Source organism: Mauremys mutica, chromosome 10, assembly GCF_020497125.1.
Source record: "Mauremys mutica isolate MM-2020 ecotype Southern chromosome 10, ASM2049712v1, whole genome shotgun sequence".
Classification (NCBI taxonomy): Eukaryota; Metazoa; Chordata; order Testudines; family Geoemydidae; genus Mauremys; species Mauremys mutica.
The window spans coordinates 71,765,939-71,910,117 of NC_059081.1; the positions used below are offsets into that span (position 1 = coordinate 71,765,939).

At 47.3% G+C, this 144,179-nt stretch overlaps 1 protein-coding gene across 2 annotated transcripts; it reads right to left on the reverse strand.

The window, feature by feature from the left end:
* Window positions 1-46,876: 46,876 nt before the first annotated feature.
* Window positions 46,877-107,475, reverse strand: ASB1 (ankyrin repeat and SOCS box containing 1). Of its 2 annotated transcripts, XR_006572210.1 has the most exons (6): window positions 107,250-107,475; window positions 104,070-104,211; window positions 101,849-102,151; window positions 95,038-95,423; window positions 93,383-93,577; window positions 46,877-47,137 (listed from the first exon to the last, which is right to left on the reverse strand). XR_006572210.1 is itself a non-coding variant. In XM_044978419.1 (5 exons), the coding sequence occupies exons 1-5, from the start codon at window positions 107,368-107,370 to the stop codon at window positions 93,444-93,446; spliced, it is 1,086 nt and encodes a 361-aa protein (XP_044834354.1). In that variant the 5' UTR covers window positions 107,371-107,475; the 3' UTR covers window positions 93,173-93,443. The 2 variants fall into 2 exon arrangements, 1 of the variants encoding a protein (XP_044834354.1); XM_044978419.1 differs by lacking the exon at window positions 46,877-47,137 and having other exon boundaries at window positions 93,173-93,577.
* Between the last annotated feature and the right edge of the window lie 36,704 nt (window positions 107,476-144,179).

Consider the following 144,179-nt stretch of genomic DNA (forward strand, 5'->3'; position numbering starts at 1 on the left):
TGCTTCAGATTGGCAGGTTGTCTGTGGGCGAGGACTGGCCTGCCACCCAAGGCCTGTGAAAGTGTGGGATCATTGTCCAGGATGGGTTGTAGATCCCTGATGATGCGTTGGAGGGGTTTTAGCTGGGGACTGTATGTGATGGCCAGTGGAGTCCTGTTGGTTTCTTTCTTGGGTTTGTCTTGCAGTAGGAGGCTTCTGAGTACACGTCTGGCTCTGTTGATCTGTTTCCTTATTTCCTCGTGCGGGTACTGTAGTTTTGAGAATGCTTGGTGGAGATTTTGTAGGTGTTGGTCTCTGTCTGAGGGGTTACAGCAGATGCGGTTGTACCTCAGTGCTTGGCTGTAGACAATGGATCTTGTGGTGTGCCCGGGATGGAAGCTGGAGGCATGAAGGTAGGCATAGCGGTCGGTAGGTTTTCGGTATAGGGTGGTGTTAATGTGACCATCACTTATTTGCACCGTGGTGTCTAGGAAGTGGACCTCCCGTGTGTGGTGCCTCTTGGGAGATGTGTCCTGGCCAGGGAGTCCAGACCATGGAGAAGAATAGGGACATGAGGCAACTGAACTACAGCTCCCATGAGGCACTGCAGCAACCTTTCCAAACTGAATTGTGTTGAGTTTTCGCTGAAGAATTTCAGTTTGGGGGAGTTGATTTTTTATTTTTTTTTTATTTTTATTTTTAACAAAATGTCAGTTTTCCATGCAAAATCGTGATGCTTTCCAGGAAAATTTTTGTTTAATCTAAACCCCAATTTCCTGTTGGGAAAAAAGCAAACAAACATTTCTGAGAGAAAATTTTTGTCTATCCCTATTTGCAAGAGCTGCATTACTCTGTACAGCAGTGGAAGAAAGTATGTGGATCCTGAGAAGATTGTGTGTATGTACAGCACCTAGCACAATGGGGCCCCAATTCCACCTGTGCCCTCCAGATACCGTTCTAATGTAAATAATAACTAACAACAACAAGCAAGAAGGAGGAAAATATGGGAATCCAGGAAGGTCTTAAAAATGGGAATTTAAACACTCACCTTCAGGCAGAAGCCCAATGTTTTTGTATGTGATTATATGGAACTCTTTCCTTAGGCAGAATAAGATTAAATGCATCTATTTAATGTAACTGTTTATTTTGTTCCAAACAAGCCAGTTTATAAGTGTTATGACACACTCTAGTTTCTTCACTTATCAGCCCAAGATGAGAGTACCTGACTTATGAATGCATCCCATTATGGATTTTTGCATATTTCGAATATAACCACAATCGTCAAGGGGAAAAAAAACTTTTTTTATTTTTTCCGCTTGTTCATTTCCAAAAAACATGATCCCATGCATTATTATTATTTGTAACTATTCATATTCTGTTTGTAGCGCTGTCTAGAGTTAAGCATGTATATAAGTCTTTGCAGGATCAGGGCCTAAATAGACAAGACAGACCAAAAGTGTGAGAATGGAATTATTATTTTTACTGTAATGCGTAGGAGCCTCACTTATGAACCAAGTCCCACTGTGCAAGATGCTGTACAACACACAGAACAAATAGGCTCTCCCTGCCTCAAAGAGCTAACATACTATCTTTTTTAGCTTTTCAAGATCTTCATTACTATTGGGAAGGATGTTACACAGGCAGCACTGGACAATTAATTCCTCTAATTAGTCATTTAACAGGTACGGCAAGAGGAATCTTAGTGCAAGCCTCACAAATGAGTCCTTCCTGCTTCATCCCTGAGCAAAAGGGACCCCGTCATAGGGACACATGGTCTCCACTACAGCTAAGTGAACTTTTCATAACAGTCCCCCAACCTGATTTCAGGGTTTGCTACAAACCTGTCATTTGGCCCAGGTTTGCCAAAAGGTTTGTGAATTTTGGCAAACCTTTCTGTGAACCTGGTCCTCCGCCGGGAGGAATTTATAGGCTTGGACAGAAATCACGCATAGCTCAGCAATTTCATATAGTGTTCACCACCAAACCCACTAGCCTTCTATGGCTTTGGCTGAGTTTTTCTTGAGTTTCTCAGTTAGTGTTCCCGCCTCTTTATCTAGGAGCAGAATTGTTGGTGTTACTCAAGTTCTTCTCTTTCTTTCTGAGATCTGGGTGTTGGAGAGACTTTGGGGTGGTTTGTTGGTTTTTAATGCTATATTACCCGTTTCTCAGCAGATGAGTTTAAAGTGCCGAGGTTTTCAAAAATTTGCTGTGTTTTTGGATTGTAGCCTTGATAACAATGATGCATATAAAAGACCAAAAGGAAACAAGTAATAACAAGTCTTGTTGCCATAACAAAGGGTGACAAAATGCTTCAGAATGTTTAAGAGGATTTTTTTGCTATTCTTATTAATCTCTCAACCATATCTGCTGAGGCAGAAAAAAAGGAATGTTGTTATTTATTCATGTATTGTTTTGAAACAGCCTCAAGAGGTGAGGAAAGGAAGGCTTTTTTCCTAATGGTTAAACTCTGTTCATGTGGAAGCCAACTAGAGGTGTGTGCACGCAACAGACAGGATAATCAAACCTACCAAACCCGATTGTGGCCTTAGTTAAATGGGTCTAACTCCCAGGGTGTCAACTGGAAGAGTGTCATATGGTGAAGGCTGCGGGATGGACTTTGGCAGTCAGTGTGTACCGTTGGCAAGATTATCGTGCCACCAACGCTTTTTGCACCCATGTGATCACCAGCCATATAGAGGCATTCCTTGGTAAATGTGTTCTTAATTCACTGGTCTTCTATCCTAATGACACGACCGTACCAAGAAAGCTGCTGAAACCACACCAATGCTGATGGAGGCAGTTGCTGGGTTTGGCTACAAATATCCTCACTGTGGATCTTGTCCTACCATTTAATGTGGCTTAGCACGATGGGGCCCGGTAGTGTAAAAAAGACAATAAAGAAGCATAGTAATGGCATTTACAATCATGTAATTCAGGGCACAATTGGCCCATAGATTGATCACTATCTTCTTAAACACAGTTACTGTGTATTGCATCAGTAATGAGTTAAGATAAACCTGAGATGGAAATTACTTCAGTATGTAAATTATTTGAAAAATTCTATCTGTAGAAGTCTTTGCGGGTCTGAATGATAGAGGGGGCAAGTGTGTATTTGCTGGGCAGAAAAGCGAAAAGAACAAGAAAATACAAATGGCTTTCACACCGCTCAGAGCTTTTGACAGCAGCAGTTTCACAAAAGTGTGAAAGGCTACACAATGACGTATCAGCTGCGCAATAGACTTGCGGTTATCTTACACCATTCAGCATAAATCATCTACAGTGTTTCTAGGAAGTATAAAATAAGACTAATGCACAAATCCAAAGAACCATTTTTAGTAATACAGGAATGGCCAGACTGGATCAGAGCCGAGATCCATCTAATCCAATATCCTGTCTCTGAGAGTGGCCAGCACTAGGCCCTTCAGAGGGAGGTGTAGCAGATGTGGGACAATCTGCTCCTCAGATCCCATTCAGGTCAATTATGGAATAGCTGTAGTGGAGCATGTTGCTTGTGAAGGGTAGACTTTTTCCAGCATATGCATGGAATTATTGTTGTACCTCAGTGGGCCATCATGAGGCTTTGTGTCACCAAAGAGGTGCAATAGGGATGGAATGTGGCTGCACCTGCCAAGTTTGAGAATTCTCCGAGTGGCATAAAGGCAGCAGAACTGGCTCTGGTACAATCTGTCTGCCCACATGCACTCTGGCATCGCATGTGTGTTGGTGGTAGGATGGTGCATGAAGAGGATAAGGAAGAAGCAGAGCTATGCTATACCAATTCACAGCTGGACGATGTTCAGGGACCATAGTCAGCTGGCATGTTAGACTGCTCTGACTTATGTTGGAACTTGGCCATGGTAGTTGAGAATCAGAGAGCCCTCTCACCATTCCTCCTTTACTGATCAGATCTCAGTGCACACAAGAATCAGGCCACGTATGCATAGCATTTTCTCTTTGCAGAGAATGTGTTTGTTTATAACCATTTTTATGTCAGTGTCAGTGCTGGTGCCCCATGTCGGAATTCCCAGTAGAAACTCAGGATCGTATAGCAAACAACTGCCAACTCGCTCTTAGCAGTGAGCCCTGTAAATGTGCCTTGAGGCCCACTGGTAGGTCCAGACAAGGAAGCCTGCATTGCCATGACCTGTTCCATATTCTCCAATCCCAAGAGCTTCCTGGAGGCACCAAGTCACCCCACAAGACCCAGCTCTCCACTTTTTTCCATTCAAGCCCAGAAAACGTGGTACAACACGTGCACTGAAAAGCGGTTGCACAATAGCACTAAGCACAGCATTTAAAAAGGGCTTTGTCCTGCTAATCTTCAAAGCAGAAATTTGGTCGGAGCCATCTGATGCTGTGGCACAGATTGCTGTCTGCTCAGGAAGACAGGGAAGTTGTTGGCTGTAGTAAAAAAAAAAAAAAAAAATTCAAAGATTTTATAATCCAAAAAAGAATGGCTCTCTTTCTCTTTTCCAAGCATATTAGTGCAACAGCCAATAATAATCATTTCATATTAATGACTGTTTTCTCTTGAACCAAAGACAATTAGCTGAAAAAGAGTTGAAAGAGAAGTTTATTAAAATAATTGAAAAAAGCAATTTCCGGACAATATATACAGTTTTGTTTCCAGTTTTTGTTGTTTTTATGAGGGTTGTTTTTTGTTTGTTTGTTTATTTTGTTTTGTTTTTTTGGTTAATGAAACTCTCAGTGACCTAATAGTCCTTTTAAAAGACAGCTGCATGGAATAAAACCCAGGCCATTAATTGCTCTAGCATTGTTTGTACAGCAGGCTCTCGCCTTCATTTCTCCCGATTCAGTATTTCCCCATATTCTCTACACACGCCACCACCACCAAGGAGACGAGCGGAAGAGGTAAGGGCTTGCCTGAAGGCCTTAAGGGGCCAGCCTAGAACTCTGCCCTACAGCTGAGTTTCTCATCCCCAAGACCCCAGGAAAATGTGGGGTTAGGAAGGATTTTTTTCCCCGCATCAGATTGGCTTTGATCTTGGGGAGATTTCACCTTCCTCTGCTCAGGGGCAGCTCTAGACATTTTGCTGCCCCAAGCACGGAGGGTCCGCTGGAGCACCGGCAGAGCGCCCCCCCGTGGCTTGCCGCCCCAGGCACGCACTTGGAGCGCTGGTGCCTGGAGCCGCCCCTGCCTCTGCTGGGGGCGCACAGGTCACTTGCTAGGATTATCTGGGTATATCTCACTTAATCAATTCCTGCTGTTGTGGGGACCGTGAGCACTGGTGCACCTTGGTCCCTCCTATTCTCTGCCTGTAGCACATCATAGTCTAGTCTCCTGAGGGCTCTAATACTTTGGTCTGATTCTGAGAGATGGGTTTGGTGTGGAAGTGGCTGGGTGGTATTTAGTGCCCTGGGCTATACAGGAGGTCAGACTAGGTGATCTGGTGGGCACTTCTGACCTTAAATTCGGTGATTATGAGACTCGTGCAGAGGGGGAGATTAACAGAACCAAAGAAATTTGGGGTTGTTTATATTTGACATCTAAGGTTTCAACGTTTAGGTTACACTCAGGTCATAGCTGCAAGTTTTGCTCCCAACCCTGAGGACTAGAAACTAAATGGAAACTAGATTCTTTAAAAAAAACCATGGTTTCTGGAGCTGGGGCTTTACGCAAAATACCAGCTATTGCGAGATGTGGGATAAAGATGCAAGCGTTGGCAACTCAGAAAATAAGAACCAACCAAACTTGGCCACACCACAACTAGATCCAGCTGGTTTCACTTCCTGGCATGTGCCACAGCCAAATCTCTTAAAGGTGCAATTCACTACACTGGGCTAACCTGCGCCGATGCAAAGCATGGTTTATAATGGCTTTGCCTGTTTACTTGAGGGGTTTGGTGCAGCTACTTCAGTGGCCGTGACTGGGGCAAGTGTAATACTCCAGATCTAATATTTTCAGCACAAACCTTGTTTAGCTTCAGAGGGGTAGCTGTGTTAGTCTGGATCTGTAAAAGCAGCAAAGAATCCTGTGGCACCTTATAGACTAACAGACGTATTGGAGCATGAGCTTTCGTGGGTGAATACCCACTTCGTTGGATGCATGCTTGTTTAGCTTGTATGTTTCGTGCAGGTCTCAGCACTTTCTAGTACTGACCTGGAAGTAAAGGTGGTTGGCTAAGTACAGTGCAGCTGGCCTGGCAGGGTTTCCACCCAAACTAGAAGTACCAGTAGCCAGTGATAAGCAAACCTCAAAAGATCGAGTTTGGGATTTATTTCAGTGCTTTTCTGAAATCTCTGCACTTCCTGAGACTGCAAAATAGGATTGGAAATCTCACAAGGGCAGGCTTTTTCACAATGTTTCTAGCACTTCCAGTTCCCATCCTTGTGCTGTTTAGTAATGACCCAGGAATCAAGGTCTCAGATACAGCCCTTTATTAGCTGCACAATCATTCAGCTCAGGGTGATCTGCTCAGGACTCAGGAAATATCCCGTTCAAACTGGACATGCTCAGTGGCTTAACAAGTGTTGACATAGTCATTCCCATACTGGCCTCACTCATCACACCCAGACTTGGAACCCTGTGCCTATGGTGTACGTGTCTAGGGAAAGGGGCTGTGCCTTTTTGCATGGCTGTAATGCACCCGGTGCATTGTGAGCACTATACAAATTATAAATAGTAACTGTAATATTTACTAGTACCAATCCTTCCATCCCCCTTGAAGCTACTTTAATTCACTAGGCATTGGACTGGGCCCCTAGTCAGGTATAGTCTATTTCTGTCCCGTATGGATCTGGTTGGGTTTCTCAGGCTAGTGTGACTCATCCCCAGCTGATTATTTTGTGGCTTCAGTAACGATTTCGTGCTTGGGGCCAGAATGTACAAACAAGTCCGGGCAGCGAGGAGCCACACAGTCCCAGGTGGAGCTCTGGTGGCAGATGAGAGTCTCCTCAAGGGAAGAAAGGGGATCTCAGGCCCAAGGGTGAGCTGCTTCTGGGCAGAGGAGGTGGAGCAGGGTCCCAGAGACCTTGAGGAGGTCCTCTGGGGGCCTGGTCTTTCTACCCATCTGTCTCTTCAAGGATGAAGTAAGGTGGATGAGTGGGTATGGGCAGCAGGGGTTGAGTGACTGTGACTGGGTGGGTGACAGGTCAATGGCATGAAGGGGCTGAGATTGTTTGTGACAGCCACTATCTTGGCCAATGCTGGGGATTGAACAAGGGAACCCCCAAAGCTAGACGCATGCGTTTCTCTCGCTTGGTATGTCTGGTATGCCTGGAGGTGGGACATTAGAGTCAGCGACATCAGGAGAATTGCCACACTCTTTTTCAGAGATGCAGCAGTGCAAAGGACAGGTAGCAGAGACCAAGGGTCTGTCCCAGAGTTGGCTAGGCCTTGCCACACCAGCTTCCCTCCTGACATAGGCAGTGCTTATTGCTGCAGGCATCCCTCCAACAGAGAGACTCTGATAGTGCTGGCTCCTGCACAACTGTGGCCAGCTGTGCTTGGAAGCCGGGGCTTGAAAATATGAACAAAGACTGGGAACCGTTCATGCATCAGAGAGGTGTGAGCAGCTTTGGGTCACATCCCAAGCCAAGTCTCATAAGCCTTGGGGACACTGTGAGGGGGGAGAAGGTGCTTCCTCCACCTCCAGGTGCTCCGTGATGTACAATGGGAGTCACTGCATCTCAGGTGCTCAGATGTCAGAGCAAGCAGCTGGGTTCCAAAAACGATAGCAGGCTTTTGAAATGAAGCCCAGCAGCCCTGCACAGAATTCCAGAGGTATCCCAAGTCCTATGCACTCATGCAAACTTTCCAAGACCGTAAGTAATCCCAATCTCTCCTAAGAAGCATCCTCCCAATTTTAGACCATCAGACCCTGCCAAGAAACTGACTCAGGGCCAGATTGGAGCTGGCCTTTGCATGGTGCTCTCAGAGAGACTCTCTCACATTGTGCTGCAGTGCAGGGCACAGCAATTCACAGCCTCACCTGAGTGCGAGGGCTTTGCAGGGCTGGAGCCAGGGCCGGCTCCAGGCACCAGCCGAGCAAGCTCGTGCTTGGGCGGCAGAGTCTAAGGGGCGTCATTCCGGCCAATCCTAGGGTGGCACGGACGCCTCTTTTTTTTTGGTTCGCCGCTCTGGCTGCCCTGCACCCTGGTGTTTTTGGTTTGTTTGTTTTTCTTTTGCTTTGCCAACGACTTTCAGTGCGCCACTCTAGGAGGCGGCAGTGCGGAGGAGGGGAACGCTCTGCTGGGAACCGGCTGCGCGCTCCGTCTGCCCCAGCCGGTGCCATGTCTGCAGCAAGCCCGGCAGCCCACGTCCTTCCCTCCCCGCCGACCGACGACTTTCAATTCACCTGCAGGTGGGAGCGGCGCGGAGCCCTCCCAGCAGGCAGCGTGGCGGGAGGGCCTGAGTGGGGAGCGCCCCGGCTGAAGGAAGCCCTGGCCACCCTCCTTCTCTCTCTCCCCCCCGCTATCCGGGGCACGCACTCCGCTGCCCGGGGCATGTCTGCAGCGCAGGGAGTCCCGCTAGCCAGAGTGCAGTCACTGCCCACCCAGAGGCTCGCCAGCGCAGCCGGGAGAGTCAGCCACAAGCCGCCAAGTAAGTGGCACCAAAAGTTTGCACTCTGTTTCTTTTTCTTTTTTTTTTTGGTTCACCGCTCCAGCCTCCCTGCACCCTGGTGTGTGGTTTTGAGGGTTTTTTTTTGCCTGAGCTGGCAAAAAAGCCAGAGCTGGCCCTGGCTGGAGCTGCTTTCAGCACGGGCAGGGTCATGGCAGAACTGGCCAGCTGCAGAGCCCTGCTGAGCCACATGCTCATGCCACTCATTCCAGGTTCACACCACCCTGAAAGAAGGGTTATTCTTTAAGGGTGCCATCCTGAGTTGGCATTTTATTATTTACCAAGGCACTTAGAATTCCCAACTGAGATCATATGAGCTAGGTGCTGTACATACGCATAGCGAAAAACAACTCCTGCCTGGAAGAGCTTAAACATAGACAAAACAAACTAAGGGTCTACACGTCAACCTGGAGGTGTGATTCCCAGCTGGAGGAAACATACCCGTTAGGTGTGATCCATCTAGCATGGATGTGGGCAAACTACGGCCCGTGGGCCACATCTGGCCAGCGGGACCATCCTGCCCGGCCCCTGAGCTCCCGGCTGGGGAGCCTAGTCCCCGCCCCCCCACTGTTCCCCCTGCCCTACAGCCATGCCGCCCCTCCCGCTGGGCAGCATGGGGAGCGCAGCTGGCTCTGGCCGGGTGTCGCAGTTGCGAGCTCCTGCTGCTGGTAAGGGGCCGGGAGCAGGGGGGTTGGGTAAGGGAGTGGGGAGTCCTGGGGGGCAGTCAGGGAGGAGGGAGCAGTTGGATGGGGTGAAGGTTCTGGGGGGGCAGTCAGGGGATGGGGAACAGGGAGGGTTGGGAGTGGGAGTCCCGGGGGGCCAGTCGGGGGCGGGGATGTGGATAGGGGTCGGGAGGGCAGTCAGGAGACAGGGAGGGTTGAATAAGGGGGTGGGATCCCAGAGACCAGTTAGAGGCGGGGGAACTCGAGTGGGGTGGTCAGGGGACAAGGAGCAGAGAGCGGTTGGATAGGGGGTGGGAGTTCCGGGGGGGTTGTCAGGTGGCGGGGGTGTGGATAGGGATCAGGGCAGTCAGGGGACAGGGAGCAGGGGGGTTGGATAGGGGGTGGGAGTTCCGGGGGGGCTGTCAGGTGGCGGGGGTGTGGATAGGGATCAGGGCAGTCAGGGGACAAGGAGCAGAGAGCGGTTGGATAGGGGGTGGGAGTTCCGGGGGGGCTGTCAGGTGGCGGGGGTGTGGATAGGGATCAGGGCAGTCAGGGGACAGGGAGCAGGGGGGTTGGATAGGGGGTGGGAATTCCGGGGGACTGTCAGGTGGCAGGGGTGTGGATAGGAGTCAGAGCAGTCAGGGGACAGGGAGCAGGGGGGTTGGACAGGGGCAGGGATCCCGGGAGGGGGCAGTCAGGGGACAAGGAGCAGGGGGGGTTGGATGGGTTGGGGATTCTGAGGGGGGCAGTCAGGGGCGGGAAGTGGGGGGGCAGATAGGGGGTAGGGGCCAGGCTGTTTAAGGAGGCACAGCCTTCCCTCCCCGGCTCTCCATACAGTTGCACAACCCCGATGTGGCCCTCGGGCCAAAAAGTTTGCCCACCCCTGATCTAGCATGCTAAAAGTAGAGCATAGTCCAGTCCTCGAGGTCACACAGGGAGGATGTGTGAGAGTCTGAAACTGAACCCTGTTCTCCTGAGCCCTACACCAATACTTCACCAGAAGACCATCTCTTGATTTGGTCCCCCTTGAGTTTGGATCACCTGAATGGAGGGTTAAGACTCAGAGGAGAAAGGAGAAGGGAGATCAGCTCTTCAAACTCAGTGCTTGCTGACTCGTGTCAGGGTCTAAAAGATGAAGGTGGAGAGAAGACAAAGGCCCTATTAAACTTGCACTGACATCCTACAGCAAAGCTTTGGGCTTTGGGAAGGAGAAGAAGGGAAATATGGTCCTAATTACTTGATAAGTATTCCACATTTCACAACTCACTTTAATGGCCCAAATGGATTGCTTTCAAGTGCAGTGCTAATGTTGTAGCGATATGGTGGAAATTCTCTCACAGTGGGACATGTGGTGCCAAAAAGCCCCACTCTGAGAAAAATATGATTATCTGAAATGACATTAATACATCCAGCTATTCCCTCACGCAATCTCATGTGCAGAGAAGGCACCATGCAGTTAAAATGTCAAGGTTTCGTCAGTGTCTGGACGCAGAGTGAGCGACCACAGTAGTTTATGCAGTCTGGTTGATTCAACAGCCTACGGCAGGGTTCCCAAACTTTTTGCTGGTACAACCCCATTTTAATTCCTCCCAGACCCCCAGTCACCATGGAGGACACCATTTTGAAGAGCGAAATCACACCCTCTGTGCAGCATGACCCTGCACTCACCATATACACCTCTACCCCAATATAACACTGTCCTCAGGAGCCAAAAAATCTTACCGTGTTATAGGTAAAACCGTGTTATATCGAACTTGCTTTGATCTGCCGCATTATATCCGAATTCGTGTTATATCAGATCGTGTTATATTGGGGTAGAGGTGTATGGGAGGTCATGTCACATGGCAGCTGCCATGTTGCTCTACAAAATGGTGTCCTCCTCACAGCATGACCTCGTACATATGACGTGGGTGAGGTCATGCAATGTGGCACGAAATGGCATTCTCTGCACACTAGGGATCGACGTGACCCCATCTGCTCATGGTGTGACCCCATTTGGGGTCATGACCCACAGTTTGGGAACTTCTGGCCTATACAAAGTGAATCAGTACATGGTGTTGGTGGGGCACCATTATTACAGCTCTAGGAAGACCTTTTTTTCTTCCTCAGCTAGTGTTGATGTGCCAGTGCCTCAGCTTGTGTAAATCAAAAAAGCTCCACTAAAGAGTCAACCTGTGTGTTGTATGGGGGCTGTACCTTTAAGGGCTGAGCGTCCCAATCAGGGCGTCTGGGCGAGGTGCTGTGAAGCTCTAGGTGTTATGCACAGCCCGTGGGAACCAGACACAGAATAAAACAGAGCTCTTGAATGCATCTTAAGCACTGGGGCCTAAATCCTCAAAAGTATTTAGTGTCCTAAATTCCACGGATTTCTATGGAAGTTAGAAACCTACATATCTCTGAGGATCTGGGCCTGAGGGGTCGCTGAACACTGCACCCTGGATGAATCTTGCAAGGACTTGTGGGCTGCTTCTGTTTCAAGCAGCTTTGTTGATTTTTACATCAGCTAAAGTTTTGGCCCGTTGTTTGCTGCTGCTTTCCAATGCTCTTGGTAACGCTTATTTTCAATCATTAAGTGTGCAGTGTATTGATGCTTCTGTGACATGGGCTGAGGGCTTTCATAGCTTCTGGGCACCTTACAATAATTGAAAACAAACTAATTCCCATATGGGAAACTCCATAAACAGTCACTGCTGCAGCCCTCAAAAATGTCATTTTTTTTTATTGTCTTTGCCGCGGGGAGGTGGATAACAGGTTAACCATTTTCCAAAGTTGGCCTGCCTAATGAGCGTCTCTGCTCTGACTTAGCTGCAGAGCTGCCAAAAAATAAATCAGAAAAGGGAAAGGAAACACATTCTTCAGGCTTCCTCCCCTAATTCTTGTTTATCCCTTGTTTATCACAAAGTGCTTGTTTGTGTGAAATCTGTTAAAGGTGTAATGTTCTTTATTGCTAAGACACTGGTCTAGTCTACAGAAAAACTGGTCTTTCATATAAGGCCAAAAACATCTTGCCTTCCCTGGGAAAGCAGTTCCTTTAGAACAGATTCATCCCTGGCGTAACTTCATTGATACCACTAGGATGTGAAGATCTCATTCCATTCCTTTTATGCTATTTCAGTGGGGCTGTCTGAAGTACAAGCCTTGTTCTCAGTATGATTATTTATTAGCAGCCTTAATCATGGATGAGGATGCCAGTATGCTAGGTGCTGTACAAACACAGAACAAAAAGATCTTACCGTCTAAGACAAGAGTCAATTTAGTTGGGGATCGGTCCTGCTTTGAGCAGGGGGTTGGACTGGATGACCTCCTGAGGTCCCTTCCAACCCTGCTATTCTATGATTCTATGATTCAACAGCTGGATATAGACAGGATGGAGGAGTACAAGGAAACAGTGACACAATATTGGTCAGCATGATAGGCTGTGGTATCAGTGCACCAGCACTGTCCCATTTGTGCAGGTATCACAGCAAAGGAGAGTTTTAAGGAGGGATTTGAAGGTGGATAATGAGGTTGTTTTGCAGACGGTCAGAGGAAACCCCTACATGTGTAGGGGCAGCATGAGAAAAAGCTCACAAAGGGGCTTGTTTGAAAATGTAACAAGTGGGCAATGGAGACTGACATCACGGGCCATTCCAAGGTGGGAGTTGGCAACTCACTAGTGATGATGGGAGACGCTAGGTTGGATGAGGGGGGACTGTGAAGGGCCCTCAAAGTGAAGACGAGTAGCTTATATATCATGTGATGGAGAAGGGGGAGCCAGGGGTGAGGTAAAAAGAGAGAGGTAACTTGGTCAAAGCTACAGGCTAGGAAAATGGCCTTTGCAGCCGCATTCTGAATAGGCATGAGTGGGCTGCCATTGAGTTTGTCAAGGCTAGAGAGAAGGCTGTCATAATAATTGAGACACGGGGTAAGTGAGAAGTTCCTACAATAAAATCGATGGCTCACTCTGTGGCTCCGTTTCTCTGCTCTAATTTGAGTGCAGAACATGTTGTCAGTGCAGATGGCTGCTTTGCTTTTTTCTGCTATGTCTGGTTTTGTGCCATGCCCTGCTGAGCCTGTATTGTCTTGTATAAACTGGGGTTGTGTGTTCTAAAGTAGAGCTCTAGTCTTGCTAGTGAGGTGGATGAGCTCATAGACGCCAGGAAGCAACCTTTGCTAATACACTTGTCTGAGTAGAATAGACCAGCATGTGTTTGATATATTTCCTCTTCCTGGAGTGAGGCCTGGGGCCTGATGTCCTAAAGCGTTGGGAACTCACTGCTGACACCTGTTGGGGAATAGGGAGAAGAGTGGCCCAGAGCTGCCTGAGAACTCCAGCTGGACAGCGGCTCCCCTGGGGAGGGAGCTCTCTGCTGCCATCTGTTGGGAAATAAGGCAAAATGACTGAGTGGGCCAGACTTATTTGCATTTCAGCTATGTGACAATCTGAGGCATTTTGGTTAAAGTACAGATAAGTTTTGAGCTTGGGGACAATAAAATGCCATTGTCCCTGCTGGGAAATGAAAGGGCAAGAGATTTTCACCAAATGTATGTTGGGTCTCCCTGGCCGAAACTACAGTCAGGGGCAATTGGGGTAAAATAAGAGAGAGAAGGAAAAGGGGTCTAGGTTTTTTAGAGGCTACTGAGAGGGCTTCTCTGTTTATAAGACCTCTGCTGGAGCCACATGTACTAATGATTTCTCTCCAAAGACTTTGCACATAAGCAGTTTTTGGGTGGCAGCCAGAGCTGTGCTGAGGCAGTTTTGAGGGAGGTGATGATGTGGGTTGGGCTGAAGCCCCAGAAAGGAGCAGCAGCCTATCTGAAGGGCTTGGGTGTGGGCCTCCCGACCCACCAATCAAAGGTGAAATCACCTCAGCTGGGTCAGGTGGCAGACTCCCTAGGGCAGCCTAGGCAGCACTGCCCTTCGGGGCTGGACTTCTTGGACTCCTCCAAGCCCAGACAACAAACTGTGAATGGGGAGCTGAAGCGGAGGGAAGAGGCTAGAACGCATCAGCCTGTCACAAATGCCAGAGGAGACTGATGTGGGGTCTGTTGCTAGGACACCCTTGGGGATAGGGAAAAATCCTACCCAATAGATATGGTGAGTGTATTAATTGATGGCTTTCCCCAGATTATTCCATTATCCCTTCTTTCACCCTTCTTAATACAGTTCTCTTTGTTTAAACCCCTGCACTCAGGGCTTGTGAATGGAGGCATATTGCCTATCCAGGGTGCCAGGGCAGTGTATGTAGTTTCCCAGGCTTCTGGGTGGGGGTTCAATCCGGTGTTACAGAAGTTTTCAGAAGGAACCCTGAGAAAACTGAACTCACCCCCTCTTGCTGCCAACAACACCTGACAGAGGGGTTACGCTGATAACAGTCACGCCACAGCAGTTCCACTTGGAAGCACTTTTTTGTGCCTAAAATGAATGTGGTGATAGAAAGTGGGTGAATGGCCCCAGCTCTCTGCTTCAGTTTCGTTATCTATAAGCTGGGACTTATTATACGGATCAAACTGACCTTACGGATATCCAGTGATAATTAGTTAATGTCTTGATGGTGCTTGGCACATGTAGCGTTCTGTGTATTCATGATCAGACTGAGCGTGTGACACCCATGGTTCACGTTCTGCACTGGCTGTCTGCTCATTTCTAAGTACCATCCAAGGTGCTGGTTATGCTATGAATGGGCTGGGATCCAGTTAAGTGAAAGATCACCAGTGTCCCATCATGGGGCTTTGATCCTTTACTTTGCTCTTCCTGTTAGTTTCTGGGATTTAGAGGCCCATAGCTTGTTCTTGGGTCACTGACTAATGTCTTGTTTTGAGGGCATAAATTACCTCTGCAGACTGATCACTGTCTAATAAGGGACTTGAATGATGGTGTGCACATTGCACAATGGCTGGCCTGCCCACAGCCCATGCTGCTGTATCATATTTGCCAGAAATAGATACCTACAAAATGATGTTGAAATGGTGGCACGGGGAACAGGTGATCTTAGTGCTTCGTATACAGAACTGTTCACAGCAACTTGAGTCCTGTGCTACAGAAGGTGTAAGATCAACCAACAATGAAAATATATTGATTCAGATCTCTTGCTCTTTGTAGAGATGTGACACATGGCGTTTGTTGTCTGATTATTCCTCCAGAGCTTCAAGCCAAGTTTGTTCTGCTTGCTCATGAGACTCATCAGGGAATTATCTGACCCATATACAGTCTCAGAGATCTCTACTGGTGGCCAAGGATGGGCTCACAAGTTGAGAATGCTGTGAAATTCTGTATTACTGTGTGTGCCACAGCAGTTTTGTTAATGTATACACACAGTGCTATAGCATCCACCTCCCTTGCCTGATTCTGCACGGGAGAAAGCTTGTTTTGGGTGCGGAGTGTCATTTCAAGGACATGAAAATGGCCCCAAACCAATTAGTGAAACTTTTTGGCCAAAGTTTCATGAACAAATTTTAATTAGTTTTTCCAGCACAAGATTTAGTTCTGTTTTTTAAAACTGTTTTCAAAGTCCGAACCAATCGGGAAGCTCTGGAATTCATTTGCCACAGATTTCTTACAGAACTACTGAGCAATTCAGCATGGAGCAAACCAGATGTCTCCTGCAGAACTTCTGCATGGGAGGAATATGCAAACTAAATTAAATGTAGATGTTCTCCAAAAGCCCAACACTGACAGAAAAGGTTCAACAAGATGCAGCTCACCAGAATGTTCAACATGTAGTCTGACAAAAATAAACAATTCTCAGACATACGCTGTAATAGTAGGCAGCTAAAATCCCAGAGTCCATAAACCCGTCTTTCTGCTAACAATGTATAATCCATGCTAACCAAGTGTGACTCTTTGTCCCCCTCTAGTGGCTGGAACACAAATAGAGGTTTAATGTCAGTTACCATCCTTTTGCTCAAGTGGTAGAGGGTCATAGTTTTAGATCCGGGTTCAATGCCCATGGATGACTCAACCAGGGCCATCATTACACACATTAAAACTTGGCCAGCCCAGTTTTAAATGTTCCAGGCAACAAGGCTTCCACCACTTCCCACAGCTGATTATTTCACAGCCTCTTCCATGTCACCATCGGGACACTTTTCCTAATATTGGGCTAAAATGTTCCATCTATTTCTAGTAAAAAAATGCTCACTGCGGGGTAGGAGCTTAGGGTTATGGGAGAGCTCATTTATGAGTTCTTTGCTCCGGCTGAGCATCAACGTGGGTCCACTACAAAGCTGGCATGGGAAGTGCTCCTCACCAGCCTGACTCACCTTGGACTCAATAGGCCAGTTGTAGCCAGAATATGTAGGAGTAAGGAACTAACGCACTCCTTGCTCCAACGTACAAAAGAATCAAGACATACACCTCATACCATCCCTCTGGTGGAAATGAGAGACTGGTCATATAGGACCATAGCAGTAATTGCAGTGCCTCTGGCTTTGCACACAGCTGCACTGATGAGTGGGTGTGTTAGAGGTCCCCTTCCGTGCCTTGCATTTCTAGAGTGTACTGCAGTAGCTTTGCTTTTGGTTCTGGGTCAGTCCCCAGTGGATCAGCCACAGCTTGCAGCCTTTGAATGCAAGACAAGTGACAATGGCAGAGGAAGCAGCAGCACCCCAAGGGGAGTCCCTGCTGCTTATATTACCAAACGGGGACCTTGCTGTGACCAGGTGTGAAAGCACTGCAGCAGGTAAGGGGTCATAGGTTGATGTGGGGGGATGTCACATGGCTGCATGGGGTAGCAATATGAAAGGTAAGTGGAAGCTAGTAAAAGGGAGGTTGCCTGAGGTGTCTTCTCCACTCCCCAGCTGGCTGAAGGCGGGTGTTTCAGAGTTGATTTGCTGTAGCTGTGTGAACCTTTCATTGAGGATAAAATGAACCCTGAGAAACAGGAACTTGCAGAGACTAACAGGTGGCTTTATATCACTCCTTTCCTGGCTAGTGAAATTGTTCAGCTGCTTACACTTGCAGATGCAAATTCATTGCCCTCTGAAATCATTCCCAGAGAACGGTCCCAGGGGGCACCACTTCTGGCAGTGACCTCACAGTGGAGGTGTCTGATGCTGGAATAGCCACCTCAGAAGTCTTGCTGTCGGGGTGTCGAGACCAACCACCAAGGGGCAGCAGGCCTAGGGGAGTGGGGTGCTGGATCCAGCCCCCAGGGATGGGAGGTCCCAGGAGACTGTTGGAGAGCGACCCCACCCCACAGTGGCTCCCCACTCCAGCCCATTGGCTCTTGCCACAGAGTGCAGTTAGGGCCCTCCCCCAACAATACACCTTCCTGGCCCTGAGTGATGGTTGTTTTGGTGGGAGTAGGGGCGTTTTTGCTCCCTGTGGTCAGGGGTCCAGTGCAAGTGTACTGAATGCACATTGGCTAGTCTAGGCCTGCCCAAATCTACCCTTAGTGTTAACTAATAACACTAATACCTCACTCTTTGATGGCACTTTTCATCAGCCACTCTCAAAGCACTTTAGAAAGGAGGTCAGTATCATTTTCCAGGTGGGGAAACTGAGGCACGGAGCAGGGACATGACTTGGGGAACATCAACCAGCAACAGGGCATACTTGAGTTGGATTCTGCATCTGAGGCCAGTGCATTATCCACTAGGCTGCACAGCTTACCTGGTCAAATGTACAGCAGGGTGATTTTAACCCCTTTTAAGAGTAGCTCTCCATCATGAAGCCTTGGGATCTGCATTTCCAGATGGTTTTTTCTCTTTACGTAATGTAGGTGCATTTCTCACCAAAGCTCGTGAAAAGACATAAAGACCAGCCTGCACTTTGGCTGGTAGAATGGACTCTTTAAGAGCCTTTTAATTAATGCTACTTTGTTTTTAAAAGCCCTTACCCCTCTCCCTCCCATGCTGCAAATCCACTCCCCCTGTATATGCTGTTGGCTGTGAGTGGCCAGTTCGCTCCTGTGCCAGCAGCCCGGATGGTGACATATTGATGGCAGTGCACAACAGATGACATCACATGAAAGGCTGACATCAGCTGCCAACTTCAACAGATGCTCAGGGCTTGATGGGTTTAATTTTTTTAATAACATTTTTGCAGTTTTTCCCCCAATAAAAAGGATTCTGGAAACACAGATCAGTTATTCCCAGGTTTCAAATGCTGGCTCCATCCTGTGTGCAGCTGCAAGCATAGAATTTAACCTCTTCAGTATTTCAGGGTAAAAATATGAGGCAAAGGGATGCCTGTTGTTACATTGCTCTGCTTTGGTTTTTACTTATGTGCCCTGCCCAAAAACCTGGATCTGTATGTCCCCAAGCTTAGAGCAGGGCCAAAACAGACTTTGCAGCTGGCTTCTATCCTTGTAATGGATTGAATCAAAACTCCAGATCTCAATACACTCAGGACTTTTGGAAGGTTCAGATCTGGATCAAAGTTTTTCAGTTTGGACCGCTCTTTTTTTCCCTCCATCTATTCCAGGGGTAGGCAACCTAAGGCACGCGTGCCAAAGGCGGCACGTGAGCTGATTTTCAGTGGCACTCACACTGCCCGGGTCCTGGCCACCGATCCGGGGAGCTCTGCATTTTAATTTAATTTTAAATGAAGCTTCTTAAACATTTTAAAAACCTTATTTACTTTACATACAACAATAGTTTAGTTATATATTATAGACTTATAGAACGAGACCTTCTAAAAATGTTAAAATGTATTACTGGCACGTGAGACCTTAAATTAGAGTGAATAAATGAAGACTCGGCACACCACTTCTGAAAGGTTGCTGACCCCTGATCTATTCTATGCAGTATTTGCCTTTAATCCTTTATAATATATATATATATATATATAAGAATTTAATGCTCATAAAATTGAGGAGCTCATGAGAGCTGACCAGGGATTTGTTGATGAAATGGTTTTTCATCAGAAAATGCTGATTCATCTGAATCAAAACTTTTCATGGGAACGTACCAGTTTTGACTAACCTTTGTCAGGAAAAGTTTCTCATGTCCAGGATGGAATTTCTGGTCAAATCCAGGGTATGGGACATGCTTCCCAACCAGTAGTTTATCACCTGAAGGTTAGGACAATCCCCTTAGATACAGAAGTGCCAGGTTCTAATTCCTGCTCTGAATTGGGTCCAATAAGGACATGAAGCTGGGTTGCTCACATCCCAGACAAGTGCCCTAATCACTTGGGTACTGGCTATTCTGGGGTGGAACTTTCTCTGCTTTTTTGTGAAAAACTTCAAAACATCTCAGTTTTTGTCCCAATGCAAATCAAGAAAATGGTTGAAATCTCAAAGATTTTTTACAGAACAGAGAAAACATTTCCTGCCATTTAGTATGTATAGGGGGCACATATCCTGAGCAGCCTTCCCCCACGCAGTTCTGTCAATGCTCCTCAGTCCTGACCTGTTACCGCCCTACTGCTGCTGCTGCAGAGAAGGCCAATGGTGCCAAAATGAATGGTGGTTTTGTGACATGCACAGAAAAGATTATACTCAGGTACATAACTGTGATCTGTGGATTGAGCCAGGATTTGGATTTAAGTCTGCAGAGATACCAGGGCTCATTAATTTAGTGGACAAAGGCATAACAAGAGCCTAAGAACTAGATAAGTTCATGGAGGATAGCTCCATCAATAGCTATTAGCTAGGATGGACAAGGATGATGTGCCTGGCCTATGTTTGCCAGAAGCTGGGAATGGGCGACAGGGGATGGATCACTTGATGATTACCTGCTCTGTTCATTCCTTCCAGGGCACCTGGCATTGGCCACTGTCAGAAGACAGGATACTGAGCTAGATGAACCCAGTATGGCTGTTCTTATGTTCTTAAGGCTGGAGGTTGAAACTGGCAAAGTTCTAAATGGAAAGAAAGTACAGATTTTTTAACAGTGATGCTGAATTAATGATGGGAATGGATCATCAAAGGATACAGTGGATCCTTCCTCACTTAGAGTCCTTCAGTCAAGATTAGCTGTCTTCCTAAGAGACACGCTTGTGTTCAACCACAAGTTGTCGGGCACAATGCAGCAATCACTAGGAGGAATTATCTGGCCTGTGTAAGGCAGGAGGGCAGATTTGATTATCATAATGGTCTCTTCTGTCTTTAAAATCTATGCAGGAAAAAATGCTGCTCCGGTTCCTGTGTTACCCAGCGGCCGTGAAAGGAAATGTGCATTCTGAGAAAATGATGGGTGTAAACATAACTCTCCTGAGGGAGGGGATTTGTGACGGGTCCGAAAAGGGAAGGCAAGAAGCTTGTATCTGGTGCAGTGGAGAAGGGGGAGTCAGTAGAGGGACTCAAAGGGGTAATGTGGCCAGAATGACAGGCCAGGAAAATGACTTTAGAATAGGGTTGCCAACTTTCTATTCACACAAAACCGAACACTCTTGCCCCACCCCTTCTCCAAAGCCCTACCCCCGCTCCCCTCCCTCTGTGGCTCGCTCTCCCCCACTCACTCGCTCATTTTCACCGGGCTGGGGAGGGTCCCTTTTCGACCGAGTGGTATAAAGTTTAGAAGCAACTGAGTTAGGTATGCTGTGTGCTTCAAATGTTCACATTCTGACTTTTTGTAGTAAATGGTTACATTCTATATGCTTCTAAAGGAGACCCTAAAGCTCAGAGTGAGTCAGTTCAACACCATGGCTGGGGTATTTTGTCTCCTGCAGGAATCTGTAAAGGTTTGTGACAGTCTTTCTGGCTCTCTGTTTTTTTGTTGTTGTTTTTTTTAAAGTAAAGTATGCTAGGTGCAGGCCTTTTAGGCTTCATCCTGAAGTGTATTGTAAGAAAAATAAATTCAGTTAGGGAAGAAAGACTTGCACCCTTTAAGGATGAATTCCACCCCAATCCTGTGCCAGGTCACTCTTTCATTTTGTGTGCCCTTGACCCCTGCACTCTGCCCAATAGGTAGCCGGGTATTAGGGTGTACTACAACTCCCAGCAGCCACCAGTGCTGACACATCAAAATAAAGCATAGCTTAAATAAATATATAAAGTACTAATGACTCTACTGGCTTTACTGAAGGCAGTGAATCACATTCCTGCTCATTAAAGTCTCAGCTTTGGAAATGATTCTTTGAAAATGAGGGTGTCATCCCCCAACTACCTACAATGGAGCACAGACAAGATGGCTTGCTTCTAACAATTATATTTCCAAGAGACCTTTGCATTTGCAAGGTCCTGAGTTCCATACAGTCAGTTAACGAGAACAGGAGTATAAAAAAGAGGGTTTCTGCTTCGGCTCCTTCTTTTGGGTCGGCCCCACGTTGTGAGGTTGATTGATGGCAGTGGAAGGAGAAAAGAAGAGTTTGAGAAGACACCAGAGGTATTCGAAGCAGGATGGGGAAAGGTGAGAGGTTGTCCACAGCAAAACCAGAAAATTGGACCTGTGAGTATTTTTTTTATTTTAGTTTAGTTTAAACTGGAGATGCTAGAGTTGTCAGAGGCCAAGAGAAGGGTGAAGAAGCATTAGGTGCACTGCCGACAGCCAAATGAAACACAGTTGGAAACCCAAGTCAGGACCGGAGCTTGAGAGAGGAATCAAATGAAAGCTGAAAGTTTGTGCTGGAAGGGAAAGATGGATGTCAGAAGAAAAGATAGACAGAGGGGCTGGGAAGCAGCCAAAACAGGGAGAGTGAGCCTCAGGAAAGAGCAAAACCTTAGCACAGATCAACGTCAGCTAGGGAACTCAATGGAGAGAGAAAGAAGAGGAACAACAGCTACTGTGGGCCTCACGGGCCTCAGAATGTGAAGCTACCCAGACACTAAGGTATCTCGGGGGACTGACATACTGCAGGAGGTACAGAGGGAGGGGCTGAGATCCTGAAATATCCAAAACCATGAGGGGTGGGGCAGTTTCATTGCCTGTGGGAGGAAACTATTTCCTAAGGATCAGGAGAGCTTACGCCCCAAGTTCTGTTTAGAAAAGAGGCCACCAGGGAACCTGTCAGAAGATCTGTTTGGGAAAAGGCTGCTGCAAAATCAAACAATTAAAACAGAGGTTGAGGTTGTGGGAAATGTGTCCAAGGGAAGTGACACATGGTCAGGAGCTCTCATTCCTTGTGATGAGAACCAAGACCGTGTCTTCACTAGGAAAAAATGTATATTCGGACCACAGGTTAGCTGACATCTGATAACTAACAACTGTTAAAATACTAGTGTGGAAAAGGCAGTTGTAGTTTGACTGTGTATTAGCAGGTTGGGATAAACCCTAGGTCTCCCCTAGTGCTTACTGCCTTGACTTTACTAGGATTTTACCTCACGTTCGTTACCATGTGTTAGCTAACATGTAGTAAGAAGACACCTTTTCCCTAATGTGGATGCAGCCTAAAATGTTAACACATTCTGCATCTAGCGTAAACTCAGCTGTATCTGGAGGTGAAGAAAGCTGAGGGATGTAGGAGGCAGAAAACAGCCTTTTAACTAAAATAAACTTTTAATAAAGAAAATGCCTTGTAGAAGTGCAGAAGTCCTAGCTCCTCTGGAGGATTAGATTTCCAAGGAGAAATGGAGATGCAAACAGAAATATCTAGAGCCAGTCTGTTATCCTTGGTGTTAAAAGCCGCACTTCTGCATAGTGGATCTGTGCTCCAGCACAGCCAGATATGGCTAGGAATATACTGTAATGAAAATGACTGTGGGCCAGACTCTCTCACCCTTACATTGAATACCCCACAAAGAACACCCGTGAAATCAATGGAACTACTCTGGGAATAAAGTGCTACCGAGCATGCGTCAAGGGATCAGAGTCTGTCCCCATATGGGTAAAGAGGCTGGAGTGACCAAATACCTCTGACTTAGTTCCTCTCCTCCCCAGCTGACCAAGAACTCAAGTGTGCCAAAATGCCATTTCCAGAAGGAGGCAGTCACTTTCTGAAATGGGGTTCAGATGTGATGGTGATGGGAGCAAAATAGACAGACATTATGAACAGGGCTGCAAGAGGCATGCATCTTGGGATGATTTAGTTGGGGATTGGTCCTGCTTTGAGCAGGGGGTTGGACTAGATGACGTCCTGAGGTCTCTTTCAACCCTAATCTTCTATGATTTTATCTTCACCAGGGGCTTCTGCTGACACACCTATGTCGTGAGGGATCATGCTTTATCATATCCATGACCAACACAGCTATACCGGTAGCGTAGACCCGGCCTGAGATGCTTGGGTGTTTCTGTAAAAGCCGCTCTGCTTGTGCAAGGGACGAAGCTGTGGCTGCATTGGAGTCAGAATGTTAACAGCCCTTCTGCAACCATGCAGGTCTGTGGCTCAATGCTTTAACTCTCTGTAATGGGGTGCACCCACCCTGCACTAGACTGGGAAGGGTTATCTGCATTGTGGGCTGAGGAAGCCACGTCCACCAAGACCTACTGGGCATGCTCCAAGTGCAGCAGTAGTATAAAGGGAAGCAGCTCAGCTCAGTCTGGGCAGACGGCTGAGGAGGAAGGACGCTTGCTGCAGGCTCCGACAGGAAGCACCAGAGGCTCCGACAGCAGGAGCCAGGAACGCGGAGACCCAGACACCAGCGGATGTCCGGGAGAACCCAGAATTGCTGGGAGTCACGCCCAGAGCATGACAACAAGGGACATGATAGGGAGTAGCCCAGGGTGGGCACCAGCAGAGGGCTGAGAGCGTGTTGCTCTCAGTGTGTTGCAGTTGGATCCTCACTGACTCAGTGGCAGAGACCCTCGCCACTGACAGGGCTCTGGGCTGGGGCCCGCTCAGGTAGGGAGGGCTCATGTCCCCCTACCCCGGCCACACCCACCCCTACATGGCAGCCCATTGTCCTTGACTCTTGCTACTAGGCCTTACTGCCCTGCAGATAAGAGCAGCCCCAATTGACTCTGGCCACTAAACTGTACCGTCTGCACATAACGGCAACTCAATTGACTTTAGCCACTAGGCCTTACCACCCTATGGATAAGGGCAATGCTATGGATGCTGGCTATTAGGCCTTATAACTCTGGGATCTAGAACCATGCGGTGAACTTATTCTTGCCCCCTTATATACAAGTAGAACAGGGTGCACTCACCCTGTCACACTCCCCCTACCACACCTTTGCGGCTGCCTGGGAGCAGTAATTAAGAAGGCTGAACTCCCTCACCTCACGCGCCCCTGCTGGATCATTGATGCAGATGCACAAGGAAAATGTGGAGACCACCAAATAGTTTAATCAGTGTATATTAAAGGCAGAGCCATGCGCATCCAAACCACCTAGCAACAGGAACTAGTCCCCTAACTTACTGGCTGCACCAGTGCCTCACGTTCACAAACAACAAAATTGCTCGGCTGATCTGCTAATGAAATGATAGAGAACATTAGGCTGTTAAAGGGATACATTTAAACAGTGTGCACACACAGGGTTTGGTTGTACCATAGCGAACAGCTGCTGATACAGTGAGGCCCTGTAAATGACTACCTGTGAATGCACTTTAAAGTGCGCAGTGGGGGAGCAGGAGAATTTCATGAATACCATTTTTCTTCCCTAATGTCTCAGTGGTGATTTTTATTTTTGTTAATGGAGCTTTAAAACTCCAGGAGGGACATTCCTTCCCAGATTCTGACATTTTTAAGATAAGTCGGAGTTTGCAGCCTAAACTACAGAGACCCTTAAGTCGGAATGGGAGGCAATAGAGATCTTATGGAATAGGGGGCGCACAAATCCCTAGACAGATAGAAAGACAAATATTTCCCTAACTCGTGTCCACGTGATTACACTGGCCACAATGTTGTTGCACAGGCATAAATTAGGGCCACATTGGACCTTCTGTATTTATTTTGAATTTCTAGCTTTTCCTTGTGCTCCCATCAGGAAGTAAATGTGGTGGATTCTGCTTTCAGTTACCCCCCTGCAACTCCATTGACTTCCATTGCACTGATGAAACCAGTGATAAACTTTGGGTGGCCAGTGGGTCTAGGCCAGAATTTTCAGAAGGGCTCAGCACCCACAATTTAAGCCAGATTTTTAAGACCTCATTTCCAATGTAGGTGCTTAAGTGAGGGCCAGGTTTTTGAATGAGCTCAGCATGGTGAGTGCAGAGGTCTTTTGAAAATCTGGCCTCAGTGTTACAATGGGAGGAGCTGCTGAAGCCTAAGCACTTTTGAAAATCTGGGCCCTTGGTTTTGGTGCCTCAATGGGAAATGCATCTGTAGAAAATTTGGGCCTAGGGAATGAGGTGCCTCACCCTCTTAAAAATCTGCCCCCCTAGTGTCTGAGCTAGAAAGACAGAGCATTCTGCTGAATATTTCCATGATCTTGCAGGAGCACAGTTTGCTATGGGGATTAGTTATCCCCTGTGAATACTCATCCTGAATTCCTCATGATACGTGAAATAGTCAGCCGTGGATATCTTTTTTCTTACCAACCTTGTGTGCAGTGAACACCCCATTGTGAATCACCATAAAAGATGAAGAGCGTCTAAAACACTGAGTCAACAAACCCACACGAGTCTTTACGAACGTGCATCCCAGTCAGACAGGTCTGGATTCCATAACTATAAAGGTGTTTTATTTCCTGAAATTCTCACTTCAAAGGGCAGATTTTCGAGACAACTAGCTGCTATTTTCATTTCTCTGGAGAAATCATAAGATGTGATTGACAATGAAGATCAGAAAAAGGTTTGATGGGCAAAAGATCAGGAAATAAATCTCCCCACACCACAAAGTACAGGATCGTTTTCAAAAACTGTTCATCCCAGCTCAGCACTTCTAGGGATCACAAGGCTTCAGAACCTAATTTCAGGGGATTTTAGTGCCACTAAAGAAGGGTAGAGGAAATTGGGCAGAGATTTGATGGCTACAGCACTTCCTAAAGCTCCAGAATAAAGGAACAGCTGTAGCGACACACTCCCTGACGATGGCTCAAAGAGACACAAATTATAACTTCCTTGGCAAACTTCAGTCCATCTGTGTTTTTGGAGTGCTTCACCATAAGGAGACCTGAAGAAGAGCTCTATGTAAGCGCGTAAGCTTTTCTCTTTCACCAGCAGCGGTTGCTCCCCCACCTTGTCTCCATAATGAGAACCAGCAGTATTGCACTTTCCATCAGGCTTTTCCAGCTCCAGGGTGTGTCTATCTTGGGAACATGCAGCAGGTAAGGTAAAGTCTTTAATTAACATCACTTTGAATGGACAAGTCCAGTCATGTTTTAACATGTATTTGCTGGCTGTGATTCAGCTGGTGGTCCATGCAAAGTGATGTTTAACGTGTTTTCCAACACCTCTAGCCCTTTATTAGACACTCTGAGCTGTGTGCACAAATGCCAGTTCCCACCTGTGCATGTACAAATCTCTTACCCACCTCAAAGGGAGAGCCTATAAAAATGAGGTCCCTTAGGGCATGTCTGCACAGCAGCTCGGAGGTGTAATTCCCAGCTCTGGCAGACATACACACACCAGCCCTGTTCGAGAAGAGCACTGAAAATGACACCGTGGTCATGACAGCACAGACTAGCTACCCAGGTATATACTAAGAGGGTTTGGTGGAATTGTACTTGGGCAGTGAGCCAGAACTGCAGCCCATGCTGCTGTGGCCACACTATCGCATGCCTGGCTCCCTGAGGTGGGAACCACACCTCCCCGCTGCAGAGTAGACATACCTGCAGTCTCCACCTGTCTCCGCCTTTCAGTGACTCCTGGCCTGAATATGACATATGAACCTCATCACTTTGAAACAGAATAGTTTCCGTCTAGACTCCACTGCTTGAATATCACAACTTTATACACAAAACTCGTCCGCTAACTGTAATGTCTATGTTTTATGGTTCCTATGCACCTAATGGTATGGTGGGCACAGCGTTTATATACTGCCCTGCAGTGTTTCTCAGGCGATGACAAAAGAAACTGGAGGCAAGTTTGAGCCATGAGGTTTGGTTCCAGAGCTGGTTTCCCACAAAGTTCAGGTTTAGAGCCAATCTTCTGTGTCCGGCCCACCTCTAAGTCATTTCCATAAGCAGCTTTAAAACATGAAAAGAGAAACAGTGTCTCTGAAGATCTGTGGCTGGTTGTTAACTGTGGTCCTTCTGTGCTTCTGTGGGCATCATTATGTAAGGGGAGGGGTTCCTGTAATTCCCACAGCTGTGTGGATTGCTTGTTTTTGTTTGAACATGTAAGCAGAGTCAGGATAAGCTGTACCCTGACATCTGGTGGTGAATTGTGGCGAGTTGTGGAAAAGAACTTCAGGGGCTGATCTTGTTTGCATAGGCACACCCACCCCGCCTAGCCTGAGCCCACATCAGCCCAAATGGTCACTTTGACTGCTGTGGGATCCCCAGTTTCTCTGTTATTACGGCAGGAAGAATAAAGTGTTGTTACCATGATTATGTGAATCAAGGACAGTAGAACTGTACTTGGCATTTTATGATGGAGGGATCCGCCATCAACTCAGTAGCACTCGCTAGACAAGGGACATGGGTTCCAAAACCCAGTGAATTGAGAGAGGTGGGGGACAGGCAGTTGTACCTGATGGTATGGGCCCCCTTTGAGGGCCTGAAACACCAATTGCACCTCCTTTTCTCTCCACTGTGGAATATCAGAGCTAATCTTGATTCTATTAGGAGTCTAGTTACAGGCTGCTGAGCTGAATTCACCTTGGGCCAATGGTGCACCAGCACTGGGATTCCCCTACTACAAGCTGAATTCACTGAGTGCTGTGTTAAGTAGTGGGGGTTGTGGCAGAAGATATATGGCTGAGCGGCTGGCGGAGCGGAGCAGTTGGCGGGATGGCTGGAGCGGCTCACAGGACGGCTGGAGCCCCTCATGGGACAGCTGGTGGAGCAGAGTGGCTGGTGGAGTGGATCATGGTGAAGGCTGCAGCAGAACCCCACAGAGAGGCGGGGCAGTTGGACTTGGACCACGTAAGGTGTCCCATAACACCCCTGTGCCCCGCCCCATTTCCACCCAGGCTGGGAGGTAAAACTCTACAGATAAACTTTTGAACTCTGGGGCTGCACTGACCATGGACAGAGACTTTTGGGTTGTTGGACTTTTGGGTGATTTTTGGGTTGCTGAACTCAAGAGACTTTTGGGGTGTTGGACTTTGGGTGATTTTTTGGGTTGCTGGACTTAAGACCCTGAGGGGAAAAGGACACCGCCAAACTTACTTGGGGTGGGTCTTTTGCTCATGGTCTGTGTTATGAATCCTATTTGTGGTGTTTCCCCAACATAATGCCACATGGTTTCCCTCCTTTATTAAAAGGATTTTGCTACACTCGGACTCTGTGCTTGCGAGAGGGGAAGTATTGCCTCCTAGAGGCGCCCACGGGGTGGTGTGTAATTGTCCCAGGTCACTGGGTGGGGGCTTGAGCCAGTTTTGCATTGTGTTATTGAAACAGAACCCTTAGATACTGAACCCGGCCCTTGTTGCTGCCAACTCAGAGGGGCAGAAGGGTTACAAACATATCTGCTCCAGGGCCTCAAGAGGAGCGGTAATCGAGGGACTGAAGAATTACATGTCACTCTGGCGTGGGAGTGGTCTTCAGCAGGAGTTGTGGGTGTGCAGAACCTCTTGGATCAGACCCTCTCTTCAGATCAAATTCACAACCGTTAGTTCAGTTCCTCTCAGATTCTCGCCTGGGCTGTGGGAGACTTGGGAGAAATTTCCTGCTCTGCCTCAAACTTCCTGTGATCTTGAACATGCCTTGACCCTGGAGTGTCTCTGTCCCCATGTCGCCATTTGCAAACTAGGGATAATGCAATAATAATAGCTAGCTCTTATACAGCACTTTTCCAAAGAGGTCAACATCAGTCTCATTATCCCAATTTCAAAGGTAGGGAAACTGACGCGGGGGGTGAAGTAACTTGCCCAAGCTCACCCAGGAGGTCAGTGGCAGAGCCAGGAATAGAACCCACTCCCAAGTCAGTGCTCTATTTAAGTCCTGGGCAGAGTTAGGCAAAGCCCTTTTCAGCTAGCAGTCTCTCCTTTTCTGAGAACTACCAAGCCACTTTCTTTTCTGATCTCATTTAGAAAAAATTCTTCCCACTGATTAAATTATTTGTTCCTGATTTCACTTATTCTGGCCTTGAGTCAGCAAAACCACTTTTTACCTTCTTACCTTTAAGCATGTGAGCAATTCCATGCCAATTTGACAAAGGGGTGAAGCACATTCTTAAATTCCACTAAGTTCAATTAAATGTAAGCGAGCGTTTCAGTGCTTTGCTGGATCAGAGCCAGAGTGCTCAGCATCTTACAGGATTTAGTCCTTGGAAAACTGATTCCCTGCAAATCAGTTAACTTTAAAGTCCAAGATTACATTTCATGTATAGTGTGATACAAACATTTAACCAATGAAGCCACAAGTGCGTTTTCAGGTTGAGTAAGTGCCAACTAGAGCCAGGAGAAAAATGCAGAAAAAAAATCCCATAATTTTTTGCCAATATTTTTGTTGAACCTTTGAATTTTTGAAAACTTGTGGCCACTCTGTAAGCTGGTCAAAAACTAGCAAAAACTTTTACTCCAAAAATGTTTCCCAAATTTTCTAGCAGCTCTAGTGCCCACAAACTCTTTTGTAAAACCTCATCCTGTAGTTTGCATATGCCACATACGATTCTGGAAATCTATCACAGAAACACTTTTTTAAAAAATACTACTTTTTGCTCTACTTCCTGGAAAGCCAGGAGCCTTAGTTAGCATGTGTACATCTGTACAGGGGTCAGACAGAAAGTCATTTGCAAAGAAAACATTATTAGTAACTTCAAAAAAATTACATGAGAATCTTTCATAGATAATTTTACAATTTTAAGGTCAAATGGTTCATGACCATCCAGGACTAAAACACACATGCAATGTATCCTTTTATAAAACTGTGGTGCTCCCCTTTCCAGAGATCTTTTCTAGCCCAGGTGGGTTAGATATTCAAATCTCCATCCTTGAATATCCATCTTTGAACCAGTTACTGCCTGAGGACTGAACATTGCCCATCCTATGTAGGTGTAATTTTACAGGGGTAAAGAAGGGAACAGTTTTGTATCTGGTTCTTGACTGTGTTCGAAAGCTGTTTATAGATTCAGAATGTTAGTGGTAGGCCTGTTTACCACTGAAGCCTACCGTTAATGCCATAGTTGCAGAAATAAGGGAATTTTTTCCATGGATATCATGTTGTCGTATGTGGGCTGATAGACAGTCAGAGGGTAAGACAGCTAGACCATGCCTGCATTGATGTAATGTGTGTACATTCTTTCATTGTACTGTGTTAGTCTGTATCAGTAAAAACAACGAGGAGTCCTTGTGGCACCTTAGAGACTCACACATTTATTAGTGCATAAGCTTTTGTGGGATATAACCCACTTCATCAGATGCATGGAGGGGAAAATACAGTAAGCAGGAATAAATATACAGTGCATGAAAAGATGGGAGTTGCCTTACCTAGTGGGGGGTCAGTGCTAACGAGACCAATTCAGTTAGGGTGGATGTGGCCCGTTCTAAACAGTTGACAAGAAGGGGTGAATATCAACAGAGGGAAAATTACTTTTTGTAGTGCTAACGAGGCCAATTCAATCAAAGTGGATGTGGCCCATTCTCAGCAGCTGACAAGAAGGTGAGAGTATCAACAGAAGGAAAATTATTTTTGTAGTGACCCCGTCTTTATTCAGGCCTAATTCGATGGTGTCAAGTTTGCAAATTAATTCCAGTTCTGCAGTTTCTCACTGAAGTCTGTTTTTGAAGTTTTTTTTGTAGAAGAATGGCCACTTTTAAGTCTGTTATTGAGTATCCAGGGAGATTAAAGTGCTCTCCTACTGGTTTTTGAATGTTACAATTCTTGATGTCTGATTTATATCCATTTATTCTTTTGCATAGAGACTGTCTGGCCAGTGTACATGGCAGAGGGGCATTGCTGGCACATTGGTAGATGTGCAAGTGAACAAGCCCTTGATGATGTGGCTGATGTGGTTAGATCCTATGACGGTGTCCCTTGAATAGATATGTGGACAGAGTTGGCAACGGGGTTTGTTGCAGGGATTGGTTCCTGGGTTAGTTTTTCTGTTGTGTGGTGTGTAGTTGCGGGTGAGTATTTGCTTCAGATTGGGGGGCTGTCTGTAAGCGAGGACTTACATTGATTTGTTAGTCTCTAAGGTGCCACAAGTACTCCTGTACCTTTTATTGTCATGGGTGCCTCTTTTTGATTGGTCCACAGATGCTAGTTGCCTGCTAGTGATTCGAGCAAGATGGCATCATCGTTCACCACAAATGGTAGAGCTCTGTGACTTGGTGCTAAGGCTCCTGAGTTCAAATCCCACTGGTGGTTATTGTAGAATTGGTGCTGAAATAGTGACAGGAACCATGGTAGAACTTGGATGATCAAGAGGAGGTTCCCCTCCTAGAAGGGAGTATGTAGCCTACTTGTAAAGTCTGACACACAGCCCCCTCTAGTGGTGGCCCCACAGAGAATAACCACTGACTTCTGCTAGCAGATTTGTTCTTCTTCGAGTGATTGCTCCTATGCATTCCAGTTAGGTGTGCGCGCTGCGCGTGCACGGCTCTCCGGAACTTTTTTACCCTAGCAACTCCGGCGGGGCCGGCTGGGCGCCCCCTGGAGTGGCGCCGCTATGGCGCTGAATATATACCCCAGCCGGCCCGTCCGCTCCTCAGTTCCTTCTTACCACCCGTGACGGCCAGTTGGAACTGTGGAGTGCTCTCTGTCCTCCACAACCCTAGCTCTTGCTACTTGTTTGTACATACTTAGTTTAGTGATTAGTTTTTACAGTTTTGTTAATTAGATAGTTAGTGTTTAGATAAGGTTAAAAGGGGGGTTTTCCCCCTTTGCCTCCCCCGGGGCGGGCTCATGCCCAAAGCACCGGGCTTTAAGCCCTGCGCATCGTGCCAGAGGCCTATGCCTGTCGGAGACCCGCACGACGCCTGCCTCCGTTGCCTGGGCGAAGGACATAGAACAGATAAGTGTTTGCTCTGTTCCACCTTCAAACCGCGAACTCGGAAAGAGCGGGATATCCGCTTAAAGCAGCTCCTGATGGAAGCGTCGCTCCAGCCCCCGGCACCGTCCGCACCGGCACCGCGAGCTTCCTCGGTGCAGAGCGCACCGGCGGCACCAAGCCGCTCAGGCACCGCGGCCCCACAGCCTCAGAAGGCGGCTACGAAGACCCGGCACCGCTCGCTCTCGCCTTCAAAAAGACATAAGCTGGCGAAGGCGCTTGCTAAGGCCCGCACTGAGGACTCGGTGAAAACGATTGCGCCACCTGTGGCCCCCGCGGTGGCCGTGCACAAGTCGTGCACCGGGCCTTTGACTCCGGCGCCGCAAGGCCCGTCGAGTCCGGCGCCGCCACGCTCCCCGGTACCGACCGTGGTTGAGCCCCGGCTGCCGTCGACGCCGGAGACATTCTCTTCGGCGCGTGAGCTGATTCAGCTCATAGAGGCACCGAGCCTCCGGCCCCCGGCACCGCCGGTGCGGGCTGTCGTGTCGTCGGGAAAGCCGGCCAGAATGACCCGGCCGCCCTCTCTGGACAGACGACATGGACGGCACACCCGGTCCCGGTCACGTTCCCGGTCCCATGGCAGATCTCCGTCCCGTCGCTCGCGATCTCGGCACCGCTCGCCATCGCGGTACCGATCGCCGTCGAGACGTCGGTCGCAGTCCCGGTACCGCTCGTCATCGCGGTACCGGTCGCACTCCCGGCGTCGCACCAGGTCCAGGTCGCCATCGCGTCGGCACCGGCGGAGGTCTCCGTCCCAGCACCGTTCCCGGCACCGCGACTCGCATGGCCGCTTCCGGCACCGCAGATCCGGATCCAGGTCGAGCTCCCGGCACCGGTCGAGCTCCCGGCACCGGTCGAGCTCCCGGCACCGTGACGGACGTCGCTCCCAGTCGCCATCCTGGTACCGAGCGGACCAGCATCGATCTTCGCTGCCATCCGGGGACAGACTGCCTTATTCGGCGGCGCACTCCGTCAGCGCCTCGGCACCTCCATGGCCATCCCGCCCCGCGTCGGTCGCTTCCGGGACGGAAGGCTACGGCCACCTGCCGCCCACCCCACAGGGCCATCCTCAAGGGGCACAGCCGTGGGGCTTCTGGGTTCCCTGGGCCCAGTATGAGGCTCAGGGGGTGCCATTCCCCCCGAGAGCCCCGGCGTCCGAGCGCAGGGTACCAGAGGCGACAATCAGCCGACCGGCCCCTTCGCCACCAGGCGCGGGTTCCATACCGCCTGAACCCCAGGGGCACGCGCAGCCCGACCCTCCTGACGCGCAGGCAGCGGATCCATCGTTGGAGGCGGTCATCCAGGGCTTATCCTCCTCGTCCTCACCTGACGAAGCGGTGGCCGGAGCGTCGACCAAGGAGCCTCCGCCCATAGACTTGAAGGCGCACCAGGACCTACTTCGCCGCGTGGCGACGGCTATGGCTCTACCGGCGGCGGAGGTCCAGGAGGACGAGGACCCCATAACGAATGTCGTTGGGGCAAAGGTTCCAGTGCGCGTCGCATTGCCATTCGTGCGGACGATTCAAAAGAATGCCACCACACTCTGGCAGACGCCTGCGTCCGTCCCTCCTACGGCCCGTGGGGTTGAGCGCAAATACTCTGTCCCTCCCACGGGCTATGAGTATCTATATACTCACCCGACCCCGGACTCGTTGGTCGTGCAGTCGGTCAACGACAGGGAGAGGCACGGCCAACCTGCCCCTGCGCCCAAATCGAAGGATGCGCGGCGTATGGACCTGCTAGGCCGCAAGGTCTATTCTGCTGGCGGACTGCAGATGCGTATCGCCAATCAGATGGTCCTCCTCGCCAAGTACGTCTTCGACATCATGGTGTCCCTGGCGAAATTTACGGAGCTCCTGCCAACAGCCTCCCGCCAAGAGTTCGCGGCGATGTTGGACGAGGGAAGGAGATCATCTAGGTCCTCCATCACGGCCGCCCTCGACGCTGCGGACTCCGGAGCTCGGACCTTAGCCTCTGGCGTGACGATGCGGCGCATCGCCTGGATGCAGTCCTCCACCCTGCCGCCGGAGGTCCAATACACACTGCAGGACCTGCCGTTTGACAGGCAGGGTCTCTTCTCTGAAAAGACGGATTCCCGGATCCAGACCCTAATGGACGGTCGCGTTGCCATCCGCACCCTAGGGATGCACACGCCGGCAACTCAGCGCAGGTCCTTCCGGCAGCAACCCTCCCGGCCCTTCTCCCAGCAACGCTATCGGCCGTACAATAGCCGGCGATCGACCACAAACCGCCGTCGTCCTTCCGGCAATAGGCGTACCCAGGGCCAGGCCTCTTCCAAGGCCCCTCAGGGGGCCAAGCAGGCCTTTTGATGGGATGCTCGAGGACAGCCCATCACTCTCCCTACCGGATCCTTCCCCTTTATTTTACAACCACCTTTCCCATTTCTTTTCGGCGTGGTCCCAGTTAACAATGGACAACTGGGTGCGTCAAACAATCCAGTCGGGATACCGCCTTCAGTTTGTTTCGCCCCCCCCTTCCCACCCACCCTACCTGTCCCTCTTCAGGGACCCCTCTCACGAGCAATTCCTCCTACAGACTCTGTTGAGCGTGGGTGCCATAGAGGCAGTGCCTCAAGACAGGTGGGGCATGGGATTCTATTCCCGTTATTTTCTCATCCCCAAAGCGAAAGGAGGGCTACGTCCTATCCTGGACCTTCGCGAGCTGAACAAGTACCTGCTCAAGCCCAAGTTTCGCATGGTCACCCTGGGGACCATCATTCCCTCTCTGGATCCGGGAGACTGGTTTGCCGCCCTCGACATGAAGGACGCGTACTTCCATGTCGCGATCTACCCTCCCCATCGACGTTACCTACGTTTCGTGGTGAACAACGCACACTACCAGTTCGCAGTGTTGCCATTCGGCCTATCCACCGCACCGAGGGTGTTTACCAAGTGCATGGCAGTGGTTGCCGCAGCCCTCCGCCGTCGTCGGATACATGTCTACCCATATCTCGACGACTGGCTAGTTCGCGGACAGTCTCGACAACTGGTGATGGGCCAGTTGACAGACATACTGTCCCTCTTCCGACGGCTCGGTCTTCTCATCAACACCGAGAAGTCCACCTTGATCCCGTCGCAGCGGGTAGAGTTCATTGGAGCGGTCCTCGACTCCTCGCTGGCCCGGGCTTGCCTACCGCGATCTCGACATCAGACGATGGTCTCCCTCATCCGGGACCTCGTCTCCTTCCCGACCACGATGGTGCGCTCCTGCCTCCGCCTCCTGGGCCACATGGCATCATGCACGTACATCACCGCGTACGCGCGGCTTCATCTCCGCCCATTCCAGATTTGGCTCGCGTCGGTGTACCGGCCGCATCGAGATCCCATCGATATGGTGGTCACAGTCTCCAGGCCAACACTCGAGTCCCTCACATGGTGGCTGGACCCGGAGATTGTCTGTGCGGGAGTTCCGTTCCATCCTCCTCGCCCGTCCGCCACTCTGACCACGGATGCCTTGGCGCTCGGTTGGGGAGCTCACCTGGGCGATCTTCACCTGCAAGGCCGCTGTGTGACAGTGTTCATGGACAATACATCAGCAATGTTCTACGTGAACAAGCAGGGCGGAGCCCGCTCTTCCCTCCTCTGCAAGGAAGCGATGCTCCTGTGGGACTTCTGCGTGACCCACTCCATTCACCTAGAAGCGTCCTTTCTTCCGGGAGTGCAGAACACGCTGGCTGACCATCTCAGCAGGTCTTTCTTCTCCCAGGAGTGGTCTCTCCGTCCCGACGTCGTGCTCACAATCTTCCGCAGGTGGGGGTTTCCCCAAGTAGACCTATTCGCATCCAAGGCGAACAGGAAGTGCCACCGGTTCTGCTCGTTCCGGGGTCACGCGCTGGGATCCCTGTCGGACGCCTTCCTGTATTCCTGGAAGGATCACCTCCTCTATGCCTTCCCTCCGTTCCCGCTCGTCCATCGAGTATTACAGAAGCTTCGGAGGGACAGAGCTTCCGTCATTCTTGTAGCTCCGGCCTGGCCGAGGCAGCATTGGTACTCCCTGCTGCTCGAGCTCTCCGTTCGGGATCCCATCCCCCTCCCGTTGTGGCCGGACCTCATTACTCAGGACTTCGGCAGACTCCGCCATCCGAGCCTCCAGTCCCTCCATCTTACAGCTTGGTACCTGAGTGGTTGACCCACGCAGAGAGGGACTGTTCAGTGGCAGTTCAGCAAGTCCTCCTAGAGAGCAGAAAGCCTTCCACTCGCTCCACCTATCTGGCGAATTGGAAGCGGTTCGCGCTCTGGTGTGACCAGCGAGGCCTCAATCCGTTCGTGGTCCCTGTCCCTACCATCCTGGACTACCTCTGGTACCTTAAGGAGCAAGGTTTTGCGGTCTCCTCCTTGAGAGTTCACCTGGCAGCAGTGTCCGCCTTTCGTCCATCCGTGGAAGGTCGGTCCATCTTCTCTAACCAGATGGTTTCCCGCTTCCTTAAAGGCCTGGACCGCTTGTATCCGCCGGTGCGGCGTCCTGCCCCAACCTGGGATTTGAACCTCGTGCTGGCCAAGCTGATGGGTCCTCCTTTCGAGCCCTTAGCCACGTGCTCCCTGCTCTACCTCTCCTGGAAGACGGCCTTCCTCGTCGCCATTACATCAGCGAGACGAGTCTCTGAGCTACGTGCTCTGATGGTTAGTCCGCCATACACCGTTTTCCACGGGGACAAAGTGCAGCTTCGACCGCACCCGGCCTTCCTCCCAAAGGTGGTGTCAGCCTTCCACCTCAACCAGGAGATCTTCCTCCCGGTGTTCTTCCCGAAGCCGCATACCTCGCCTCGGGAGCAACAGCTGCACACCCTCGACGTCCGCAGGGCGCTCGCTTTTTACATCGAGCGGACGAAGCCCTTCCGGCGTTCGCCCCAGCTGTTCGTTGCGGTGGCTGACCGCATGAAAGGCGAGCCGATCTCCTCCCAACGGATCTCCTCCTGGGTCACAGCGTGTATCCGGACCTGCTACGAGCTGGCTCGCGTGCCACCATGCCGCCTCACCGCTCACTCGACGAGAGCGCACGCCTCGTCCGCCGCCTTCCTGGCCCATGTCCCCATCTAGGACATCTGTCGAGCGGCCACCTGGTCTTCGGTCCACACCTTCGCCTCCCACTACGCGTTGGTGCAACAGTCTCGAGACGACGCAGCCTTCGGCTCAGCGGTTTTACACTCCGCCACGTCTCACTCCGACCCCACCGCCTAGGTAAGGCTTGGGAATCACCTAACTGGAATGCATAGGAGCAATCACTCGAAGAAGAAAAGACGGTTACTCACCGTAGTAACTGTTGTTCTTCGAGATGTGTTGCTCCTATCCATTCCAGACCCGCCCTCCTTCCCCACTGTCGGAGTAGCCGGCAAGAAGGAACTGAGGAGCGGACGGGCTGGCTGGGGTATATATTCAGCGCCATAGCGGCGCCACTCCAGGGGGCGCCCAGCCGGCCCGCCGGAGTTGCTAGGGTAAAAAAGTTCCGGAGAGCCGTGCACGCGCGGCGCGCACACCTGACTGGAATGGATAGGAGCAACACATCTCGAAGAACAACAGTTACTACGGTGAATAACCGTCTTTTCCCTTTGCACTGTGGAAGCAGGGAAAGATTTAGTAAGGATTTGAAGGGGATCTTAATGCATATCAGTCAGTTAGCAAGAGTTAGCCCAGCTGTAACCCTAATGACGTGAGACTTCTAGAAGCAAGGATAGTGTGAGACATAGGGAAAGAACGGTGTACAAAGTTATTACGACCTTGTAACTGATAACCAAATATGCAGTCTGGTGTCTTCTAGGAGTGAGAAAACAAGATAGCAGAATGGCTTATGTATAAACAAAATGTAGTTGTTGCTCTTTATTGTCTGTATTATTGCTAGTTATTGTATGTAACAAAAGTATAAAGGCTTGCTGTAATTGTTTACCAGTTGAGAGACCTGTCCGGGACTGGGGCGACCCTGTGTCCTATGGCACTCTCTCCCTCCATTGTAATTACTGGAGAAATAATAAAGTATTTGATTTTGCTGCACCCAAACGAAAAAGCGAGACAGCACCAGAGGTCTGCAGAACAGTGCTGAATCTCCCAAGCTCAAACCTTTCTAATCACCCATGTTCACAGGAGGGGGAATGGTTGTTACAAATGTATCCTTTTAATCAATCACTGAGGAGAAAGTCTGAAATGCCAGCGTAGTAAAGCGTTAATATATAAGCAGTATGGTTTGGGGGGAAGGGGAGGAGAAGAAATAATCATCTGTGGTGTCTCTCCTAGTTGGGCCTGTCTTTCAAGACCTATGTAAATAAACCTCCTGGGAAACTCAGCAATTTTATCATCATAAAGGCTGGCAAGCTTTCCTAGCAATAAAATAAACTCTAATCATTTCTTCAAATAAAACACAACTGGCAGCAGTCCTTTTGCAGGAGGTTCTGTAATATCTGACATTGCTTTTTATTTATTTATTTTTTCTTCACTCTGCGTTCCATGCCAGGGTTTGTGATGAATAGGGAAGCCAAGGGGCACTCTGCTGCTAAGCTTAAAAGGAAGCAGACCATATGTCTGTAGTGTAAATCAGGAATGGGCAAATAGTTCAGATGAAATAAGAAACCCCTCTGAACCGCCATCTGCAGCTCAAATGGAACCTGGATCAAAAACTTTCCAGCCTATGGAAAAAGGCTGATGATGTTTTTCCCGACTTCTTATTTCTCCTTTTTGTACGTCTCTGCACTTCAAGGGTCGAGCCAGTGCTGGAAATCTCATGAGAAAGTTTTTTTCTTGCAAGGTTCCCAATCAGAGTTGCACACTCAAGATTAAAGGTGGTGGAAAATCTTCTGCTTTTTCAGGGGAAAGTGGCATTTCTGACCAAATGGAAATTTTCACATACGCACCCCTCCCCCAAAAAATCCATTTTCATAAAAACTTGTTGAGAAAATAAAAAATGTCAATAAAATATTTCAACAAAAATAAAAAATAAAATGGTATCCTTTTTTTAAAACAAAAATGGATTGTTTTCCCCAATGAAAAAAAATTGTCAGGGGGAAAAAAATATTTCCAAACCAACTTTACTCAAGATGCAGCTGAATTTTTGGGTGCTTATCTGAGCCTGACCTGTGCTCTGAAGGTTTGATGTTCACCATGCTGAGTGGGAGCTGCTGAAAGGGCATCACAAAATGGCACTCTTATTTCTTAGTGGTCACACTGAATTTTATTTGGGCGGGGGGGTGTCACACCCAGTTTAGAGGGGAAGGATGTTTCTTTCAGTTCAGGCACTGGACTAGGCTTCAGCAGATCAGAGTTTGCTTCCAATTCTCCCACAGACTCCTTCTCTGACGTTGGGCAAATGACTTAATTGCTCGGTGTTTCACTACGACAATGCAATCGTGATAGGAATCCTTCTTTGATTAATCTTGCATATTTAGCCTGTAAGTTCTTTGGGACTTGGACTTTCATGAACTAGGTGTTTGTACAGTACTGAGCACAATGGGGTCCTGACTGCAGCTGGGCAGGAACGATTTTCCCATCCCATACAAATTTTCAGATTAAAAAAACCAAAAATTCTCATTCTGCATCTGTGATGAATAGGCTGGATATTTCAAAATTCTTCATGAAAAACTAGGGAGAAACCTACCCCTGGGGGTTAGGGCACTCCCCTGGTATGTAGGAGAGGCTGGTTCAAGCCCTTGCTCTGAGGCAAGCAAAGCAGAGAGCTGAACCTGGGGCTCTGGTGTCTCAAATGAGTGCCTTAACCACCCTGCTGTGTCTGTCTGCCAGGAACTCTGTCCCGACACACCGCTCTCAGGTCACATTTCATTGAAACGAATACATTGCCACAAAAAGGTTTGGTTCTAACAAACCAACATTTTTCAATGAAAAACCACCGTGTCAAAACATTTCCAACCAACTCTCGGCCTGACCTGCTTGAGCCCCTATGTGCTACTGTAAGATAAGCATTAAATAATAATACTATTAAAGCTAATCATTGACGTTATCATGCTACATAGAACTGACTTCCATTTGGACAACTGTGGCTTTCCCTGGTGTATATATGCACTCTGATGATGGTGTAGCGCAGCAGGAAGGTTTAATCAATGATGCCACAAGTGAGTTATCATTTAGAGTCACATGCATTTAAAATAAAAGCACAGAATATGGTCAGATTTTATTCACTTATGGAATAAGTTTTTGGTTCTTGGCCATACAGTAACTCCTCACTTAAAGTCGTCCTGGTTAACGTTGTTTTGTTGCTGATCAATTAGAGAACACGCTCGTTTAAAATTGTGCAACGCTCCCTTCTAACATCGTTTGGCAGCCGCCTGCTTTGTCCACTGCTTGCAGGAAGAGCAGCCCATTGCAGCTAGCTGGTGGGTGGTTGGAACCAGAGTGCATCGGCAGCCCCCCTATCTGCTCCCCATATCAGCTCGCCACTCCCCTAAGTTCCCTGTGCTGCAGCCGCCCAGCAGGCTATCAATTGCCGGCAGTTCAGCTGTCCCTCCCCCCACTGCCATGTGCTGCTCCTGCCCTGTGCCTTGGAGCTGCACCCCGAAACTCCTGCTTGCTGTGCAGGGGGGAGGGGAGCTGTCAGGGTGTCCCCCTCCCCCCTGCTCCTGCACCCCGCTTACTCCATCTTCCATAGAGCAGCGGGGACACACGACAGAACTCAGGATGGAGGAAGCTTGCTGGCAGCAGCTGCGGTCTCAGCAAGCTGATCTAATTAACAAGGCAGCATACTTAAGGGGGAAATGTGCTTCTCTCTCTCTCACACACGGTGTGTGTCTCTGTCTCTGTCTGCGATGCTGTCTCCCCTCCCTCCATTCCTGCTGCCTTGTAGAGTGGGAGATTTAACCCTTGAGGGCTCAGCCAATTGCTAGTTCATCATTTAGCAGTAAGGCATTCGCTGGGAAATGTCCCACCCTCTTACTGCTCCGCCTCAACCAAGCTTCACAATCATCATCAGTATTAAATTGTTTGTTTAAAACTTATACTGTGTGTGTGTATATATATAATATAGTCTCTTCTCTGGTGAAAAAAAATTCCCTAGAACCAAATCCCCCTTATTTACATTAATTCTTATGGGGAAATTGGATTCGCTTAACATTGTTTTGCTTAAAGTCGCATTTTTCAGGAACATAACTACAACGTTAAGTGAGCAGTTACTGTATATGGTTTTCTCATCCCCGCCACTGTGAGGTATAGAGGGAATGAAGGCAACATCAGTTTGACTATTAAGTTATGAGAGAGGAGTCTAGGCAGATATTATGACCCCAAGATGGCAGATGCAGCTCCCTGTGGGCATCATACCATTGGGTCATGCAGTCTTGGAGGACATGACTGGCCCAAGGGCAGGGAGGAAGTAGTGTACAGCCCCAAGTACAAGCCCACCCGACTCCCTGAGCCTCTGCTCACCACACGCACCCTGGGCTGGCTTGAGCAGAGCTAACACATCTGTCCACCCAAGCTGGGAATTACACCTCCCAGGTGCTGCGTGGACATACCCTGCGTGACATTATCTCTTCCAGAAATGGAGGCTTCTCCACTGGAAAAGCTATTGGAGTTAATCTTGCTTAGAGACATGAGATGAGCTGTAGCTTCCCCCATCCACCTCACGTTCTGCAGCAAAATCCTATCTTAGTCTCTGATGAACAAACTCATTTTCTTCAGATGTTCAAAAAATGTTTGTCCAAACGTTTTGTCCAACCGTGACAGGGTGTCCTTTCCCTGCACTGCAGATGAAGGGGTTAAGTCAGCACTTCTGGCAGCAGAAGCCACTCCCCCTTGCCCCAGCTGGGCATGCTCCAGCTGAAGCAGTAGTATAAAGGGGAGCAGCTCAGCTCAGTCTGGGCTGACCGCTGGAGAGGAAGGATGTACGTTTCAGGCTCCAGCCCAGGAGCAGTTGAAGCCCCAGATCACGGGAGCCAGAGATGCCAAGACCCAGGCAGACACCAAGGGAGCTTGGGGACACCAGGAGCAGCACAGGCTGAGGAATATGGAGACCCCGGAGACGCCCAGACAATGGCTGCAGCATCCACAGTAGGAAGTAGCCCGGGGAGAGGGCTAGCCATTGTCCCAGGTGTTGTCAGTGTGTTTCAGTCAGATCTCTGCTGACTTAGTGGGATCACACTTGCTACTAACAGGGCCCTGGGCTGGGACCCAGTGGAGCAGGGAGGGTCCAGATACCCCATCCTGGCTGGAACCCACCCCAAGGGCACCAATGAAATGGGAATTTTCTCCAAAAAGAAAAGTGTAAATTTAATCAAAAATGCCCAGATTTTCATCCAAAAAACAAACTTTCTTTTGATTCTCAACAACAAAAACCTGCCATTTTGCAGTTTTAAACTGACACATTTTGGGGTTTTGGTTGCCTTTGTGAATGTTCATTGTCTGATGAAAATCCCAGGAAATTTCAAATAAAAATTGCAACAAAAGTAATTTTGTTTATGGTAAATAGTTTCCTCACCAGATCTTCAATTTTTTAAAATCTTCTCTTCCCCCTATCTCCCCACCCAAATGCATGTGAACACACAGATTCAAAATCAAAGGGCTGCCCTTGGCTCTCTCCTTCACCCTTAGCTGCCCTGGGTGTATTTTCATTTTAATTAGGGTGCAATACATTGATTTTAAAATAATTACATGCACAGTCTGATTAATTCACTGAGACTGAGTCAAAATGCAAGGTTAGAGTCTCGGTGTTGGCTGTAGACTAGTAAGATGATATAGGTGTGGATCATGACACAGAAAAGCCAGAAATATATATGGATTCATGCCAAGTTTATGCATAAACTCAGATTGACCTTATACATTGGAAACCGTTGTGGTCGCTCTGTCTGGCATGCTCGCGCATTTACAGCAAGAAAATCTAGAAGTGGGAAATTGCTGTCTCAATGAATGGCCAATCATAATTTATATGGGCCTTTCTCCACTGAAAGGTGAAATTAAATGTATGGCTGCAGAGCTACAAATCATAGCAAAAATGCAGTTTTAAACTCCCAACTATGGTAATTTCTTGGACAGAAAAGACCATTAGCAATAGTTGTTGATTGGGCAAGGTGGAAAAAAATATCACATCCGCTCTTACTGTCTTTGCAGTATTCTTACGAGTAGATTCCACTCCATCACCAGGAGCTCTTTCGAATCTCTCCTAAGGGAGAAAGTGAGACAGAGTCAGAGGAGAGAGAAGATTGCTGAGAATAACAGATTCAAAGCTCAAGCAGTGTAATTCTATCCCTGTTGTGTGGCCATTACTTTCTATAGCAGGAGTGTCACTGTCATTGAGTGGAAAGTACAAAATTCTGGACTTGATTCTTATTTATGCTAAGGCCACTTTACAGCACTTTGGCAGTGGAAAGGGTTCTTAAAGCAGACATCTCTTACATTACATCCCTTTAAAGACTGCTGGGAAGATGGACAGTGGACCCTAGTGTAAATTGGAATTTAGGTCTCCTATGTTTAATTGTGGTCCACATAAATTTAGGGCTGCATATTCCCCTCAGTCCACAGCAGAACAACTACTAGTGTCAAGGGGAGGTTTGCACAGAGACCAAGCGTAAAATACAGTCTTTTCTGCAGCAGCTACACATTCAGTTATGATCATTATTTACTGTTCCTTCAATACTTTACAGTCATATATCCAGCACTGGTAGGTGGAAAAATCTGTTCTTTTTAGGACGAATGCTACTTCTGCCCTTTGCTTCTCCTCCTTACCTGTTCCCCATTCTCTCCATCTTCGTACATCTCCTTCATTTGCTTCCCTTTCCTTTCCTGCACCAGCTCCCAATTCCCAGCCTTTCATCCTGAGGGGTTCTCTAGCTCTCCCTTGGCCATTTCAATGATCAGTAATTAAATAGCTAATGCTAGCATTTCATGTGACTCTAGAGCCATCACCCATCTATGTTTAATGCTGGGAGTTCACACTTTTCAGAGCCATTGTTTTCGGCTCTCTGCAGACTCAGCAAACAGCACTGCATCAGTTACACTCAGTTCATAGTCGGACGGTTATCTTTGCAAGTGTGAAGGCTAGTAATGCAGGTCTTTCAGAATGAAAGCTCTGATTCTGCACAGTCTGGCTCATATTTGTCCATTTTTGCAACAGATGAGATGAAGTCACCTACTTGAAAAGAGGTTCCCAACTATATGGTAGTGTTCATTTACTGAATGGTCATGTGATTTGGTTGAGTCAACAATATTCTAGGAATTTCAAGTTTTTGTTGGTTTTTTTTATTTGCCATTTTGGCAAACTAGGAAGCTAAAGGTGCAGATTCCACAAATCACTCTTAGAATCACCTTAGCATGAATCACAGTGTGACTTGGAAAGCTGATCAGCTGTGCACACTATCTACTTGTTCTTTTACATTCAGATATACTCTCAGCTCCTCCTTTACACGTCCATTTCCACTTCCTGGATCATATTGCAGGAACATTTTCTTACATTGCTCGGTTCTTAAAAGTGCTTTGATCGAAATGTCTCTTTTGAGAACTGAATGGTCACTGAATCATCTACTGGTTACAGGATAATAAATAACCTTTTTTTGTGTTCATATGATCCAAAAACTAGCCAAGGGATCATCGGGAATATACTGTCCAGCAAGATAATTTATAGAGCTGGTCACAAAAGGAGGGATATTTCTATGGAACGTTTCAAAAGAAATGTTCTTTTTTCTTGAAAAAAATTTGTTGAAATTTTCCAGATTTGTGGCCAAAAAAACCCCCCAAAAACAAAAAAAGCCCCGCAAACTTTTTTTGGTTTTCATTTCTTTTCATTGAAAAAAAACCCCCAGAAAATCTTGAACAAATGAAAATTTTCCAAAATATATAGTGCGACTTTCAGGAAGTGGCCACCAGATCCCTGCAGCCCCTAGGCACATGGGCGGCCAGGAAGGCTCCGCACACTGCCCTCGCATCTGCAGGTGCTGCCCCCACAGCTCACATTGGTTGCAGTTCCTGGCAAATGGGAGCTGCGGAGCTGGCACTTGGGGCGGGGCAGCGTGTGGAACCTCCCTGGCCACCCATGCGTCTAGGGGCCACAAGGACCTGGTGGCCACTTCCGGGAGCCTCACGGAGCTAAGACAGGCAGGGAACTTACCTTTTTCCTGGGCCCCCACTGCACCTCCAACCAGACTTTTAATGGCCCAGTCGGCAGTGCCAACTGGAGCTGCCAGAGTCCCTTTTCGACCGGGCGTTCTATTCAAAACACAGACGCCTGGCAACCCTATAGCCACATAGAATCTCACTGATTTCATGACATGTTTCAGAATGTTAACATGTCCAAAGCCATGCCGTATTGGCCTATTGGGCCTTTTCGACCATGTTCCAACCGTGCTCCCCCTTTTGACAATAAGAAGCTGAATCTTCATTACTTAAGAACACGAAAAATTTGATACCCCCTTATGTTCAGTGACAATTGCTGCACAACTAGGAAGGCATGTCACAGTATAACAACCAGAACATACAGACTTATGAACAATGAAATCAATGGAGTTGTAGCAGCATATAACTGGGGTCCACAAATGGAGAATTTAGCTGTTAAACTTCAGCCTTGTGTTTCACAGTGCATTTGAAGTGCGTGGGCATCTCACATTCACAGATTTTTAAGGCAGAAGGAGTCATTCTGATTATCTAATTTTGCAAAACACAGGGCATAGCTTTTCACCCAGTAATTTCCTGGATCAAGCCCATATCATGTGGTTTAGCTAAACATATAGTTTAGCAACATGTAGAATCTTGATTTAAAGACTTCAAGTCATGAAGAACCCACCGCTTCCCTGGTAATTTGTTCTAGTGGTTAATAACCCTCTTTGTTAAATTTGCACCTTATTTCCCGTCTGAATTTGTCAACCTTTGCCGTCCAGCCATTCGAGCTCATTATGCCTTTGTCTGCTAGATTAAAGAGCAGTCTTCTGTCATAATTTGTTTCCCTACATGGGTACCCCATGATCAAATCACCTCTTAGCTCTCTGAGATAAACTGAATAGACTGAGTTTCCTAAGTCTTTTGCAGTAAGGCAGAGTTTTCAGACCTCAAATTGCTTTTGTTGCTCTTTTCTAAACCCTTTCCATTTTTTCAACATTCTTCTTGAACTGTGGAGATGAGGAGCAGACCCAGCACTGTCTCCATATAGTTTATAATGTGTTACTGCTCACAAATTCTGACTAACTGAAGCAGTGTCTTTTACCTTATAATTGAATCATGATTAGCTACCTCGCATTCTGGGTCTGATCTAAGTCCATTGACATGGATGAAAAGACTCACCTCAATTTTAATAGACTTTGAATTGGGGTCTTAGATTGGATGTTGCACGGTCCAGCTGATACAGTACAACACTGAACTTGGGGAAAAACAAAATTACTTGAACAAAGGGGGATGAAAATAATCTAGCAATTTTAAAGTTGCACATAGAAAGTTACTCTGCATAATTCCAACCACTTGACTCAGGCCTCGAACAACTCTGCAATTATCCAACAGTGTGGGAATAACTATGGGGTGCATTTGAGGTTTTGTTTCAATTCAAATGAGACCTAATCTTCCTTGTGAGTTTGAACACTTTTTTCTTCTGGTTAATTGTTTATTTTTTGATTCTGGATGACTTCTAAGAATAGCAATTTGTTCCATTATGCTTTGATTCATTGCACTTAAAGGAGCTGTTGTCATTCTCTCAGGTGTTGGCATGCAATATTTGACAATCTTTAACTGACAGAATTCCTAGAATTGAAGAACAAGACTTTGTAGTTTGGAGCTTTATTTTATTTTTTGAATGGGTGCAAATGGATGTTTATTGTTCATAATAAATGCCATGGAATTTGTAAAGACGTTCTATTAATTCCTAGAATTATTCTTTTTTGGTGTTAGATTTATTAAGGCACATAAAATCCATAAACCTCAGATGTTTTCTAGTGAGCAAGCCTAACAGCACGTAAGAAAAGCGTAGAAATGGCATAGTACTACCAACAAATTGTTAGCAGCTTTAAAAGTGTAGGATGGCCTTGTGATTAAAGCACTGGTTGATGATTCAGAAGATGATCTCTGTTCAGTGACTGAGGCAGGGGCTGTCTTTTACTATGTCTGGACAGCACACTGGGGCCTTGATCTCAGTTGTGGCCTCTAGGTGCTACTGTAAAAGAAATAATAATAGTAATTAGTTATACAAACACTTTGTGAGTATTTAAAAATTATTTATTCCATCATGTATAGAGTGGTGGATTCCTAAATAAGACTCAAGGCAAGGAAAGCCTTCCACCAATCTGTGGGCCATACCTGTGTTCCCCAAACTTCAGTGGGATTTTTCCCTGGAGTAAAGACTGTGGGATCCCATACCTTGCCAATCTGAAAAAGACTCAATACAGCCACCATTTCTGTTTTTTCACAGTTTAAGATCACATGTTCCTCCATAGTATTCCAATCAACCTTGATTTGAATATTCCACAAAGCCCTGGCAATTCCAAATATCACTTGACTGGTTTCAGGGGAAGCTCCATCTTACAGTAATATATGGCAATATATGGGTGTGAAGTTAGGATGCTATATACGGACAAGAAAGAGATGTATTAAACAACGCTTAACCATGCCTTTTCTAAAGACAGAATACCTTGCCTCCCCATTTCCTGGCTCCACCCAAAAGCAGAAGATTTGGAACATGGTGCAGATAGAGCTATGTTGGTACAGATTGTCTGTGGATCTGACCCGCTATTCTTACAGTGTGCTTGCAATCTCCTATAACCTATCTATTTTAGACATTACAGAGGCCTGCACACTGTACTGAGATTCTCTACCTGGGAGTTTGTCAGCCTCGTTTCTAGGACAAATGTTTTCAAATTCCTCATTCTGAAGCCTCGTGCCCCCAGATCGAGAGAGGTGTTTGTGACAAACCCTGCAGTATATATATATCATGTGTCATAGGTTCCACCCCCACTCTGAACTTTAGGGTACAGATGTGGGGACCTGCATGAAAAACCCTAAGCTTAATTACCAGCTTAGATCAGTATGCTGCCATCCCCAAATATTTGAGTCATTTGGGAAACTCTGTCTTCCCCCCAAAAACCTTTCCCTCCCTGGGTAGCCTTGAAAGACTCCTCCACCAATTCCCTGGTGAACACCGATCCAAACCCCTTGGATCTTAAGACAAGGAAGAATTACTCATTCCCCCTCCCTTTTTCCCCCACCAATCCCTGGTGAGTCCAGATCCAATCCCCTTGGATCTAAAAACAAGGAAAATCAATCAGGTTCTTAAAAAAAAAGCTTTTAATTAAAGAAAAGAAAGGTAAAAGAAAAAAACCTCTGGGAGAGATTAGCATACCAGCTACTCTCACAGACAACAGATTTAAAACACAGAGGATGTTCCCCTGGGCAAAACTTAGTACACAAAAGAATCCCCAATTTGATTATTCCTCTAATTGCACAAAAACAAAGCCACAAAAGAAAATAAACATAAACCTATTTATTTGTTTTTAATACAGTCAAACCTCACAATAACGCGCCCCGCCATAACGCAAAATTGCATATAACGCGATCACAGATTGGCTCCCCTTTAAGACATAATACAGTACGGTTCTGTACCAATGGTCCCCAACACCATGGCAGGGGAGAGAAGCTGCAGCCCTGCACCTGCCGGGGGACAGAGAACTCCGAGGCTGCAGGCCCCGGTGCTCTCTGTCCCCAGCAGGTGCGGGGCCGCGGCTTCTCTCCGGCTTCAAGAGGAGCCACGGCTCCCCGCCTGCCGGGGACAGAGAGCACCGGCGCCCGCAGCCCCAGAGAAGCCGGAGAGAAGCCGTGGCCCCACGCCTGCTGGGGACAGAGACCACCGGCGCCCGCAGCCTCGGCTCCTCTCCCTTGCTGGGCACTAGGCGGCGCACATCAATGCACCGCGTTGGGGACCACTGACAAACCCTGCTATACCGCGATGCCGCATTTAGTGCGATGGAAGTTTTTGGACCCCAAACATCGCGTTATAGCGGGGTTTCACTGTACTCACTACACTGATAAGAGTCTGGTTCCTTGATTTTTTTCACTTTGGCCAAAACTGAAACTGATCAAGACAAAGGGAACTTCCCTCCTTCCTTTTGAAACATCCTGTCCCCCCATTGGTTTCTCTGGTCAGGTGTCAGCTAGGCTAGGTGAACTTTTTAACCCTTTACAGGTAAAAGAGGCAGTAACCCTTAACTATCTGTTTATGACATCATGTGATCATTTTAATGCGTTCTGACCTGGGCAACTTGGTGAGCATGGCTTCTTAATAACATAACTTCCCGGTCAATAAGATTGTCCCCTAATTGGGTTGTAGGCACTATTCCCGGAGGGTGCTTTAAGTCTAACTTTATAAGACAAGCTTCCCCCAATCCACACAACATAAGAAAGCATATGGTTCTGGTGTAATGGCAGGTTCTTGAGATCATTACAGACTTCCTGGGGGCCTTGTGCTTCAGTACAACATCCACCAACATTTGTGGTGTCTTTGAACCACTTATAAATAGAATGGTTTCATGCAACTGTTTAATGTGTACACCACGGAATCAGGGGAAGTGCCTTAGATCTCGTTCTGAATATACAGTCTCTGGTATCATCCCAGCCATCAATCATAGCTGAAACCAAGATGAAATCCAGAGGAGGTACTGAGTGCTAGGGTGTCAGCCACAGAAAAATCACCCATCTTTTGAAAAAGCAACAAGCACCCACAAGGAATAAATTTGCGCGCACACTTTGATCCCTTTCTGGGTTTTTTTATTTGTTTTACCCACATCCTTTATTTGTTTTACCCACCACTCAGTAAAAGATGCTTTAAATTAGATAAGGCTTGGAAGTCCCTCACTTCTCATCCCCCTCTTCCACTTTCACCAGCTCCCAACACGTAGAATCAATCTGGTAGCCAGATCTATGCCTGGCTAATAGAAAACTTGCACAAATGAAAAGATGGATAAATAAACTTGCAGGAATATTTGTCATGTTTCATCCATCACATTTCCAAACAGCCGAAGTAAAATACCATGTGGTAGTGTTTACATTATCCTGATTTAAGGCTGTTTAAAAAAAAATACACTTCCTGAAGCTACCTCTGGTGTTACGTAAAGTCAATAACAGTCTCTTCTGCATTCACGAACGCAAACAGAATTCTTTTCTGCTCTTCCTTCCCCTGCCACTACACCAGCCAACCACCAATGTTTGCATGGTGCTTTCATTTTTTTCACTCTTCCTTACAGATCCTGTTGAGTGAATGCCTGGCCACATGATGCCCAAGTACTGTCTGGGTGATGAACAAGTGACACTCATTACACCACTAGGAAGCACTTAATCGCTGTACTAATAAAACTGGCACAAAGCAGCTTCTTAACAGCTACCTATAATTTCCAACATCATTAGCCAAGCAGCTGGTATTCTGCACTGAGTTTATCATAACCCAATTTCTGTGGGAGGAAAGTCATTGCAACAGATGTGTCCATCCTGCCAATGTATTTCCATGCAAATCAGATGCATTAATCCTCTGGTGAACTCGGCATGTCCAGTAAAGTGCTCAGTGCACTCAATTCCCATTGATTTCCAGGTGAGTCCTACCTGCTGGGACCATTCAGATATAATGCATTATGTTGCACCATATACTTAAATATCATGAATGTCAGCCAGTCCTGTAATATCTAAAATATAATTATGGTGTTGCCAAGCCTTACAAGCTTATCACAATGTTGGCAATATTTGGTGTGTTTCTTGATCCCCCTACTCCATGGAGAAAGATGATAAGTGGAAACCTCAGCTTTCTTTTTTTTTTAAAAAGTACATTCCTAGTACTAGTTCTTCTGGAGAAAAGCTTCCAAATGGGACCTCTGATGGCTAAAACCCAGAAGGCAAATTTAAAAAAAAACAACTTAATTATCTTTAAATAAAATCTCGTCAGTTTGGCTTGAAAATCATGAGATTTTATAAAACACTACATGATTTGTGTGGACTTCACTTGTGATTTGTAAATGTTCGGGACTGTAATTAGGCTGGGATTTACAAAGGAACCTACGAGAATTAGGCACTCAGGTCCAGACCCTCAAGGTATTTAGGTGCCTGAGGATCTGGGCCTCAGCTACCATTGAATTTCAGTGGGATTTGGATACATAACACCCTTCAGCCTCTTTGAAAAAGTCCTTGGTCTTTAAGGAAAGCTGCACCTGTTTTGCTCAGCCAAACAGTCTAGTAGTTCCCCCAAGAGAGAAGCCCCAGGTACACACTGTGAAATAGAAGCACTGGGACTTTATTTTCAGAGGTGCTCCCAACTCAATGGGAGCTCTGAAAGTGTAAAAACCCCTCTGTTTTTGAAGTTCTTAACTACTATTAATATTTCCGAGCCTCGTGTGGCGGGCAGCCATCTTGCTGGCAAGTGATGCCATTGGTTACACAAGCCTATGTGGCTTTATCATGCTAAATAAGTGATTTTTAATCCTAAATAAATGATGAGACTGTGAACCAGCTTCCAGCCCTCCTCCTTCACCTTGTACCCACTAGGAAGCAGGCGTCCCTTATGGCCTTCAGATGGAAAACCCACAAATTCTTCCCTTTCTTGCTATTCATGCTGTCTTTGATCTCTCACAAATGTGGCAGAGAAAGGGGAGGCAGCTTGTGTGGCTGGGCCTGCTAGTAAGAAGGCTGATTTTCAGCCATTCACAGCCAGGGCCACTATGGCAGAAGCACTGCCCTGACCTGCTTTTGTGTCCCAGCAGATGGGGGCAAGGTAAGAGATTCCTGATGGAGGATTCCATTCTGCCCCCTCTGGAGAAGGTGAGATAAAGGGGAAGAATGGAGAAGGGAGGGACAAACTGGGCAGGGATTTGGGGAAGAAGCAGCAGCACACTTTCTTCAAGACAGACTCCACGTTGCCTCCCTCACAGCTGGAAATAGACTTTGGTCTGGAGGTCTCCTTCAGAAGAATCCACTGCAAAGATTCAATGGACTATAAAAGAGAGGGGTACAGAATCCCAAGTTATCTGTCTTTCACCAGCCCTTTGACTTTGGGGGATAGATCCTGACCGAGGAGTTTGGTCAGCCATCTTGTTGGAAGCGTGGTGAGGATATGACCATGAACCAATTCTAGCTTGTTAACTTTTAGTCACTAGAAAGCGTTTTATCTTTACTTGTAACCATTTCTGACTTCAATTCTTATATGTGTACTCACTTAAAACCTATCACTTTGGAATTAAAGAAATTTGTTTTATTTGGAATCTAAGCCATTCCAGTGCTGTGTTTGAGCTGCATTGTTTGATAACTCCAGTTAAAGTAACAAACTGTTGGATTTTGACTCTGCAGAACACATGTTTTGGGGGGAATCTGGTGCTGGGGAGAGTTTGGAGTCACCTTACCAGCAGTTAACCAAGGCTGATGGAGAACAGTGGAAGGCTGTGGTATTGCAGGCAGGCTCCTGGAGCCAAACCATTGGCCCAGGGCTGCTCAATACATAGGCACAGAGTGCATGTTTGTTGCTGACTGTGAGCATCCCAGGCAGAGCGCTACAGTAGCAATGCTTTTAAAGGCATGTAATGGTAACAGGGTGAAGGGTGATACAGCTCTTTACCAGTCTGGATTGCACCCCATAACATGACAGCTTCACTGGGGGTGGGGTGGGGGCTGTGGAAGCCTGGAGGTGCTGCAGGTGGGAGAGAAAGGACATGAGGCTGTGGGGGACCAGGAGGAGCACAGGATGCAGAGGCAATGTAGGAAAAATTCACTCTCCATCCAGTGCTATGGGGGTGACAAACTGGGGGAGGTGCAGTGCTGAGTTAGGTGCAGCATGCAGCTGGGATGACCCTGGGCAGAAAAGCCTGAATTGTGTCTCACAGAGTAACAGTTTGGTCCCTGATGCCCCCTTGCTCAAGGGTGAAACTCGGCCAAATCAAACCGGACCACTGATAGATACACACCAACTACATGATTCAAACCAGGTACAAGGCACAAACCGGAGCACTGAACGGTCCAAGGCATGTCTGTTTCTGGGGCTGATTTCAATGTCTACCTCACACTGCTGAGGCAGTGACAATATGTGATGTCAGGAAGGAATTTTCCCCTAGGTCAGATCAGCAGTGACCTTGGGAGGGTTTGCTTTTCCCTGCAGCTTGGGGTGTGGGTCATTTACCAAGATCATCTGAGTGTGTCTCACTTAATCAGTTCCCTGCCATTGCGGGGGCCTGGGTTCCCCTGCCAGACACTGGGAAAGTGGCATAATCTGGCCAGCAAAATGGCAGACTGCCTGAGCCAGATCCTCCAGTGAGACTTTGATACCCCAGAAGGGGCAAACTACAGTGACCTGGACAGAGGACCAAGCCTTGAAGAGGGGGAGCACTGCAAGAGGGGCCATAGTGCGAAGGACAGATGGAAGGGGGCATCAGACCAGGTGGAGCTATTCCCCAGATGTAGCCACAAGGAGGCACCCTATTGGTGAGTAGAGACCCTATGACAATGCTCCACTGAGAAGCTGACCTATAACACCCTAGACGTTTGCTGTCCCATGGTGGAAAGGTAGCAATACTTAAGGGTATTAAGTTGGTTATGCTATTGTGTGGATCAGATCACTCAGGTTCACACTGAACTGTCTATTTCCATCAGGAGACTGCATGATCCTGAAGGGACGTGGGCTTGTCCTCCTCCACTGGAGTTTAGGCCAGTTTCACCAAGGTTTTCAAGGTGCCAGGATGCTTCAGGATGCCAAAAGCTGTGGCTTGGGTGCCTTTCTTTCCTGGCTAGGGGGCATCCAAATATTTGGGGGGGGGGGGAAATTTATGCCTGATTTTTCTCAAAGCAGCAAAGTTAGGGCCTGAGTTTGTCCTTGCTCCTGTTGAGTAAGTACCTTATTCTGAAAGTAGTCCCACTGCCTTCTAAAAACCAGCAACTCAGTGCAAGTCAGAATGGGAGAATCAGGCCTTTGGAGGGGGTGGATTTTGTTACAGATATTTCACACCACTCTGCTAGGCAGGAGTGCTCCTCAAAACCCAACTCTGCCCCCCTTACTCATGTTGAGTAGTGCCTTACTCTGTGAGTAGTCTCAGTGAATTCTCTGCCCTAGGGACGCCTTTCTTTATGCTGAATAGTGTCTTATTCCACTGCTAGCCCAATTGGAATCAGGAGCACTTGCAGAGTGAGGTGCTGCCTGGTAGGAGTACCAGAATCTGGCCAAAAGGCTACCCTGGGGAACCAATGGCTGGAGACACCTAACTTTGTTAGCACGATACCACCTGAGGTGGCCCAAAACCATACTAGAAAATGGGTAATCCAGATATCAAAGTGCTTTAGCACAGCTTTCAGAGACCTGGATGATTACTGAACTGGAACAGTGAGAGTTATGACTTGTTACCTTTGAAACTGAGATGCACTTGGTTTCCCTGAAAGCATCAGGCCTTTGGGGCAAGAAGCTCTGAGAAGTATTTGTGCTGTGAAGATTTAGAAGGTAAAACATTTGCATTTGTGTTGAATTTTCCTCTCTTCCTGACTTTGTTTCCTATTAGTCTCCCTCCACTGCGCCCCTTTGTGTTGATCCACCTCATGCTCTTAGACTCCTTCACCACATTGCTCATTGTGGCACCCTCTGGTGATGACAGGCAGACTCGGTGTAGGTGATGTCAGTAGTCGTGCAATAAGCATTCAGCAGCTTAGAACCCTCAGCCATGGCTATTCCCCATAGGGGATAGCCCTGATCCCTTTTTGCGTGATCTTGATCCAATCACCAGGTGCCCCACAATGTGGAAACATACTTTAGCAGCTATTATTCTTTTAAGTACAGTAGGGCTCTACATACACACTGCTTCCATTGTGTACTGAGCTACAGCACTGGCCAGGATCCAAATGCATCCTTGCTGTTGAATATTTCCAAGATCATACCATTTATAGGTTAGTTTTGGTAGCTTTAGACTTGATAGTGCACTTCCGAGATATATATTGTTGCTGCCAATGGAATAGATTGCTGAAAAAATACAAACAATGGCTAGTCAACTTCCACACCATTTGAACAGGTGTTTCCTATATATTTCCATACATATATATCCCTGGTGTAGCATTGAGTCTACTGGCTATTTTTCTCTGAAAAGTTTGTAGATTTGCCCTCAGGCACTTGTTGTAAACATAGGGCTATGATATATATAACATGCAGACACCACCACAGAGTTCTCCCCATCAGCTGTCGCGGCTCCTACTCAAGCCCTGTAAATGGATTAAATTGGTCTCAATCTGATCTCCCTTCAAATGAATTCTTTTGTCTCCAATAGCTATATTTTTGTGGCCATAGATTCCCAATATAGGCATTAGCATAAACAAAATAAAAATAAGTTAGGCCACACAAGCTGAGAAATACAAACTAACTAGCAACCCACCTTTAACTTTAGTAGTAGCAGGAATATTAAAATATGTTATGGCATTTAGGTTCAAAGGGCAAAGTTCAAATCCCCAGACTATCAAGAATTTGCTTCTCTTACATCATCTTTGGTGAGGCACTGGTGCCTTATGAATAAATATTTTGTTTCAAAACAATGTTGCTTATGGGCTATATAACATTTAGGTGAATTTCTCTTCCTCTTTCTTTTCAGTCAGTGACATTGGTCTGACAACACTACACCAAATTCTTCTGTCCATTACGCTGGCATAACTACAAAGTAACTCTATTGATTTGCACTGGCATAACTGAGAACAGAATTTTGTTGATAACTTTGTCAATAACTCATCAGCTCCTTGTGCTTATTGCCCACTTGAAAATACTGTATCAGAGTCGGTTGCTGCAGTAGTGGTATCAAAACCAGAGATGGGCCTGAGCCCCCAACTTTGGAAGCAGACCTAGATTTAAAGCACGTTAAAATTCAGGGGCATTTGTATCTAGGGTTGCATTCAGATAGGGGATAGGTGTATATATGAAGAGTAATAGACTGTCCCTGTCCTCAACAGCTTGCAATGTACATATACAGGATAGAGGGTGAGAGAGAGAGGCACAGACAATAAAAGCCAGTGTTTTCAAACACAGGCACCTAAAGTTAGGCACCCAAATCCATATTTTGATCCCCTAAATAATTGGCCTGAGTTTGGAATAGATGCCTAGTACCCACCATCCGTGTTGGGAGCTGCTGGGATAATTGATACCCAAAATACTAGTCCCTTTTTAAAATCTTGGCATATACATATATCTATCTCCATGTTGCTCATGCTGTTCCCCAAGACAATATCTAAGGCTGTCTTTTCCCTAGGACGAATGCCTGATAACCCTTCCTGAACGGCAGTAAGTCTCATGGCAGATCACATCATGATAGTATTTCTGTTGGGCGCTCAGTCTATGGTTTTCCCTCTCGTGTGCTCATACACAGAGTGTTTGTGTGTCCGGTGCTGTGGCTCAGTCTATGCCCCTGAACAAGACCTTTCACCTCACAGGTGCTTATGGGATATCAAGATACACTGGTGAAACCGAGGGCCTGTTCCACCACTGCCTTGCACCCTGTGGGTTTTCCAGAGAAGTCCAGAGGAGGTAGCTGCCCAACTGTCACCAAATTTCCATGGGACTTGAGTACCTAACTCTCTTTGCAAAGCTCAGCCTTAGATCGGGGCAATGTGGATGTGAAGTGGCACCACAGCAGAGTGGCACCACTTTGCACAAGTATAAATGGCTGAAATGAGCCCTGAGTGTTCAGCTTTCTTCAGCCATGTGCGTTCCTTAGTGTCAGCGGGTTGCTGGCCTTGTCCGAGTTGACTAGGAGCTCTTAGCAGATAGGTATGAAGAGTGACTGCGTAGTTGACTCCAGGCCTGCTGCCAGTGTGATATTTTGTTTATTTTGTGTGCACAACCGACAACCTTTGCCGAAGTAACAGGTGTGTACTACATGAGAAGGTGACTGTGAAGGAACTGATGCCAGCTTTGTGTTTATAATGCCTGGGCATTGCTAGACATTGCTTTTATTAGTATCATTAGAGCACCATGACTGCTGCCACAGGTACCATGCCATGCTGCTAAATGAACTACACACGCCCCATCTCTATCTATTAATCAGTCAATTGTACTTATCCGACCTCTGTTGCCAGAGTGCCTAAGCACCTAACAAACTTTAATGTATTTATCTGCACAGCACCTCCTTTGAGGTAGGGAACATAAGAACGGCCATACTGGGTCAGATCAATGGTCCATCCAGCCCAGTGTCCTGTCTTCCCACAGTGGCCAGTGCCAGATGCTTCCAAGGGAATGAACATGTTGCCCTAGATTTGAGGGGTGCGTGTACCCCAGATTTTAATCAAGCTAATTGCAACCACATTGTGTGCATTGAGCCACCATGAATTAATAACATAGAACACCACATAGTTAAGGGTTAATTGGAATAAGCAGAGCTTCCGGAGGCCAGGTCAAAATTAGCTGGAGGCTTGTAGTTCCTTCTAGTCAGAATGGGAGGAAGGGAGAAAGAGTCAACAATTCGAGACTGAAAGAAAATAAGTGGATGGAAACCTTGAGTTTTGGTTGCCTTTGATATAGAAGCTTATTATGACTAAGACTGTTAGGAATGTTTGTGGATATGTAGTTATTGAAGTTAGGAGAAGTTTGGGTCACTATGAGCTGTGTGTTTTGTAAAAGTTAGTTATATAAGACTAGATAATAGGATGTACTTTGGGAGCAGTTTTCTGAAGCTATCCTGAGAGACTTTTTCCTGACACCAGACTTCCCAGCAGGGAAGCAACTGGCCATTATGGACCTGCTGTAAGTTACTCAATACCATCTCTAATTCTAGGTAATTATTTGGGATGTTCTAACCCTATTGCTTATGTCTGTGTGTGCTTAAATCTAAAAAAATGTAGTTTTAGGTAAGAGCATGCTTGCTTGTATTAGTCTTTCATCAGCCGGAAGTGCTGTGTTCCCATTCATTTATTCCTGACACTGCCTGGAGTGAAACAGTTAAGTTACCAACACGTTGGTTCTGAAAACCCAGGGTAACAAACAGAACAGGGCAATAATCACGTGATCCATCCCCTGTCATCCAATCCCAGCATCTGGTAGTCATAGGTTTAGGGACACAGAGCATGGGGTTGTGTCCCTGACCATCTTGGCTAATAGCCATTGATGGACCATTCTCCATGCAATGATCCCCATTATACAGATGGGCAACTGAAGCACAGAGAGGACAAATGACTTGTCCAAACTTGTGGTAGAGCAGAAACTCCACTGATCTGTGGTTTGTGAACTGAATGGTAGCCACACAGCCAGTACCCTCACGGGGTTATGGAGACAACCAGTGGTTTAATCCTTCGTGCACAGATCATTTCCAGGTGGAGGATGCTTGGAAAATGCGTGAGCATTGGGAAGTCAGCACTGGACACTTGTGGCCGAGGGGATAGAGGGAAGTCTCAGCCGCTAACACTGCGGAGAGGAATTTGCAGGATGACTTGTGTGAGGAGTGCTTTTACCTGCTTTGACTGGGCTCTGCAGAGGAAGTTCAACAGTGGGTAGGATGGAAGTGCTTGGGGGAGTAGCAGGAAGGCTACATGACTGGGAGGGAAAGGGCAGACCTGGGAGTTTGTCAGAGGCTGCAGCAGGTTAAAGGAGCTGGAAGGAGCATAGGACACTTTGTGAGGTAGAGTGAAGATTTGGCAGCTCTGGGTGGAAGGTCAGAGCTGAGTGAGCGTTGTAGCAGGGGTATCACAGAGCTTCCCCAACAGGCAAGGAGGAGATGCTGGGGCTACTGGAAGCAGCTTTCAAAAGGAAGGAGAATGGGTTTGAGCTCTTGTCAAAGGGAGAGGACAGAAACAGTGTGTCGGGGGGAGGGATGACACATCTAGGTGGAGAGAGTGCGGGGGGGTTGTGTTGCTTTGGCCACTAGAAGAATGGTTGGGGTATGTGGGGAACTGAAGGAGAGAGGAGCAGGAGGCAGAGCATATTGAGCACATGGGGGATTGCGCACACAGCTTGACTGTTGTTAGTAGCCCACTGCAGCTACCCCGTTCTCCAGGCTCTAGGGGGTAAGGAGCCAAACAGCTATACCTAGACACATGAGGCTGGTGAGGTGACTCGAGGTTGGTATGTGCTGCTCTCCACAAGGCTTCACTGAGATCTGCTCTGCGTGGGGCTCTGACGAGCCAGCTGAGGAAGCTGAACACGGCCTCTGTGGGCCCAGCAAGAGGGGAGCACAGCTCCACCAGGTAAAATGGCTCCAGTGCTGCCCATGCCCCACGTACAGTGAGCCATGTGCCAGGTTGCCTGAGTGCCTGTGATGGGTGCCATGGGCTGGCACACACAGTAATCATCATTAGCAGTCTTTTGCTTAGCCATGTCCAGGGTCGCAAGGGAGCAGCATGTTATGATCCCAACCCTCTGGAGCGCACTGAAGTCGAAGGGAGCAAGACTGAGCCATGGTACATGATATACCTATGGTATTTTCCACTGGGAGATATGCTACCAGTAATACAGTGTCAGAGTAGAAGGGAAATGCGCTGAGGAAAGTGTTATTTCAGTGCAAACAAATTTTGTTCTTTGAGCAAGAAGTGTTCGTTTCACAGGAGCATTGTACATGGCTTGCTGTTACAGAAATCAGATGTGAAATGAATCCAGGAGAGCCCCTGGACACAAATCCCCAAAAGCAATATGTATGATCTTCGCCAGTTTCAAAGGGAGACAGAAATTAAGCAAAGCCAGTTTATAGGAGTAGCTTATAGAAAGGAATAAACTTGTTCAAGGACTAAACTCCCAATGCACAGACAATGGGGATGGGTCTGACAGAAAAATATGGTAAATGAATACAGACCATAAAATATTTCATTAAACATCATAGTCCTCTTCAAGTACTGGAGTTGTTGGGAAAATAGAGCTCTGGTTCAGCAAGGTTATCGGTTTAACAGGTTCCTACTACACCGTGCTTTACAGGACAGCCTTGTATTATTGGATATGTTTTGGCTTGATAGAGAGAAAGTGAATTTGCCAAAAGGGCTGTTGTTACCTTACCAATTATTCATTTAAAGGGCTTTACCACGTTGTATTGTTGTATTGTGATTTCTGAATTTTCAGTTGCTTCATTGCTACTGCAAGGACTCAGTGCAATTCCTTTGATATAGTGTCTTGTTTCCAGTCACACATTCATCACCATATTATCAACTACACTGATTGATTTCACTGCATTATGATTATCATTTATATTAGAGACATGCCCCAGCCGAGACCCAGGCCTCACTGTACTGGCTGCTGTGCAAATCCCTAGTAGGAGGCAGTCCCCGCCCCAAGGGTTTATACTGTAAATAGACAGGACAGGAAAAGAGGTGGGACACAAGAAACATTAATAGCGATTCAGCGATTTGTCCAAGGTTAGACAATCACTGCAATTGCCTCCAGAACTCCTGTGTCCAGTGCCTTCACCTTCTTGCTTAGCTTTCCAGTCAGAACTGTGCAAATAATGGATTCGTTTGGTTCACTGGCAGTTCAAAAAAAAATATTAAGGATCAAACAAAAAAAACCTTTTCAACATTTTTGGCAAATCAAAAAGTTGGGGGGAAAATAATTTCAGGTTGAATGAAACATTTTGTTTCATAGAATCTCAGGGTTGGAAGGGACCTCAGGAGGTCATCTAGTCCAACCCCCTGCTCAAAGCAGGACCAGTCTCCAACTAAATCATCCCAGCCAGGGCTTCCTCAAGCCTGACCTTTGGGATTGACCTTTGGGGTTGACCAAAACAATTTACCAATTTGACACACATTCACAAAATATTTCATTGTCACCAAATCTGCATTTTTCACCAGAAAAACTTACAGCCAAAAAATTTCACCCAGCTCTACTTCTAATAACTGAAAGGCAGCTCAGAGGGAAAGTAAAATGAACCAAACAAATGTTCTAACATTTTACAAATTTATGACATATGAATGTACTTGGATATAGACTCTGGTTTTAGTGGCATATGGAGAGAATACTCTGCTCTGTTCAGAAGAATGTGGGCCCTGCTTCAAAGAATTTAGAGCTTTCAACATCTTTGAAATCTAAACACCTCATTTGGTTCAGTTTCACTGTGTGCCCAAGCCCGATAGCAGGCAGGATTTTTATGGTTTCAAGTTTTTGTTTGGTAAGTTTCACACACTTTGGAAAAAGAAGGCTGGTCCTGTGGCTCACAGATTGGACTGGGCTTCTGGAGAACTGAGTTCTCTTCCCAAATTGTAGCAAGGTGGACCCCTGCTCCTGCCCTGAAGGGGTTAAAAACAGCCCTGGGAAGGGGCTGTGGCTGGAGAAAGCAGCCTTTAGGCTGGGGCAAGATGCCTAGGCTGATGAGGGAAAGTAGGCTCAGCTCCAATCAGGCCCAGCTGGCACCTATAAAAGAGGCTGTAAGCCAGAAGCCCAGACAGTCTCTCTCTGCATTCAGAGTGAGATGGGCCTGGCTGCAGGGAGCTAGACCGGGTACCTGAGTGGAGCAGGGCTGGGGAAAGGCTGAGGAGCTGGGGAGCTCCAGCTTGGAAAGCCCCAGGCTGCGGCCTAGCAGAGGGCTAACAGGTACTGGGGTTGCAGAGGCAGCCCAGGAGTAGGCCAAAGCAGCAGGTCCAAACCCTCCTTGCCAGTGATGAATAGGCTGATACTGCAGTCTGCCCCAGGGCGCGGGGCTAGACAATGACTGGTAGTGGCCATAAACTGAGGCAAGGTGGGGATAGAGGGTGGGGGTTCCCTGAGAGGGGAAACCCTGAGAGAAAGAGGTTACCGCCGGGGGGCAGCACCCCATGTAAAAGGGCACCGGGGTCCAGGGAGGGACCCGGGGCCAGGGAACAGGCGGATCACTGGCCTGCAGAGGGCGCTCCGTGCTGGAAACCGAGCTAATTCCCCGGAGTCACCAGCAGGAGGCACCGCAGGGGTGAGTCCGACCCGTTACACAAATATACCACAGACTTCCTGTGGGGGTTGGGAATGTCACTTATCTCTCTGCATGTCAGATCCCCATCTGTTCAATGGAGATAAAAATACTTCCTTGTTCTGTCTCAGGACTGGTCTACACTGGGGAGGATCAATCTAAGTTACACAACTTCAGCTACATGAATAATGTAGCTGAAGTCAACATACTTAGATCTACTTACCGTGGTGTCTTCACTGCAGTCTGTCAATGGGAGACTCTCTCCCGTCGATTCCCCTTGCGCATCTTGTTGAGGTGGAGTACCAGAGTCAACACTAGAGCGATCGGTGGTTGCTTTATTGCGTCTATACTAGACACAATAAATTGACCCTCACTGGATCGATCACTGCCTGTCAATCTGGCCGGTAGTGTAGACAAGCCCTCAGTGATGTAGATTGCCAACTTTTTGAGACAGAGTTTTTACATAAAAATGGCCATGCTGAGTCAGATCAATGGTCCATCCAGCCCAGTATCCTGTCTTCTGATGGTGGCCTGTGCCAGATGATGCCAAAGGAACGAACAGGGCAATCATCAACTGAACCATCCCCTGTCGTCCAGTCCCAGCGTCTGGCAGTCAGAGGCTTAGGGACACCTGGAGCATGGGGTTGCGTCTCTGACCATCTTGGCTAATATCCATGGATGGATCTATCCTCCATGAACTTATCCAATTCTTTTTTGAACCCAGCTATACTTTTGGCCTTCACAGAATCCCCTGGCAATGAGTTCAACGTGTTGACTGTGCATTGTGTGAAGAAGTACTTCCTCATGGTTGTTTTAAACCTGTTGCCTAGTAATTTAATTGAGTGACACCTGGTTCTTGTATTATGTGAAGAGGTAAATAACACTTCCTTATTCAATTTCTCAACACCATTCACCTATTTTATAGACCTTTATCATATCCCCCTACCTCCGGCACAGTCATCATTTTTTTAAGCTAAATAGTCCCAGTCTTTTCAATCTCTCCTCACCTGGAAAATGTTCTATATCCCTAATAGGTCCTTGGACTTAGCTTCAGGAACTCTAAGCACGAGTGTAGTACAACTAATAACATGAGTCTTATGAATAATATCCCACTGTATATCATTCTGTTTTGTTACAGGGAGGGACTTGCTGACTGAAATAACATAAATCACTCCACAGCATGCCCACGGGACCAATAGGTCCCTAGCATCTCAAACAGGTGATTAAAAGGAAGCAGAAAGCCTACAAGGAATGAAAGACGAGGGAGATCAGCAAGGAAAGTTACCTCTTAAAAATCAGAAGAAAAGTAAGAACTGCCAAACGCCAAGCAGAGCTGGACCTTGCAAAGGGAATTAAAACCAATAGTCAAAGGTTCTATAGCCATCTAAATAAAAAGAAAACAGGGAAAGAAGAAGTGGTACCGCTAAGCACTGAGGATGGGGTGGAGATTAAACATAATCTAGATATGGCCCAACACCGAAACAAATACTTTGCCTCCATTTTTAATAAGCATAATGAGGAACTTGGCGACAGCGGCTGGGTGGCTAATGGCAATGAGGATATGAAGTAGAAATTACCCACATCCAAAGTGGAAGTCAAACTCAGACAGTTTAATGGGACCAAACCATGGGGCCCGGACAATCTCCATCCAAGAATATGAAAGGAACTGGCACATGAAACTGCAAGTCTAATATCAAGGATTTTTAATGAATTTGTAAACTCTGAGGGTTGTACCCTGTGACTGGAGGATTGTTACTAAAGTACCTATTTTTAAGAAGGGGGGAAGTGATCCAGGAAACTACGGGCCCGTTAGTTTGACCTCAGTTGTGTGCAAGGTCTTAGAACTAATTTTGAAACAAAGTAGTTCAGGACATAGTGATGAACAGTAATTGGGATAAAATATGACATGGTTTTACAAAAGATAGGTCATGCCAGACCAACCTCAGATCCTCTTTGAGAAGATAACTGATTTTTTTTTAAGACAAAGGAAATGCAGTAGCTCTAATCTACCTGGATTTCAGTAAGGCATTTGATATAGTCCCACATGGGAAATTATTAAATTGGAGAAGATGGGAATTAATACAAGAATCTAAAGGTAGATAAGGAACTGGTTAGTGGGGATCCTACAATGAAGGTGACCTGTCAGACTGGAGGGAGGTTACTGGTGGAGTTACTCAGGGATCAGTCTTGGGACCAATCTTATTTAACATTTCTGTTAATGACCTTGCCAGTGGAGTGTGCTAATAAAATTTGCAGATGACATGAAGTTGGGAGGCATTGCCAAAACGGAGAAGGACTGGAATATCATAAAAGAAGATCTGGAAGGCCTTGTAAACTGGAAAAATAGAAATGGGATGACATTTACTAGTGCAAGGTCATGCATCTAAGGACTAACAACAAGAATTTTTGCTATAAACTGGGGACGTATCAGTTGGAAGTGACAAAGAAAGGAGAAACACCTGGGTGTATTGGTCATTCACAGGATGACCATGAGCCACCAATGTGATGCGGCCGTGAAAAAGGCTAATGTGAGCCTGGGATGCAGCAGGCGGGGTATTTCCAGTTAGAGATAGAGACGTGTTAGTACCATTACACAAGGCACTGGTGAGACCTCATCTGGAATACTGTGTGCAGTTCTGGTCTCCCATGTTTAAGAAAGATAAATTCAAACTGGAACAGGTGCAGAGAAGGTCTAGTAGGATAATCAGAGAAATGGAGAGTTTGCCTTACAAGAGGACACTCAAAGAGCTTGGCTTGTTTAACCAAACAAAGGCTGAGGGGGAGATATGATTTGCTCTCTATAAGTATATCAGAGGGATAAATATCAGGGAGGGAGAGGAGTTATTTAAATGCCAATGTGAACACAAGACCAAATAGATATAGCCTGGCCATCAGTAAATTTAATCTTGAAATTAGATGAAGGTTTCTAACCATCAGAGGAATGAAATTCTGGAACAGCCTTCCAAGAGGAGCAGTGGGGGCAAAAAGCCTAACTGGCTTTATGACTGAGCTTGATAACTTTATGGAGGGGGTGCCCATATGCTCAGGGTCTAACTGATCATCATATTTGGGATTGGGAAGGAGTTTTTCCGTGAATCAGATGGGCAGAGAACGTGGGTTTTTTTGCCTTCCTTTGCAGCATGGGGCATGGGTCACTTGTAGGTCTAAACTAGTATAATGATGGAATATCTGTAACTTGAAGTCTTTAAAGCATGATTTGAGAAAGTCAGTAACTCAGACCCCTAACCCCTGGCTATTACAGGAGTGGGTGGATGAGGTTCTGTGGCCTGCAATGTGCAGGTCAGTCTAGATGATCATGATGGTTCCTTCTGGCCTCAAATTCTATGGGTCTGATAGTGAGCTGCCCTGAAATGCAAAGGAACAACACATACATCCATGCAAAGGAAAACTTTGGTCCCTCATGTGGCTGAGCTTTGGCAAGTAAATTAATTGTCCATGCTAAAAAATTGTTGTTGGGGGACACGATTTGGATTTGGGACTTTTCTCTAAAACCTCTTCCCCACCCCCACCCCTACTATATTAATTTCACTTCTTACAGCAAATCCTGCCACTGTGCACTGAAAAAGGATCACCATGCAGAGATGACACTAAAAGAGTGCACACAGCCAACTTCCAACCTCAGTGTTGCTGGGAGTTTTGAGTCAGCATCAAGGGGAGAGTATACCTTAATTTGCCCATAGTCATCAGACTGATATCCTAGGCAGCAAATTTAATTGCATGGCAAACAAATGTGCACCAAGAATGACTTTATACAGCCTAACAAAACGTGTGGGGGGAGGAAAGGCAACCAGGGCAAACTGAAACATGCTTCAGTATTTGCATTTTTCCACCCTCTGCCATAGGGGCCAGGAGACATTGTCCCTCAAGTGTTGCCAAGAAAAGGAACTGAGATCCTTTTCAGTTCCCCTTTGAATCTGCAAACCTCATCTTTGCTTCTCTTTCCTAGAGGAGGAAATAGTTCAGATTAAATTAGTATTGAAGCTGGAAAGCCTGGAGTTGGAATCATTCCCCCATTGGCCTTTGCTGGGCTCAAAAGGTAAAAGCCTTCAGGGAGAATTTGAAAATGAAATCTGCCAGTCTTTCTCCCACTTAGAGGTCCTAGTGTTTTTCCTCACATGTTCTGCTTTAGTACCGAAGAGACCTTTTCCTCAGCTACCTTAGATGGACCTCCAGGGCAAACAAAATAATTGGCTTAGTCAAATGCCAGAGAAAAATGAAAAATTCATTTCTCAGGTGTAGCTCTGCTTGTAAATGGACTGGACCACCACCGTTCTCCATTTCTAGTCTCCCTCCCCCCCCCGTCCACCCCCGCCAGCATCCTTGCCATAGTGAATGCTTCATTTGCCCCTCTGACTCGGAGCTTTGATTAAAAGCAGGGTGTAATTCTAGTCCATTCCTTCGGCATTCCTGTAGTACCCACAACACATGGCCCGGGAGCCGTGTACTTTGTGCGGCTCAGTGTTTGAAAGATGGGGTGGGGATTGAAGCTCAGGCAGTTTGGCACCTAAATGTAGGCTCCTAAATCCACATTCAGGCATCTAAGTAAGTGATTTTCCAAGGAGGAATCAGATTTTCAAGGGACTCAGCATCAGGCCATTAGAAGACTATTTACAGGAAATTGGTCTAAATGGGCCAGCTGATCTGATCAAACAGCAGAAGGGGAAGAGCAAGTGGTCAGAGATCATAGAATCTCAGGGTTGGAAGGGACCTCAGGAAGTCATCTAGTCCAACCCCCTGCTCAAAGCAGGACCAAACCCAACTAAATCATCCCAGCCAGGGCTTTGTCAAGCCTGACCTTAAAAACCTCTAAGGAAGGAGATTCCACCACCTCCCTAGGTAACCCATTCCAGTGCTTCATGATCGTCTAGGGCAAAGGATTACCAGCAATCTTTTAGGAAGGGCTACATAATAACTTGTGAACAATGAGGTTGTTCCCAATGCATGTCAGTGAAATCTCACTCTTCTATTCTATGAGTCTATGACCATGCATTCTGCATGTGCTACCTATGGACCAAGAAACAATTACAGAAATACTTCAGAGAGTTTGATTGGGATTATATTTTTGCATCCTTCTTCCTGGAAAGCTAAAGACTTTTCGTTGCCATGACAGGACTCAGGAGGAGCCACAAAACCGCATGTGCACCCAAATAGCTTTGCTACACCTAAAGCTCAGGAATTTTAAGTGTATTCCCGTGGGATGGTACCGCTTCTGCAGAGGAACACTTGAAGTGAAGGGTTATGATTTACATGGAGCTCCACTGATTGACGCTAGCTGAGGACGAGGCCCTAGAACTGCATTCGTTTGTAGCATCCTTTGAGTCAGGCGAGCCCTGGGGGAGCCCACATTTTAAAGCTGAAAGGTGGGAGTTCTTCCCACAATAGTAACATTATTAGTCGTCCTACACAGAACTCTCACCTCTTTCTGTAACCATCAGTGTTCAGTCGACTACTGAGACAGAAGGCCCTATGCCTTCCACTCCTTGTAAAGAAATCAGGCAACCACATTCCTGAGGTGCATATTTTCAGAGTGGAATACAGGAAGCAGTCTGATCTCAGACACACTGTCCTCTGGAGGATAACAACTTCAGTTCTTTCTGTTGCATGAGAAAATGGTCACCTAGAGGACCAAATTCTCTGCTGCCATAAACCCGTTGATGTCAATGGAGGTACACCAGCAGACGATATGGCCCAGAATCAGTTACAAATGAAACAGGAAAAGACTCCTATGTCAGCACATATATTCACAGCATATTCTACAGCACGGGGACTCAAAGGAAAGCCCAGGGCCGGCCCACAACATTTTGGCACCTGAGGCGGGGAGCTCAAATGACACCCCCATACCCCTCACTTGGACCAAAACTTTGAAAGGTCTCAATTCTGCCTTCTCCCTGTTCTACTCCTCTCATGGTACTGCTCTGCTACCTACCCCAATAAAGGAGAACTAACAACTTAAAATGCCTTGTTCAAAAATAACACTTAACTTTCAAACACCTGAACAGCAAATGTAACTTTTCTTGTCTGCATAGTAAACACTGGCATTTTTATCTGTTTGAATAATCAAAGTGGTGCTTTCTGTGCCTTCTTGGTTGCAAAGATTTGAACTGCTTCCTGAAGGTCCACAGTCTGTGCCAGCTCAGGCTCTGTTAAGATGGTTGCAAGGCCGACCAGCCTCTCCTGTGTCATTGTGGAGTGTAGATGTGTTTTTATTAACTTCAGCTTGGAGAAGCTGCGTTCTCCACTGGCAACTGTTACAGGAAATGTTAGAAGTATGTGCAGAGCAACAAAAGCATTTGGAAAGAGGGTGGTCATCTTATTTGTGCACATATATTCCAGAACAGCCTTTGGAGTTGATCCTGCTGAAGTGTATCTTGAAAAGGCTTTCAGTTCATCACCTAAATCACTCGCATCAATATTGCACATGTCATCATGTGTCAACACTGTGTCTAGTGCCCTGAATTGCTGGTGTAGGTCTTCTTCAGGTATAGTGAGGCGTTTTGGAATATCATACAACATCCCAAATATACTGCTATGTTCCTTGAGCTGGATGAAACATCCTTCAACTGACTGTATTGCACAATCTAGCACCTGGCTAAAGAATTCAACTTTGAATTGTTGTTTGGGGTCTCTTATGGGATTATCCCGTGCCTCGTAATCAAAATGTCGTCTTCTTTGGTGACTTTTGTATTCTTGAATGGGTGGAAAATAGCTTCCTCTACCAACTTCTGTGCACTCTTCAGAACATTTTGAAATCCCTCATCTGACCAGTAAGACTGCAGGTATGACTTTAGTTTGTCCAGTTGTTCCATTGCTCCAGATATAGCAAGTTCAACACCTTGGAGTCTCTTGCTTACAACATTTATTTCAAACAGTAGGTCATGCCACAACACTAAGCCACACAGAAATTTGAAGTTATGTATGTTTCTGGTGATTCCATTTCCCTCTGCCACTGTTCTCCCATGAACAGTTCCTGTCATAGCATTATCCTCCATAATGGCAACTATGACATCATCTCTCTTCCCAATTTGGTGTTTGATAGGCTTTATCACCTCCACTCAACTTTCCCATCATGTGGCACTCAGTGGTTTCAGTGTCAGAGAGGATGTTCCCAGATGTTGCTTCAAAATTTGCAAACGATGAGTTGATGCAGAAAACAATACATAGATGCTTTGAATTACATTAAAAAATTCAGCAGCCTCACTAGAAGCTGATGCTGCATCACTGACCACCAAGTTCAATGAATGAGAACTGAATGGGACAAAAAAAGCTCGAGGGTTTAACTCTCGGATTCGTGTCTGCACTCCTCTGATCTTTCCTCTCATGTTGGCACCATTATCGTAGCCCTGACCTCTCATGTCAGCTATCGCAATTCCCATATCTTCCAGCTTTTTAAGAAGCCCAATTGTCATACCACCTCCTGTAGTATTATCAATGTCAATAAATTCTAGAAAATGCTCTCTGACAATCACCATTGCAGGGACATTTTCACTAGGTTCTGTTGTTGTTACAAAATGCACCATTAAAGTCATTTGTTCCATATGGCTGATGTCAGGTGTGCAGTCCAGAATAACAGAGTAATACCTTGCTGGCTTCGGGTCTGCCACAATCTTCTGTTTGACTTTTGTGGCCAGTAACTGTATGATCTCATTTTGAATTGTATTTCCAAGGTAGTGGTGTGTGTACATTTCTTGAATGGTGACTCTTCTTAAATGCTCCTCGAGTACAGCATCAAACTCAGCCATCAGCTCCACAATTTTAAGGAAGTTTCCATTGTTTGGCACATACAACTGATCAGAAGTGCTGCGCAGTGCAAGGTTTTGGGTAGCAAGCTTTCTTACAATGGCAATGAGCCTTTTCAGAACACTCTGATGCAATCCTCTCTTGATGCTGATCATCTATGGTGGCCTTTAACCTTAGTTTCATCTCAAGCTTTTTCCACCTATGGAATGCCCTCTGGTGATTTGCTGCCTTCTCATGGCATGCCAGATTTTTAGCCAGATTTTTCCAGTCCTTTGTTCCTGTAGAACCCAATGTGGCTGGAACATTAGACTGGAAGAGTTTGCAACAAAAACAGTATGCAGCATTCTGGGTTTTTGAGTACCTAAGCCATGGCCTCTCCACTTTGTCACCATTGGGGATTTCACACCAGTAATGTGTTGGATGGAAACTTCTATTTTCATTGTCTTTGGGGAACATGAATTTTTTTCACTTGCTGTGGCCCATGCAGTACAAGGAAGTCCCTCAGGCTACTGCTCAAGTGGGTCCACAGTCCTGGATCATCTAGACTTAAGGAACTAAACTCAGGAGCAACTGTTTCTTGTGCCTCCACCACACTCTTCTCTGATCTACACTTTTCTTCAGGAATGTGCATGGTTACATCTATTTGAGATGGAGATATGGATGCTGCAGTAGCTGCCAGGTCACCTGCACTCTGACTAATTGGAAGATCTGACATCTCCTCACCACTCACATCCTCACTGGGGCCGGAAGGCTCACCGTGAACATTTGTGTCTATGTATCTAAGGAGAGCTCCTTCCTGCTTAGATAGAAAAGCTTCCTTTGCTTTCTTTCTTTTTCTGAATGCTGCCCCAGAGGGGCGTTTTCTTCTTTCACTCATGACTGCTGTTCTGTGCCAGCTAGAGTGGCTCTCAACACTCAGTTGAAGGGGACAAATAAGCAGGCTGGTAGCAGGGCCTGAGTGAGGGAAGATATCAGTTTCTTAAGGGCCTAACTGGCTCCTACTACTTCAGTTGACTGCCTGTTCTCCTCAGGTGGGTTCAGGGAAGCAGCAGGAAACAGGAAGCTCCCTGAGAAGCTGGTGTGAATCAGTCCAGGCTCCTGGGGGTGCTGGAGAGGTACATAAGAGGCGCCTCCTCCTCCTCTCTCTTCCTGCAGCTCCTGCTGTTTTCTGTTATTCCCTCTCACCTTTCCTCCTGCCTGCCTGTTATGTCTCTTGTGCCCTCCTTCCTCCAGCACAGCCCTCCACCATCTCTGTGCATCTAGAGCAGAGAGAATACATATGCACCAGCAGCAGACACAATTTTCTACACTCTGGGTCCTTGTGGCGCTCTCCCACAGTCTGGCACCTGAGGCGGCCGCCTTAGTTCACCTTATGGTAAGGCCAGCCCTGGGAAAGCCACATGTCCCAGCTGAGTAAACATCTGATTGCAGCTGGCCAGAAAACTGATATTGAGACAGCAAGGACATGCACAAAAGAAATCAGAAAGTTCTGGATGCAAACAGAATATTCATTTAATCTCATACCTGTGAATGGGATCTACAGCCAGTGACCACACTGTGGAACTCTACAAATGGTGATGGCAATGGCAAATTGCACACATGCAGAGAACTAAAATCCAGCTTTGGGCAAAATTGGCTACAAATGGTATTTCATATCTAGCCTTTGCTATCCAGTTTATATCAAGTAGTTTTATATCCGGTATTTTTTCATTGAACTTGAAACCGTTATAGTCTAAAAGAGACTGCCTTCCAGATTCCAAATCTCCTTTTCTATCAAGATTTCCAAAACATTGTGGCAAATTGAACACACGCAAATAGCCACTCTTTGTGTGTGACTCAACTACCACTCCATGTAGGCTGATCCTACAGTTGCTAGAGATAATAACGGTCTCATGGTTAAGGCAATCAGGATACTTGGATTTGATCCCTGTCTCCACCATACTCCTTCTGCGATGTTGGTCAAGTCTGTCAGTGCCTCAATTCCCCAACAGTAAAATGGTATAACATTTGCTTAGGTTGCAAGCTCTTTTGGGGCAGGGCCTCTCTTTTGTTATGTCTGTTTACGGTGCCTAGCACAGTGGATGCCTGAGAACACCACTGCACTACAAATAATAAGAGCTAGCAAGCCTTATTTCAGACACTGTGCATACAACCTCACTGATGCCCGTCCATTAACAAAGATTGCAAACAACCAGGCTAGCCATTCATTCCAAATATTAACCATGGCAATGAAGAAGTGCATTGCTGCTCTGTGGCTCACAAGGGAAAAGCCTGAGATTACAATGGGACCGAACAAAACGTGAGAGATTGAAGAGCTTGGACTAGCCATTCCCTTCACCATGCAGCTGCATTTGTCCTAGTACTGAGTTAAAACCTGCCGTTCTTTCTTGGGCTTCCCTCAGGCTACACCCACTTTGATACCCATAAAGGTGCATGACTACACAAGCACAACGATTCTGCGCCGAATGACCCCATACCAGCTTCTTGTGGTCCTACCAGAGTCTAACAATACTGCACGTGACACCTATGCCTCGAATTACATAGAACAATTTGCTTTGTAGTATACGCCCGTATAGCCAAAACCCTATAATCCGAATTGCCACATTATGCATATCCCTGCCTTGCCCCCCAGCATGAGAAACACACCCTCTGCAGCGACCCCTGGCCAGGACTGTGAAGATGAGGGGGCCACGAGCCCCCTTCCCCAGTCAGCAGGGCGGCTACCCCACTGCTGAATGGCTCCTGACATCTTGGTTATCCAAACTCTGATTAGCCGAATAAAATCCATGCCCCCCTCCTCTATTCAGGTAATTGGGGGTACACGGCACTTGAATAACAGTAGCACCTTCCAAAACTGTTATCCCTGCTCCAAAGATCTTACAACCAAAAGAGACAAAAGAAGGATTATTAGCACCAAGGCTGGCCAGAGAACAAAAAGCCTGTTTCTCAAAAAGCTTCGCGACGTTGACATTAGTTTCCATTCCAGCCCAGAATGAAACCAAGACCTTTGGAAAAGTTTTGTCAAAACAACAGAAAGAGGGAGACCGACCATTGTTAGGTCCCATCCACAGACTAAAAAAACCCCAACATTTGAGATGTAATCAGTACGCTGCAGCATGAAGAATTTAGCCTTTATGCATGTCCCTACTATGCCTGAATCAGAGCAGGGAACATGAATCTGGGTCTCCCATATCCCATGGAAGTGCCTTTATCATGGGGCTGTTGGCTATTTTCTCTCTTCTTCTTCTCCCAACCCCAATTTGACCAGAAATTCCAGTCTGTTCCTAAGAAAATGTCAGGTAATCTGACATGTTTCTGTGAAAGGTTTCAGTTTCAACCAATTGGCATTTTCTGACGAAAAAAACTTTGTTGAAAAATTTCCAACCAGTTCTAGCCTCCCTATATGACAGTTGGGAAACTGAGTCACAGAGCACTTTAAATGACTTGCCCCCAGGCACAGAAGAAAACTGTCGGCAGAGCTGGCCATTACCCCCTGCTCTCCCAAGTCTAGTCTTTTAACTGCAGCGTTAGTCTTAGTGCCTATGCTAAGCCCCTGTGTTCTACAGATAAAACTACACCTAAAACCTGTGTGCCTGGACAGGCCACACTGATTTTATTTATTAATTTCAGTTTTGTTCTTGCACCCCTCAAGCTGGATGCTTGCATAACCTAATATATATATATATATAGCCACCTTTGCTCTTACCTACAAATATTCTTATAAAACATTAGTGAAGAGGTTTTTAAAAAAGAAAGACTGAAAACAAAATTCCTGCCAAAGGGAAAAGAACCAAACCAGCCAGGTGAGCAACGTTATTGCCAAGAGGCTATTACAGCCAGAAAAGGATATTTAAGAAAAGAAAGGTGGATGGCACAGACCCCTTTAAACTCTTCCCAAGGAAGCAGCCGTAGCGGCTTTTCCCACCGTTTTGAAAGAGCAGTGCAATAAAAACGTCAGTGGTGAAATAATGCAGCCCATCTTTGGAACCCCTTGCCTGTGTCCTGCCAGATGACGCTATTTTAAAGAGCCAACGAGTAGCGCAGTAGTAAATATCAGAACATTTGGAAAACTGGCTTCGAATGAGGCTTGGGCTGTATGTGAAACAAACGTGCATGAAGGCAACGCCATGGTTCAGTTTGAGTGGCCTGTGAAATCAGGTGGAATTCACCTTGGTGGTGGTTGCATTATGATCCTGAAATTTGGGCCTGGCCCACCAAAAAGTTCTCAAGACTTTCCTTGGAGCTGAGCTGCATTGACAAGTGACTCTGTGCTGATTTTAAGGTCAGGCTTGACAAAGCCCTGGCTGGGATGATTTAGTTGGGTTTGATCCTGCTTTGAGCAGGGGGTTGGACTAGATGACTCCTGAGGTCCCTTCCAACCCTGATATTCTATGATTCTATGATTTATCGCTGTGGGTGTGAAACCCAGTTATTTCCTCTGATTTTAACCTTAAGCTAAGCAAATCTTGGCTGAGTTTCACTTTGAACTGGGGGGTTGGAACATAAAGCCAAACTCAGGGCATATGAAACCCACCTAAATTGAACCTAAAAATCTGTTTCTTTGAACTCATATGACCCAAAACCACTGACCTTCACACAAGTCTATGTCTAGACTAGGTTTTGAGCATAAATACAATCAAGTCAGGAACCAAGGTACAGCATTGTTACAAATGGTAGTATAGATGGGACTTGGCTATCTCCCATTAACCAACCTATAGCCTTGGCTTTCCAAGGCTTAAATCGGTTATGGGGTTTTGGTTAGGGTCCTGTTTACACTACAAATATTAACCATGTTGTGATCAGATCGGGGGAAAACTGTGATTGTAACCAAGATTTCCAACTTTTGTAGTGGTGACAGTTATAGTTGTAGTGTAGAAGAAGCATAATTCAGTTCAGAAATATCTAAAATTGGGTTATAGCCATGCTCAAGACCAAGGTGCACTGCAAGGATGAGCTGTAGCATTTGTGCTCCCGCTGTCAGGCGGTGCTGCCAGCTTCCATGAGAACTGAAATTCATTCTAAGAAAATAGGGGGGGAAAAGGGACAGAAGTGTTTTTTAAAAACAAACAAACCCTGTAACTGTTTCCAGAGTGAAACCAGACATCAGTGATTATGCTGTGATTATCTGTGAGTAAAGAGCCAGGAACAATGCTAGTATTTGAAGATTTTTTTTCTGTTTTGTCCCAATGCAATCACTAATGATAACAGCTAATGTAAAAAGAGAAATAGCTATAACTGAAGAAAAACCATTTTCCTATCACTGTGCACCTCATGTGGATTTTAACCCCAAAATGATCTTTCAAATCCTGGAAACATGCCAGAAATATCTCCAATTTTTTTGTAATCCTCTACAATTATGAAATATATTTTCCTCTATTTTGTCATATTCTCTCAGTTGTTGTCATGTAAGGAGAGAGAGAAAAATACATTGCATGCTCAGCTTTTGAATATGCTTTTATAAGAAGAGATGAAGAGCCCTGATCATATTCAAAGTCCTTCTGTTAATATCAAGAATGCTTTGGGAGTTCAAGAGGCAGCTGCTCCTACCAAGTGTGCATGTGAACTATGGATATATGGATTCACATAGGCTTTGTCAGTCCTCTCGACTGGGAGGAAAGGACCCTGGTTTCCCCTAGAGAAGTCTCAGTTCCCCCATTTCCTTGTCTGCAATGTGTGAATTTATTTAGCAGCATTCCCCACAGTGATTGTTAGGTTGTTTTGTTGCCTTTAATTTCATGCCTGGTTCCTCCCAAGAACCATGAGATGTAAAAATCAGTTTGGGCATAAAAACAAATGGAGCTGAAGGAGCTCTTCCTTTTGGCAAAAATAAACCCATCCACTCCTTAAGCCAACCAGATCTTGAGTTTTCTGGTCTTATGAAAGAGAGAAGCGGGCAGAATAAACTGCGTGTGTACACTTTGTAATTAGACATCCTTTCTGCAATGAAAGAGGGTTTACATTAGATTTAGTAAAACAATAATGCTCTTTACTGAGGGTCAGATTTTCAAGATTTGTTGTTGTTGTTTTGTTTTGGACAAATGGTTTATTTGCTGGAAAAAAACAGTTTCAGGTCAAATTTGGGGAATAGTTTTGGCTGGAAAAAAATCACCTATTTGCTCAGCTCGACTTATGAACACAGGTCCCAATGACTCTCGGTGAGACTAGTACATCTAAATTACTTAGGGGCTTTGGAAAAATCCCACCTTCCGTAAAGAGAAGCAGGTAATTAAAAACCTATTAACTAAACTTTGCACCTCTGTAGGTGTCTCAGAATTGCGGCCTTCAAAGCACATCTGAGAATCTTCACTAGAGGCATTTCCCAGAAACAGAGGGAGTTAAGGTACTGAGTTCTCTTCACTGCAGGCCATATGATAGCCTTGGCTCCCTTTGAAACTGTCACCTGTTTCTCTGAAAGCACTGTTGGACTAGAAATCTCTCAGGGTTTTCACTCAAGACGGAAAAGGAACCTAATCCCTGGTCTTTGAAAGCAATGTATACAAGCTATGGGGGGTTACATTTTCAAAAGGATCTCTGTGACTTACTTGAATGGGGCTTGGGCTCCTAAATCACCCAACAGTATTTTGGCATTTAACTCCTACGGATTTCAGGCTCCCATTAAATTAACGATCTGGGCCTTTGTACTTTTGAAAATTTTACCCCCATGCGGGGGTCAAGATTTCAAAAGTCAGTCCTGATTTCAGATACCACAGTTTTATGGTGCCTAACTTGAGCCACCTGATAAAAAGTGCTTAGCTTCCAAACTCTGAAAATGACGGCCTATTAACTTGACTCAAACTGGCCACCCAAAAACTGAGGTACTCCAAATCACTGGCCAATTTTGTATATTTTGGCCATTAAGAATATGACAGTTGGTAACAATCAGACATCAATTTTTGCTCTGCAGTAGTGGAAAGCCTGTTGAATTGCAGCAATACAGTATAGCTTCCTGATTATAATAACAACCCATCATGATTAATCTGTGTGTAATGAATTCCAGACATAATTATAAGGACTGTGGCCTGATTTTTAAAAGCGACCATGATTCTGCACACCCCAATATTTGGGTGTCCAACCTAAGAAAGCTTAAAAGGACCTGATTTTCTAAGAGCCTGAGCTCAACACTTGGAAAATCTGGTCCCTTTAAGGCAGTGGTTCTCAAACTATTGTACTGGTGACCCCTTCCACATAGCAAGCCTCTGAGTGTGACCCCCCCCTTATAAATTAAAAACACTTTTTAATATATTTAACACCATTATAAATGCAGGAGGCAAAGCGGGGTTTAGGGTGGAGGCTGACAGCTCGCGATCTCTCCATGTAATAAACTTGCGACCCCCTGAGGGGTCCTGACCCCCTGTTTGAGAATCCCTGCTTTAAGGCATTTCAGGTTGGTCACCCAAAAATTAAGGCACCAAAATCAATAGTCACTTTCAAAAATCTTGGCCGTTAACTCCTACTTATTGAAAAACAACAGGTTACACAGGGACTAGGACACAGCGTCAAGCAGTGGAGTGTGTTAGCCATAAACGCAAAACCATTTTACTTGGGCAGCGTCAATTCCTTGCAACTTTCAGCAAGGAAATACTGGTTCCCTCTGTCCCAACCAAACTTTTCCTACCTCCTTTATTTTATAATGAAGCTATAATGCTACATTTTGCCAGCTCACGCCCTTAGGCAACTGCATTGGTTTCACTGGGAAGAATCTGGCCCATTTGGATTATGGTCATGATTTGACAATGTGCACATGGGATTTCAGAAGTTCAGTGCTGAACACAGAAGCATGCCATGCGAGGGAGGAAGCCTTTAGCCAAAAGCCAAGCTGTGATATAACTAGAAGGATCACATAGATGTACCGATGAAGTAAGGATTGGGAGTTTGTTCTTTTTTAGTTTATTTTTTGTTTTTCTCCAAATTTACACAAACGAGAGGACTGCTCCCCAGACCCCTCTAGAAGTAGTAAAAGATAATAAAACTTCTGTTTCCCCTGCTTTGTCTTATCTACTTAAACTATGAGCTGTTCAGGGCAGGGGCTGTCTGTGTATGTACAATGGGGCCCTGATCTCAGTTGTGGCTTCTGGGAATAAGAAATAATTAATAATTTTCTGCATGTGTTGGCAGAGCAGACCTCAGGTCAGAGGCAGTGAAATCTCCATCCTTAGAGGTTGGTGGAATCTCCATCCTTAGAGGTTTTTAAGGTCAGGCTTGACAAAGCCCTGGCTGGGATGATTTAGTTGGGATTGGTCCTGCTTAGAGCAGGGGATTGGACTAGATGACCTCCTGAGGTCTCTTCCAACCCTGATATTCTATGATAGATCTGAATCGCAAAACAGTTCATCCACACAGTGCAGGAAAGATAAGGACGAAGCAGACAGGTGCACTGAAGGTGGCTAAACAGGGGAAAGAGAAAAGAGCCATGGTAAGCAGAGAAGGGCTGATGGGCTAGCAAAACGTGAGCGGAGAAATATGGCAGAAATCACACTGGGTTGTACGACTTATTTTAAATACAGCATGATAATTAACAAATAATATTCACATTTTTACAGTGAGGGAGTGACAGCTCCAGGGCTTCTTTTGCATTGTCTGGTGTAGTCTCAGCTGGTGGCCCTGCTTCCCCCTGGCTTACAAGAAGCATGAAATGGGCAGGGTGTCTGTCAAGAAAGGGAGTGTCCCACATTTCAGGGCCTGTGCCCCCCCCCCAACTCTGACTGAGGCTGATGACCTGCAGCTCTGTCCACATGGGACCCAAAGATGTTTGTTTGTCTCCTGCAGTGCGAATGGGGTCACTGCTGTCTGTGGGAGTGGGGGTGCATGCTACCTGGAATGCTCCCATCACTGCAATAGTAGCTGATGAGGGATTTCGGAGCCTCTCTTGGTGCAGTCATCACCAGTGGGTACACATTAGTTGCCATTAAACTGCCGCTTTATCTGTCGCCTGGAATTCTAATTGGTGGTTTATGCCCCATAAAAATGTGAGCTTTCCAGGCTGAAAAAAGCAACGACTGACTGTTTCAGCTGCATCTTTTTTTCCACTAGAGCTGCTGTAACCAAAGAATAACCAACTAGACATGTGCATGGCCAGAATGGTGTATTCCAAAACAGTATGGATTTCCCATTTGTAATTTGACAACCATACGGTGTAACTGGCCCATTGAAGTGCCTGGGTCCATACTGATCCAGCCTGTCAGGATACGAGGCCAGGGAGACTTCTGTGGAACACTGCTCTGTCCTAAGGAAGGCCAAACGGGAAAAAAGCTCCATTCCACTTTTAATGGATGATATTTTTAAAAAGCGACACAGTGTAGGGAACAAAATAGCCAACTGCTTCTCAACACACAGCTCGAGTTCACTAGGCCCAATCTAAGTAAGTCAAAATTTCCCTCCCGACTCGGATGTGGTTATATGGGGGGAAGTAGCCTCTGAAACTGGTTTTAAAAACCAATTGAGTTAAATAGATGCAAACCCACGTGTGGACACTCTTCTTTCAGTTTATGCCCAGTAAGCTAAAACCACTAAAACTACAGTCAAACTGAAATGGCCGCCTAAACAAGACTTTGCATCTGATTAACTAAATCTTGTGTGTGTGTGTGTGTGTGTGTGTGTGTGTGTGCGCACATTTGTGCCCATCACAGAGATGGTGTTGCCAATTCTCACCATTTTACTGCGAGCTTCATGATCTCTGGCATTTTTTTTGTAAAGCCCCAGCTGCTCAGCTGGTGTAGTTTGTCCCAGCTGCATTGAAATCCGTGGAGCGCTGATGCCAGACACCAGGGGAGGCTCTGTCCCCTAGAGGCCTGTGAATAAGTGAACTGGTTGCAGAGAAAAGCTTGAACATGACACACACGAACACAAATGTATTGCTTTTTTACACATCATGGAGGCTGTGTGCCCTAGTGGGTAGCACATTGCACTGGAACTCAGAACTGGGTTATAGGCCTAGCTCTACCCCTGGCCTGCTGGGTGACCTCATACTAATCGCTGTGTTGCTCTGTGCCTCAGTTTCCCCATTTGTAGAATGAGAATAATGATACTGAGCCGCTGATGAAAAGTGCTATATAAGGGCCAGGTGGTGGTGCTATTGTGAATGCCTATGTGGTGGCTGCTATTTTAGTGGGCTCATACACAAGAGCAAAGGGGACAACCCTGCATTTGAGACTCAGCTGAGATGCAGTTTGCCAGAGTCCAGTTTTCCACAGCAGATGGACTTTTTCTTTCCTGTCATCATTAAAATCCCCATGCCATATGTGCCAGCTCTTCAGCTGGCGTGTTCCTGACGGGGGAACGATGCCAATTTCCTCCAGCTGAGAGCTGACCTACATTTTTCAGTGGCTAAATTGGTGCTTCCATTGAGTAAGCATAATGACTGACACATGCATGGAACTGGCAAGCTTGGTTAATTGCACCCAGAGCTTTTCACCTCTTGGCCACTGGGGCTGGTCCATTGCTGGCCAGCCGTGACTGGCTGTCACTGTTGGACGGTTGCTGTGAAATGAGTTGGTGGGCTCCAACACTCCACCTACTGATGCCTGCATCACAGACTCATGCCCCCTGTATTTTGCATCCGTGTTAGCAATTAATCACAGACAACGCACAGGCCACTTGCTCATTGCATCCCATTCACTTCCGTAGGTGGGGAAATGCGGGCCTGGAAAAGTGAAGTGACTTGACCACTGAAATCAATGGAAGAGAGGAGGCCACACCCCTTTGAGGAGCTGGGCCCTGGTTCTTTCATTCAAGCAACAGAGACTTTTCGATCTAGATGTCCCAGGCACCGTCCCACAGCTGGCTCAGCCAGGGGCATCATTCCATAAACAAAGATAATTAAATACCAGCTGAGGCTGTAGCTGTTCTGTGGCTAAACAGAAAACCTCAATATCCAGGGCTGGTTAACTGGTTCCACCCACTAGCCAAAAAATCCCTTTGCAGTGGGGCTGGTCTCCAGCAGAACATGAGAGCTATTTGATTTATCACTAATCCTCAAATGACAAGCCATGCAGATAAACTATTTCCCATTAAACTCTAGCTGCAGAACGACAGGCGCATCAGATGCCTTGATTTAATTAGCCCATATACCACCCTTATACACGTTCAAATATCTAACCCACGCTAACAAGACTTGGGACTTCAAAGCCATGTGGCTCATCCCTCATACCACATGAAAGTGAGTAACAGCAGGAGAGCCAGATCCTAGCACATACCCCACTGGGTTCCCTTTGCAAACTAATTTACTTTTTATAGACATATGGTCGTGGCAATGAAAATAATCCCAATTAACTCATTTCTCCTAATGGCAGGGCAGTGTCCTCTCAACTCCTGGTGGAGCCCAGGGAGGAGGAGCTCATTTTTGCTTCCCACCCCTCCAAAGCCCCATGTCACAATCTTTTAAGCAGGATGGAGAGATTGGCCAGAGGCTTTGCTCTTGAGAGATAGAAGCTAGGCTTGGTATCACTATAGGATTTTGAGTCCTGGTCAAGCTAGAAAGAATGAGCCCAGACGCTAATGAACAAACCTAAGTATCCTAAATAGCACTGGAGAAGGCAGCTTGCAGGGTGTGTGACTGCAACAGAAATCATCTTAAAATTACCCAATAGCCTGAATGTGTTTTAAATTACCAACTTTTCTGTCATTTGCCAGTTTCTGCCACAAATGTAATGCTACAATATACCTTTTAGAACTAATTTCCTGTGGACTACTCTCACAACACACAATCATAGCCAATGAGACTGGAATTTCTGCACCATAAATAAGAACACTGCTCCTTCCTAGACCCATGTGACTTGGCACAAATGACTGCGCTGACATGGTTGCGTTTTTCTTCATCTATGAGGCACTAAACATTTAGGAACCTTAAAAGACAAGGATTATGGATCCAAAGTCCATTGTCATCTTCACTGGGGAGTGGCTGTGTTTGTCTGGTAGAGCCTAACAATACTCAATGCATGGGTTTCACAGTTAGTTCTTTGTGATTTGGAATACGGGGTTGTATCATACATGATCATGATAATACGTCGCAGTGTTGGAATATCAAAGCAGTGTTGGAATATCAAAGCAGTGGTAGCCTGGGGTCAACATGGGAATTTAAAACAGGGACAGTGAGTTGGTAAACTAAGGTAAAGGAGAACATCTGCTTTGATGTTTTGACTATAAGAAAGTTGCCCTAATGGAGGTTGGTAATTATAGGAACGGAGTTAGGGTAATTGAAAACTTCTGCTTTGCTAGGTATTTATAACATGCTTTATTTGACTTCTTTGATGAATGCAACGACTTTAACTTTTTTAAACGACAGAAATGCATGCAATACATTTATTATGGAGCAAAAGTCTTTTACGAGTGTGCAAGATGAAACAGTCCTACAGTGATTAACGGCTGAGTGCTAGTGTAGTGCTTGTCCTTTTAAACTGAGGATTAGAAAAATATTTAAATGCTATGGGCCCAGATCCTCAGCAGGCGGATACCAACATAGCTCCATTGACCTCACCCACTCAGGGGATAGCCTATGGGTGGATTTTTAAATGTATTTAGGAGCTGGTCTGCTCAGTCTTGCAAGGCCTAAAAGACTGAGCCTAAGTCTCATTGAAAGTCAATGGAAGTTAGTGCCTAAAGGCCAGATTTTAATGATGTTTAGGCATCGAACGCCCAGTGATTTACATACTGAAGTTGATATTTAAATATTGCCAAAATATTTAAGACCCAATCCTACAGAGTTGTTAATTCAGGCCAGAGATTCCAAAATTTAGACGAGATTCCAAAATTAGATTTTTTTCAACAAAATATTTAAGTGAAATTTCAAATTTTGACCAAAGAAGGAAAGCTCTGCATTTGGGGGAATTTATTGTGTGTTTTTTAACCAGCTATAAGAACTGATCAACATTTTTTTGAATTGCAAACGTTTCCAAAAAAATTGTAAACATTTCAAATTTTGACAATCTTTAAAAAAATTAAATAAAAATTTTGCATTTTTGACCCAATAAAATCACTGGCAGAAGATTTGGAGAACTGGTCCCCCAGAATAGATTTCTCACCATACTTCTTACCTCTAGAACTGGAGCTATTTGAGTAAGCATAAGAAAAAAGAAAAAGCAATCTTACATCAATAAAACAATAGTGCTCAGTATGGCCATGATCCAAACCTTGGGTGTTTTTCCACTGACTTTACTGGGCTTTCCTATAACTGAAAAAAGATGATCATCTCTATTATGAAATACAGTTTGCCGTGGATATGACAGTAGGTCTGTTGGCTGTTTCCTCAGTCTATTTACTCCGAATGACTTACTGAGGATGAATTTGCCCCAGGAGCAATGTTTCAGTGCAGAAGAACCAGTCTAAAGGAGGGTATGCCAAAATATCTGACAACTGGGGAAAGCCTCTTAAACACTCTTGTTCCAAGTTGACGGGTGAGTTTGAGGCATTGGTGGATAGATCTAACTGCAGGATCGGGAGGGGATTAAGCGGGCTCCTTAGGCCTCCATACACCATTGGGCACATACCTCAGATGGGCCCTAGTCTGACCCTAGATTTAGTGATGTAAGAAGTACATATGTCACCCTCACCTAACACTATTCATTTAAACAATTGGAATTTAATGTTAATTTCCCCTTTATAAAGGCTTTTTATTGGCTTTCCTCTTGCAGTTTCTCTGGGCAATTGCCGTTTATAAAATGGATGTGGGGCTCACTAGATTATTAAAATTGAAGGAGAGTGCAGCATTGGCCAAGCAACTCCTGGCTGGAAATCAATGTCCATATTCCCCTAGAAGCTTTCAAACTGCTGTGGAATCTTTTGGAGAAAATGCACCGTCTCGAAACATTACCTCACCCCTGATGTTTGTGAAGCACTGGGAGAGCATAGTGTATAAGCAATATATCATCCCTGTACCTTTGCTTTGGCTGTTGAAACAATTCATCAGTGACAAAGCCTGTCATAGGCTATATGATCCATCCCGTTTTATTTTCTCCTTGCGCTCCAGTGACAGAATCACATCTAGATTTCTAATGGTGATTTCTTGAACATTTTCCTGTTCCTTCCTGGGAAAATTGTCAAAGCCACAGTGTCTAGGCTTCAAATTTTGGAATACAACACAACTTTGTAGGACAGTTAGAGGGACACAAAAACTTGTTCGTGAGTTTGCAAAACTTTCAACAAGAAGGGCATGTTTTCTCTCCAGCGGCAGAGCTACAGCGTAGCTCTACTGTAGCGTAGATGCTTCCTCCAGCAACAAAATGGCTTTTTCCATTGATGTAGTTAGTCCATCTCTCCAAGTGGGGGTTAGGTGAACCTAACTACATTGCACAGGGCACAACGTTTTTCACAGCCCTGCGTGATGTGGCTAGATGGATCTAATTTTTAAGTGTAGACCTCCCCTAAATTTTTTAATCTCAAAAAGTACAGACTCATTCAAACCTTTCCTATCGTGGCCCCTTGTCGTCGTAATCTAACACTAAAAATCTAAAGGATTTTGCTTTTTTCTTTTCATTCAGACTTATACTATGCAGGTGATGTAAAATTATTTAGCTTACTTGAGACCTAAAAGGGACCTAATGAAGTTTAAGTTAATAGGTGGGTGAAATGCAATGGCACAAAGATGACTAATGGAAGACACTGCACATTGGAAGAAATAATTTAAACTACTCATACAACTTACTGGGTTTTAAGTGTGCTGTAACAATTCAGCAACAAGACTTAGAGATCCTGGTCAAAAAGGAAAAAATACATATTAGGGTGCGTAAGGAAAGGGATTGAGGGTAATACAGAAAATGTTATAATGCCATTGTATAAACCCATGGCACACTCTCACCTAAAACAGTATTCATTTCTTGACACCCCATCTCAGAAGGGCGTCAGGCAGAGTTTTGTGATAGATGATAAGGATGATTAGGGGTACAGAAAAATTCTCCTGTAAAGAGAGACTCAAAAGGTTTGGTCTGTTTAGTTTTTGAAAACAGATGAATAAGAGAGGGCATGATAAAGGTATACAACATTATGAATGGGAAAGGGGAAGGAGATCAAAAATTTCCATTTCCCCTTTCTCATGATACCAGAGAAATGCGACAGTCAGTGAAACTGACAGGCAGCAGATTTCACATGGGTACAGACACCGGACTGAATTAACTAGTTGCTGGGCTGCTCAAGTATTGCAATGTCTCTTTTCCAACATCGGTGTTCAAAATCAGCCTTATATTAGCAGGATTCTTGTAGCCTTAAGTAGGGAAAGTCTATTTGCTCTTCATAATAAGCTGCCCACGCAGCCTTTGCCACATGATCTCATATGCTTTCTAATCTGCAATATGGACATCCTGTGACTGATTCTACCCTCACTAAGCTCAAGGGCACACAATTTTCATTGACACCAGTGGGAATGGAACTGAGCCCCAACCAATCTTCAACAAAACCGGTTAATAATTTTGTTTTATTATAATCTCTTTTCCTCAGATATATCCAATGCACAAGTTTTTCCACAGACTTTACTGTCTGGAAAGTATGAAGGGGAAGTCACAGGCCTTTTCTGAGTGGAAAGGAGACAGATAAATGTTAGACATAAGTCCAAATTTCAAATCACAATTTTTTTTTTAAATTAGCCAACTCAAAATCAGTTTGATACATTTCTTCAAGTGTAGTAGAAACACTCTCCTTTGCCTTCACAGTAAATTCTAGCAAATGCCAGGCCAAATCAATTTTCTAAGCTAAAGTTAGGGAGTGCTAAAACAGGGTTTTAAAACCCCAGCTGGAATTGTCTGCCAGGACCGAACCCCAGGATCTAAAAGCCCCTGTTGCTACTATCTGAGTTAGAGAACCCAAACTTTCATTGCTCAAAGGCCATAGCAGACTCATCAACCGCTATACATGGGCTAGCCACTAGGTGGGGACAAAGAGCCATGTGGAGTTATCGATGGAAGATGGTTGCAACCTTAGCTCATCCTCTCCATAAATAAGCTCAGTTCAGAGATAACATCCCTTTCCTGGACCTGCCCCACCCCCCGCTCCAGTATCCTATCAATTCTGAAATCCAATACAATCCATAGATGCAGAGAGGTCTCAGCAGTCCTGGCCTGCTGCTTCTGGCATCAAGAACTATGTACTGCAGCATGGGACACCTTTGAACTACATGCAAGCTATGAGTCAAGCATCTACCTGCAGGTAGAACTGCTAAGGCCTCACCAAATGGGTGTAACATCAGCCTTGTTGGGGAGTGGAGCAGGGTTTTGTCAGGGGTTCAAAGAGAACAAGCTGGGTACCAGGAGTCTCTGCTGGGGATTAGGCAAAGGAACTAGGGTCAGAAGATAGGGACTGCTCTACTGCAGTTATTTCAGCGGAGGAGACACACCTGTAGGCCTGGGACCTCTGGTTTTAAAAGCATGGGAACCAAGCACTGTAGTGCAAAGACTTTAGCAGACTCATAAACCTGTCTCTGTGATCTAGCCAGCAGGGGGAGACAGGGCATGGGGTTCCAGAGAAGACAGGGAGACAAAACCTGACACGGTTTGTGTATGTCTTTAGTGAAGAGCTGAAGGTTGGAGGCTAATTCAGCCCTCTGCACTTGCCTGTCACTAGCTTCCATCCAGTTGAGTCTGGCTTGAGCCCGCTGCATGTGAAACGACCCAGGGTTGTGGGTGACCTGTGAGGCGGTGCACTTTCTCACCACTAGCTTCTGTAACCCAGGCTTAAACAGCACAGCTCTCTTTCCCCCTCTTGTGTTTAGAACAGAAGTGTGTGGGGCAGCTGAACCGTTTTTAGTTCAGGCAGTAGAGACTTGTGCTTTTTAGAACTAGAAGTCCAAAGTTCAATACCCAGAGCCAGCACCCTCGCGAGGATGCGATGTCACCGTATGGTTCATAAATGAGCATGCTGTGAGATGGCCTTTTTCTTTTAAACATCTTTATTTGGCTGCCACGTCCCCAGTTTCACCGCAGATGTCTCCTGTCAGCTCCCCATTCCAACCTGACTCTCTTTAGAAGCAGTAGTTTGTCCTTGGAAAAAGCAGCAAAAACACGGAGCAGCACCTGCAGGCATTTCATGGAGCAGCTGCGTGTTCTTATTGCAGTTGCTGAAAAGAAGGGGTTAAAGAAGGTACTACAACTCCTTTCAGAGATTCCTGCCACGTTCCCATTTGAGTTGGAGAGTGGGTACAGCCACTTTCAGCTGGAAGCAAATATGCTCCATTCCAAAATATCCCTCCCTGCACAAGAGGGTTTCAAAATGGAATTGGAAATAGTTGACCCAACTTAGACCATGGTGAAATGACTTGGACCCAGGCTTGCTATTGTTTTTGGAAGTGGTGGGGAGGCACACTTGGGGACAACATCCCAGACAGCATTTAACAACAGCAAAATCCAGACAAGGCAGCAAAGTAAAGAAGAAAGCAAAGATGAAATCATTTTCGTTTTTTAATGGCTGTGATTGTTCAAAATGATTAGCCAATTTTCCAATCTCGTTACCGTATCACAAGCTGCATTTATAGCAATGCCACACGACACACACTAATTGATACATAATATGCATGCTTCTATATATGCAATATATACTGTCAGGCTGTTTGATTTCCCACCTAGAATGATTTCTGGGTGGGGCAGAAAATACGTGTTTGTTATGAGTATTCAGCCATTATTGTAGGACTCTATGGAACAAATGCCTTTGCAAAAGAGGTATTTTTCTACTTATGAGAAAATAGTAAAATATGAGTTAAGGCAAAATCTCTCTCTATATATAGTTATATAGAAATATACTGTAATATAGCTATACAATATACAGTTCACTCCCAATTAGCCGAATAGCACGGGGGACACAGATTTTACTCAGGTAATTGAGATCTTGGATAATCCAGAGGGCAGGAGCCAATCAGCAGGGAGGTGGCCTTCTCCAGGGCCAAGATTTCCTCCTCCTCCTCACAGTCCTAGCCAGGGGGTTCTGTTCTATTATCCAAATCCATTCCTTGTCCCCCAGCATGAGATACACGCCCTCTGCAGCATGTATCTCATGCAGGGGGAAAAGGGAGGGATTTGGATAATCCGGAGGTTTGGACAATAGGGTTTGAAGTAAATGGGACCATAGTTTATACATATTATTACTCAGATTTCATAGTGGAAAATTACTGTTCCTTTGGTTGGGAAAAAAAAAGTCAGCAGGTAGATCTAACGCCTGACGCCACAGGCTGAGAATATCATTGACCCCTGGATGTCACTTTTTCAATTCATGACTCAATAATTTCCTCTAAAAACTCCAGACCATACATATGCTTAACACTGCACTTTTAAGCAAGGTTTGGCACTCTTGGTAGCAAACCGCCACAGGAAAACACTTTGGCACCTATCCTGCAAACATGGTTGTGCTTAACATTCTGAACATGAGCAGTCCCATTGACTTCAGCTCTTATCTGGCTGTCTCTCCACGAGGAAAGATGAGAAAGGTTGGCATTTTCAGAGAGGCAAGAGTCTCTGACTTCCAATGGGAATTGGGCATCTTCACCTACCCAAGCCAGAAATGCCTCCTGCACATTATAGTTTTGATCCTGCAAACACCTGGTTAACTCTAAACATGTTTGGTTTCAATGGAACTACTCATGCATCAAATTAAGCATAGACCCAAGTGTTTGCAGCATCATGGCCTTCAAGTTCAGATTTTGTTTAGAGAGAGAAATAGAGGTAAGCTCTTGGGGGGAGGGATAGCTCAGGGGTTTGAGCATTGGCCTGCTAAACCCAGGGTTGTCAGCTCAATCCTTGAGAGAGCCATTTGGGGACTTTGAGCAGGGGGGTAGACTAGATGATCTCCTGAGGTCCCTTCCAACCCTAATAATCTCTGATTCACCCATAATCCAAGTTGTCCTTCTTAGCAGTCAGCACAGGTAGGTGAAGTTACCAGGCAGAGAATTTTGTAAGCAATGTGACTTGCACACCCTGAACATCCTATGGTCCTTACACATAATTATTGTATGGGAGGAGCACACTGCTTGGTGTGTTGTTTTTATGGATAGAAGTAATGCTTCTGAGGAGAGGGTAGATGTGAGGGTTTGTGTGGTTAAAATTGTATAAACTAGTAGTTCACCCTTATTGGGTTGCTCACAAACATGTTGTGTGTGACTCTCTTAGCTGAGTACACACTGGTCAATGGCTCAACTTCTGACCTGTTAGGAAGAAAATAATGCAATACAATAACATGGTGCTGTACGTCTTAGCACTAATTATGTTATCAAAGGCACACTGGGTTCAGATTTAATCACACTCTACAGCAAGTAAGTTCAGTCTGTATCTGATCAAACATCCAGCCATCATCAACCATCTTAGCTATCCGATCATTTCAGTCGTGGGCCAAATTCAATCGTAGCTCAGCTCTACTAAGTTATATCACAGTTGAATTTAGGGCTGTTTTTGGTTTTTGTTCTTTCTCTATCATAGTGATGTTCCATCTCAGACCCTTCTTCCAACATCTCCTTCTAAGACTTTGGGGCCAGGTTTTTAAAGGGATTTAGGTGCCTAAAAGTGCAAATAGGCTTCTACATAAGAACATAAGAACAGCGGTATTGGGTCAGACCAAGGTCCATCTAGCCCAGTATCCTGTCTTCCAACAGTGGCCAATGCCAAGTGCCCCAGAGGGAACAAACAGAACAGGTAATCATCAAGTGACCCATCCCCTGTCACCCATTCCCAGCATTCTATTGGGATCTGCCAATCTGCTGCAGAGGCTTCCAAGGGGTGGAGCCTAAAGAACCTAAAGAATCTACACTACAGGTTGCCTCTGCTCTAACTTTCCAAAAGCATGTTTCTGTCTATCCATCCACTTTCCCTCATTTCCTCCCTCCCTATCTATGGTTTTTTTAAACACTCATCGCTCTGGTGTCTGAGAACCTACTCATCACTAAAACCACCCCAAATTCACCAAAATCTAATCAACAAGAAATTTGTTTTTCCTTTTCATCTCACATACTCAGATATTTGTTTGCAATGAAACAGCGAGCGACGGCAATGCAGGAAGCCATCTTTATATACGTGCTATCTACTGCCACCTTAGGCCAGCCTGCTAATCTGAAATCAAAAGGCCAATGCTAAGGAACACTGAGGACTCTCTGTCCATTGTTCCCCTTTCTTATAATCTACCTCCTCGATCTGGTGGGCATAGTTAAGGCTGCGAGTCTTTCACGGAGGTCACGGAAAGTCATGTGACTTCTGCAGCTGTGGCGGCTGACCCCAAGGTTGGACGAGCACCTGGGCGTCCCCGGAGCAGCAGTCCAGTAGCAGCAGCAGCACCCGGGGCCTCCCCCACCCAGAGGAGCAGCAATGGCCGCAGGACCCCCTGCTCGAAGCAGCAGCAGCAGAGCTACGGGCCACCATCCCACCCCACCCCAGGAGTATCAGCATCTGCCGGAGCATACACCCAGCACCTAAGATTTAATCACTGGTATTTTTAGTAAAAGTCACAGGCAGGTCACTGTCCGTGACTTTTTGTTTATTACCCGTGACCTGTCCGTGACTTTTACTAAAAATACCGGTGACTAAATCATAACCTTAGTCATAGTGGATCACACACTAAATATGAGTCAACAGTGTAACACTGTTGCAAAGAAAGAAAACAAAATTCTGGGATGTATTAGCAGGAGTGTTGTAAGCAAGACATGAGATATAATTCTTCTGCTCTACTCTATGCTGATAAGGCCTCAACTGTATCCAGTTCTGGGTACCACATTTCAGGAAAGATGTGAACAAATTGGGGAGACCAACAAAAATGATTAAAGGTATAGACAATATGACTTGTGAGGGAAGATTGAAAAAATTGGGTTTGGAGAAGAGAAGACTGAGAGGGGACATGATAATAATTTTCAAGTACCTAAAAGGTGGTTACAAGGAGGAGGGAGAAAAATTGTTCTTAACTGCTGAGGATAAGACACGAAGCAATGGGCTTAAATTGCAGAAAGGGCAGTTTAGGTTGGACATTAGGAAAAACTTCCTGTCAGGGTGGTTAAACACTGGAATAAATTGTCTAGGGAGGTTGTGGAATCTCCGTCATTGGAGATTTATAAGAGCAGGTTAGACAAACACCTATCAGGATGGTCTAGATCAGTGGTTCTCAGCCAGGTGTCTGGGGCCACCAAGCAGGGCTGGCATTAGATTTGCTGGGGCCCAGGGCAGAAAGCTGAAGCCCCACTGAATGGGGCTCAAGCCCAGGGCTGAAGCTAAAGCCTGAGTAACTTAGCTTTGCAGGTCCCTATGTGGTGTGGGACCCTGGGTAACTGCCCTGCTTGCTACTCCCTAATGCTGAGCCTGGCTTTTATATGCAGGAAAACAGTTGGTGTGGCAGAGGTGGCCCGTGGAGTTTTTATAGCATGTTGGGGGAGCCTCAGAGAGAAAAAGTTTGAGAACCCCTGGTCTAGATAACACTTAGGCCTGCCATGAGTGCAGGGGACTGGACTAGATGACCTCTTGAGGTCCCTTCCCGTCCTTCGATTCTAGATCCTGGCTGATGAGAAGTGCAGTGCGTAGTTGTTGAGCAACTGATCTTCATCAATTACTGGACTAGCTATGGAGAAGGAACATTATTTAAATTAGCACCAAGACCTATGCCTCTCTCTGTCTTTCACGCTCCTCAGCCAACTCTCCACAGGCTCTCAAGACAAAGAATGGTCTCCTCAGCCCCTTTACACTGGGTAAAAGGGCTGCATCGGAGTAAAAGCACTGTAACCACCCAGGGGTGGCTTTCCCTGGCACAGGCACTGCAGAAGACATTTCAAGGCCCCTCAAAACCCCTGGTGTAGTGGGAGTGCAGAGGGAGGTGTTGTGAGGGATGGCGCGTGCACCAGTTTCCAGGCAATTCCCTGTATAATGCTGGAGCCTGCAAGACTGCTGTAATTTAGGCTCCTGGGACTGACTACATGACACCGGGCCTCCCGCAGCCCCTACAACAGCCCAGGATTGGGAGGGCACAAAAGCGACCACAGCTTCCCCTCCCTTTGGACTGCAAGTTTGGTGCTGCGCCCTCAGAGGTGCAGCACAGCATCTCACCCCAAGCATATACATAAATATAGTATATAGAAATCAGCAGCTAAATAAGTGAGTAAAAGGGAGAGGGGACTTCTCTCCAGCTGTGGGACCGCCTCATTGCAAACCTTGACACTCTGCTGCTGGGAGCACCGCAGAGCACATACTGCAGGGCTCAGGGGGACTGGGCCCTCCTAGCTGTTTTAAAACATCCCTACGCAGAGCATAGGAGAGGGAAGCCGTCTAGGTGGTCTCCTTGGGACAGGGAGTCTCTTGTACTGATTGTATTGGGCCTAGTTCAGTCTGTGATTGGAGCCTGCTAGTCATTACTGCCACATAAACAATAATAATTAATGGAGACTCTAGAAACAAAGGGCGCCTTGGCAGGGCTGCCCAGCATTCTTCTATTGGGTGCAGTGTTACTAAGTCTTTATTCAAGATAAACCCAAGCAGCTCAGTCACCCAGGCACCCCAAGAAATTGTCCTGTCCACAGAAGAAGTAGGAAACACCTGATGATCGGGGAACATTTTATCTGACAATGACGCCAACACAGGATGGGCAGGGAAGAGTGGTAGTAATGTCTATATGCGTGTGCCATGCTTTGCAAACTGCCGATGCCTCCCCATCCATAACTGCCTACATGGTTGTTGGAACACTGATAACATTTTAGCGGGGGCAGCGTGTTTCTAAGCAATGAAAGCAGACTAGTATTTGGTTTGGTGGAGTTTCCTGCATAGCGTAATCCCACAGCAATTTACAAGCATGGAGTTAATTACCGGTAGCGTAAGGACACTACGCATACATTTACCAAGTTATTCACTGAATAGCAGCTCCCATTCATCCTCGGATATTTCAACCAGCATTACTGCGCATGGGGCTGTTCAGCAGAACACTGTCTTTTTGAGATGTGCCATGGGAGTTTTTCGGTGGCCCATGGACATTAGAAATGTTAGCTTTCAGGAAAGATGTGAACAAATTGGAGAAAGTCCTCATTAGAAGGCTGAGCGGCACCACATTCACGAAGGAGTGGAATAGAGCATCTGAGCAGAATCTCAGACTGACACCTTCACAGCTCATAGCCAAGCGTGCTGCCTGCTAAGCCACACCGAGTGCAGACCAGGCTGCTATGTGCTTTCTCCACAACCCCATTAAGAACGCACATGCTTATGGGTGTTCCCCTTCATGCCATGGCAGTGATTGCTATAGTTGGTCCACTCCCAGGCACTCATGTAATTGGAGACCTATTTTTCTGGTAGCCCACCTTGACCTATATATATTTTGGTAGCAGGTAGGTCAGGACACCATATCACACCTGAGAGTATTTTGAGGACACCTGCAGTTGCTCAGACCAGTTGGCTATTTCCTAGTCTTTTTGTAGTCCCAGCTCGGAATTTCTAAACAACAAAAGCCAAGTGATGTGGCTTGGGACTCTGCTGCTACCTTGCAACAGCTAGGCACACACAAGTAATTTCATATTCTCCAGGGAACACACGGCACCAGACAAGAAACCCAATGCATTCACCCCAGAATGAGACATACAGCAGGTGAAAACACATCAACTTGCCATATGCACAGTAGCAATTGTCAGCTCCTCAAGGGAGAAAGGTCAAAGTAAGGACAGCTGAAGCATGAGAACCTAATGGGTTGTACAGGCCCATTATTGATAAGGTCAGGCATTTTATAGGCAGATAAAAGCCCACCGCTTGAGTAGGTACAAGTTCAACATACAATAGTGTTGCTAAAACCCAAGACACGTTACAAGTAGCAGCAACAGAGGTAGTGTCATAACAAATAACCTTATACAAATAACCATAGGATATATTTCAAAACAGCACTGGGGGGGGAGGGGCGATTGGCACCTGTTTTCATCAGCTCATTCATTTCGTACAGCAAACTGTCCCCAAAGCAGCTGATTGCATTCTAGCTCTGTTTGTGAAGTAAAAATTGTTTGATAGGGTCTGGGACTGGAAGAGTATGTATCAGATGCAGATGGTATTTGCCAAGTATCCTCCGCACGGCCACACGGCACAAAGACAATAAGCTCCTGGGGCAGCCTGCAATCAAAATAACAAAAGGGAAGAGAGAAAGGAATAAAAGAGCAGGTGTAAATTTCATTGGCCCAGATCTCCCTCTGGTGTAAACTACCATAGCGCTAACAACTTCAATGGAGCTATGCTGATTTACACCCCTGGGGATGGCTCCCTCCCCACGCCCTTGTCCTATACCATAATAGAAATTCACTGTTGATTCTTGCAAGGATCAGACAATGCACTTCGCAAAAACTCAGTACCCAGGGCAGGCAGGAGTGTGTCTGACCCTAAGGCCTCTGGATCAGACCCCCAGCAGCAATAAAGCGGCATGACTCCAATGAAGTCAGTGGATCTACACCAATTTATACCCGGTTCTCTGTTTACTAGGGGAAATCTCTAGCTCCCCTGAATGCTTAGCACCAGTCGAGTCATTTTGGTTTTAAGTTACATACATTTTCTTTTTGAATTAAGCATCCCCCGGCACATAGAAACAATTAACACTGGGTACAGCTGGGACCTGCTCCCACGACCTTTCCGCAGTGATGCCCTGCAAACCTACTCCCCTTCCCTGGCCTCTCTATTTCATATGAGATGTGCACGGTGCACTGCCTGCTAAGCAGGCGTTGGATGGACATCACACCGGGCAGGGAGCTGTTATTCTAATCTCTCACATGTGGGCGGCTCAGCTTCAATTGTGGTTTATGGGGAGGAACGTACAGACCTGAAAAGCTTTCCCAGGGCCTGAATCCAGGATGGAAAACTCACTTCCAACCGGTCCACCTTGCAAAGCACCTGGGGTCTTTCCAATGCTAAAAAGCCAAACTCCAACAAGGTGCAGCCTGGGGGTTCCTCTCACTTCTTCCTTAACCCTTTAGTTGCTACTTTTCAAGAGGACCATGTCTTCAGCTCTTCCCCCGTGGCCACACGTTTGCTCCTCCCACCCCTGCTCCCGCTTCTTGCCACCACTGTTCCTCTGCTGCTTTGCTTCCCAGCCAGCATGCTGCAGCTTGTGACACTAGGTCAGCTGGCCCGTATATTCAGGGCCAGATAGGTACTATAGGTTCAGGCCTAGGACTCCGGCACCAGGACTTGGAAAATGGGATCAGAATCTGAGCTATGATGTTTTCAAAGTTAAGTTCTAGCCCTGTTGGACTCAATCAAGCTGGAAACATCACTTGAGTGTAACTGAGGCCTGCCTGCGTTTGCAGACAACCTGAAACAAGAGCCCCAAGAGGTGCAGACTGCCCTGATGATCTTACCTCTGAAACCTGCTGCCAGCCCAAGGAGGGCTGGTGCCACGCTCCAGGGGCAGAGCCATGACATAGGGGTGGGGAAAGGAGGGACCCATGTGGTGTGTGCCTAGGGCTCTGAACTGCCTTCAGTCAGACCTAGCTACAAGCACCACAGCCAAAGGGAAACCATTTGCTGTGCTTCTCTCTTGGCAGCACTAGCAAGTCAATGCCGAGGACTCGCCAGCCACTTACTCCTGGCTTCTTTGAACATCTGCAAGGCTTCTGGGTTGACTTTGACTCTTCCAGTCGATTCGGTACCCAGGGCCTCTGCCTTCACCAGGTTCAAGTTGGCTCCAAAGTCAATTAAGAGGTTGACAAAGGCTGGCTCGCAGCCGTGTCTCAAGACAGCATCCATCACACAGACCGGGGAGCCCCTGGAGAAGCCCTGGATGTTGACGGGGCCACAGCAGTTAAAATCAGGGTTGGCTCCGGCCTGGAGCAGCAGCTTGAAGCACTGGAGGTTGTGATAGGCAGCGCTGATGTACAGAGGGCAGACCACCAAGGAAGTGAGCGGGCGAGAGGAGGGGCTGGGGACCCGGGAGGGCAAGTGGTGGTTGACGTCCACGTCAGCGCCATACCTGAGCATGAAAAAACAAAAGCTATCTTGGTACAGAGGCAAGCGGGTGCAGGGCCGCCAAAGGGAAATGCTTGAAAGCAATAACACGACTGCAGCTCAGGTGCGTGGAAATCACTGAGAAGGCAGGAGAGCCCCACCACTACTAGTCATCCAGGTCATCCATCTAGGATACTTTGCTGGCTGCCAGCCTCATAGTATCTGTATTGCAGTGTGATTATCCCCACTGTACAGGTGGGAACTGAGAGACTCCTTGCGAGAGTGGCTGGACTAGAAATGGCTCTGCCAGCTTTACCTCCTTCCCACGCACACGGGTTTTCTTGACACCCAAGCAGCACAAAGCAGCAGCAGTAGAGGCCAGAATATGGCCCACTACCTAAACAGCTCTGTGAAGGATTCATGGATTGTAGGGACAAACCAGACGGCGTGTGTTAAACGCTGACTTAAATTACAGGCTCACATTCCATAGGGGTAAATTTAGGCTCCTGAAAGTTGGGACATTGTGGATCGCCTGCCAACACATCCTACTGCTGCCCCTTTTCTCCCTGACATAGAGCGGCAGACTGCACTGGGGAGGTGAGCACAGTGTATGCTGCACTGTCCAGTCCACAACCAGCTCAGTGGTGGCTATGGCCACTCCAGTGGTTGTTGGTCCCCAGGATCAGGAAAGCAGAGATGTGACTTAGAGACACTTTTCTCTCCCCATCATAACAGCTGTGCTGAGCATTGTCTTTGTGCAGCCCTGAGTGACCAGTGTATAAAATCCACCGTTAATGGGTTGGCTAGGGGATGTGTAAACAACTCAGCTCCTCAATGAAGGGGTGCCGGATAGGCACTAACACAACGTCCCCATCCGGGAGGAGATGAGTAGTTAATGTGTTAGCGCAATTGCTCCAACTGTTGCAAACAATGAAGGAAACTGTAACACAAATCTGTGCTAAACAGAGGAGTGTAACAAATTTCAAGATTCTCACTTCAATGGGAACTCGAATAGTGGAAATCCAATGATAATGTCTAATGCAGGAGTTTATGCTAAATAGATGTACCAAATTCCAAGCTTGTAGCAACTTGGGAACATATAAAATAATTATATCAGTTAGTCAGCCGTCCCCTGAGATCTGTATTGTATTACCCTAGAATTAAATATTACGAGATATGGCATTATAGATCACTTTTAACATATATTCAGGTAGTTGGGTTTTTTTATTATGATTTGACAGCTGCCATCTTGGCCAATGCACCAGAGATGAACCATGGATCTTCAGAGCTAAAGGCACAAGCTGCTATGGCATGAGCTAAACTACCAACACTTTCTCGGGAGGGCTGTAACAGACTCATATACTGTGGACCAGGAACAGAGTGGAATTCATTCACCCAGGGGTTACAGTTAGAGCTATGCAAATAACTGATTTTTCAGTTCATTAGCTACACATGCAAAAAAATGTTACAAGATCATTTTGATGAAACGTTTTCAGTTTTTCAGCAAACCAAATAATAATAATTAAAAAATCTTTTGTGCAGTTTATGGGTTTTTTTTAACCCTTTTAAAAATAAAATAGACATACAATTCAAAACAAGAAGTCGTTTTGAATCAAAATGATTTGTTTAGAAATGTCAGAACATTTCGATTGTTTCTGACTTTTTTTCCTGTTTGTTTTTGACCAAAAAATATGGTGAATTTGACACAAATTCGCAAAATGTCTCAAATCTGCATTTTTCAGCAAAAGAAGGTTTTGTCCAAAAACTTTCACCCACCTCTAGGTACAATGGAACAACATAATACAATTTAAGGGGCTGATTCTCAAAAGCGTTCTGCTTTGGTCTAGCTCTGCACTCATTGAATTCAATGGATTTCAAAGAGAGCAGATAATCCAATATAGAGTGATTTGGAAAATCTCACCCTAAATGTTTAGAATCTATGTTGTTATGCTATAGATGCAACTTTGAATGTACAAGGCATGGAACGATACATTTTATATGTGTAGCATATGCAACTGAGTGGATCAAACAGAAAATATGAGGGTTTTTTTCCCCTTTTTGGAAAAGACTGCTGGAGAATAAGAATAGCACAAAGAATATTTGCTCCCTGTAAAAATATTTAATTTGAAACACTGTAATACAGCATTTGACTGAAAAATAATAATAGCAATGTGTGATATATACAGTATTGCACCCATCCAGTACAGAGCACATGCTTCTGAAATGCTGCAATTGCACCTATTTTACATACCGTAAATGTTAAAAAATCAGGATGGGGGAAAAACGATCCAGCCTCTTTTAGCCATTTTTAATTGCTCCTTTGCAACAGCCAAGGATGGATTCTGGATAGAGTAGAAGTGTCGTGCTTTCCCTTCAGAGTAATACAATGCTCTTCCAATCAGGAATAACTCTCTTGGGTTTGTAATCCGAGCATTCAGAGAATGAGGCTTTTCTGCTTTCCTGGATATTGTAGGATTCCTCTTTCCAGTTATTAAAACATTCTGGGCCAAATTCTGTCTAGATCTTTATGAAGTTCTCACTGAAATCAGTGGGTTTCTGGCCATGTTGCTGCAAATGCTTATTCATGTGCTTTAACTCTGAAGATATGAATAGTCCCACTAAAGCCAAGCATGTGCAGAACTAGCTGCAAGATTAGGGGCCATTCAAGCATATCCAAGTGCTGAATTTTGCACTTTGCGCATATTTATCCGCGCTCCTCTTCACGGCACGGCACAGAGACTGAGACCTCAGAGGATGACAGAGAGGTGGCTGCAGGCATGAGTGGAGAGGACAGGATGTTACATGGTAACTTCCCCCAAACACACACTGCAAAGTGGTCTCCGTCTCCTCCATAGTCACAACCCAACAGCTCAGCTTTACTTAGCCAAGGCTTAAGATAAGAGAAGGGAGAAAGTAGCCAGGGAACAGCAGCGCTCTGAAGAACTGTTCCCCTCTCAAAGAGGTTTTCAATGTTCTGTGCTGAATCGAGGCCATACTCCATATAAGAGAAAGTTTACATTTAAATCGGGTTTCTAGGAAAATGGCAAAGGCTCGGAGCCAATCAATGGTACTCCTCCCAGGAGTAAGGCCTGCAGGACGGGTTTCCTTTGCAACTAGCTGGTCAAAAAAATTTTCTTGAAACTGCTTCTCGGCAGAAATTTGGGTTTTCAATTAAACAAAATTTTTTTGCAAAAAATCTCTGCATTCCACAGAATTGTTTGATTTTTTTCATCAAAACCCCAAATGGCTGAAAAATCAAACCTGGATACATTTCTATTTGGATTTGCTGCCACAGTGCCTCATTGCAGCTGAAGTTCGGTTTTCACCATGGCCAGTGACTCCCATTATGCACCACCCTTTGGGGAGGGCAAATTTTTTCATGAAAAAAGCCATTTTCTGACCAGCTCTGCTAAGTTATGCTTTTTTAAAACAAAATCAGTCAAACTTTTAAAAAGTTTGTAAGTATTGCTACAATTCCCCATGACTTTGTCAGTTTTACACTGTGCTTAATAGAATAAGCAGAATATAGATCTCCTAATAGCCTAGCTCTGCCCTCAATTAGACTAGAAGTATGATGCAATATCCCATCACAAGATGATTATGTAACAGGCTGTTAGGAAAGTAATCTACATTACAGCCATATAATTGTAAATATTTCCACCAGTCTTACTACAAAATGGATTACCATTCCATAGCTACGTTTGTATTTACTATTAGTTGATAAAATTTACATATCAGCTCCTGCTTTTTGCCTGGTATTCTGGTTCAGCAATTGTAGCAGGTCACAGGACTTCAGGAATTGTAATTGTGCTACCATATGATTTAATAAACCAAATCCAGCAGAATCAATACCAACTGTGGAGTTTGTATGTTAACAGGAAGACTCTCATTGACTGATAATTAACTGGGAATAGGGTTTTTTGGAAGAATATGGAAATATATAATTACATCTTGGTAAAAAATGTCATTTTATTACATTTACTCTGTCAAGGAAAGAGTAACTTAAATCAATATTTTTAACCTTCTACAGAGCTCTGTAACTCAGGTTTGTGTTTTAAAGTAAGCAATTCTGAATAGATCTAAGAAATCCCTATTCCAAGATACTCGAAAATTTTGGGCAATATGACAATTTGGTATTAACTTAGCAGCCTTGGGAGAAACGTTGCCTAATAAAAAGATATTGGACAAACTCCAGTTAATTTTTAATCCTGAAAGTTTTCCAGAATCATGCTTTTAATATTGCTGGCAAGGCATCTTTAGAGGCAGACATATAAATCAATACATCAACTCCATGTGCTGAAATACCATTTACTATGTTTTGTACTGTGTTAGCAAATATACTGGGGGAGATTCTTAGGAATGTAGCTAGTGGGTTCATACTGACATGTCTACATGCAACAGAGGAGAAAATTCAAGTTTACAGGGCCCAGTACAAAGCGCATTCAGAGGCTATCAACCCTCCTGCTTGAGGGTTTAAGCCAACCTCTAAGTGCTGGGAATAGGAGGAAACTTCACAGGGGTGTTCTCCCAAAGCAGCCTACTCTAGGGTTTCTTGCACCTTGCTTGGAAGCAGCTGTGACTGGCCACTCCTGGAGCCAGGATACTGGTCAAGATGGTCTATAGGTCTGATCCTATGCCCCTGTGACTTCAGTGGGCCCATAATGAGCTAGGACCATGATTTTCAAAATGCTGGGCTCCCAAATCCACCTTTGCTGCAGCGTTAACTCGGGCTTTTACTTTGGGGTTGCCCCAGTCCCTCTTTCCTGACACATATAGACCCCTTCCAGCTAACTGGTGGTGCTTTAAGCAAAGACTAGCTGTCTTGTTCTGAGACTATAGGCTAAAGCCAAATTAAGTGAGGCTTTCCCTTGGGTTTGTATCCCATCCACTTTGCAGTGAGTCATGGGAGTGCTGATAGTCCTCCAATGCCTTCCCACAATTCCTTTCGTACACCGAGAAGAATAGAAAAAAGTTATCTCACAATTCACTGGGAAAGAATCAAAGCGGCTCAGGTGACAACAGCACAAAGAACCTTGGGCCACGTCCCAGAAATCCTAGTTACGCTCCCAGGGAGAGCAGCACCAGTGAAGACCCAGTAAGTCGGGTGTGGCTGCTCACATCCAGGCGAGGCCAACCCTGGTGCTGCTCATCCCACTTAACTCTGTGGCGACAACAGATCCCAAGTCATTTCAATAAGCAGCCTGATTTTCATAAATGATGAGCACCTCCAATCCCACTGAAGTCTGTGGGAGCTCCAGAGGGCACCTTTGAGAATCAGGCCACTTATCCAGGTATCTAAATACAGGTTTAGGAGCCTACGTGTGGGCACCTGGTTGTGGCCAGTTTGGGCCTCGGCCATTGTGAACAATTTCTAGGAACATAAAACAAGAATTGTATAGAGAAATCAAAGATCATCATCCATCATTCTTATCCTTTAATGTCATATCTTATTGAAGTGCTTTGCACATCAACCAGAAGTCTTTGCCTGGGATTTATTTTGGTTTTATTGACCTTACAAAAGAAACTTCAAGCTCTCCACCAAAATAGTTGTAGGCACCTAATTTCTCAGCTGATCCGCTGCTTTGTAACTTTCTGTACCAATGCTTTGCATTAGAGCTGGTCACAAACTAGAAGTCAAAACAGCATTCTGTTGGAAAAGGCTTGGGGTTCTCAGCTGCACATCTGCTCTGAGCATTCAGTTCAAATCACCTGTTGAAATCCCTTCTCAGACACAGGTGGGACTTGAACTAGGGGTCTCCTGAGTCCCAGGTGTGTGACCGAACCACTGGTGGAGCTGGAGGCCTGTGGCAAGCCTTAGAAGGGAGGGGCAGCACTTTGAAGGGGGGCAGATGAGGTTTCAATCTAATGTGATGACAGATGGGGAGGTGGCAGAGGGATCCGAAGAAGGGAGCAACCGAGTGAGAGCAGTTGCACCAGAGAAAAGATGTTGGAAGCTGGACTGGAAGGACCTGCCATGGAGCAGATGAGGGAAGCGTGCCACCTGTGTGCTCCATGAGTTTGAAGAGAAATGGGGGGAGAGAGACAGAAGGCAGGACGAAAGGACAGTTTGTGAAGGTAGAGAAGAGAATCATAGATCATAGAATATCAGGGTTGGAAGGGACCTCAGGAAGTCATCTAGTCCAACCCCCTGCTCAAAGCAGGACCAATCCCCAACTAATTCATCCCAGCCAGGGCTTTGTCAAGCCTGACCTTAAAAACCTCTAAGGAAGGAGATTCCACCACCTCCCTACCCATTCCAGAGAGGAGGATACTTTTCTATTGTGAGGGGAAGGAACCAGGGGAAAAGGAAGGGTCGAGAAGGAGGCCAAGGGAGGTTAGGAGACATACAGGACACTCTCTTTCCTCTCTGGCTCTAGACGCTGCATCAAATCCACAGCACCCCACAGACTGACCCTGAGCTGGGAAGGTAAGGGGACCGACTGTACTTGCCTTATCAGCTCTCTCAGGATGTCGGCCCTGCCCACGCGGGAGGTGTGGTACACAGGGGTGCTGCGATGGTGACGGCTCCCGTTAGGGTCTGCGCCAGCTTCCAGCAAGATTTGGGTGCACTCCAGGTGCCCGTTCACCACAGCCACGTAGAGGGCTGTCTGCCCCTTCACGTCCACCAGATCAATCTCCGCCCCTTTCTGGAGGAGGAAATCCACGCAGTTGCCATGGCCAGCGGTGGCAGCGATGCGCAGCGGGGTGCAGGGCAGCCAGCCACAGCACCACACAGACTTCTCGTTGATTCGGCTGAGCGGGGGGACAACAGAGCAGAGTTATCTGTCAACGCGCACGGCTTCTGCTGGGATACAGCCCTGCCTCCCCCCAGACCCCAAAGGAACACAGAGGGTGAGCCAGAGGTATGGCATATGCCCTTGTCTCTTGAAGCCTCATCTAGTACCTTTATTATGTTAGCACATAGAAGTGCCCACCAATATCAGGGCCCTATTGCGCTGTGTGTTGTAGGTACACATAACAAGGGACCGCCACTGGCCCAGGGAACTTACAACCTAAGTAGACAAAGGAAAGATTATTAGCCTCGTTATACTGATGGGGAGGTGACAGGGCACAAATAGGTGACAGGTGGAAACTTCCGAGTGACAAAAGGAATGCCCCGGAAATTTGCTAGGGACAAAGCAGCTCATTCTTAGAAGGGCTGGCTCATTCCGACTCTTGCTGAAAGGACGATTTCAGGCTAGTGTTGTCATTCTGCAGTTTACTCAGCAATGCAGGAAAATTAATTAAATATCCCAATGGACACAGACCTAGACTGGGCCAAATTTTTAACATAGGGCGTTTCAGTTTTATATGTGATTCTAATCCCCTCCGCATGGTTTTGCCATTACACATAAACTTCTATTTTCCCATTATTTTATTTCCAGGCTGAGCTGAAGCGTATTCACAAGCAGAGGTTGGATATTTATAACTGTACGTTACTCAGTTGAAATTTGCTTGGCGTGGGATTAGATGTTACCCGAGCAGCCTCTGACCAGCAATACAAAGAGCCCGCTGGGTCCTGCCAAGCTGCTCAGTTAAAGCTGAGGAAGTGCTCAGCTCACTGTGCCCCATGGGAACTGCTGATTACTGGGAAACACAGGAAGAGGCAGTCAGCTTCCCTTCCCCACTGCATTCCCAGGAGTGTCTGACGGTGGCCTCTGGAGCTGTACATTCAAAGATATCCTTGATGTGTTAAAGAAATGAGGGACTCAGTGGTGCCTAGTGCTGGGATCAGGGTATCTGCTGACCCAGGGAAGCGGGCTAAGTCAGCTGATCGATCTGTGAACTGCTGGGTGTAGGAAATGTGCCAGACCCACATCCCTGAAGACACCAGTGCCTGCTAGCATTGGGGAGCAGATTTCCTGTCACGCCTCCTTAGGAAAAGGCCTGACACTGGAGGGGGAATCCGACCTCAGGCTTCACTCCCCAGCTTTCTATACAAGAAAATCTGTTACTAGGCAGGAAGTTCTGGGCCCTCCACTGCATAAGTCCTTCACCATTTCAGAACCAGCTTGCTGAGAATGGACAAGGCAGGTGATGGTGGCAGGGGGGGTGTTAGATTTTTCTAAGCCTGTTCACCCCAGCCTGGCCTCTGAACCATCTGAGGCTCACTCATGGCCATGGCCCTCTTGTGACCTGCCATACACGGAACAGGCCAATGATATCTATGCAGCATCCCCACCAAGGAAAACACTCCCACAGGTGGCAAACAGCCACCACCGAGAAGCCAAGAGAATAGCACCGCTCTCTCATCCCTCCCAACAATCCCTTCAGCTCAGACAGGAGGGACAGGCTTTGGCCCAGCGGCGAGGGTGTGACAGGCCACACTGCACATGCTCTATTAACAAACCAAGACCTGCAGACAGTGTGAGAACCGAAAACCACTCAGACGTATGCCAGGTGACATCGGGTAGGTTGAGAGCTGCAGCGCCTGCTGGCAGTATGATGGGCCAGATGCCTAGCTGGTGTAAGTCAGCATGGCTCTACCGAAGGCAATGTGTCTGTGCTGATTTACACCACTAGGGATCCGGCCCCATTTCTCTCTATCCCAGACCCTGCCAAAAGGAAGCTTGTGTCAGACTCCCTATCCGAGCGTCACCAAGTAGCGGATGTTCCCAATACCCGGCCGCGAGGGGCATGCCGGGAGAGTGGCAGGGGAAGTGAGGGTCACCTTTGGAAGCTCTCCTCCTGCAGCAAGCTCCGGAGTGTGTCCAGGTCCCCAACATAGGCAGCATCATGCAACCTCGTGTCTTCGCAGTGCTCGAGGGGGTGGTCGCAGAACTGCTCCCTCAGCCACTCCTTCAGATTGCGACCTGCGCTGGAGACAGGGTTGCTGTGTTAATCCTGCAGACGCCTGGATTCAACACCTACTCCATGGCCGCTACCTTGGCCAATGCACCGGGGAGCCAACCGGGGAACTCAAAGCAGAACTTCCGGAGCCAGGGTGCTAACTTGGGGCTATAAAATCTCCCATCTTCCGTGGTGTGGCCTATGGGGGCTTTGTAATATTCTCCCTGGTGGGTTACACTTGCTTGTCCCTGGCAGTGTGAGGATCTGAGGTGACATACAGCAGCTGCCTATGCACACAGTAGACACTGAACGCTAGAGGCTTCACTAGCCAGAGCCAGCCGTGCTCTAGGGGCATGAATGGGGCTGTCTTCTGGGGAGAGACAACGCACAAGGGAAGGCAGGGTGGGCACCCTGTCTCCGCAGAGCTGCCCCACGTTGACAGGAGGACTGGCACAGCAGGAATGAGGGAGGGGACCAGTGTGTAGGGCAGGGATATTCTGGGTGTGTCCAGTACCCAGCACAATGGGGCACGCCCATGGCTGGGGCCTTCAGGCCCTGCTGTGCTAGGAATGAGCGTCTCTCTGCACTGGCCCCCAGCTCTGGGATTTGCGGTGTATTGTTTGCTCCTTCCCATTCCCCTGGTGGTGTCATCTGCCCACTCCTCTTCCCTTCCCTCTCCCCTTCACCCTCGTCCCACTCCCGCGTCTCTTCCCCTCCCTCCCCTGGGCCTGCCCACCCAGCCCTTCTCCTGCCATGAGAGGGGGAGATGCCAAGGGCCTGAAGAGGCGTCAGCTCTTTGGCCAGGTGAGTGGAGAGGTGGTGCCATGGGCAGCTGGGCGAGCCAGGGTGGCAGCTGTCTGTGCTGCTGTGTTACAGTGCTAGGAGACCTGAGCATCCCGGGGAAGTCCCTGGGTTTGGAAAGCCAAAAGGAAGCTCAAATCACTTGAAAACCAAAAGATTCCTGCTTTTCCTTGGCTTCTGGTCACCCTACCCCAGAAGCCAAACCATGCCCTTCTCCCTCCCCGCCATCACACCCTGCTGATTTCCCCTTGACCTTTCACCCGGCCATCCAAGCCTCCCAGCTGTCCCTCCCACAGCGATTCCTGCTTTCTCCAGCACATTTGTGCCAAGCGCCCAACCCACCGCCCCTGCTCCAGAAACAAGCGGTGCTGTGATACCCTTGCACCTCCGAAGCCCTCTCTAACAAGGGTCACAGTGAGCAGGCATGGACAGCAACCATCACTGATCACACATGATGCAACCAGCCAGGCTGGTCACTAAGAATGGGTGAAAAGGTTTGGAATAAACAAGAATTGGCCTAACCCTCTGCCCACAACTGAAACAAGCCTTTGCCCAAGCCAAAAATAGTCCAATAAAGGGTTGGCGTTTTGTCCTCACAAACGCTGCACGTCCTAGCTCCAGCCAGGACTGGATGTACCCAATGATGCTGCAAGATGACGTTTCCCCAAGATTTGTACAGCAATTTAGCAGACTTGGGAGGGTCGCATCACTGGTTTAGCTGAAACAGCCAAAGCACTGGGGAGTTCTCTGAAACATCAGTGGTTCACTTGTCACTAAATATTACCACCAGAAAAACTAAAAGAGAAACATCTAGCGGCAACCTTAAGTATGGAGCAGCAACACAGTTAGCTAATCTTGCCATGACAGTCCATGCATAGCTGTTCCATGCTGTGCTGTCACATACACCAGAATTTTCAGAAGAGCTCGGCTCCTATTTAGGCAGCAGTATACACGGTCAGTTTTTGCCAACAGCTCAGTGCACTGGGTGCCAAGGTTTCCTGAGAAATGCGGCCAAAGGTGTCACAAGGGCAGCCGCTGAGTGCTGAGCACTTTAGAAAATCTGGTGGGTAAATGGGAGCTGCTGGGCTCTTTTGACAGCCTGGCCCCAGTTGTGGGTGCTGCTGAGCACTTGGAAATACAACGTGAGGTGGCTCAGCCTGTATTTTTCAAATACATCTGAACATAAGAACGGCCCTACTGGGTCAGACCAATGGTCCATCTAGCCCAGTATCCTGTCTTCTGACAGTGGCCAGTGCCAGGTGCTTCGGGGGACATGAAAAGAACAGGGAATCATCAAGTGATCCATCCCTGTTGCTCACTCCCAGCTTCTAGCACTATGTGATGCACTTTGTAGCAAGCATACAATAAACATGTGAGATGGACAATGGTATCAGGGCTCTGATGATAGCCGAGTACCTCTCCATGTTAGAAAAGCATGACTGTTACATGAGGTATCTTTAATCATGTGGCCAACCAGTCCTTGGGGAGAGAGCTGCAGACGCTAAGGACATTTAATTTGAGAAGCAACTGGTTGGCTTAAAATGTCAGCTCAATAAGGGAAAACAACAGAGTGATTTAATATCAGTGCTTAACTTGTGCCAGGGCTTGCCAGGGCTGAGCCCTGGCGCCTTTGGGCCTGACAGTTCATAGCCCCTGCACCTCTGGGTGTGGCAGCTCATAGCCCCGTACCTCTGGGCTTGCTATATTTGTTATGAATGTAAAAAAACTGTTTGAATCCTGGCACCGCTTTCATTACAAATTAAGCACTATTTCATATCCATGCACACACAGAGATCACACCCGCGCACACTGGACTAGAGGCATAAATGGCCTGCTTCTCACCCAGCTATGTGGACTTGTACTTCCTTAAGAGAATGACAACTGCATGGGAGCAGAACAGAGAAACAAACCACGGGGTTTGCAAAGTCCCTTTTGTGGCGCTGCTCACACGTCCCTCTGGAAAACCCTACACAAATCCCAGAGCCCCCTGAATGGCCAGCGTTCCTGAACATCCCCTCGCTTACAGCGAGAGAATGCAGCTCCCTGCCCCAGCTTCCCACCCCCACCACACCGCCCTGCCCCCAGAAAAAGACATGGGGGCACTCCCCAGTGCCCCCCCAGTTCATTGCCAGGGAAGCAGAGCCTTGTAAAGAACAGCCCCCCCCCCCCGGTCCCCAGGCAGCACCACAGGAAAGGAGGGATGCTGCAGCTCGAGACAGTCCCTCTGCTGATGCTCCTGGCTGGGCTTTCCTTACGTTACCTGCATTTCCATCTGTGGCACCGAGAGTGGCACCGTGACTGTCACTGCTGTGGGCTTCCAGGCCAGCCCCGGTTGCTCTTTGCAGGGAACCAGGGCTGTTGGGGTAGCTTGCTTCAGCCATCTGGCCTACTCTTTTACACTGCAGCCCCCCAGCCGCTCCCTGGGGCTCCCCAGGGCACTCCCTACGCTGAGCTGCCCCTGGCACAGGACCCACACACAGGCTTCAGCATGTCATTTCCCAAAACTGTGTGAGCTGCACACTGTCCCACCCTCCCTGGATCTGATTGGTGAGGGCCAGGGCTCTCTGCTTCCTGCTTCTAGTTAAGGTGGTTCGGGCTGTCAACACTGAACCAGAGCAGGGAAGCAATTCCTCCTTGCAAGGGAAACAGGCTGGCTTCTCTCCCCCGGAAAGGGCAGACTAGCCTGTCATCCTCAGGAGAACGCCCACATCCCCAACAGAGGAGTCTGCAGAGAGGAGGGCAGAAGAAAGAGTGAAAGGGCAGGGTTGTGATAATGATCCAGTCTATAGCACTGTCCAAATGATCACAGCAGCCGTGAGACAAGTTGGGCCCGAGTCAGTCAGAACACAATAGTCCAAGGCTTAGTGGTGTGTTGGTTCTTTTTTCAGCAGCCCCAGCTTTCCAGCTAACCACATCTCACTCCCTTCCACGTGGGCCTGAGGCAGCCAGCATTCAAATCGCTCCGACTGACTCTCCTTGGATACTGCGCAGACCTCTTGTGGAGGGAGCAGGGTGTAGTTTGGCTAGAAATCCAACCAACACGGAACATCGTGACTTAACATTTGGCGAAGGCTTACTCACCCCGTTGAATGCTGGCAGCAGCCAGCTGGGCCATCACCTTGAGGAGGAGAGAAATGGCTCTGGTATGCCAGAAGCCCATCCCTGGAGGGTGGAAGGCCTGCTGGGAGGGACAACTTGCCAAGAAAATCCCTGCATTCTGTTCCTGACGCACCAGGACAGGGAGCATGGGGTCTGATGCACAAGGAAGCATCAGTTTCAAGGGGAACCCTGTGCACTCAAACAGTGCGGCATTCTGCAAGAGGAAGCAGCTAGCTAGGGAGAGTCCACCTCTGTAGTGCAAGGCGAAGGCGAAGGTTTGGTTTCCTCAAGCTCATGGAAATGCGATCAACAGCAGAGGCCAAACTGCTCTGGGTTCATTCACCATTAAACTGTCAAGTCAAGCCCTGTGGATGCTAGTAGGACTACAGCAGCAAATGTAAAAGCTAAGAACAGATCTATACCCACTGAACTTTTCTTTCCAGCAAGCGGGAGAAAAAGAGGGAGGGGGTTGCCATGAAATTTGTAGTACCACCCTCGCTTTTGAAAACAGCCTAGACGCTTCAGCTGCACTTTTGCACGACGCAAAGAGCTAGGAAGAGAAATGCTCAGAATTGGAAAGCTGTTATAAGCTACCAGCTTAGTGAACTAGCCATAGTAATGTGAAGCTTTCAGATAGAACAGTACTTGTGCTATACATACAGTATACTATGGAGGTGTCATTATCAGCTCCACCGTTAAGTTTGCATTGACTTTCCACTCATAGCACAGGTTCCCTTAATTTTTTTTAAATGAGTTATACAAATTTTTCCCCACAGCGGATGCTAAAATTATGGGTACAATTGTGTGTGCACTCACATTTTGGAGGGGTGCAGCTTTGCACACACAGGTTTTCACTTGGAGAAATGCACCATATTGTGTGCAAGAGTGCTGATGTTACTTTCACTTATACTGGCATGCATCCATTAAAGTTTATGGAGTTGCACCAGTGTAAAAATTAGTGCAAGTCAGAGGAAAATCAGACCGATTTTGTATCATTGCTAAAATAGGGTAAGTAGCTTTCTAACTGTTTTGCACAAAAAACAAAAACAGGGCCATGAAAAAGTATCTAAGAAGAAATTTGAACATGCAAAAGTAGTTTTGTGGCCTGGGTGGAGATAGTTTACTACATTTGTTTGATAGGGCAGTTTTATATGGACTGTCCGATTACACCCACAAAATTTCCAGGGGCCTCTATCTGCAAATGCAAAACCTACACAAGAGAGATAATTACACATGCAAAGCATGTTGTGTGTGTAAGTGACTGGGATTGTGCATACAAATAGATGTACCAACTGCTGCAGGTATACTTGGCATGGCTGATTTCAAATACATCCCACATCATCTCCATACACAGCCCCATTTTGTTGGCAGTCTGGAAAGTGTTTTAAACACACCCTGTCTCATACATGCAAATTTGAGTCCCCACTGCCAAATGGAAAGGAATGGGTGTAAGCCACATGGCTCTCCTGCAGCTCCACTCCTGCTGCTCAGCCACACACAATCAGTGCACCGACTCCCAACTTGGGCTGCAGATGTGGTTTCCTATAATTTATGGTTTTAGATTGACTGATCCATAGGAGAGCTATGCGGCTTGAAAACCAAACCTATTTGTCCTGCCTGGTAAGGATCAAACAGGAAGAGAGGATTTCCAGACTCAGTTCATACCATCTTGTCCTACTGTCCCCTTCTTCCAGCATTATCTTTACCCCAGACATCCCTCAGCTAGACAGCATCTCCATGAGGCCAAAAAACATCTCCTGTAACGAGGTGGCTGCCAGTTTAAAAATCTGATTTGATGTTTGGTTGGCCCTCCAAGGACAAGCTGTAGAAATCAGACAATAGTGCTTTAGTTTGTGTCTCTCACTTTTGAGTTACCATGCTTCCCCGTGTCTGCAGCAGACCCTCATACAGTTGATACAGGTTCAAGTGCTCTTTAGCCCAGCTCAGCTGTCTGAGGTCTGGACACCTCTGGCCCTGACAACTTATTACTGCTGTTTTATTCACCATTGTACTGAGCTCACAGGTCCTCTTCATGCCCAGGCCCTGTGCGCCCTGGAATTTCACTAATGCTGAACGGGTCACAAGACCCTTAAAGACACTGCCTTAGACTTTGGTTGCTCCTTTTCATGGGGCTCGGCCTTGGCTCCTGCAATGTTCTCCAGGAAGCCCAGCTTATCACCTTCTTCTCTGCCAAGCATGCCAGGGTATTGAGGAGCTTGTAGACAGCTTCAGGGGCTCAGCTTCCTGGTTCCCAGCAGGAGTGGCATTTCAGCTTCCTGGAGTCCTCAGCAAGCAGCACTAATGCTCCCTCTCAGCCGGACTCTCCCTTAAAAGAAATATATTTGTTTCCTTTTACAGACGGTCCCTGGGTTACACAAACCCACTTACGCAAATCTGCACTTACGGAAAAAGTTCCATAATTTATTTATTTTTTTTGGCGTAATTATCAGGTATACGGTCCCGACTTACATGAAATTCGACTTACGCAAGGCGTTCCGGAACAGAATGCTGGGGAGCGTCTGTATTCTGAACTGGTGCTTTGCTCTTCTCCCCATTGGCAGCGTGAGAAAGAGTGGGCCCCACTGCGGGTGTAATGTTTGCTTACGGTCTGTTAGTGAGCCACTAGTTGTCTCTGAGTGCTGTGCAGAGTTGCAGACAGCATGAGGTCCCTGGTAAACAAGGCAGACAAAGCTGGAACTCAAGATGGATGAATGCCTGTTTGTTCATGGCCATCGTTGTTTGCTCTAATAATGGCTCCTGCTTAAAACATACTGTGATTCCATGTATAATGAGCAAGGAGATGACTGCACTTTCTGGCCCTGTTCTCTGTACTCCATGCCTAGAACCGGGGCAAAGAGGAGAGCACAGGCAGTCAGGGACCCACTTTAAAAGAGCAGTGTTATCAGGAAAAGAACATATCTAGTCCGAGACCAACATGTCTTAAAGCAAGCCTTTATCTCTTTGGCTTGGTTCTCCTTCACTCAGGGCTTCACACACACACCACCAAACCATGAATCTAGTTAGTTCTCCTACAGGCAAGGCAGACTGCTGTAGTTTTTTTTGTTGGGAAGCTGCTCCAACAGGACAGTGGTGAGAATAACCCCAATGACTTCAATAGAGTTGGGTTGATTTACACCAGCGAGCATCTGGCCCAATAGCTTGAATGTGTCTAGCTTAGGAAACACCTTGAGGTCTGCCCAGTCTACATATCCATTATGAGCAGCGGGCGCTGTACATTACAATGCTGGCAACCAGCCTGGCGTCTCACTAACAGCCTTTCTTTAGCATATCATGCCACTCCATTTTGAGAATTAACATCTGGCATCAGCAGTGTCTCTTGCCGCCTGCAGTGAAGCAAAGTGATACGTGATTAGGCTATACTGCTACTGCATAGCTAGCATTACAAGAGATTAAGTCGGGGGGCAGCTGACTTTGCTTACACGTTGACTCCATCTCGCTTACACTTGAAAAGTACACTCGTGCAGACTTGGCGCAGTGAAAGTGAAATGCAGTCATTATAAAGGGCATTATTTAGGGTCAGGGTTAGCCTTTGCTAGTTCCCTCCTCAACATTATTATTGCTATTTATTATTCATACCCTGGTAGTACATGGAGGATTTACCAAGGGCAGGGTCCCATTGTGCCAGGAGTTGCACAAGTACTTTGAACATGATAGTCCCTGCCACCAAAGAACTTACAGTGTAAATACACCAGCAGACAAACAATGAAAGGGGAAACTGAGGCACAGAGCAGGGAAGGGACTTGCCCACAGTCACCCAGGAGGTCAGCAGGAGATCTCGTCTCCTGACTTACAGGCCAGTGCTCTGCACATTAGGTCACATTGTCACTCAAAGTAATGGAGTATTAGAGGTATGAAGTTGACAAGGAGTAGCCCAGCTATTTGATGTTATCCCACTAATAGCTTGGGCCCTGCTCTTCCACGGTATTTAGACTTGGAACTTCCATTAAAATCATAGATTCATAGAATCATAGAATCTCAGGGTTGGAAGGGACCTCAGGAGGTCATCTAGTCCAACCCCCTACTCAAAGCAGGACCAAACCCAACTAAATCATCCCAGCCAGGGCTTTGTCAAGCCTGACCTTAAAAACCTCTAAGGAAGGAGATTCCACTACCTCCCTAGGTAACCCATTCCAGTTCTTCACCACCCTACTAGTGAAAAAGTTTTTCCTAATATCCAACCTAAACCTCCCCCTCTGCAACTTGAGACCATTACTCCTTGTTTTGTCATCTTCTACCACTGAGAACAGTCTAGATCCATCCTCTTTGGAACCCCCTTTCAGGTAGTTGAAAGCAGCTATCAAATCCCCCCTCATTCTTCTCTTCTGCAGATAAACAATCCCAGTTCCCTCAGCCTCTCCTCATAAGTCATGTGCTCCAGCCCCCTAATCATTTTTGTTGCCCTCCGCTGGACTCTCTCCAATTTATCCACATCCTTCTTGTAGTGTGGGGCCCAAAACTGGACACAGTACTCCAAATGAGGCCTCACCAGTGCTGAGTAGAGGGGAATGATCATATCCCTTGATCTGCTGGAAATGCCCCTACTTATACAACCCAAAATGCCATTAGCCTTCTTGGCATCAAGGGCACACTGTTGACTCATATTCAGCTTTTCGTCCACCGTAACCCCCAGGTCCTTCTCCGCAGAACTGCTGCCCAGCCATTCGGTCCCTAGTCTGTAGCAGTGCATGGGATTCTTCCGTCCTAAGTGCAGGACTCTGCACTTGTCCTTGTCGAACCTCATCATATTTCTTTTGGCCCAATCCTCTAATTTGTCTAGGTCCCTCTGTATCCTATCCCTACCCTCCAGCGTATCAACCACTCCTCCCAGTTTAGTGTCATCTGCAAACTTGCTAAGGGTGCAGTCCATACCATCCTCCAGATCGTTAATGAAGATATTGAATAAAACCGGCCCCAGCACCGACCCTTGGGGCACTCCACTTGATACCGGCTGCCAACTAGACATGGAACCATTGATCACTACCCGTTGAGCCCGACCATCTAGCCAGTTTTCTATCCACCTTACTGTCCATTCATCCAGCCCATACTTCTTTAACTTGCTGGCAAGAATACTGTGGGAGACTGTATCAAAAGCTTTGCTAAAGTCCAGAAATAGCACATCCACTGCTTTCCCCTCATCCACAGAGCCGGTTATCTCGTCATAGAAGGCAATTAGGTTAGTCAGGCATGACTTGCCCTTGGTGAATCCATGCTGACTGTTCCTGATCACTTTCCCCTCCTTTAAGTGGTTCAGGATTGATTCCTTGAGGACCTGTTCCATGATTTTTCCAGGGACTGAGGTGAGACTGACTGGCCTGTAGTTCCCTGGATCTTCCTTCTTCCCTTTTTTAAAGATGGGCACTACATTAGCTTTTTTCCAGTCATCCGGGACCTCCCCCGATCGCCATGATTTTTCAAAGATAATGGCCAATGGCTCTGCAATCTCATTGGCCAACTCCTTTAGCACCCTTGGATGCAGCGCATCCGGCCCCATGGACTTGTGCTCGTCCAGCTTTCCTAAATAGCCCCGAACTACTTCTTTCTCCACAGAGAGCTGGTCACCTCCTCCCCATACCGTGCTGCAGAGTGCAGCTGTCTGGGAGCTGACCTTGTCTGTGCAGACAGAGGCAAAAAAAGCATTGAGTACTCTAGCTTTCTCCACATCCTCTGTCACTAGGTTCCCTCCCTCATTCAGCAAGGGGCCCACACTTTCCTTGACTTTCTTCCTGTTGCTAACATACCTAAAGAAACCCTTCTTGTTACTCCTAACATCTCCGGCTAGCTGCAACTCCAAGTGTGATTTGGCCTTCCTGATTTCACACCTGCATGCCTGAACAATACTTTTATACTCCTCCCTGGTTATTAGTCCAATCTTCCACTTCTTGTAAGCTGTTCTTTTGTGTTTAAGACGAGCAAGGATTTCACTGTTAAGCCAAGCTGGTCGCCTGCCATATTTACTTTTCTTCCTACACATCGGGATGGTTTGTTCCTGCAACCTCAATAAGGCCTTGTCTACACTACAAGACTATTTCGAATCAACTTAGTTCGAATTTGTGGATTCGACCTTATGAAGTCGAATTTGTGTATCCATACTAAATACACTAATTCGAATTTCTGAGTCCACATTCACGGGGCCAGCGTCGACTTTGGAAGCGGTGCACTGTGGGAAGCTATCCCACAGTTCCCGCACTCCCCGCTGCCCATTGGAATGCTGGGTAGAGCCCCCAATGCCTGCTGGGGGAAAAAATGTGTCGAGGGTGGTTTTGGGTAACTGTCGTCATTGAACCGTCAATCACGCCCTCACTCCCTCCCTCCCTGAAAGCGCCTGCGGGCAATCTGTTCGTGCACTTTTCTGGTCAGTGACAGCGTGGACGCCACAGCACTGCAAGCATGGAGCCCGCTGCGATCCTCGCCGTTTTCTCCTCCTCGCACTTTATCGTCCACCTCTTCCACAGTCAGCTGCTGAGAAATTGGGCTACTTTTCAATGGTTCTGCAAGCACTGGGGGACCATAGGGGATGTTTTACCAACATGAACGTTGGATGGCCGGGCAAGGTTCCTGATGCGTGTGTTCTCAGGAACTGTGGGCTGCTCAGACGCCTGCTGGAAGGTAGTTTCTTCCCGTACCACGAAATAACTGTTGTGGATGTGCATTTGCCTATAGTGATCCTCGGTGACCCAGCCTGCCCGCTAATGCACTTGCTCATGAAGCCCTAAACAGGCGCCTGGGACAGCGACAAGGAACTCTTCAAATACCAGCGAGCAGCGAGCAGCGTGACCTGTGACTGTTCAGTTTCTTTACAGAGAAGCTGAACCTGCCCCTGTTTCTTTACCCAGTTACTGTTGACTCTCCTCTTCGGTTCAATACCCCGTTCTCCCCGTTTCCCCCACTTCCAAGACACGTGTAAAAATAAAATACATGTCACACTGTTACTGAGGAGAGGTTTCTTTATTCATGACTTTTCGTTAAAGGGTTGAAACTGGAACGCAGACTGTGGTGGGTAGGGTGTGCGCTGATGTAAAGACCGCCTCTAAACTCAAGGAATGACAGGCTCCTGCTCCTACAGCGGTCCGCATTGCCGGACTGCTTGTTTCAACGGAGCCTGCCATCCCTCCTTTTTGGGATTCTGTGTGCGGGGGGCTATGTGGCCTTGTGGCGGAGGAGGACGGATACAGATTCCTCTGCTGCGTGACTCAGCGGTCCAGGACAAGGACCGCTGTATAAGATCTGTAACCGCCCTCCCCCGCTAAAAAGTCACATCCCCACCGCCCACACAGAACCTGGAAACCACCTCCCATACCGACCACGGTGCCTACTGACTGCACTGTGTGTGTGACCCGCTGCTGATCCGGCCCCCGTGTCTGTACCCTGGGAAAGGTGCCTGTCCTATGCAATTAGCAACGCACTTCCCCACGCACCCCATTCAAACACAGTCTTCAGTGAAAAAACATGACGGAAACAGTAATTAACAGCAAAGTATTTTTATTACTTAAGTACACAGTTATGGGATGGGACTGGGATTGGGACTTGTTTGAGTCCGGAAGGGAAGGACTTATGCAAACGTAGGGTATGAGAGCTTTTGGTTACTTGAGCACTCTGCTGGGGTGCAGTGACAGTATTCACGGCCCAGGGCGGGCATCCTCCTGGTTATTTAGGGTGAGGGGGGTATGTGACTTTGTGGCGGGGGAGGGCAGTTGCAGAGATACTGCCGGGGGCTCTGTCCTGCAGCGGTCCTGCAGAACATACACAAGTCGCCGGAGCGTGTCCGTTTGCTCCCTCACTAGTACAAGCATTGCTTGAGTCGCCTGCTTGTGTTCCTCACGCCACCTCTCCTCCCATTCGCTGTGTGAGCGCTGGTACAGAGAGACTTTCTCCCTCCACTGCCTCTGCTGGTCCGCCTCGGCTAGGTAGCAGCCCACACATTCATCGAAAATCGTGTCCCTTGTCTTTTTCTTTCGCCGCCTAATCTTCACCAGCCTCTGCGAGGGGGATGCTGTGGAAGGTCTGGAGACAGTGGAAGCTGTGAGATGGGAAACAGTTAGTGAATTCCTTGCAAAGATACTTTTTTGCGAACAATTAACTGAGTCTAGGCTGTCTCTGTGAATTTTTTGTTGAGACCCCTGTGCCTGCTGTTGCACAAATCATTTGCGCGGTGGATTCTGGGTAAATGTCGCCAGTCATTCCTTCCTCCGGGAAAGCAACGGCAGACAATCATTTCGAGCACGTTTTCCATGAAATGCCCTGGCACACGCCATAGCGTGGCAACAATGGACCCTATTTTGCCTTTTGTGTATGTCACCATATGTGTACTAGATGCCGCTGACAGAGGCGGACCAGCAGTGCTACACAGCAGCATGCTTTTGCTTTTGCATGACAGCAGCGATGGTTACCAGGCATACTGTACCGTCTACCATACCATGAACTGGTAAGAAGACGGTAATAAGATGGTCATGGTTACCTGTCCTTTTGCACTGCGCCATTTGGTGCTGTCATAAGTGCCCCTGGCCGATCAGCCAGGGGCACAAAAGCAAAATTTGGGAATGACTCCCCGAGTCAATCCCTCCTCTTTGGGTATCTAAAAATAGAATCAGTCCTGCCTAGAATATGGGCAACTGTACTAGAGAACCACTGTATCATAGAACCAGAGAGCACAGCTGCTCTCTGGCCAATCATGCATAAATTTTGAGCTGAATGCTATTTACAGGGTGTGCTCCTGAAACAACCCCAGATGTTCATTCCGTTCTTCCCCCAGCCTTCCTGGGTTCCAATACCATTGTCCCCCCACTTGTGTGATGAAGTAATATAGAATGCATGAATAAGACACAGGTAGTCGTTTGTGAGAAATGAGTGGAAGGAAGCCTCCAGCTGCAATGATAGTCCAGAGATGACATTAAGGGGTGTGGAGGAGGGAGCCAATCATCCCTCTGCTAGTCCAGGGGCAATTGAATCTTTTCTTTACAATGAAGGGTGGGGGCTGATGGAGCTCAGCCCCCTGTTGCAATGATGAGGACGGTTACCAGCCATACTGTACCATCTACCATGAAAAATTAGGACCAGGCGACCTTGATTGACCTGTCCCAAGCAAGTTGGTATGGTTACCAGTCCTTTTGCACTGCCCCATGTGCCAATAGGCTGATGATGAGGACAGGTAGCAGTCCTATTGTACCATCAGCCACCCATGGCGGGGTGGGAGGAAGGATGTTGTTGTTGAGTGCTGCAGCAGCGCGTCTATCTGCAGCATTCAGTACAGATACGGTGACATGTAAAAGAGTCAACAGAGGATTGTTTTCCCTTTAACTTCTGGGGGTCGGGGGGGGGTGCGTAAATTGCCGCGCTATGCCCCGACCCACCGCGGACACTGTGTTTGACCCTAGAAGCATTTGGAGATCAGCCAAGAATGCAAATGCTTTTCGGAGACAGCAGGAACTGTGGGATACCTTGCGTCCTCGTTCCCCCCTCCCTCCATGAGCGTCCATTTGATTCTTTGGCTTTCCGTTACACTCGTCACGCAGCTGCGTGCTGAGTCTGTGCTATGCCGTCTGTCTGGAGATTTTTTAAAAATACTTTGGACCAGGCGTAACATTACAGTAATTCCCCTACTTAGATGCAGGAGTCTCCGAGCGAGATAACCGTGAGGACGGGCACTGAAGGAGATAGAGAGCGCATGCTGCGTGAAATCTAGCACGAACCACGGACCTATGCAGCCGTGCTCTGGGAGGCAGTGCTCCCTGAATACCGCATGAAAGCCTCGCGCGGAAAAGTGTGCTATCACGGAGCACCCAATAAGGCAGCTCTCCCCAGGAACCTCCTGCTGATGCTTATCGATTAACGGCAGGAGAGCTTCGTGGAGATCTCCCAGGAGGATTTCTGTTCTATCACCATATATAGAGAGACCTCCTTTTCACACACTTCAGATTCCTGTTATATTAAGAATAAAAGTTAACATGGTTAAAGCACTTACCGACTGCTCCTACCCCTGATTCAGGGTCCGGGTTAATGGCCGGGGAGGGTTGTTGGGGGATCTCCGTGACGGTGATGAATAGATCCTGGCTGTCGGGGACACCAGCGTTGTAAGCGCTGTCGCCTGCCTCGTCCTCCACAAACCCTTCCTCATCTTCCCCGTCTGTGAACATCGTCGAGGAACTGTCCGTCGACACTGTCCCATCATCAGAGTCCATGGTCACTGGTGGGGCAGTGGTGGCAGGCTCCGTAGCATCCGTTGGCCGCTTTGATTTTTTGGTAGGCTTGTCTGGGGTCCTTGATTTTCACGCGGCGCTGCGTTGCATCCCGTCTGTATCCTCTGTCTCTCATGGCTTTGGAGACCTTCTCGTAGGTCTTTGCATTCCGTGTTTTGGAGCGCAGCTCCGAAAGCACAGACTCCTCGCCCCCCACACCGATCAGATCGAAGAGTTCCCGGTCAGTCTATGCCGGGTCCCTCTTTCTATTCAGAGATTACATGAACTCCTCTGCTGGAGAGCTCTGCATTGCTGCCGGTGCTGCTGAGCTCGCCCCGATGTCCAACCACAAAATGAGATTCTAACTGTCCAGAAAGGAAAAGGAATTCAAATTTTCCCGGGTCGTTTCCTGTGTGGCTGGTCAGAGCATCGAAGCTCGGACTGCTGTCCAGAGCGTCAACAGAGTGGTGCACTGTGGGATAGCTCCCGGAGCTACTAAGTTCGATTTCCATCCACACCTAGCCTAATTCGAACTAGCCATGTCGAATTTAGCGTTACTCCACCTGTCGGGGTGGAGTACCAAATTCGAACTAAAGAGCCCTCTAGTTCGAATTAAATGGCTTCCTGGTGTGGACCGTTGAGCGGTTCGTTCGAATTAATGCTGCTAAATTCGATTTAAAGTCCTAGTGTAGACCAGGCCTAAGGTTTCTTTGAAATACAGCCATATTGTTTGCAGTGTTGTTGTCGCTGTGTTGGTCCCAAGATATGAGAGAAACAAGTTGGGGGAGGAAATATCTTTTATAGGACCAACATCTGTTGGTGGGAGAAACAAGGTTCCGAGCTACACAGAGCTCGTCTTCAGGTCTGGGAAAGGGGCTTGGAGAGTCTCAGCTAAATACAAGGTGGAACAGATAAGATACCATTCAAAGTGAAGTGGTCTGTAAACAGCTCCCCAGTCATAGGGCAAGAAGGGTTGTTAGTGGGTTACTTAGTGTTGTATTAAGCCATGAATCCTGTGTCTTTATTAAGACCATCATTTTTAGTGTCTAGCAGAGTTATGACTTTAAGCTTCCAGACTCGTCTTTTGAAGGTGGTGTGCAGGTTTCCTTTGAGGATATGGAGAGATCGTTTTGTGAAAATTGTTATTGCTTTTCTCATTTTTCTGTGAGTTCATTTGAGAGTGTATGATTTCCTGGTTTTACCCACATAGTTGTTATTGGGGCACTTAATGCACTGGGAGAGGTACACAACGTCTTGTGATAGGCATGTTTAGCACCCTTGGATCTTGACAGGTGGGCTGTGGAGGGGTGTTGATCATTGTAGCAGTGGAGCTATGACTGCAGGTTTCGAACCTGTTGTTCTGGCAGGGTCTGGTGTCGCCTTGAGTTGGTGGTTCCTGGTTTGTGGAGAGCTTGCTTCTGATGAGGAGTTCAGAGACGTTGGGGGGTTGTTTGCTGGCCAGATGAGAGAATTCGGGAAATATTTATTTCAGGACATGGTCCCCAATAGCCAGGGGTGGCTCTAGCTTTTTTGCCGCACCAAGCACGGCAGGCAAGCTGCCTTCGGCAGCATGCCTGTGGGAGGTCCCTGGTCCCGTGGCTTCAGCGTACCCACCGCCGAATTGCTGCTGAATCGACGGGACTGGTGGACCTCCAAAGGCTGCCTAACTGCCGCCCTTGCAGGGACTGGCAGGCCGCCCCCCTGCGGCTTGCCACCCCATGCATGCGCTTGGAGCGCTGGTGCCTGGAGCTGCCATTGCCCATAGCATATGGGTAGTAACAGACTACTGACCCACACCCCTATGGGTTCCAGTGTGGGGTGGTAGGTGACAACAAATGGTGTGAGGTCAGCAGGCTTTCTGTTTCGTATTGAAGCATGATCTCGCTGTCTTTGGGTGGCCCGTTCCATGATCTGATCTCCATTGCTGGTGGAGTGTCTTTGTCTGGTTCCAAGTGTGTTAAGGTGTGTAGCCCAGACTTTCTCCTCAGATCACATTCTCTGGTAGCTGAGTGCCTGGCTGTAGATAGATTTCTTGGTATGTTTCAGGTGGTTACTGGATCTATGGAAGTAAGTGTGACCATCTGGGGGCTTCTTGGCTATAGTTTGCTGCAGGGTTCCATTGGAGAAGCTGATGGTGCTGCCCAGGAAGTTCTAGAACACTCCGACACCAACATCAACTTCCCTGACAGCACAAGAGGAGGGGGAGCAGGGCAGGTGCTCTGCCTGGGGAGCTGGGGTCAGTCGGGTGTCAGGGGTAGGAGGGAAGCGGGGTGGGGGCTCTGTGGGGGAAGCAGGGGGTAGTTGGGTGTCAGGACTAGGAGGGGAGCAGGGAGGGGGCTCTGTGTGGGAAGTTGAGGGCAGTCTGAGTAGCAGGGGATGGGGGAGGGGGCTCTGTGGGAGGAGCTGGGGCAGTCAGGGTAGAAGGGGAGTGGGGTGGGTGCTCTGTGGGAGGAGCTGGGGCAGTCAGGGTAGAAGGGGAGTGGGGTGGGTGCTCTGTGGGAGGAGCTGGGGCAGTCAGGTGGGTGCCGGGGTAGGAAGGGAGCAGGGTAGGTGCAGTGTGGGGGGAGCTGGGGTCAGTCGGGTGTCAGCGATAGCAGGGGAGTGGGGTGAATGCTCTGTGGGGGAAGCAGGAGGCAGTTGGGTGTTGGGTGTAGGAGGGGAGTGGGATGGATGTTTTGTCCAGGGAGCTAGGGTCAGTCAGGTGTTGGGCTTGGAGGGGAGTGGGGTGGGGGCTCTGTGGAGGAGGCAGAGGGCAGTTGGGTGTCAGAGGTAGGAGGGAAGTGGGGAAGGGGCTCTGTGGCGGGGAGCTGGGGAAGTTGTGGGTAGGAGGGGAGCGGGGTGGGTGCTCTGTGTGGGAGGCAGAGCGCAGTCCGATGTCAGAGGTAGGAGGGGAGTGGGGAGGGAAGGGGACTCTGTGTGGGGAACAGGGGGCAGTCAGGTGTCAGGGGTAGGAGGGGAGCAGTGTGGACTTGTACCTTGTGGTGTGCGACTCAGATACAATTTGACCCTTTTTCTCTCCACTGTGTAATAGAAGAGCTGGTTCAGACTTAGTTGAGAGTCTTATTAAATGCTGCAGAGCTGCAATTACTGATACCTAGATCTAATTAGACCTGCTTTGAGACAGTGTCTCTGATGCAAGAGATTGCTCAGTGTGCACCAGCAGTGAGGCTCCCCCACTGAAAGCTGAAATCACTGAGAGTTGTGTTAAGTGGTTGGCCCTGAAGGCATCTCAGTGAGCGGCCAGCAGGGTGGCTGGTGGAGAGGTGCAGCGAGCGGGCAGCTGGCAGGGCAGATGGCAGAAAGGGGCAGCGAGCCAGTGCCCAAGCAGCGGAGTGTGTACGATGCCTCCTTACCCCCGCCTCCACCCAGGGTGGGAGGTGAACTCTGCAGACGAACCTCTGAACTCTGGGTCTGCACTGACCAAGGACAACTGTGAGTGGGGTGCAGAGAAGGGATGGGCACGTTAAAGCGACTTTGTGGTTGCTGGACTTAAGAACCTGAGGGGAAAAGGACACTGCCCAGCTTACTTGGGGATGGGTCTTTTGCTCAGGGTTTATGTTTATGAACACTGTTTGCAGTGTTTTCCCAAATTAATGCTGAGTTTTATATTATTTTATTAAAAGTTTTTGCTACACTCAGAATCTGTGCTTGCAAGAGGGGAAGTATGGCCTCTCAGAGGCACCTAGAGGTGGTGTGTAATTGTCCCAGGTCACTGGGTGGGGGTTCGAGACGGTTTTGTGTTGTATCGATGGAAAGGAACCCCTAGATATTGAACCTGGCCCTGGTTGATGCTGGCTCCACCTGACAGAAGGGTTACACACAGGAGTGGGAGTTGGCAGTGTGGCCATGCCACAGTTTGCAGAGGACATCAGTTCCCAGCAGGTACCACCAAACAACTTGCTTTAAACGAGGCGCAGAGATGGAAACAGATCAGCCCTCACCCTATTTCCATTCCCACACTTCCGCCTCCCAGTGTAGAGTTCTCCCTGGAACTAGATGGGAGGCTCTCTGGGGTAGGGCCCTCTGGGACCGGTCTGTGTTGTGGGGCCACGCTGGACACTCTTTGATTGCTATTCCTAATCATGAATAAGCCTACCATTTAGTCACTGGGGTCATGGCAGGCACGGATTCCATGACTTTAGCAGACCTCCGTGACTTCTTTGGCTTCAGGTGTCAGCAGCTAAAGCCGGGCCTGGAGCCATGGCTGGGGCTAGGGCTGGAGCTGGGGGCTATGCTCCCCATATGCGGTGGGGGCTGCAGCTGGGGCCATGCACCTCTCCTACATGGCTTGTACAAGTCACAGACTTTTTTTGTTTGTTGCCTGTGGCCTCTCCGTGACTTTTACGAAAAATAACTGTGACAAAATCTTAGCCTTAATCATGAACCACACAGATGTCCCTCAGTGATCACCAGTGCACCCTGTAGTGGCCCAAGGTAACACTGCAGCTAGCGACACAGGCCTCCAAGGATCCCCATGGCCCATTGGCCCTGATCCTGCTGCAGCGATCCCTGTGTACGGTGGCCAAACCTCCCGATAAAATCAGGACAGTCTCGATATTTGGGTGGTTGGCAAGAAGATGTGAGTGTCAACTGTTGGAAATGAGCCATCCTGATTATCACTACAAAAGTTGTTTTTCTCCTGCTGATAATAGCCCACCTTAATTGATTAGTCTCGTTAGAGATGGTATGGCAACACCCATTTTCTCATGTGCTCTGTGTATATATATCGTCCTACTGTATTTTCCACTGCATGCATCCGATGAAGTGGGTTTTAGCCCACGAAAGCTTATGCTCAAATAAATTTGCTAGTCTCTAAGGTACCACAAGGACTCCTCGTTCTAGTTGGCAGATCCCCACAGAAAAAAAAATGGGCCAGATCCTCAGCTGGTCTAAATCAGTATTGTTCCACCAAAGTCAGGGGGACAGATCCCCAGCTGATGTCTATGGGCATAGCTCCATTGGCGCTAATGGGCCAGATCCTCAGCTGGTGTCACTGAGTGTAGGTCTAGTGACACCAGCGGGGCTACAGCGATTTACCTTAGCTGGGGATCTGGCCTATTTTTTCTTTTTAAGATCTGCTCCGTCTGACTCCAAGAATCATACCCTGAGACTGAAAGCAAGTGTAATGCACAGGCTGGATGGGAAAACTCACTCGTCCACATTGTCCTTAAGAGCTCAGTCCCTCATGGTCTGTGCTTTGTAGGACTGGCCTTTCATTGCTGGGTTGATTTCAAGTGCAGCTGAAAGTGTGGATGTAAACTGATCTCCTGAGGAATGAAGAGCTGGGCTTTCTCTGCTGGAGCATCCAAGCTCTAAAAATATACTCACACTAATCTAACAAGACCCAGGCACGGTGACTTGCTTTTTATAATATGCTTTTTCCTCCCTCTCCCCAACCGTGAAACAATGAAAAGACAGGCAAAGACAGAGTTTCCTACAAGACATCCCAAAAGAAACCAAGAAGAAAAACATAAAAGAATACATTAAAAATTGTGGTGTTTTTCCCAGAAATAAAATTGCACCCTCCTTTCTCCCTTTTTAGAACTTCTCGCTTGCCAAGAAAATCCATCTAATTCTCTGCATAATTGCTCAGCGGGGGACGCTCAGACTGGAATGTCTAACTCAGCCACCCCACCACATCGGCTAATGTTTCCAAAAGCCTCCCATTACCACGGGTACTTTCTCCAGCTTCCCACTCTCAGTGCCCCGCTCATAGCTGCCTAGCATGCTCCTGATGCTCTGAGATATGTCTAGTAGTTGCCCGTATTAGTCCCCCATCCTGCAATTAACAGACCCATGTGGAGCACCATTGAAGGCAATGGTAGAATGGTCCAGTGATCAGAGTGCTGGCCTGGTAGTTAGGAGAGCTACTCTGCTACAGACTTCCTATGTGACCTTGGCCAAGTCACTTGTTGTCTCAGTTCTCCCTGTGTAAAATGGGGCTTTACTGTGTGCATAAATACACACAGTAAAGATTGTATTGCTCGGATATTGTGGCAAAGGTGGGGTGGCCATCTACATCCCTGCAACAGAGAGCTGCATGAAAAGCTCAGTGCACTTTTTTCTAAATATTTGAATTTCAACCAGTTCCAGTATAAATAATTGGAATGGCTGTCAGAGACAGGCCTTTCCTGTTGCCCATCTTACCCAACTTTCCACCAGGCCATGGTTTTTTCCATAGAACTTCGGACAAATCTACCTGTGAATAAGTCACACAATGGTCCTTTCCTTAAGGACTGTCCCCTAGTCCAGCATTGTCAATCTCACCTTGGGAAAGGACCTTGGTTTTAAAGCTCAGCCATGAGAATTAACAGTGACTTCAATGGAGCTACAGCAATTTGCAGCAGCCGAGGGTCTGGCCCAACTTCTGGAACACAGCTGAGCCAAAAGTTGTTAGTGTGTGTGATTGTCCAAAGGTAAATTTCATTTGTTTCAGCAGATGTGCAACATGTTTGGCTTAGTGCCAGACAATGCGCCTCTGCAGAGCTGTCTGAATGATACACACCTGTGTGGATGGCATGAACTTGCCGAGTAGATAGCAACCACCTATGGGTGTGCATACAAGCAGTGGTTCTCAAGCGTTTTGGGCTCATGACCCATTTATAAATGTTTATTGCCTGTTGCAATCCAGTAAATAGTCTGGGGATAGAGACCCTGAGATGGCTTCTGGGGGGGAGGGGGAGGTCCTGCCAGGCCCCCACCCCACAGTGGCAGCTCCTGCAGCTCCTGAGTTGTGAGGCTGACTGGGCTTGCCTCTCTGCTCAAGGTGTTGCAACTTCCAGGGCTGCAGCAATGCTCAGGTTTGCCCCCCCGACCCCCCCACCCCGATTGGACCCAGTGTGTGCGAGTGGAGCTGTGACCTGGCTCATGGGATTGCAGTGCCACTCACTCACATTTAGCCTACCCAGGCTCCTATCGTCATGACGGCTGGGCCACACCTGAGCGGCGCTGGGACCCCAGAGGTGGCGGTGCCTGGAGCAGGGAGGCGAGCACAGCCAGCCCCGTGGGACAGGAGCTGCAGGAGCTGCCACGCCGCCCTTTGAACCATTCTGGCGACCCAATTTTGGGTCCCAACCCACGGGCTGAGAAACCCTGGAGACAAGGACAGTGGTTTCGCACATTGATGCCAGGGTAGCGGCAAACTGGAGATTTCCAGCTTAACCCCATGGAAAGGTGACACAATACATATGCTAAATGGATCCCAAAGGCTAACATTTTACTCTATGTCACCAGAGAACTCCAGCACTAGGGCAAAAGAAAAGGGTCATAAGCATCTCCCACTGTTTTTACTTCCTGGAAGTATGCCAGCATTTGCATTTAGTGCAGTAGAAGGACGAGGATGGAAATGTACCTCTCTCTCATTTCTGGCTTAACAAGAGCCCCACATGACTATGTGTCCCACACTCTGACTGGACACTCTGTTTCTTGACTTATAAGGGCAGTTATTTACTATTGGTGCTGAAATGAAGGTTAACCCCCCACCACCTTCAACACCCTTTCCAGAAGCAGCCACCCTCCAATTCCCCAAAGGTTCCAACCAGACCTGCCAAGTAGCAAAAGCAAGCTGTATTATGAGGTACTTAGCAATTGTATCTGCTTCAGCACTGAAGTTACAGTCAAACTGCTCTTTAAAAAAGGGAAAAAAACCAAGATTGTAGCCATAACTGTAATTCACACTTAGCTCAGTCTATAAAACGTTTTTCTTCCTGGCTCTAGGCCAAAGACTTAACTTTAGAGTTCACTAAAAATTCAAGTTGCTCTGGGGATTAATTCCTCCATTGGGGGGAATCCCTACCATTTTAGTGCAGATCATGAGATTTGTACACTGATTGGCAGTCAGGAGAATATGCCCACCTTTGAGTAGAAACTGCAGAACGTGTCCAGGAGCAAAAGGTATCAAAAAATGGGAAGAAGAAGAGATGTGAGGAATGCTTAACTCTGACATACTGGCTCATCAATAGAGTTTGTGGTCCTCTCGAAGAAGGCAGAAATAGGTTTCTTCAGATCCAACAAGCTCACTGAATGAAGCTTTGCCCATTGAACTAGAAGAGCAGAACACTGACAATCCCACAATGCACTTCAATGCCATTGTCTTCACTGAAATGTAGCTAGGATGGTAATTAAAGTCCGTGATGCCGATGCTCCAGCAGTTCTTCAGCCTCACTTTCAACAAGCAGGTGTGTCCATTCATCTCAAACACCCAAACCGTAGCAAAAGATCAATGGGTGATTACACCATAAAACAAGTGAAAGATAGAGACTTGCACCAGATAGGGAAATCACAACCTTCTTTCATCTGTACTGGAGCACAAAATGAGCCAGTCAATTAAATGAATTATGCAATTTACCTTGGATATACTGGTCCAGAGACAGTTAGACTCACACATCCCATCCTAGATGCTGCCAGTGAGGAAACAGGGGAGAATAAACCAAGATCCAAAAGGTTCAACGTGGACAAATCATAGGGCTCAGTGCAAGAATCAATGGGAGTTTAATCACTGTCTTCAACAGGGCCAGCATTTTGCTTGATGAATCTGTGACATTAATACAAGATGCTGACAAATGTTATCATATTCCCCTGCCACAGAATCTTCAAAGTCCAAACTGGCACAACTGTGCTGAATGGTGGACAGCCAGAGACAAATATCCAAATTAGTGGGTGCCCGCGTATGAGAGGGAAATGCTAGTTCTCTGTTCTATTTCTCCGAATGGATGTCACCCACTGTTCTGGGAAGCCACCTATGGAGCCACCAAAGTGTCCTAGATCCAGTTGAGTTTGCAGATGTGCTACCAGGACATTTCAGCTTTGGCAGTCATCTCCCAGCAGTCAGAGTGCAGTGCTGCAACGGCAAGCCAGGGGAGCCTGAACTCAAAGGAGGAAGGAAAGGAGAGGTGGGAATGAAAGCCTAAGCTGACTGTGCAGGTCTACCACACAGAGCATTCAGAGCAGTGGACCCGCTTGTGCCTGTTCACATGCAATGGAAGTGAAGCAGAGTATGACTGGCAGGATTCCAGCATCTTCCCATGGGCCCTGACTACTGTTTGCACCACAGCGCCACCTACAGTGGAGCAGCAGATTACAACAAGGGCTGCGCTCACGTTTTAAAAGAAGTGAGCTACAGACAAGAATCAGACGCTGCTGAGGCGCTGCAGCTAGCCTGCTCTGTCTCTTTTGTGTTCAGTGGCACGTTAAAGAGCCTGCCTTTCACCTCTTCAGATGCTAACCAGACCTGCTGTCACAGAACAGGCGAGATATAACCGGCGCACAGCACTGAGCATACCTCAAGTGTCGGAGAGAGGTTGCAGTCTGTATGTCGACCTCATGCTTCCATGAGAATTGCCTCAGCCAAAGCAGTGATTGCACTTACAGGTACTTACTGCCTAGGACATACATTCCATAAATCATCCATGATCAGCACCAGCCATAGGCACAGTGAGGGACATCCCTGACAATTAGAGCCAGCTGACAGCAAATGCTCTGAGGGCTTTTACTGCTGCCCTCCAGCCAAAATCACCATCTGCACCATTCCCCTGCTGGCACACCTGGAGTTATCAAAGCAGAAGCAGGTGCTTCCTCCCCCTCAGTCAACCAACCAACCGCCTTCTTGCAAGCCAGCTAAGTCTGCTGAGCACAAGTTCTCATTGACAGTAAAGATCTGTCCAAAGACAGGCCACAAATGAAAGCGAGTCAACCCTTTCAGCCAAGCTATTTTTTCAAGAGTAAATGGCTTTTTAGCCAAAAAAAGGGGAAATTTTCACTTTTCATGGAATGTTTTCTGGGTTTTGGAGGGGAAAAAACATTTTGGGGGTTTTTCAACACAAGGCTGAAAATTTGCAAAGAAAAATTTTGCCAAAAGTGAGTGGGGAGCCCCCTCCACACACACACATTCTAAATGAATTTTTTACGGGCAGACAAATTCATGTACTGCCGTGCGCTGCCCATATGCATGCCACCACGGCTGTGGACCTGTAGCCATGGTACTTGCTACTGCTGAAGATTTGCTAGCGGTGCAGCTGAGCCTGAGTATGCACCGATTAGCCATCACATCCCAAAGCTTGAGAAAGCAGCGGGTACACTTTAGTGCATCTCAAACCCACCCTGGTGCAGCTAATGGGGATGGGTTGAATTATGCAGCATGAGATCCTTAAGCCTAATAATGGGGCTGCCCTATGTCACCCTTCACACTTCTTCCTTCATATCCGCAGGCATAGCTAGGAGAGAAGGAAACCCCCACAGGCCACATACCAGGAGTGGTACTTGTGTATGGCAAAAATGCCCTGAGGATGCCAATTTAGGGGCCTCATCACTGAGCATGGCCATGGCCATGCAGGGGTATGGATGCTCTGATGAGTCCACATGGGGAACCCACAATTAACTGGGAAACGATGGGCAAATTTTTAATCCTCTTCCATGAGGATCAAGGGCAGGCCCTGACCCAGCTGTAGTCCACGAATGCTCAGGGCCTCCACACTCCAGCTGAGCCACTTGGTGCCTCCAGGTCCTGTCTTCCATTTGCAGAGACAAGGCCTTACTGGGCCATAGAGCCTAGTCCTGGTCTTTAGCCTCCTCTGCCCCTTCCAAAGGAGACTATTGGGATTTACTCATGTAAGTGCCACGAGGAGCCATTGTGGGGTGAGCGGGGCGGGTGGGACATAGTGTGTCTCCAGTTCTCAGCAGAAAATGGCCTTGGAGAGGAAGCAGGGGATGGAGAAGAGTCTTTCCAAGTCCCAATCAAGAGGCCTTGAGAAGCCAGGGCCCTCAGAGCTGGAGAAATAACGAAACTGGAGGACTTGCCCCGACTGCTGCGGGGGACTCTCCTGTAGGGCCAGCAGCGGTGTCACCCAACTGCCTCAGACGCTGGTGTTTGGAGGGCTTCTTTGGTCACACAGGGTTGGGGAGCTCATCTTCAGCGTGTATTGCAATGGGAACATTGATACACCTGGACCCAGGTCCCTGAGACAGAGGGATGGGGTAGGTCACAGACCTGAGTGAAAATTACAGCAGGTCCCATCAATACCTATCTCTGCTGCCCCCCCACCTCCGTCTGCCAAATATGTGTGAGGCCTTCTATCTCCCCACCACCTCCAGCTACCAGCATCTGCATCATACCGCCAACACCTCATACCCAGGACACCCTGCTATCTCCTGCCTCTTCCTCCTTCAGTACCCTTGACAGCTCAGTACCCTTGACTCCCTCCCATGGGTTTACAACCCCAGAATTCAATCCTATTATTATTGTTCATATTGCAGTAGGGCCTAGGAGCCCCAGTCATGGACCTGTGTCCTATTGTGCCAAGCACGGTACAAGCTAACAACACAAAGAGGTGATGGATGAGGGCATGGTCACAGCACAGAGCAGGAGTCATTACCTCAAGAGATGGCGCTAGGTGGGATGGGAACAGGCTGTGAAAGCGAGGATTCATAGCTTCCAAGGCCAGACGGGACCATTGTGATCATCTCTTTTGACCTCCTGTGTAGCCCAGGCCAGAGAACATCCCTGCATTAATTCCTGTCTGAACTAAACTATGTCTTTTAGAAAAACATCCCATCTTAATTTTCAAATTTCTATGAGTGGTTGTGTTTGCAGCAAGGCAAAGAAAGAGCCAGGGGAGGGACACACAGAGAGGGGGGATGCCCTCGAAGTGCAAAGCTGGGGAGATGCCCTTCATAGCAGAGATCTGAATGGACCAAGGTGGTGAGATGGGGTTGGTCAAGGTGGGGAGGATAGTGCAGAGACATGAGGCGATGAGGGCCCGGATGAGCATTCTAGCTGGGCTGATGGGCAGCAAAGGCTAATTTAGTGATGGGCTACAGGGAGAAGCAGCAAAAACTAGACACAGCAGGGATGCGAGGATGGAGAGAAGGTTGAGTCTAAGAGAACGCCCAGGTGTGGAGCAGAGGAGAACCCCTTCAGTGCTGTTACTGCCTCAGTGCCCTGCCCCATCCCTATTCATACAGGGAGCGGAAACTACCCATGGGTGCCCACTACCAACCCCACCTCACCAGCATTGAGGGGAGAGGCTTACCTTCCCAGGTTTCCTCCACTCCTTCCCAGGGCATCTGACTCTGGAACCTGCAGGCCCAGGGCCCTTGGTGGAGAATAGACACTGTCAAGCTCCATGCTCCAGTGAGATCTTCCTCAGCCCCAGCCTTTTCAACATAATAGGGCTTCCAACCCACTCAGCCAGCCCTCGGGGGATGAAATCAGCTGCTGAGCTCAGATAGAGGGGCTATGGCCAGGGAGGGGTAGAGGGTGCAGGCAGGCGGGTGTACATGTGCGCACACGTCTCCACACACCCCAGCAGGCCTGTGAGTGCACAGACGGTCTATAATCTCCCTCACCCTGTTCACTTCCCCAGTCAGAAGGGGGCAGCAGGCTCTCGGTAAAGGCTGCACAGATCAGGCCATCGAGCTCTGCACTGAGGCCCTAACTCAGGACTAGTTAAGATCCATCGTCAGCCTCTCATCTGTGCTGCTCAGACCCTGGGCCATGTCCCCCAAGAGGGGCTTAGCTGGCTGCACAAAAAGATCCCTGGGGATCGTTAGTTGCCCCCCACCTGGATAATCCCCATCCTAGCAAACACCGAGCCCCCTCTCAGCCCGGGTAGGCTGTGCTACAGACACAGGCTCCTTTTCCTCCCAGCAGAGAGACCAGGCCAGTTCCAGGTTCTGCTCCCTATGCCCCGACCAGTCCAGTGCTCCTGGGTCAGCCCTGGCAGAGGTGCCACCAGGGGCAGCCCCTCAGCTCAGACAGATGGGCCCTCGACTGGCTTTGGAGTCAGTGGCGTTCCTGCTCTGGTCTCCTGGGTTTTCCTTTGCTGGCCAACCCTCCCCTTCCAGGGACTGGCAGCCAGGATGGACAGGCCCTGAGTGCTGATGGCCTGGATGGGAGAGGGGTCCTGCAGCCCAAGATGTGCCACCATTTTGGCTGCTTGTGGATCCCTGAGGAAGGCACTAACACAGAGAGAACCGGCCCTACAGAAAAAAAAGTTCAGTAGTCTGCTTTTTGCTTACAAGGTTAGTGAACAGTTAAATCAGTGTCAGTAATTAGCCAGATTCACACAGAGCAGAGCTCTCTGGCCCACAAGAGGCATCACCCGGGTGAGAAGCCCTCTGGAGCATTCAGCATCCGGTGTCCCCACCAGCTGCCTGGGGGGATAGGCCATTCTCAGAGCTGGCACACCCTAAAGGATCAGGCCAGAGACCCTAAGCCCTGGGGAGTTAGATGAAGGGACCATTCTATGGAGACAGACCCTGGGGGCAGGATGAACACTGACCCCCTGAACAAGGTGAGGCAAATAACATGGCCCCAACCAGCTGGAGATCTGCCTCTGGCCCCAGGGAACCTGCTGCTTGGGATGGGCACACAGAGCCATCCAGGGTTTCTGAGCTTTTAGTGTGTGAACCCTAAAGGCTCAGCTCATGGTCTACACTATGAGTTTAGGTTGAATTTAGCAGCGTTAGATTGATTTAACCCTGCACCCGTCCACACAACGAAGCCATTTTTGTCCACTTAAAGGGCTCTTAAAATCAATTTTGGTATTCCTACCCGACGAGGGGATTAGCACTGAAATCGACCTTGCTGGGTCAAATTTGGGGGTAGTGTGGACACAATTTGACTGTATTGGCCTCTGGGAGCTATCCCAGAGTGCTCCATTGTGACCGCTCTGGACAGCACTCTCAACTCTGATGCACTGGCCAGGTAGACAGGAAAAGTCCCGCGAACTTTTGAATTTCATTTCCTGTTTGCCCAGTGTCATGAGCTGATCAGCACAGGTGACCATGCAGAGCTCATCAGCAGAGGTGACCATGCAGTCTCAGAATCGCAAAAGAGCTTCAGCATGGACTGAACGGGCAGGGCCGGCTTTATGCCTATTCCACTGTTGAGTCTGAACTCTTTATGCACTGAAACTTAACTCAGAGGTGAGTAGGACTTGCTTTTTACCTAACAATTTGGGGGCTCGTCCGGGATTCCTTCTGGTGTGGTGCCTCTGTCCAGTGGTCAGACCACTCATATATGAATTGGCAGGCGCCACGGGAGATTTCTCCCAGCCAATTCAATATTGAGGGGTCGTGTACTGGACAGCAGGATAAACGCCAGTTGGAGGGCTCCTGTCAGACACCATGGGTCAAGGGACTAGCGTGCCTCTTGAGAGTCCGCTGGGGATTGTAAATAAGTTATGGATTGAAGGGAAACTCCCAGTACAGACAGGAATGTCTAGGAGGAAGTTGTACACACTGTGTGTAAGGAATTGGACTGGGTATACCGCGGTATTGGCCGACCCGGAGATGAGGTGGCCTTCGTATGGCTCTTTCGAACAGGCTGCCTTAAGAGGAGTAAGGAGCCAGATCGAAAAAGACCATCCGGGACAGTTATGTTACTGGTTTTGTTGGGACACAGCAGCAGAGCTGTGGAAATCTTTAAAAATTATGGCAGTCAGGTATTCTTCCGGGAGTGAACCCCCTCCATGTTATTTCGATGAAGGGTGTAAACCACAGCGTGTTTTAACTCGTCAGTTGGTCCCCACTGCACCTGCCCCTATTCCTCCGCAAGGGGACTCTCTCCAGAGCGCAGAGGGGAATCTGCAGGACTCCAAATTGGAATCTCTGCAGAGGGATAAGGAGGAATTGGAGGGGCACACCTCGGAAGGAGTTTTGCATGGGAGAAAGAAAGGGAAAGTAGTAAAAAGAAAGAGAAAAAGGAAGAATATAAGTTGATGGCTTTAGCTTTTCGCGGTGGTATTCGAGGCAGAAGCCATGGCCGTGGCAGGGAATTTCAGGGTGCTCGGGGAAGAGGGTCCTGGCAACCCCAGCCATCAGGAAATTGTTTTCAGTGCGGACAGCCCGGTCACTTTAAACGTGAATGCCCCTGGGGACGCCCAGAGGGTCCGGTCGCATCCGCAGATACTTACACCAGGGACGAATACACCGCTGCACCACCAGCCCAGCCCGTTCCTCAGGCCTGGATCAACTACGGGCAACAGCAGCAGCAGCAGCAAACTCAGCCTTCTCAATGACGGTACCCCGGGGGCGAAGGCAAACAATGTGATGGTCTTATTTCCTTAATGTCTTTAGCCGGCTCTTTCCTCACTTTCTCCCCTCCCAGCAAAGAGCCTCGTCTAACCCTTTCAGTCCAGGGACTGCCTGTCTGTTTCCTCATTGATACTGGAGCTACTTTCTCTCTTTTAAATCATGCCCCCTCTCCCTGGCTATCCTCTGAGGTTAAAACTGCAACTGGGGTGGAAGGCAACCCACAGTCTCTGGGACTCACTTTGCCTCTAAATGTTATTTATGCTGATAAATGTTTTTCTCACCGTTTTCTTTTTTCCCCAGCTTGTCTGATCCCTTTGATGGGCCGGGATTTACTCTGTAAGCTTGAGGCTACTTTAACCTGTACTCCTGAAGGGGTAGGATTATTGATGACAGTGTTAGGAGATTCGGCCCCAGCTCAGGGTAATTGGGAAACCCCCCCCCCTCTCTCCCCTGACCTCACTGACTTGCCTTTAACCCTCTGGGGAATTTCTGACACTGATGTTGGCCTGCTCCTTTCGGCAGAGCCAGTAAGGATTCAAGTGAAGCCCTCCTTAGCCCCCCCGTCAGTCCCCCAATACCTCCTGTCGCTGGAAGCCCGGAAAGGCATCCGCCCCATTGTCGAGGGATTCATTGCACAAAAGCTAGTCTGCCCTCAGCGCACTCCCTGTAATACCCCTATACTGCCTGTCAAAAAGCCTCCTAAAAAGGACGGAGACCCTATTCGTTGGCGCTTTGTACAGGATCTACGGGTTATTAATCAGTATGTGGTCCCTCTTCATGCAGTAGTTCCTGATCCAGCTACTATCATCAGCCAAATCCCCTGGGATGCTGAGTGGTTCACTGTTATTGACTTAAAATCAGCCTTTTTCAGCATTCCTGTGCACCCAGACTCTCAATATCTCTTTGGTTTCACCTAGGAGGGACAAAGTTATGTCTGGCAACGACTTCCTCAAGGCTACAGAGACAGCCCCACGATTTTCAGCCAATGCCTACGCCACGACTTGGAAGACTTCACCAGTCCGCAGGGATCCACGTTAGTCCTATACGTAGATGACATCCTACTAGGTAACCGCGAAGAAGCCGCCCTCCGCATCGATGGTAAGGCACTTTTATTATACCTACACACCAGAGGCCACAAGGTAGACCCTAACAAGATTCAGTGGGTCTCACAAAAGGTTCGATATCTGGGTTTCCTGTTAACCCCAGAGGGGAGACAAATGGACCCAGCCCGCATAAAGACTATCCAAAACTGCCCTCTGCCAAACACCAAGAAACAACTTCGAGGTTTCTTAGGATTAATTGGCTTCTGTCGCCCCTGGTTGCTGTCCTGCGGGGAGTTGAGCAAACCGCTCCACCGACTCACTGCTAACCTTGCTCCTGACCCTTTGCAGTGGTCCCCAGACACGATCCAAGCCTTTCAGTTACTCAAGGACAGTGTGGCCTCCTCCATGTCTCTCCGCCCCCCCAATTACAGCAAACCCTTTCACCTTTTTGTCCACGAGAGGGGCGGAATTGCTAGTGGCGTCCTTACCCAGCTGAGCGGGCCCCACCATTTCCCGCTTGCTTTTTACTCCCAGCAGATCGACCCTGTCGCTCAGGGAACCCCATCCTGCACCCGGACTCTGGCAGCAGCTGCCCTGCTGATCACAAAGGCAAAGAGCCTGACCCTGGGTCATTTTACCACGGTCTGGACCTCTCATGCCTTGTCAGCCCTTCTGCGTAGGGGCACGACCCAAGTCTTTTCAGCCCATCAGCAGCAGCAGCTAGAGGCCAAACTCCTAGAAGACACTAACCTAATTTTTAAAAGGTGTGGGCCCCTTAATCCAGCTACCTTGCTTCCTGACCTGCCAGTCCTCCAGGATCAGCACAACTGTGTGAAAGTAGTTCATAGCATCTTACAAATAAAAAAACAACCTGTTTGACGTGCCACTGGACAACCCTGATTGCATCCTCTTCTCGGACGGAAGCTCCTTCTATGTTGATGGCAAGCGTTTCACCGGTTATGCAGTCACCTCTGAATGGGACATTCAAGAGGCCGCCTCACTGCCAGGCAACTGGGGAGCCCAAGCCGCCGAACTCTATGCCCTGGCCCGAGCTTGCCAGTTGGCCGCTGGTAAGACCGTTACCATTTTTACTGATAGCAAGTATGCTTTTACCCTGTACTGGTACCCGCTGCTGAACTACAGTCGTGGGAAAGCCTCGGAGCCACTCTGGTCAAAGGGACCTGGCTTATGACGGATGGCCGAGCCTGCCTCCCTCGCTCCACATACCCCGTGGCAGTTCGCTGGCACCATGATAAGGGGGGTCACTACGGCACGCACGCCCTTGTGGACACCATCGCTCGCTTTTGGTATGCTCCAGGCATTCAACCCTACTGCCTGTCAATAGTGAAAGCATGCAGCACATGTCAGCGTAATGAACCTGCTCCGCCTCTTAACAAAATTAAGGGTAAAAAACCTCCGCCTGCTGCTCCATTTCAACATCTTCAAATTGACTTTGCACATATGCCAAAGGCTTTTGGGAAAAAGCACCTTCTTGTTTTGGTTTGCCCTCTGACAATAGGGAGCTTAAGCTTACATTGGCTAAATACTGTCAGGAAACAGGGTTAAACTGGCCTCAGGTACTTCCCTTGGTCCTGTTTCACCTTCGTACTCGCCCAACCCGTGTATTGGGATTATCCCCCTTTGAACTGCTCTATGGACACCCCCCTTTCAAAGGCGGGGCGCTATCACGTGCTGATGTTTCACTATTGGGAGGGGATCATATGACCGCGTGCCAGTTTCTCTCCCTACAGGCTCGCCTCCGTACCCTTTGGAAAGCGATCCACCCGTTCCAACCAGGGGACTTCGTCTGGGCCAAAAAGTTCATTCGTGGCGACGCCCTCCAGCCGAGGTTTACTGGACCCCACCAGGTTCTTTTAACAACCCAGACTGCAGTGTTCCTGGAAGGACGCAAATCCTGGATCCACCACTCCAACGTCAAGCCAGCCGTAGTGGACCACAGTGACGAACCAGCAGCTCTTGCCACCACTGAGGATACTGCCTCTAACCAGTGGACCAGCTTACCTCTTTCAGACATCAGACTTAAATTGACTCAAAAAAATGAGAGGACCTTTTATTCTGACAACTGTATGTTTTTTATTATGCCTTTTTATTTTATTTTCTGCTTATGAAAAATGCTGTGTTTTTGTAAACAACACCTACCCTGACACTTTTCAACGTACCAAACATCTAAGGGAAATGGCTAAGAACTACTCCTCTGGCCAGCCACCTTATGATTGGTGGGGAGCCTTATGGAATTGGCTGCCTGGATTTGGGTGGGTTAAAAAACTCTTGGTGGGTGTTGTTGGGGCCATAGTAATCCTTATAATACTGTGTTGCTGTATTCAATGTGTCCCCTCCCTCATAAACTCATGTGGGTCAGTTTATTCTTTTTCTACTTCAGCCAAAGGCCTTACTCTCTTCAAGTTGGCCCAGGCTGAAATTGCCAAGCAACCTTTGGCTCCTTAAAATAGGGTGTAGCTTTGGTAAATAGTTATCCCAAAGCTACAAATGGAGGAATGTTGAGTCTGAACTCTTTATGCACTGAAACTTAACTCAGACTACATGTCTCTGTCTGAAACTTTTAATCAAAAGTTTTGACCTGCGAACTACTCATGACCCTTCCCCTCCCAATAGGTAGCCATAAGTAGCCATCTCCTCCTTTGTCTTCTCCAATTTGCATTTTAACCTGTTTTATCCCGTAGAATCTTGATTGATTATGCATGACCATTATGATCTGTTAATCACTTTGTTTACTTCTGTGTATAAACATTGATGCTCACCCCTAATAAACTTGCCACACTTACTCCGAAGCTCTGCTTTTAAGCTAAGGATGGTGTGAGCCCGTTGATCAACGAATTGTTGTCTGGTCTCTGACAGATTTCTGAGCCCCATACCAACTCCGCACAAACTCGGGTGCTGGAGAGGTGAGTAGGACTTGCTTTTTACCTAACACCACCAATTCCCCCGAATCGGGACCCACGCCTAAGAGGGCCCCGCACCCAGTGAGAATCCCTTCCCTGGCTAGAGGCACCTTTTTAATTTTTACTCACCCGACAGCGCTCCAGGTCTTCAGCGGCACTTCGGCGGCAGGTCCTTCACTCGCTCTGGGTCTTCGGCAGCACTTCGGCGGCGGGTCCTTCAGTGCCGCCGAAGACCCGGAGTGAGTGAAGGACCCACTGCCGAAGTGGCACCGAAGACTCGGAGCACCGCCCGGTGAGTACAAGCCCCATATGTTTTTTTACATGTTTGTTGTTGTTGTTGTTTTAAGTCATCCTTTCTGGGGCCCCATCGAAACTGTTCGAATTGGGCCCCGCACTTCCTAAAGCCGGCCCTGCGAACGGGAGGTACTGGATCTGATCGCTGTATGGGGAGACAAATCTGTGCTATCCAAACTCTGTTCCAAAAGATGAAATGTCAGAATATTTGAAAAAAATCTACAAGGGCATGAAGGACAGAGGTTATAACAGGGACCTGCAGCAGTGCCGCATGAAACTTAAGGAGATGAGGCAAGCCTACCAAAACAACAGAGAGGCAAACAGCCGCTCTGGGGCAGAGCCCCAGACATGCTGCTTCTATGATGAGCTGCATGCCATTCTAGGGGGTGCCCCTACAACTACCCCACCCGTGTGCTTTGACTCCATCAATGGACTCTCATGCAACAGGGATGTGGATTTAGGGGATGAGGAAGAGGAGAAGGAGGAGGATGTTGAAGTTAGTACACAGCAAAGAAGTGGAGAAAACATTTTCCCCGACAGCCAGGAACTGTTTATCGCCCTGGACCCAGTACCCTACCAACCCACCCAAGGCGGGCTCACTAACCTTGAAGGCAGCGAAGGCACCTTTGGTGAGTGTACCTTTGTAAGTATTATACATGGTTTAAAAGCAAGTATGTTTAATGAATAATTTGCCCTGAAGACTTGGGATGCATTCGCGGCCAGTACAGCTGTTGGAAATGTCTGTTAATGTGTATGGGGATGGAGTGAAAATCCTCCAAGGACATCTCAGTGTAGCTCTCCTGGATGTACTCCCAAAGCCTTTGCAAAAGGTTTCTGGAGAGGGCAGCCTTATTCCATTCTCCATTACCACACCAGGCCAGTAGCACGTAGTCTGGAATCATTGCATAACAAAGCATGGCAGCGTATGGTCCCGATGTTTGCTGGCATTCAAGCAACATCCGTTCTTTATCTCTCCATGTTATCCTCAGGCGAGTGATGTCATTCATGGTCACCTGGTTGAAATAGGGGATTTTATTAAGGGGACATTCAGAGGTGGCTGTTCCTGCTGGGCTGTTTGCCTGTGATGGAACAGAAATCATCCCTGCTTGAGGGGGAGGGGTGAAGCGATCATCCCAGAGAATAGGGTGGGGTAGAGAGCTTTAGCTGGGTTTGTGCTGCACATTAACCCAAAAACCGCAGCCCCACCTTTTAAATGGCCAACCCATTTTAAGTGGCCAACCCAACGGGTGCTTGGTATGGGACATGAGGGTGCTGCTGTTTGGAAACCATTCCAACATATTATGAAGGTTATAGAAGCTAAAAGACTGTGGCTTACTATGTCTGCCCGCAACCTGAATTCTGTTGCCCGCTGGCCCTGCATGTGTGATCTCTCACACCAAACCAGCAGGCCCTCAATAAAAGAGTCAAAATGCAACCTTGTAAAGAAAGCACACATGCTATGTAATGTTAACAGCTTGGTTCACTGCGGAAGAGTGTACCCATTGTTCTCTAAAATGTGTCTTTTTAAATACTACTCTCCCTTTTTTTTCCCCTCCTGCAGCTGCAAATGTTTCAACGCTCGCTGTTTCGTCTCCATCCCAGAGGCTAGCTAAGATTAGAAGGTGAAAAAACCACACTCGTGATGACATGTTCTCTGAGCTCATGCAGTCCTCCCACACTGAAAAAGCCCAGCAGAATGCATGGAGGCAGACAGCGTCAGAGTGCAGGAAAGCACAAAATGAACGTGAGGACAGGAGGAATGCATGAGAGGACAGGAGGGACGAGCGAGAGGAGATGTGGCATCAGCATGATGAAAGGAGGCATGAAGCGACTTTATTGCCTCTGCAAGTGGTGATCAAGGGGGTGAGGGGAGGGCGATTGGCTTACAGGGAAGTAGAGTGAACCAAGGGGGCGGGTTTTTATCAAGGAGAAACAAACAGAACTGTCACTCTGTAGCCCCCTGGCCAGTCATAAACTGGTTTTCAAAGCTTCTCTGATGCACAGCGTGCCCTTCTGCACTCTTCTAATCGCCCTGGTGTCTGGCTGTGCATAATCAGTGGCCAGAAGATTTGCCTCAACCTCCCACCCTACCATAAACGTCTCCCCCTTACTCTCACTGATATTGTGGAGCACACAGCAAGCAGTAATAACGATGGGAATATTGGTTTCGCTGAGGTCTAACCGAGTCAGTAAACTGCGCTAGCGAGCTTTTAAATGTCCAAATGCACATTCTACCACCATTCTGCACTTGCTCAGCCTATAGTTGAACAGCTCCTGACTACTGTCCAGGGTTCCTGTGTATGACTTCATGAGCCTTGGCATTAAGGGATAGGCTGGGTCCCCAAGAATAGCTATAGGCATTTCAACATCCCCAACGGTTATTTTCTGGTCTGGAAAGTAATTCCCTTGCTCCAGCCATTGACACAGACCAGAGTTCCTAAAGATGCGAGCGTCATATACCTTTCCCGGCCATCCCATGTTGATGTTGGTGAAACGTCCCTTGTGATCCACCAGTGCTTGCAGCACCATTGAAAAGTACCCCTTGCGTTTTATGTACTGGCTGCCCTGGTGCCAAGATAGGGATATGCGTGCCATCTACCGCCCCCCCACAGTTAGGGAATCCCATTGCAGCAAAGCCATCCACTATGACCTGCACATTTCCCAGAGTCACTACCCTTGATAGCAGCAGGGTCAAAGATCACTTTGGCTACTTGGATCACAGCAGCCCCCACAGTAGATTTGCCCACTCCAAATTGATTCCTGTGAGGCATTGCAAACTTCTAAAGGGCTATCGCCACTCATTTGTGAACTGAGAGGACTGCTCTCATCTTGGTATTCTTGCGCTTTAGGGCAGGGGAAAGCAAGTCACAAAGTTCCATGAAAGTTCCCTTACGCATGCAAAAGTTTCGCAGCCACTGGGAATCATCCCAGACCTGCAACACTATGCGGTCCCACCAGTCTGTGCTTGTTTCCTGGGCCCAGAATCGGCGTTCCATGGCATGAGCCTGCCCCATTGTCACCATGATGTCCAAATTGCCGTGGCCCATGCTTTGAGAGAAGTCTGTGTCCATGTCCTCATCACTCTCGTGACCATCCTGCCGTTGCTGCCATCGCCTCCTCGCCTGCCTTTGCAGGGCCTGGTGCTGCATACACTGCAGGATAATATGCGTGCTGTTTACAGTGCTCATAACTGCTGCGGCAATCTGAGCGGGCTCCATGCTTGCTGTGCTATGGTGTCTGCGCGGAAAAAAGGCGCAAAACAATTCTCAGCCGTTGCTCTCAGTGGGGGAGGGGCGATTGACGACTGTAGCTATCTCACAGTTCCCGCAGTCTCCGCCAACCATTTGAATTCTGGGTTGAGCTACCAATGCCTGATGGGTCAAAAACATTGTTGCGGGTGGTTCTGGGTACATAGACTCATAGACTTTAAGGTCAGAAGGGACCATTATGATCATCTAGTCTGACCTCCTGCACAATGCAGGCCACAGAATCTCACCCACCCACTCCTGTAACAAACCCCTAACCTATGTCTGAGTTATTGAAGTCCTCAAATCATGGTTTAAAGACCTCAAGGTGCAGAGAATCCTGCCCCACGCTGCAGAGGAAGGCGAAAAACCTCCAGGGCCTCTGCCAATCTGCCCTGGAGGAAAATTCCTTCCCGACCCCAAATATAGCAATCAGCTAAACCCTGAGCATGTGGGCAAGACTCACCAGCCAGACACCCAGGAAAGAATTCTCTGTAGTAATTCAGATCCCACCCCATCTAACATCCCATCACAGACCATTGGGCATATTTACCTGTTAATAATCAAAGATGAATTAATTACCAAAATTAGGCCATCCCATCATACCATCCCCTCCATAAACTTATCAAGCTTAGTCTTGAAGCCAGATATGTCTTTTGCCCCCACTACTCCCCTTGGAAGGCTGTTCCAGAACTTCACTCCTCTGATGGTTAGAAACCTTCCTCTAATTTCAAGTCTAAACTTCCTGATAGCCAGTTTATATCCATTTGTTCTTGTGTCCACATTGGTACTAAGCTTAAATAATTCCTCTCCCTCCCTGATATTTATCCCTCTGATATATTTGTAAAGAGCAGTCATATCTCCCCTTAGCCTTCTTTTGGTTAGGCTAAACAAGAAAAGCTCTTTGAGTCTCCTTTCATAAGACAGGGTTTCCATTCCTCGGATCATCCTTGTAGCCCTTCTCTGTACCAGTTCCAGTTTGAATTCATCCTTCTTAAACATGGGAGACCAGAACTGCACACAGTATTCCAGATGAGGTCTCACCAGTGCCTTGTATAATGGTACTAACACCACCTTATCTTTACTGGAAATACCTCGCCTGATGCATCCCAAGACCGCATTAGCTTTTTTAATGGCCATATCACATTGGCGGCTCATAGTCATCCTGTGATCAACCAATACTCCCAGGTCCTTGCCCTCCTCCTCCATTACTTCCAACTGATGTGTCCCCAATTTATAACCAAAATTCTTGTTATTAATCCCTAAATGCATGAGCTTGCACTTTTCACTATTAAATTTCATCCTATTACTATTACTCCAGTTTACAAGGTCATCCAGATCTTCCTGTATGATATCCTGGTCCTTCTCTGTATTAGCAATACCTCCCAGCTTTGTGTCATCTGCAAACTTTATTAGCACATTCCCACTTTTTGTGCAAAGGTCAGTAATAAAAAGATTAAATAAGATTGGTCCCAAAACCAATCCCTGAGGAACTCCACTAGTAACCTCCTTCCAGCCTGACAGTTCACCTTTCAGTACGACCCGTTGTAGTCTCCCCTTTAACCAGTTCCTTATCCACCTTTTAATTTTCATATCAATCCCCATCTTTTCCAATTTAATTAATAATTCCCCATGTGGAACTGTATGAAATACCTTACTGAAATCAAGGTAAATTAGATCCACTGTGTTTCCTTTGTCTAAAAAATCTGTTACCTTCTCAAAGAAGGAGATCAGGTTGGTTTGGCACGATCTACCTTTTGTAAAACCATGTTGTATTTTGTCCCAATTACCGTTGACCTCAATGTCCTTAACTACCTTCTCCTTCAAAAATGTTTCAAGACCTTGTCTACTACAGATGTCAAACTAACAGGCCTATAGTTACTTGGATCACTTTTTTTCCCCTTTCTTAAAAATAGGAACTATGTTAGCAATTCTCCAGTCATACGGTACAACCCCTGAGTTTACTGATTCATTAAAAATTCTTGCTAATGGCCTTGCAATTTCATGTGCCAGTTCCTTTAATATTCTTGGATGAAGATTATCTGGGCCCCCTGATTTAGTCCTATTAAGCTGTTTGAGTTTGGCTTTTACCTCAGATGTGGTAATATCTACCTCCATATCCTCATTCCCATTTGTCATCCTACCATTATCCATAAGCTCCTCATTGGCCTCATTAAAGACTGAGGCAAAGTATTTGTTCAGATATTGGGCCATGCCTAGATTGTCCTTAACCTCCACTCCATCCTCAGTGTTTAGCAGTCCCACTTCTTTCTTTGTTTTCTTCTTATTTATATAGCTATAGAACCTTTTACTATTGGCTTTAATTCTCTTTGCAAGGTCCAACTCTACATGGCTTTTGGCCTTTCTCACTTTATCCCTACATGTTCTGACCTCAATAAGGTTGCTTTCCTTGCTAATCCCTCCCACCTTCCACTCCTTGTAGGCTTTCTGCTTTTTCTTAATCACCTCTCTGAGATGCTTGCTCATCCAGCTTGGTCTACAACTCCTGCCTCTGAATTTTTTCCCCTTTCTTGGGATGCAGGCTTCTGATAGTTTCGGCAACTTTGACTTGAAGTAATTCCAGGCCTCCTCTGCCTTTAGATCCACAAGTTCTTCAGTCCAATCCACTTTCCTAACTAATTTCCTTAATTCTTTAAAGTTAGCCCTTTTGAAATAAAAAACCCTAGTCCCACATCTATTTTTGTTTATCCTTCCATCTAGTTTGAACTGAATTAGCTCATGATCACTCGAACCAAGGTTGTCCCCTACAACCATTTCTTCTATGAGGTCCTCACTACTCACCAAAACCAAATCTAAAATGGCATCCCCTCTTGTTGGTTCTTCAACAACTTGGTGAAGGAATCCATCAGCTATCACATCCAGGAAAATCTGAGTCCTATTATTATTACTAGCCCTTGTCCTCCAGTCTATATCTGGGAAGTTAAAGTCTCCCATGATCACACAATTCCCATTAGTGTTTACTTCATTAAAAATATTAAAGAGGTCTCTATCCATAGCCAAATCAGATCCCGGTGATCTGTAGCACACCCCAAGCACTATCTCAGGGGAGGCTCTAGTAGCTTTCTTTCCCAATGTGATTTTTGCCCAGACAGACTCTGTCTTATCCATTCCATCCCTTCTAATTTCTTTACAGTCTACCTCATCATTGATATACAATGCTACTCCACCACCTTTGCCTTTTGTTTCTGTCTTTCCTAAACAGCACATACCCTTCAATACCTGTACTCCAGTCATGACTACCATTCCACCATGTTTCTGTTATCCCTATAATATCTGGTTTCACTTCCTGCACCAGTAGCTCTAGTTCCTCCATTTTGTTACCTAGGCTCCTCTCATTAGTG

Bases quoted from the DNA above. Each gene is read 5' to 3' on its own strand.
- ASB1 (XM_044978419.1), bottom strand. From the start codon at position 107,370: ATGGCTGAAGCAAGCTACCCCAACAGCCCTGGTTCCCTGCAAAGAGCA. The intron at 104,212-107,249 runs GTAACGTAAGGA...TCTCCAGCGCAG, and splicing joins TGCCACAGATGGAAATGCAG to GTCGCAATCTGAAGGAGTGG. The intron at 93,578-95,037 runs GTAAGTGGCTGG...TTTTGATTGCAG, and splicing joins GATGTTCAAAGAAGCCAGGA to GCTGCCCCAGGAGCTTATTG.